The sequence below is a fragment of the Atractosteus spatula genome, chromosome 6 (assembly GCF_055471065.1).
Source record: "Atractosteus spatula isolate fAtrSpa1 chromosome 6, fAtrSpa1.hap1, whole genome shotgun sequence".
Lineage (NCBI taxonomy): Eukaryota > Metazoa > Chordata > Actinopteri > Semionotiformes > Lepisosteidae > Atractosteus > Atractosteus spatula.
The window spans coordinates 2702124-2823852 of NC_142711.1; the positions used below are offsets into that span (position 1 = coordinate 2702124).

The 121729-nt window shown below is 43.1% G+C and overlaps 6 protein-coding genes across 10 annotated transcripts; 4 read left to right on the forward strand and 2 right to left on the reverse strand.

The window, feature by feature from the left end:
- Positions 1 to 441: 441 nt before the first annotated feature.
- ankrd29 (ankyrin repeat domain 29) lies at positions 442 to 13758 on the forward strand. The gene is made up of 10 exons (XM_088919200.1): positions 442 to 732; positions 2817 to 2933; positions 4532 to 4630; positions 7712 to 7810; positions 8699 to 8797; positions 9749 to 9847; positions 10391 to 10489; positions 10780 to 10875; positions 12121 to 12219; positions 13298 to 13758. The coding sequence occupies exons 1-10, from the start codon at positions 721 to 723 to the stop codon at positions 13379 to 13381; spliced, it is 903 nt and encodes a 300-aa protein (XP_088775326.1). The 5' UTR covers positions 442 to 720; the 3' UTR covers positions 13382 to 13758.
- Positions 13759 to 18204: 4446 nt separating this feature from the next.
- On the forward strand, positions 18205 to 47239 carry npc1 (Niemann-Pick disease, type C1). Of its 2 annotated transcripts, none has more exons than XM_088918071.1 (25): positions 18205 to 18487; positions 25208 to 25336; positions 25927 to 26033; positions 26872 to 27047; positions 28651 to 28818; positions 29101 to 29350; positions 29785 to 29867; positions 31221 to 31591; positions 32063 to 32289; positions 32868 to 32968; positions 33199 to 33301; positions 33974 to 34163; positions 34522 to 34704; positions 35462 to 35576; positions 36012 to 36139; positions 37273 to 37407; positions 37742 to 37831; positions 38523 to 38713; positions 39119 to 39234; positions 39381 to 39510; positions 40410 to 40610; positions 42485 to 42716; positions 43026 to 43139; positions 43687 to 43849; positions 46004 to 47239. In XM_088918071.1, exons 1-25 carry the CDS (start codon positions 18410 to 18412, stop codon positions 46084 to 46086), a joined length of 3864 nt encoding a protein of 1287 aa, XP_088774197.1. In that variant the 5' UTR covers positions 18205 to 18409; the 3' UTR covers positions 46087 to 47239. The 2 variants fall into 2 exon arrangements, with proteins under 2 accessions (XP_088774197.1, XP_088774196.1); XM_088918070.1 differs by lacking the exon at positions 46004 to 47239 and adding an exon at positions 45437 to 45591 and having other exon boundaries at positions 18283 to 18487.
- On the reverse strand, positions 46444 to 62518 carry rmc1 (regulator of MON1-CCZ1). Its single transcript, XM_088918072.1, has 20 exons — positions 61023 to 62518; positions 58809 to 58885; positions 58476 to 58560; positions 57945 to 58001; positions 57768 to 57854; positions 57262 to 57402; positions 56359 to 56462; positions 55393 to 55482; positions 55202 to 55307; positions 54287 to 54395; positions 54152 to 54196; positions 53655 to 53708; positions 53189 to 53317; positions 52758 to 52864; positions 51643 to 51762; positions 50614 to 50691; positions 50422 to 50526; positions 49898 to 49966; positions 47887 to 48112; positions 46444 to 46683 (listed from the first exon to the last, which is right to left on the reverse strand). Exons 1-20 carry the CDS (start codon positions 61119 to 61121, stop codon positions 46604 to 46606), a joined length of 1968 nt encoding a protein of 655 aa, XP_088774198.1. The 5' UTR covers positions 61122 to 62518; the 3' UTR covers positions 46444 to 46603.
- riok3 (RIO kinase 3 (yeast)) lies at positions 62512 to 74357 on the reverse strand. Its single transcript, XM_088918074.1, has 13 exons — positions 73948 to 74357; positions 71546 to 71661; positions 70571 to 70713; positions 70374 to 70481; positions 69432 to 69541; positions 68450 to 68593; positions 67867 to 67994; positions 66396 to 66578; positions 65688 to 65847; positions 65155 to 65235; positions 64976 to 65065; positions 64230 to 64337; positions 62512 to 63471 (listed from the first exon to the last, which is right to left on the reverse strand). The coding sequence occupies exons 1-13, from the start codon at positions 74005 to 74007 to the stop codon at positions 63367 to 63369; spliced, it is 1536 nt and encodes a 511-aa protein (XP_088774200.1). The 5' UTR covers positions 74008 to 74357; the 3' UTR covers positions 62512 to 63366.
- A 70-nt stretch (positions 74358 to 74427) lies between these two features.
- LOC148831682 (uncharacterized) lies at positions 74428 to 78909 on the forward strand. Of its 2 annotated transcripts, none has more exons than XM_088918076.1 (2): positions 74428 to 74484; positions 76543 to 78909. In XM_088918076.1, the coding sequence occupies exon 2, from the start codon at positions 76555 to 76557 to the stop codon at positions 77782 to 77784; it is 1230 nt and encodes a 409-aa protein (XP_088774202.1). In that variant the 5' UTR covers positions 74428 to 74484; positions 76543 to 76554; the 3' UTR covers positions 77785 to 78909. The 2 variants fall into 2 exon arrangements, with proteins under 2 accessions (XP_088774202.1, XP_088774201.1); XM_088918075.1 differs by lacking the exon at positions 74428 to 74484 and adding an exon at positions 74826 to 74958.
- Positions 78910 to 80245: 1336 nt separating this feature from the next.
- On the forward strand, positions 80246 to 115577 carry slc35d4 (solute carrier family 35 member D4). 3 transcript variants are annotated; one of them, XM_088918539.1, is made up of 15 exons: positions 80246 to 80443; positions 83731 to 83777; positions 84716 to 84793; positions 85424 to 85505; positions 86270 to 86347; positions 87100 to 87125; positions 87577 to 87628; positions 89503 to 89551; positions 89871 to 89916; positions 91702 to 91737; positions 93391 to 93425; positions 93907 to 93976; positions 94697 to 94790; positions 103075 to 103139; positions 112664 to 114655. In XM_088918539.1, exons 1-15 carry the CDS (start codon positions 80375 to 80377, stop codon positions 112728 to 112730), a joined length of 894 nt encoding a protein of 297 aa, XP_088774665.1. In that variant the 5' UTR covers positions 80246 to 80374; the 3' UTR covers positions 112731 to 114655. The 3 variants fall into 3 exon arrangements, with proteins under 3 accessions (XP_088774665.1, XP_088774666.1, XP_088774667.1); XM_088918540.1 differs by lacking the exon at positions 112664 to 114655 and adding an exon at positions 115484 to 115577 and having other exon boundaries at positions 80248 to 80443; XM_088918541.1 differs by lacking the exon at positions 103075 to 103139 and having other exon boundaries at positions 80248 to 80443.
- The last annotated feature ends 6152 nt before the right edge of the window (positions 115578 to 121729 follow it).

Consider the following 121729-nt stretch of genomic DNA (forward strand, 5'->3'; position numbering starts at 1 on the left):
CAGGGGCCAGTGTGTAGGGCAGCGTCCTGGTGCCACCAGGAAAGAAACAAAATGTGCCCTCAAAAAGTCATAGGTAGGAGTTTTTTCCCCTAATTACGACTTACTTTCTGCACAAGGGCGCTGCTGTAAAGTATGACATTAGTAACACATTCAATGCGGTGAATGATACAGTTGCTCAACACATCGCTTTACGCTGTCACGGAACTGTAGATAAATGTCCTTCACCAGACAAATAAGGACGTCAAACTTTTAGCTTTGTACCTGCCCGGTGTCTCCCATCTCCTCACGTCCTCTCAGAAAGAAACGCTCTAATAAAGAAACAATGCCAATGACGACAAGCCAAGCCCGTGAATAATACAGCAGCCGGCATGTTCAGTGTTTCAGGCTACCCACGCAGCCGGACCGAAAGCGGGGCAGCGCCTCGGTGTCCTGGCCGAGCCTGTGGCACCTGCCTCGTCCCCACCGTGCGGAGCGTCAGGGCGCCGGAGCCAAGTCGGCGGCGCAGCTGAGACGTCGGGATGCTGCTGTGAGCGGCACTGCAGTGCCTGCCTGGCTGCGGGGGTCACGGTTATCTCCTCCAGCGCCTGTAACAACACGAGCAGAGCTCGGGGCTGGCTTCCCAGCCGAAAACAGCTGGGAAGGTCTGCAGGGCGAGACCCACCCTAGCCTGGTCGCTGGTCGTGCATTAATCTCAGATGATTGTCGAATGAGATCTGCAGCATGTCCTTCAAGGTAAACTGCGGTTTTCACGTTTTTTATCTTTTAAATTATGGATGGTGTAAATCATGTATAGACACATTATACTGTATGTGTGTACTGTATGTGCGTCGTTATAATTACAGTAATTAACAACATGTTTACACTCCGTGCGCCTAACTTTGTGGACCCAGACACTTCTTATTTCGTTCGTTTTGCGATGCTGATGTGTATTTTTAACTGCCGCTGGATCACTGCGCAGTAAACTCCTTCCTGTTAATGGGATCTGCCCGCTGCCCTTCAGTGCTTGCACGGAGCCACGCGTGAATCGTGCCGGGATGCCCTTAATGCCGAAGGTTAGGTATTTGTGAAATAAACGGATTTTGAAGTGGGGCTTAGTTTTATGTGCTCTTTTCGCAGAGAGATACTGTAACCGCCTGGTGTGGCCACGATAAACTCAGGAGGTTACTTTGCAGATTAATGCCTGACGTCATGTAAAAAAAGCGCAAGACCAGGGAAAGAAAAAAGAATAGTCTCCCTATAGTCGCATAGGAAATTATGTTACATTATATTACCAAAGTACGTGAACGTATCTTTCACGACTAATCGTGTAAAGATGTCAATCAGCACTTACAAATACGATGTCAGTATTATTCTAACATTATGAATTGTTTAATAAAAAGATGTGGTGAAATAGGCTCCTTTCTCAGTTAACATAACATACAGTACGGGAGATTGATGTCAGACCGTCTGATTGAAAGGAAGCTGTAAAATACATTATAGACAGTTATTAGTCAGTTTTAATAGACATGTTTCAAGGTAACAAGAGTCAGACAATCATCTGACAATCATCTGACAGTTAAAACAGTTTCTAGGATATATAAATCCATGTGTTTACCTATCTGTGGTTGTTTTGCCCCGTTGATAACTATAAGTCTAAAAATGCTACAGAGAAGCTAGAACAATAATCTAACTTCAGTCTGTATTGCCTTTCTAGTGTTCTTTCAATGTCCTGCTGTTGTGTTGTGGCCTGTTCTACAGCTTTAAGGAGTACAGCATGGAAAGGTGGTACAATTGACCTGGACTGATTAAGATTAACCTCATACCTTCTTGTAATTAGACAAGAAGGCAGGATTGCTCTTGTGAATATTTAGGTCCAGTGCTTCATAACAATTGTCTATCGCTGTTCGACACCAATCATTTATTTGCATCTCAGACTTATTTAAACAAAGGCTTAGTCTTTCAGTTACAGTAGATGCAATTTTTAATCAACAAATCTCAAGTCAGTTACAAGGGAAAATAACCTTTTCAGTTAAATCCACAGAGTGGGGCTAACAATTTAAAACCATAATTTCTCAACTGCCTCATACTTAAAAAAATGTAAAGATGTGCTATTCATTCCAGGACGTTTGGCTCAGTTTGCATATGCAGTAGAAGATTCCAATGAATGCATATGAAAGTTATATAAGAGCCTCTAAAATAATAATTTAACAAGCCTGGGTTTGAATGTTTGAATAGGTACAGCACTACCACCATTACTGTGCTTTGTCGTGAGTACACAGGCCTGCCCTGGGTGAAGCTGAGTGTCAGTGTGAGCATGACTAGGCCCGATTTCTGCTGTGTCAGATCTGACGTGCTGCTGCCACGGCGATTCTTGCTGAACAGATCTGGAGACTGTGTGGAGCTGCCAGCCTGCATGTACCACGGCCTTAATATCTTTTTGCTGTGGACAAACAGATGTCTTACAATGGAAATTCTTGGTCCCTTAGCTACTGAAAACCCCTTTTATATATTTCTTGATAGCCCTGTTTACAACATCCATTTACAGGTACAGTATGTGCAGCGTAGACATTTTTGTGTCTTGCCAAGAGAGTTAAAGCAGCCAAACTCCCACATCCAGTAGACTGCGGCAGCTTCTTGACTAGATTGGTGCAAGTTAAGAATTGATTTGTTTTTTACCTCTACTATACAGTATATCCCTCTGTTGAGTTGGTTCTTCTCCATGTTTCCTTGTTTTGTTTTGTTATTGTGTTGGTCATGAAGTAAGGGGCTTGTATGCTCACACGGTGTGTGCGTGCTCTTATTCACTTGCTGTCTTTGTTTCTCCTGTGTCTGGGCAGAAGGAAACGCCGCTTGCCAATGCTGTGTTTTGGGCAGCGAGGAAGGGGAACCTGGCTCTCCTGCAGCTGCTGCTGAACAGTGGTCGAGTAGATGTGGACTGCAGAGACAGTGTATGGGTGTGCATGAACCTGAACTACACCCTCTGTCCACACACTGCCCACACACTGTCCCCACACTGCCTGACTCCTCACTGTCCACACACTGCCTGACCCCACTGCCCACACACTGTCTGACCCGTCCCTGTCCACACACTGCCTGACACCGCTGTCCACACCCTGCCTGACCCTACTTTCCACATAATGCCTGACCTCCCTGTCCACACACTGCCTGACCCCCCTGTCCACATCCTGCCTGACCCCACTGTCCAGACACTGCCTGCTGGAACACACAGCTGTTCCTAATCACCATCATTACAGAAATTAGCCCTGTACATCAAACTCAAACCCCTCCCTTCACACTCATCTCCTGCATCCCTCCTCCACCCCATCTCCACCCTGCAGCTCTGAATGGGGTTCGAGTCGCATCGCCCTGTGGCCAGCAGGCTGCCCATCGACCAAGCTGGCTAGTGCAGCATTTCCCCCTTCTGAAGAAGCACACCAGCTGACTGCACCATTAATCAGACGCAGGCTTCCGCTGTGCATGTGCTGCTGTAACAGTGCGGGAGTGGGAGGAGCCGCGGCGAGCTCCCACTAAGCCCTAATGTCTGAGGGGGTGGAGGCACTGACGTGAGGCTAACAGAAACCCCCCCAAAAAATAAATAAAGAAACAGAATAAGAAACACTCCTTTGCACAGCGGCGTCCAGACTGAATTACCCCTATTCAGTGGGGTCCACACTGGAAGAAAAGGAGGGCGAGGTGGAAAAAATCCCCCTCCGGGGTTGTCGATGGAAGGTTGTCCCCTTGCGGGGGTCTGCTCGTCCCTCCAGGAGGAGCTCCGTGTGTCTAAAAGGGCAACACAGCTGCGGTTCATCCTTAATCAGCCAGGACAGCTGTGGTTACTAAGCCAACGCATCGCCCTTAATCTAGGGCTCTGCCTCCACACTGAACAAGCCCCCACGTTATGCCACACTGCCAATACATATCTAGTATAAAATGAACTGGTTGTTGTTTTTCATGTGTTCTGTTACAATGATTGTTAAATCATTAGTGTAGAGGGGCCGCCTTTTCCTCTTGGCTACAGGCTGTCACTTTCAGGTGGGAGCTGCACTGCAGGGGCAGATGAAATGTGTCCCCTATAATAATAATAGTGCTCCTCCTTTGCTCCTTCTACCCCTCACATCACTCTTCAGTAGATTTGCCCACAATATGGGTAATATATGTATCTGTATCTTTATTACTGCATGGATTCTTGGTTTAAACAGAGTTCCTTTGGCTTGATGAGATTGGATAAAATTAAATGTCATTTGAACTGGATTTGAAATCCTCTCCAGTGCTTCTATACAGTACATTTTGGGCAACCAGGGGATGTGTATGCAGGACAGTTGAAAGAAGCTGTAAGAACACAGGCATTTGCATCTGAAACAGAGCACGTGGAGAATGGCAGGAAGAAGCTGCAGTGTGGGAGAGAGTTTGATGGGCGGACTGCAGTAAATTAGCGTTGTATGCAGCACATGGAGAAACCGGCGATGCTGTGTTGTGGACTTCTTTTGCATCATTGAGAGTTTTCCTCAGAGGGCCGGAGCTGATTGGAGTGTGTTCTGCGTTCTGTGTTCAGCTAGGAACGACGGCCCTGATGGTGGCGTCCTACAGCGGTCACTACGAGTGCGTCAGGGAGCTGATCATGCAGGGCGCAGACATCAACCTGCAGAGAGAGGTAACGTGTGAGCCTGGCGAGGAGCTGTAGGCCGTCTCGACTTCCGCGCCACCTTTTATTCTTAAACTCTAGAGCAGAGGTTGCCGAACCACAGTACCTGTAGATCGAGAACTGTGCTAGAGCTGGAACTTGATCGAATTTGTTTTCTGATGGCAGAGATCATGATCATTTTGACAAGAATAGCAGTGCTAAAGAGCAAAAAGGTTATTTTATTTTCATGCACATTAGGTTTAAAATTAAGCCTGACCTAAAGCTAATGCTAAGAAGCATCATATTTGAATTCACTGAACTTTGCTCACAAAAACAGGGTCATCCATTGCATTAGAAAGGTAAAGCTACTGCTCTTAAAATGTGCTCTTATTTCTAGAACAAAAACCCTTATTATTACTTTCAATCCAAAGTGTGTCCCCAAAGGTAGTTGTGAGGTTAATTGATGACTTCAGTTATAAGGGCCACAGCAGTTACAGCAGTCATGTTACTCAATGTTATTCAAATCATGTTACTTTCGGCACCTCTGAAGGGAATATCCCAAAGACGATGTGCTTGAGCATGTGGAAACAGAAGCTGGTGTTGTTGAGGAAGATTTTGTTGCTGTTTATCTAACATCAAGTCACAACCACAGATAATCGGTAGCATTTTCTCTGGTATCGCTGAAGTTCAGTGTTGCTGAAAGATTAGGAGCTGTGGATTACACAGCAGTGAGATTAGCTAAACCTCCAGTTACTGTGTCCTGCCAGGACTTCGGTAGATTTTCCTTCTGTGTGCTCCTTGCCTCTGTAAACACTGCCCGCCTGCAAAGGATGTGTATTCATTATGCTAACCATAATTACAGGTAGAACACCACTCATAATCTCAACTTGTTTGCATGCTAGCAGCAACCAAGACAATTCGGGTTAGACTCAGGCAGTTCAGAGCCTGAGTCAACATTGTCTGTGTTTGATGAGTCTCACTTTCTTGAAACCCAGATCACTCTTCAAAGGCTGTTAGGTGGTCCAGTGATTAAGGTGGTTCCCACCCCCTGGTCTTTAGCAGTTACTTCAAATTATAGTTTGTGCTCAACACTTATTACAGAGGGTGAGTATCCAGTTTTGTCTGGCTAATTATATTGCTTTTATTATCTGGCTACTTTAAAATACGTGCTGTGTAAGTTCTTTTTAAATCTGAAAGATAGAAATGCATTTGAAACCTTGAATGCAGACAGCAATAATTTTAATAGCTCACAGACAGTGGGCAGAAACATTAAACATTATGCATTATACTGTAGATGAGAGGCCTCTCTGTAGAAGAGTTACTTTTGAAAAGGTATTGCCTAAGAGACCAAATACTGGCTAATGGCTTTGTGAGTATTATCTGTATCCATCACTTTACTATTAGCAGCAAAATGTTTTTAAAGGAATCTTTGTTTATTTGAATTCTTCATAGGTTCAGTGGTATATAGGTACGATGTGGCTCTCTGGTTACTCTTTAATTTAAGTAAACAGAGCTCTTATTATAATTCATAATAGTAATGCAAAAGTGTTGGCTTCTTGGAATCGATGGTTTTCATGCTGCATGTTGTTTTCACAGCTAATAGAATGGTATCGGTAACAGCAGGAAAAATAAATCCTACTAGCAGTACCACTAGCTAGACATAGTCTAATGTACATGGTCAGGACACAGTTAATTATGAACAGTTTAGGGTTGTCTATAACTGAGAAAGAACTGTTTCAAATAGATAAAACGGTATGCTCTATGGCAACTGTCCATTGAATTTATTTTCCTTTAAGGGGTATAACTGAGTTTGTTACAATGAATATGAGTTGAAAATATGCAGTATACTGGGCAGAAAGAAACATGGAACTGCAACAAGTTCAGCAAGTTTGTATCATGACAAAACTATTGTGTAGCAGGTGCTAGTGTGTGTCCCAGGACCCTGGAGGTTGTCCTCTGTTGGAAGCAGTATAGATTCCTCTTGTAGAGCCTGCAGGTGATTGTTCACTGGGCTCTGAGCTGTAAATTCCACGCCTCCTCCCAACTCATCCCGGCTGGTGAATAACGTATCCATGGCACAACTGTTCCATTCTCACCCCCCGGGAGTGCCCTCACGCCACCAGCGAGGGTGTGTGCAATCCCGCTGGGATGGTGTCACGTCAGGATGAGCCCGCAGGAAGCAGAGATGAGGTTCCAGGGCTTGACCCATGTAGCACTGTGTAGTCGGGCTGCCAGCAATCTCTACATGTGGAGCCCTGCAGCAGCAGGACACTCCTGCCCAGATCATCACTCACTGACATCCACTGTGGTGATCCTCACAAGACCTCGATTTGTAACTAAAGACGATTGGGCTCCACTGCTGGCAAGACCGCCTAGGGTGTGGCTTCAACACAACAAAGGCACAAATACGTTGTTCTCCTGATAAGTGGTTCATACTGATTCCTTTCTGCATTTTGTGCTCTTGGTTTTCACCAGGCTGGGTATTCAACAGATTGTATCTCAGCTCAACACCTGAGCACAGTCATCTCCGTGACTAATGAGACGATTTCGTGCTTATGAAAATCACCCATGGTCAATCATGAAAGATCAGTTTATCAAAATGAGAGCACAAACATTTAATCAATATTCAGAATACATACCCATAATATATGCGTAAATAAAGTGAAAAGTGCCTTAAGATGTTCAGTATATATACACCGTACTTAAAAACGTTGGCTCAAAGATGGTAAATACAATTTAATAAACTACAACTGGTAGAAATCATGTTTAAGAAATGTTTTTTTGGGGAAAGTAGTAAAGACACTTTCTTCCAATTTGCAAACACAGAGATTCTTGCCAAGAGATTACACAAAGGGTGGTGGGAGTGTGTAACAAGCTACCCAGCCATGAGGGTAAAGCCAGTACCCAGGCTTCTTCCAAATGGCCTCCTCTCATTTATAACCTTTCAAATGAAGGTACAGTACAAATGCCATTTTGATTCCCACTTTCATTACAGAAATGCCAAGAAGAAAAACAAACCAAACTCAAGATCTGGTGTTTTCTGAGTTCTTCTGTGAGAATAAACACAGCCTGGGTGCTGAATGTGTCCTTCATGTCCATTCTGTTCTGCAGACAGGGTCCACTGCACTGTTCTTCGCTGCACAGCAGGGGCACAATGACATTGTGAAGCTTCTCTTTGAGTTTGGAGCCTCCACCGAATTTCAGACCAAGGTTTGAACGCCATCTGCCTAGAATAACACCATCACAAGCACATAGATACGAACAGCTTCTGTAGTGGACATTTAGTCATTCTTAATAACAAGTTGATGGACCTGAAACAACTGTTTTAATGAGTCTGTTTCCCATGAACAAAATTAATCTGTAATGCTTGTGTTCTAGTGTGAAAGCATGACTAATATTTGATTTGAATATTTCAATATAGTACATTTTTATTTTCTTGTAATACTAAAATACATCTTATTCAATATGAAGTGTTACGATATAGTGCTCACAGTGCGGTCATAGCTACCCTAATGCCTTCTAGTCATTAAGTTTTGGAACAATGTATTAGATAACATATCATCTTTACTTGTAGTATTCCAATTACCCAAGCTGTTTATTTATGTGGTGATCTTTAATTTACCAGTTCATCCTTCAACTCTTCTCAGCTTCTACTTCTGTCAGTCACAAAGGGGAAAGAACATGATCTTACTGAATTGGAAGCACAGGCCAAACACGCCCGTTAGCCAACAGCTTCACCTAACAATTGAACACACATCTCTTGAAAGACCTGCTGCATCTTTGCAGGATAGGAGGAATGAGTTTCAGAGTATCTGGAATGCCTTGTATCTTTTCTACAATTATTTGGAGTGTTGATGTCTCAGATTTCATTTTCTCCAGCACAGACCATGTAGGTGAAATTATGTTTCAAATGTGTTATATCTGGAATTATCTTCCCCTCATACAAACCGTAACTGTTGGTGACAGGTACAGTTATTAATTTTTGTGCTGATTATTTTACCTCTTTATGTCACATGTATCATATGTGCATGTACATATATGCTGAAAACAAAAGGCTCTTCTATAAAAGGCTTGACTAATTCGGTGATATGCTTACAGGACGGAGGCACTGCCTTATCAGCAGCCTGTCAATATGGTCACACAAGCGTGGTGGAATCCCTGCTAAAACACGGCGCTCATGTCCATGACCAGCTAAACGTGAGTCCCACTACTGTCTGTAATTTTGGAAGGAGGATTTCCTCTGTGCCATACGAGAACACATCCTCTCCCAGGCCTAACAGCTAGTGGTGCTTCAGTTCATTAAGAACAGGCGTTGGAAATGTTTCCAGAAAGATGCAGTTTGTTTAGGTGTTAATCAAGTCACTCCTTTGACTAGGCAGAGGAGGACAAAGAAAGTAAAGTGTTGTATTAGCCTTCCTAACTGCAAGGGTGCTGTCTTTAGCCAATTTTAATTGTCACCACTAGAGGGGGCACAAAACTGTGAGTCTACCAAAAATACCAGTATCCTGCTCTGAACTTAATAATAATAATTGCTTACACTTATATAGCACTTTTCTGGACACTCCACTCAAAGCGCTTTACAGGTCATGGGGATCCCCTCCACCACCACCAGTGTGCAGCCCCACCTGGATGATGCGCCAGTACGCTCCCCACACACCAGCTCTCAGTGGGGAGGAGAGCAGAGTGATGAAGCCAGTTCAGAGATGGGGATTATTAGGAGGCCAAAGAGCAATTTGGCCAGGACACCGGGGTTACACCCCTACACTTTTTGAGAAATGCTCTGGGGTTTTTAATGGTCACAGAGAGTCAGGACCTCAGTTTTACATCTCATGTGATATACAGCGCCTTTTTACAGTACAGTGTCCCCATCACTATACTGGGGCATTAGTATAGACCACAGTGTGAGTGCCACCTATTGGCTCCACTAACACCTCTTCCAGCAACAGCCTTAGCTTTCCCAGGAGGTCTCCCATCCAGGTACTGGCCAGGCTCACACTGATGAGCTTGAGTGGGTTGCCAGCTGTGAGTTGCAGGGTGATATAGCTGCTGATATGGCCAACTTCTCTAATGAAAGAATATTTACCATTATATAAAAGACATTGACGTTGCTTTCTCACATCATGGTTTATTTCGGTATTGGTTTACCAGGATGGAGCCACTCCCCTCTTCCTTGCTGCCCAAGAAGGGCACGTCACTGTCATCCGTCAGCTCCTTTCTTCTGGAGCTAAGGTCAACCAGCCGCGAGAGGTAAGAACATCTCCAGAATTAAAACACTGCTTCCGATAGAAATAATGGTGTACTACATGCCTTCCTACACTCCTTTTAAGGTAACAGTACCATTTGCTCTGCTGCAGAGTATGCAGGACTGTCACAGACTGCAGAATATTTTTAAAATTCTACTCGCTTGCTTTAAGGCCTTATCTTATACTATGCTTTCACAAATAAAGGGGCAAGTTGGGTTATAAAGGAACAGGTGAAGGTTTATTCCATGCTGAAAAGAGAAGAAAAGAGACACAACTTTTTGGCTGTGGAGCCTTCTTCAGGTGTCTGGAACAGTGCCCCTGTTCTCTCAGTGTCCAGACAGTGTCCCTGTTCTCTCAGTGCCCAGACAGTGTCCCTGTTCTCTCAGTGTCCAGACAGTGTCCCTGTTCTCTCAGTGCCCAGACAGTGTCCCTGTTCTCTCAGTGCCTGGACAGTGCCCAGTTCCTGTTCTCTCAGTTCCCAGTGCTCCTGTTCTCTCAGTGCCTGGACAGTCCCAGGTCCCTGTTCCTAACCTTGTCTCTCCTGCAGGATGGAACGGCTCCACTCTGGATGGCAGCGCAGATGGGACACAGCGAGGTGGTGAAGGTCCTGCTGTTGCGAGGAGCAGATCGGGACGCAGACAGGAAAGTACGCCTCGCCGGTGGCGCAGTGGGAGAGAGCTGTTGCGGTGTTTCTCGAGATTCTTTGTGCCGTGGATCAGTCTTATAGAAGGAGGGTTATCTGTTAATTTCCTTTGAGATCTTCTCTGGTGTTCTTAATTACTGTACATTGGATTTACCACTCTGCCTCTGAATTCTCTCAGTTGCACTTTCCAAACCACTGTCAAAATGCTGTTTTATTTTATTTTAGGTTACATATACCTGCAGTATATGTTCTACAAACCATTACACAGTAACTGTTTTCTATGTGCTTTAAAGGATGGATCCACAGCTCTGTTTAAGGCGGCTTACAAAGGGTATAATGATGTCATCGAGGAACTTCTCAAATTCTCCCCCTCTCTCAGCCTTCTGAAGGTGAGGCGCAGGACGATACTGTATTCCGTTTTCCTGTTCCTTCTCCTCCCTGGGAAACAGCAGGCATGTGTGGGCTGTCTGACCCTGAGTGTTGACTTCGGCTCCTCTGGGTGTAGTGTTTGAGAGTGTGGGAGAGGACAGACTCCGCTCTCTGTGCAGTCCTAGGGTTCTGCGACTTCCTGATACCACACTTTGTGCGATTTTTCACGTTGTCATATTTGTGACTAGTCAGTTCATTTTGAAACTGTGATTTTTACAAACATTAATTACTTAAGACACATACAGTGCACCCTTCCTATGACATCCAATTTTGACAAATTGAGAAATGACAAAATAATGTTTACGTTAAGAATTTAATCACACCCTGGATACTCAATCTGAAGACTTGAAAGAATAAGATAAGTTACTGTAATTGTCAGCAGAAACTAAGAGGAAAAAAACTGAAAAATGTGGATTGCATAATTATTCAGACCCTCAAATACTGACCCGTCAGTAAATGATGGAAACACCTTGGGCAGCAAGGAAAAAAAAAGTATTTTTAGGAAAATCTCTACCAATGTTGCAAACCAGTGTAGATCAATTTTTAGCCATTCTTCTTGGCTGATTTGCTCAAGCTTTCAGATTGCTTTGGGATCCCCCATGGGCAGCAGTGTTCAAGACTTCCCATCGGTTCTCAGTAGGATTCAAGTCAGGACTTTGACTTGACTGGGCCACTCAAGGACTGTAAAAGTTGCATTTAACCTCACACTGGGCATCCATAACCAGTTTCCTCTTTGCCTGGCTTCTCACTCAATAGGAACAGCCTAATCTAGGCAGTGTCTGGGTGCAAAAGACTTGAATACCTACACAATCATGGCTTTTCCATTTTTTACTCATCATCTGTTTATTTTTTATTTTTTACTTTGAATGCATCAGGTAGGTTGTGTATATAATATCAATGGCTACTTCAAAGAGTCACGACAACAAGCGTCAAAGTAACAAAATGTGAGAATTGTGAAGGTTCTGAATGCTTATGTGAGGCACTGTAAATATTTTAAATATGTGAATGACAAAGTCATTTTGTTTGTAATTTCTGTATTCCCTGCTGATATAGTTTGTACTATAGTACAAGAGGCTAGGGTGTGTTTATTGGGTTGACATGGGGTAACATTCTTTAAGTTACTCCATGTCAACACCCACAACTGAATGTGTGCCCATGTCTCCAGAACCGTGTAGTGTTTTGCTATATTTCTTTTTCATCACCAGAATGGATCAACAGCCCTCCATGCAGCTGTAATGGGAGGAAATGTAAGAACTGTGGTGCTATTGCTCGGTGCTAATGCAGACCCTTCACTACAAAATAAGGTATACAGAAGTTTTCTGGTCTTTTCACCCTCATGTACATCTATTTATGTCACAAAAATATATTCACACGTGAAGCATGCGCAGTGCATCCTTTGGTAGTAAAGAAGAAATTGCACACTTGTGAGAAATAACATTGCTGATTTGCAAAAGACACCGGTAAGAACACAATCCTGTGATTTAAAAAACGGAAAACCACTTTGTGCTCTGCACAGAGCTCCTAAACTTTCATGTCAAACTTTATATGAACGTTCATTTAAATTATCTGTTCGCAACTATAAAAGCTTCAGTGTAATGCTGACAAATTTATAAATATTCCCTTTCGACTGGTAGGTAGATATTACTGTCCTTTCGCAGCACAAGTGAAAGCATATACAGGCTTATACACAGGCACATACACACAAATGTATGAATGTATATCTTTCAATTCAATTCAAAATACTTTATTGATCTGCAGAGGGGCAAGCAGTGCAGCATACAGCACAAGAAAAAACAAAGACAAAAAACACAAAAAACACGGCTAAGAAAAAAGTATACATACTGTAGATATAACTGCAATCAGACCACAGAAGTGATTGAAAGTAACAGTGTGTAGGTATTAAAGTACATGCACATGTGGGAGGGACTCTCTCCAATAGACGTCGTGTTGATAGACTCTTTACCATTATTGTTTGCAAGCCTGACGGACTCTGGAACAAAGCTAAATTCCATTTTATTTGTCCTGCGCTGTGGACAGAGAAAACGTCTTCCTGAAGGCAAAAGTTCAAACGGCAGATGAAGGATCTTAGATGACTCTTCAATGATGGCACAGGCCTTCCTCGGAATCTGCTAATCACTGGAATTTAGAGTGGAAAACATTTTCCTTTGTTCTTGTCAACTGAAACCTGCCTGTTACTATAAATATAATTTTTAAGTCACTTAAGTTTGGAAGAACAAAAGCTTTGCCATGAATGTATATGCAGGGAAGACACAAAACAAAGTGATTACTCAAATCATGTGCTTTCAAATTCATGCACTGCCTAGTGTAAGTGCTGGTATCTTTCCTAAATAATAATTCGCTCTTCTGTTCTGTGTGTTCTAGAATAACGAGCTGCCCGCTGACCTCACAAAGAACGAGCGCATTCTGACATTGTTACGGACAAAAGTCGCGCACAGACCCAGCTGATGACGCTTGGCCTTGACCAGGGACTTGGGAATAAGAGGAACGCTGAAGTCCTGCCACTGAAAGTCTCTTGAACACGCAAAAGCAAGGATCACGCAAAGGGCGATGTCAGTCATCGGCTTCTGGTGCTTGCTTTCAGAACAGCTTAAGGAAGCTTGTATTAATAGCCATAACATTAAAAGCCAAGGAAAGAGATGTGAAACATGTGGAATGAGATGAGAAACATCAGCTTTCTGCAAGTCGGGATTTCTGCACACCCCTTTCCAGAGGAGATGCTATCTACAGTATGCTACACAAATCCCAAAGCCCTTTTCCCCTGGTGCTGTATATTCAGAAATATTTTGCAAACTCAAGTGCATTGTTTGTAATAAAAGTATTCAACTGTATGTTTGTGGAGTAAAATACTTTAAAAAAATGACCAAAGATATTTCAAAGAGCTGTGATTATAAAGGTGTTTGATACACGTGGTAAACGGTTACGGCCAACTGTTTACGTGCCATTTGGAAACGTGGGAAACATACATCTCATTGGCACCGAGCTGTGGTAAGGAGTGTATAGCTCAAGATACGATATTTACAAATTAGTTCAGAAACATTGAAATGGTGCTCTGGAAATGGAGAGGACCGTGCTGTGGGGAGTTAACCAGTTCTTGGTCGAACTCAATATAGGCTTTGATTGACTGTCATGCTGGAGTGTCAGATGTCCAGATAAGCTTGAGGACAGGACAGGACCAGGGCTTTGTCCAGAAGGTGCTGGCCATTGCCTGGTACTACCTGGGTGGGTGGAGTTTGTGATTTCCCTGATCCTCCCAGGGGCCCTGGGGCCCGGAGGTGCAAAATAACCACGCGAGCTCTCGCCCCGTTTCAGAGTGGCCGTGCATTCTCTCCTTGTGCATGCCAACTATAACACTCATGAACATGTGCAAAACCTCAGCTTCCTGCGTTTTCCTACTGCCATTCCGACGTGTGGCAAGTCAGTGCCCTCTTTTTGTGGATCACCCGCAGTAGTGGCTTCTTCCTTGTAATCTGGCCACAAGCGCTATGTGCATGCAGCCGACATTGAATGGCTGTTCTTTACCACTCATCTCACACACGTGGTGGCAGGTTATCTACTATCTGACAGGCCTGCCACTGTGCCGGTAGCCTTGAATTGCTCAACAATGGGCACTGCTGTGGAAAGTGGTGGGTATGGCTTTTTTGATGGACTCTTTTGTAGTCACCCTGCCAACTTGGAGCTCAGAGAGCATTTGCCTGCAGGCTTTGGGGAGCTCTCTGACCTTAACCCTGACAATGCATGGTACTACATGAGTCAGCTGTGTGTTACTGCCTTCTATTCCCCAGGGAAACAGGAAACCTTCAGAAGCTTCTATTTAGTTCCGGGGGGTTTCGTTGCAGTCCCAAAGGGCAGAATGTTATTACAGATTTGTTTTTGTTTCATTTTATGTAAAGGAATACTTAGAGGAGTGAATAAGTGTGGCTTGTGTTTTCTGGAAATCATTTAATTGTGATAAATGCAGATTGGCTCCATGCAATGCTATCACAATTACAGTTTAACAGTTTTAGACTTTTTTAAGCAAAACACATTATCCAATATGTAATATGTTCCAATTTATTTGGGTATGGGGGGTATAAGTAAATCTGGAGGCCACTACAAGTTTACTTTTCTTACTACACCCATGTGTTTGTAAAATGTACAAAGGCATTATCCTAAAAAAATATTCAAAGCATTTCATTGTTTTTTTGTTCCCAGTATATAGTCCTAATCATGAAGCTTTGATTAGGTTCAAGTGGGGAGCAGTCTCAGCATGCAAGCTGTTACATATCATTGATGGTTATTATGAAAGTTCTGCTTATTTACTACTTGTTAGACTTACGAGGGAAAATATAATTTTCCTTACCTGCAATGCCTTGCTTTATTTCTTAAATTATGCCATATAAAATTATATTTTTTTAATTGGTGGGGTGCATACCTTTTTGCAGCTTACTCAAGGGTCTTAAACAGCAGCTCTAAATACCAGCTGTAGTGTTATATTTAATTTTACATTTGATTTCTGCACTCATAGAAAAGAAAACTCGTCATAAAATGCTGTGTGAAATAGGATAGTTTATCCAATTAAAATTGCTCGTGAAAATATGAGCTTCCAAACGTCTTGAAACGTTAACCGTGGGAAACAAATAGTACTGTACTTTGATTGATGTTACTAAAGATGATCTGCTTTCAAAAAGCACAATTTACTTCTTCAGCTAGCAGTAACAGCTGTGTACGTTACAAACCCTCCACCAGAGGTCAGTCTTTTTTTGTATATATGCTTTGCTGGCACACAGAGATATCGTGTAGTACAGTACTGCAGCCATACATAATGTTGCACTCTTATATATTTTTTCCATTGTACACGAGTAAAAGTCATTCCATTTGCTGGACATTTTGATTTATCACTGCTGGACATTTTGAGTAAACACCCAAACCAACCAAAGAAGGAATTCTACTCTCTGATGCCTGTATCAGTCCTGTCACAAGGTGTTATTGCAACGTGCAAACCGTAGTATGTACTGCATCACACAATTGGTCTCCACACACAGCCTTTTCCCTGACAATAATTACAATCAAATTGGAAACTTCCGCAAAATTGGTAAAGTGCGTGCTCACACGCATTCCTGAAGAACATGTCCCCTGGAACTCAGACCCGTTTATCCCGGTTTGTCCAGAGTTCGCCTCGCCTGGGACATTCGCGCTGTGATCTCCTGGTAAGGCTAGGTGCTGGCTGGCGGGCCACGCTTTCGGTCAGCTGCGGGCCGGATTCACAGACCCCTGACGAGTCTGCGAGATCATACGGGAGCTTATTAGCCAAGGAGAAAGAAAATCTAGTTTATACGAGGAAAGTATTGCGTTTAAACGCAATAGCTAATTTGTCAACATTGCCTACGATTTTAATATCTTGCTTTATATATGCAATAATAATGTCCCGTGCAAGGTCCTGTAGCATTTGCCTTAACAACAGAATAATATCGTTATGCTCCTCTTGTTGAAAAAAAAAATAATTTAAAGGAGCACGTGTAGTGTCTTCTGTATACATGAAGTAGAGCACATTGTCGGTGAGCTCCGGGGTTAAACGCGTTTGTCGCCGTTTTTGTAGAAATGACACGGCTTTCCAAAAGTATGTCACACTGCAGAAACGTTGATGTGACACTGCAGAAACGTGTACTGTACATGATGGGTTTTGCCGACTCTTTAAACATTGAACAGAGTACATTTACGATGATTACGAATAAATACGGCAAATTTGATCGGACTTATGGTGAAGGTGTTTCAACAAATTAAAATACCTGATCAAACTTATTGAGACGATGTTGCAGTGACCAAGGGGGACCGTCTCACGAAACACTTAGCCCCCGTGCCACTGGTGGAGGCAGATTAAACTGCAAATTTGAAAATAACATATATATTTTTTTAAATGCAAGAAAAAATATCGAGGATTCTTTTCTCAAGAGTGATGAAAAAGAACGCAGATTTAACCTTCTAAGACAAAAAACGAATTTCAGTTCAAAATACTTAATTCATCCCCAAGGTGGCAGTGTAAGACAGACGATAAAAAACGCAAACAGACTTGAAGACAGTCCAGCAGGCAATACAGACTCCTGGGCTAACCCTAAATCTTTATTAGGGAATTAAGCTGAAGTACACATACCAGACCTCACTCCATAAATTATCCAATACAGACATAAAGGAATAGCCAACTGAACTACATTCAAGCGACAAGATTAATTTATCTTTGTTGTCATAACGGATAAATTACTATATTGCCCAAACAATAACAATTAGCAAAAAGCAAAGAGGGGGGGATTTTTTTAACAAGACACTTACAGAGTATTAAGAAAATGATAAGAAAAAGAATGCTTTGTCCATATGATTTATGACTTTGATCGAGGTTTTCCCTTTGAAAACCTTTGAAAAAAAGGTAGAAAAATCTACCTTTTTCCCAGGTGGATGCTGCAGATCGGTGGTGGTGAAGGGGAGTCCACATTACCTGTAAAGCGCTTTGAGTGGAGTGTCCAGAAAAGAACTATATAAGGGTAAGCAATTTTATTATTAATTTGTAGTTCACTCTCCTACGTTCACCTGACGAACCACTTTTCATAACGTCACTCCGAGGGACTGGACACTCCAGCCGCGGCTGTGACGTTGTAGGCCCCGCCCCCGCCCCTCCCATCGCGCCATCCGACGTCATCGCCGCCGGCGTTCACGGCGCGTCATGCTCGTGACCCTGGCGACCAGAGCGGCGGTTGGTAGTCCGCCCCCCCGGAGGGGAGAGGGCAGTCTCCCGTTACCAGCGGCTCCCCTGGCCGGCTAGCACTGTAAGGGCACATAAACCCTGACAAGCACCCCCTCCCCTGTACACGCACACAGCGACACGGTGAAATCAGAAGGCCAGTGCCAGTGCCAGTGCATCGCCCCCCAGCCCGACTGTCGATGCGAGAAACTGCCGAAAGCACACACCGAAACGCCCAGAAATTCAAGCCCCGGCGGCGTGTGGTTCTCCGGGCTCGCAGTCTGTTATCTTCTGCTCACAGCAGGTGCTTCATTGTTAGCTGCCGGTCATTGGATACTGGCACGTCAGTCACTCGGAGGCAGAGGCGTCGGCAGCGCCGATGAATAAACTGCCCGGCTCGCCATTGGCCGCCGTCGGGTTGTCCGCTGAGAGGAAGCAGCTCTTGAGTTCTCGGGGGGGAGTTCATTAATTAGAGTTCTCAGATTTATTTAAAATAAATAAAATACGGGGAAAGTCAGAATAAAGTTGTCGGCCGCTAAGCACCGCCTGCGTGGCCTGACGCAGCAGCCGGCGGGTCGGGCCGGCTGAGTCACCGGGGCAGAGAGGAGGGGCGGCGGGCGGAGACTCCCCGGCGGCCGGGCTGGGCTTACTCCACGCCAGGAAGCGGATCCGAGGACACGCAGCCGGCCGGTCCCTGCCGAGGGTTTCTCCCGAAAAACACATCAAACACAGCTCGTTTCTGCGAGGCAGTTTTTCTAGCAGGGATGGGCTGGACACAGAGGGGAAACCGTGTGGCCTGGGTGCCTCTCTGCATCATTTTCATAGGGGCATTCTCCCACTGGGTAAGTCCGTCTCGTTGTTTACTCCCCAGTTCGGTCATCGCACAGAGGAAATTATTAATTCAGGGTTTGTGCATTGCTTTCTGACGATGTGCGCTGGATTTTTACCTTCGAAGAAACAAAGAAAACAACTCCAGTTCTGTCCGTGTGAGGGTCCAAGTCACCGTGTTTGACAGTCATTTGCTTGTTACAAAATGGGAAAAGGGAATAGCTTGCTGATCTGTCACATCATGTGAGCGAGTGACTAAACGGGCAACAGCGGAGATGATACTTGCTCAAACTGTCAGAGCCACCTCATGCACACGGTACCGCTTTCTAGACCGGGAGAAGTGTATTGGCGAGCGCCCACACGGCCGAATGTGGGTCTGAGGTACCCTGTGGCTCACACAAAACGAGATGGCTTCTGATCTGATGAGTCCTTGGCTAGGCCACCCTGTTATTACGTATTCATTAATGCTATTTGGTATTAACTCGTATTGTGAGAATAATGAGCCCTAGCCGACTGTTGATCAATTAAACAGCTCATATGTTCAATTAATAAAAGGGAGTTCTGGTGCTTGTGGGATTCAGTTTTTTTTATTACGTAAATACATTTTATATATTTAATTAATATTGATATATTTTTATTATGTTCCAAGAACGTTATTTAATGAATTAAACAGCTGCACTGGATGAGGCGAGGGCTAGCTCATGGCACATGCCGGATAGAGGCTCTGTTAAAAATGTTGAGTTAACTTGTAGCGGCTCTGGAAACTTGTTGTTAAGGCGGAAACCCATCGCGCTGTTGTACGGTAACTGTGAAAGGTGTGCATGTATGTCTTCGTAAAAACAGCTGTGGGTATCCTCCACCTCCAAGGCCTTCTGCAAATCCCCTGAAAACTGGGGGGGAAGACATAATTGCGCCTGTCTTGAATTGTTCCAATATCCATTCCTCGTTGTTTGGTAGATTGAATCAGAAAGTTGCGTGGTCAACTCCAAAAGAGGCGTCAAATATAGTCGAGGCCGTGTTTAGCACAGTACATTTCAAGAGTAACGGTAATGAAGCAGAGAGATTCAAGACTTTCGCCTGCTTCTTTACAGATAAAATGTACCTCCCTTCGTAACCAATAACTTCCACAGATAATGTTCTTTAAGATATGCTGGTTTTGAATTTAAAATCGAGCCGCCCTCTTCAACGACTCCGTATAAAAAGCGCATCTACCTAATCAAAGTGTGTAGAAACATACGTTTGTGTTGCTGGTGTGATCTGGAAATGCGATATTGGCCTGTGTAATACGCCTCCTACATCAAACGAGTAATGAGTTTTAGAGAGAAATGCTGAAATAATGGTTTTGGCATTTTGGTGGACAAAGCTGCTATTACAATAGAAAATACAATTTAGATTGGTTATATACAATGGACCAATGGATTTTTGGAGCGGGGGTACTGGCATAAAAATAATGTTTATTTTTCTTGCAGGGCCTCAAAGTAGAATGGAAGCTTTGTCTAAAAACATGAAACAGAACAACTGCTGCCTTTGTGTTCACTTTCTCTAATTATCATTCTAGAGAAGCAAGACTTTTATTATGGAAACAATGCAAAGACGTTCACTGAAGAGAGGAGAGGAAGGGGACTACATTAAAATAGAATCCTTCTGTCTTACTGTACCCTTACTTACCCTTGCATGACAGTCACATTTCTAGTCAACAGAAGTATAGACGTGGGCTTTACCACTGCTCATTTAAAACCAAGGGGAACCTGAAATGCTCTTTTCTCTGCTGAACACCAATATTTGCAGGAAAAGGCACACATCAGTCTTATAAGACTGGAAAAAAACAACAACCGATTGGTTTGCTTATTGCATGAACGACAGCAAGGCTGTTATACACAACTGCAGTGTCATGGAAAATACACGAAAAATACCTGGACAGAGATGCTAGCTAAGTCAACTAATTTGGGGGATTCATTTGAAGAAATGCGAGTGATTTTCAGCATTACTGAAGTCTGTCATAGGTTATTCCTGTCAGTGAACCGAAACCGTGTAACCCTTCGTCCCTGCATTCTGCTTAAAAAGCAACTACAACAAGACTTCCTCTTCTCCGGAGCCTAGTAGTGTCTGAACATCTGATTTCTTCGGGAGCACTGTGTCTTTTCAAATATTATTAGGATAAGGTTCAGGGTTGTTTATACTGAGGTTCAGAAGAAACATCTCGGTTTTGCGTTTATATTTTTAGAAAAAGAGAAAGTATGCTTTAGACTTTGAGAGTTGCACCAGGACTAAGTCACTTCATTAATGAGCGAGTTGATCGGGCACCAGTGATGATTTAACCTGTGGAATATTACAGACGCATCCCTCGTAAGCTGTTAGATTGGAATTTACACAAGTCTGAAACTTGTACTGTCCTGGAGAAGTATATTGCAAAATATTTCGGGGTGCCTTCAGGTCACTGCTTTTCACAGTAAACCTCATGTTGATGACAAGTGCTTATCAACATAATGAATTTACTCAGGCCTGTGTCTAGTGTATCTGCTACCTCAGCAGCTTGAGGTAGCTCATGGCGGAGATGGACAAATCTGTTGAAAAATTAGAAATTTTGGTATTTTGAAGGAGAAGGTGCCTACTGTATATGTATTTTGAATGACCTACAGGTAGTGACAGAAACACCTGGGTATTGAGGGACAGCAAAAGGCACCAGGTGCTGTGTATCTGTGCCAAAGATATTTTCATCTCTGTGGAATGAGAGACTTCAGTTTTCAGGTGTGGCAGTAAAGTGTTCTTTTTTGCATTTCTGGCAGATTCCAATCCAGTGTGCGTGTGTAATACAGAATATTCTGTCAAAAGATCGACGCGTGTCAAGGAAGAGGCAACAGAGTTTCGTTAAAAAACTGTGCATCTTCAAATGTGAATGATTTCGATTGACCTGTTATTGTTCCCAGTGTTACTACTGACTTTTTTGTTGTGGCTTGTGGCATTCAGAGCATAACTTCCCCATTTTACCTGTTAACTTTAATCCTAAGTGAGAGTTCATGTGAAGGAATTAAATTCCTCTTCCATGTTCACAATTAAGTAATTCAGCAGTTTGTTGTATTGAAAGTAACTTGAAAAGTATACAGTACATCTTTCAGTTTTAGCTAAAATTCTTCACATATACTGTAGTTTTACACCCACCCTACACTGAATTGGCCCTTTAATTGGCGGAGTGGTGGCTCTGTGGCTAAGGATCTGCGCCTGTGGCTGGAAGGTTGCCGGTTCAAATCCTGCAGCTGGCAGAGGAATCCTACTCCGTTGGGCCCCTGAGCAAGGCCCTTAACCCCAACTGCTCCAGGGGTGCCGTATAAATCCAGGGGATTTATCCAAGCGCTTCGAGTGGAGTGTCCAGAAAAGCACTATACAAGTGTAAGCAATGATTATCACTGGAGTTAACTCCGCTGCACTTCTGTACGGTGTCATGGGATCTCTGTTGACTGAGTTTCATGACACATCATCACCAGTCAGTAGTTAATTTGGGCTAAGAGATCAATCCACATCCTGAAGCAACAGGACAGGAGCACTGTCTCCCAGGGTGCAGAGCCTTGTTTTGGGAACTGAAAGAAATCCAAAGTCCACAGTGCGGACAATGTGGGGGTCTATGGGAAGATAATAGTTTGCTGATGTAAGTGTTACCCAAACCATTCCAGTCCTTGCAGATGAGCAGCAGTGCTTTAAATTTATCTTGAAATCTATTGGAAGCCAGCGCAAGGAAGCTAAAACGGAGAGATATGAGTATTCAGACCCGTGCAGCTGAGCTCCTAAAGTATTGTAACTTGTCTAGAGCATGTGTAGAGACGCCAGCAAGCCCGCAGTGCTTTACTGCACAGTCATGCCTGGGAGAGAGACTGCAGGCAGTAGCTTTTCTTCAGATGGGGAGAGCCATGTGTGGGCACTGGCCGTGCTGTAAAAATGAAGCGGGTCGCCTTCACGACATCATGAGTCCTTGGAATCGAATATGACACGGAGGTTCCTGACCTGAGTGTCTGGACCGATACCAATGTTATTGATCGTCAAACTAAAGTTTAAACAGGTTTTGTAGGTCATGAGTTAGACAGCGTTTACTTCATTATAGTCAGAACTCAAAGGGAAAAAAAAAAGGTTGCGTCCATTTTTTTTTTTCATTTAGGCAGAACAACAAGGTAGTACTTTATTAATATCTGGTTTTGTGCAAACATGAAAACTGCCACGATACCTATAAAGCCTCAGATCCAGTGCTAACATATATACATATATACCAAGAACAGAGCCCTGTGGGATTCCAACTGAGACCAGGTTTGCCACAGAAGAGCAGTGCTCTATTGAGCACATTGTGTTCTATGAATTATATAAGATTTAAACGGTGACAAAGCACCTCCACTCATACCAGCAACCCTTTGTAATCTCTTCAGGAAGGTGGTCGATCAGCAGTATCAAAGGCATCACTGAGGTCCAGCAGGACAGGAATAGAGGAAACACCAGCGTTTGCTGTCCACAGTTATTCATCAGTAACACCAACTCGTTTCAGCTCTATGCGTTTGGCTTCTATGCTACATTAGTCAAGAAAAGGCAATAAGCCTTGTCTAGCATTTAGGATTCAACCTTCAGATCATCAAATAGAAATACTTCTATTTCCAAAAAGTCAAATAGAGTTCCGGCAGGGTGATTTCATCCAACGTGGATGGGAGGTGCAAGGAAACTGAAAGACCCAGAATGATTGATTTCAAATGCTGCAATACCCCCACAATGCTGGAAATGAATCGGGGGGTGTCACGGGAAAGAAAACAAAACAAATACCCCAGTTGAACAGGAATGTTAAAATCGTTTTTATTTTAAAAGGTTAAAGGTCCTAAGAGGGTATCATAAAAAAGCACTTTTTTTTCCCAGGGACCCCTGTTTTTTGGGATCTCTGGTGACCGACCATACTGTGTTTTACAGTTTAAAGAGCTTGAATGTCACATGGTAAAAATCTAAAGCAAAAGCACAAGATCCAGAACAGGATTCTGCAGGGTGTCCCTTGGGTCACTCTAAAGAAAGCAGGTGAAAGATATTATTAGGCCCCTTCAGTTCCAAGACTGTGAAAACACCTTTGGCATTGGAGCAGTACATCGCGGAATATTTCAGGGTGGCTTTAGGTCACTGATGTGGTCCGATATATTGACCGATCCTCCTGAGCTTCACATGCTAGTTAGTTAGGTTGGTCAGGGAGGTTAGCAGGTTTTTCTGTGACGTCGGTCATTGTACCATAAGCTTCACGAGCCTGTTTAAAGTTGCAAGCTGTCAAGTTGGTCTTTTCGAGTTGTGCAAGAGTGCAGCTTGATGAAGGCCATAGTGGGTGCATCTTAAACAATACTGATCTACTGGCGTTGTTTTAAATTCCTTTGTGTTCGTAAAGTTACGATTGCAAGTTCTCCTTTAGCTCCCACACAAGGAACAGTCAACCACAAATACAGCTCATGTTTGCGCTACATGTTTACTTGTGCTTTTGGCTGATTTTTCTGTGAGCTTGAGAAATCGTTGCACAACAGTCCCCATTGTTCTCACACACAAACAGGTGTCCTTGAAAAGCTCTCCGGTAGGGCTGGGCGATATGACCTCAAATCAATATCAAGATAAGTTCATACATTTACCTAAATAACGATAAATTAACTATTTTTTTTAAACCCTTGAAATTATATGAGTACATGATATGCTGAAAGATCACGTTTTAAATATGCGAAACTATTAAAGCTGCACACACCTCATCTTATCTCCATGTCTTACAAATAATTTAAGGACATAATTCATGGAAACACAAACAATAACTTTTAATGAACATTTCTTGAAAATTTGAACATATTGCACAATATTTATCAAATGCATGCTAAATCTGAGTGTCTCACATCTTATAAAGCGGGTGTCTCTTGTCAAGGGTTTAAATGAGTCTTTTGAAACCACTATGTTCCACTGTAGCTATGGTCCATGTCCTTCGCTATGTAATATGTAATGGCGTTAGTTATCTCGTTCCATCTGCGTAAATCCTTTGCATATTGAGCGGCATTAGTAAATGCTTGTGTTAGAGACAGCTGTTTGGGGGAATCACTTTGGCCACTAGTGCGCTTGTCTCTCTTTTTCTGGCCATGCACTCTTCGTATTCCACGACATGGTTGTGTTTCAAGTGATGAAACACGTTGCTCGTGCTACGTTTGGGTGCAGAAACGGTTTTCCTACAGAGAAAAAATATTTTGCTGAAGCCGAAATATGACCAAACGATCGATACTGCATCTTTTTTAGATACCAGTTCGTCTTCATTTGTACTCGGGTCGTCCCTGCTTGACTGGGGTTCAGCATGAGTGCTCGTGTTGTCTGGCGCCCGGCACACTTCTCTGTGTTTGGAATGAAGAACGAAGGGTGGACGAGGCAGAAGCATCTGACTGGATATGACGACTGGGTGTTGTAGTTTTATAAGGGGACCGCTCATGAAAGCACACAGTGGGGAAAGCTTACCGAGCATACCGACATAAGCAAAATTAGGTCGGTGAGTGATTCTTAACTTCGGTATCGGTAAACGTTCGGTATATCGCCCAGCCCTGCTCTCCAGTGACACTTTGATAAGAGTTAAGGTTTTTGTTTTTCTTGTGCAGGGAGCGTGACAACTTGAAGTTTACTTTACCCCTCTTTTCTAACCAAGGCGCAAGAACGGGTGAAGTCCTTGTTTGAAATCGCAGCCCTAACTCTGCGCCACTCTCTGCCTCCAGGTCCAGGCCCAGCACTGTGTGTGGTATGGAGAGTGCCAGGATGTGCCACACAGAGAGGGCAAGAGGTATAACTGCAACTACACAGGACCCCCTCAGCCATTGCCCCAGGAGGGATACGACCTGGTGGTGGTAAGTAAGGGCGCTGGAAGAAGCGCAGAGGAGCTCGTACCGTAAAAACATCATTGGTAACGGTTGCGCAAACCGTGGACCACAGAGATTCAGTAAAAGGGAGGTGCTCTCAGTTAACTGTTTGAAGAACAGGTGGAGTGGCTGCAAGGAATTTGCTTTCTACCACACGGTTTCTGAAGTATCCATACAAACCAAGTCAAACAAGTCTCATGTTGCAGAGGAGCAGTATTACATCTGAGGGGCTTTTGGAAATGGTTAAGAAGTGAGAAGCCACTGACTTTAGTAAGGACTGTATTAGTACACCTGTGTGTTTGCTTTACTGTCGAGCACGTCTGGCAGTCATGAATTAGAAACTCCATTATCTCCATTGTGCTATTTGGTTCTTTTTTACGGTGGCTTCAATGCGTGTGTAAATCTTGAAAAGCATGCTGGTCTTAGTTCGATTTCTCTACAACTGGACTTTTCTGCCAGCGCTATATGAATCAGTTTTCTTAAACTTAATTCTGTGGTATATTGTTGAATCGTGCAGTCATTTTCTGCCTTCACAGCTGCTTCACAGCTTGCTCTGACCCCCTGCCCTCTCTCGGCAGGAGCTGTGCCCAGGGTATGACTACGGCAACGTTAGCCTGTGCTGTGATGTGCAGCAGCTCCAGACCCTCAAGGGGAACCTGCAGCTCCCTCTCCAGTTCCTGTCCCGGTACGTCCTTTCGGCCTCGCTCTCGTCAGCCAACCAGCACAAAGCTGAAAGGCCTTGCAAAAACCGAAATGCATTATTTTTAGATTAAAAATATTGGATGGATACAGATTGATTCTTTCGGTTTCAGGATGTTACAAAGCCCATTTGTTTTCAATGATGCAGCTCATCCAAATAAATTTATTTTTGGGGAAGCGAGACATTACTGTTACTGTTTCAAGCTTTGAACAAAGTGTTTGGCATTTTAGTCTGAGTTTGCTTTTACTATATAGACATAGCATTTTAAAGCCTACAGTACAAGTATGGTTGTTCTTTTAGATAAATCTCAATGGATGTAACTTCTGTAAATATTTGAACTTCAGGACTGGAGAGTTTTCATTAAAAGATTTATTTTTAAGTGTTTTGAATTTTGCACCTATAATAGGAGTACTGATAATACGTATTCCTCCTTGTGCTAATACATATCTGTCATTTTTAAATTGCTTATTTTGAATGAGCTAGTTCAATTTCTTTGTGATGGAAAAAGCATAGTAATGTAGTTACCTATAGTGCTTTAAATTTTAAATGTTAATAAAGTTTGTACATTTTTGTAATTCTCAACATTTTTCGCAGGAGGATTGTCTTTGTGTTCACTCTGCCAGCTGTTCCAAACAGTTGATATTGACACTAAAAAGCATTTGCAGGCTGTAGCGTTACCATATTGCAAATAAATACTCGCCAGGAGAAAGGTTCCTTCTTGTCGTGTTCATACTTTTAACATATGAGCCGGAAAGAGAGGGTGTCTTATTAAGATCCGTTCTGACATCGAAGTGACGATCGGCTGCCTGTTCTCTGCCGTCAGGTGCCCCTCTTGTTTCGTCAACCTGATGAATCTGTTCTGCGAGCTGACCTGCAGTCCCCGGCAGAGCGACTTCCTCAGCGCCACCTCCTTCTCCCCATACGTGGACCCAGTGACGCAGGAGAACAAGACGAACGTTGTGGAAGTGCAGTACTACATCAGCGAGACCTTTGTAAATGGTAAGGCCGTCTCAGACGTGGGAAGCTCTAGACAAACACTTGTCTGGTTTGAGGTGGAGTGACTGGCAGGGGTGCTTGTGTTGCACTGCCAGGAAATTCGGGTTGTGCGGAAGGTTTAAGGGTTCACTAGGAGCCCTTTCAGAGCTGTAGCTTTGACAAGGTGTCGGTTAATTATGAAGGAACAGGAAAGTTTGTTTTTTCTATAAGGAAAAAATCACTTACAAAAATAGTCTTATATGAATACCAAGCAAAGTGTAGTCAGTATCCCAGTGAACGCCAGGTGGTAATTATATGTTTTAGAACATATTGTGTGTATTTTGTTACTTACCTGCCTCTGTTGTTTAGAGTTGAGGAGACTTTGAAGTGCAGCATAACTGCCATTTATAACACTTTTTAATTCTATGAACTATAGTAAAATGTTAAGATAAATGGGTGCAGTCAGAAGGAGACCAAAAGAAGTATTTCAAAGATCTGGTAAAAGCAAACTTGAAGTAGAACATCAATATATTCTCCCAGGAGATGATTATACAGGAGATTGTGGGTTATTAGTGTACTTCTCTTGACATCTAATGGGCCATTCGAATTGGTACACAACACTGCACACACTACTGTTGTTTTTGGCTAAGAAAGAAATTTATTTTTCTGTTAGTCAGACATAATGACATTTTGATAACACATGTCCTCTTGGAGGACACAGTGAGAGATTCTGTCTCTGCTTTGCATGAGTTCAGTCATTTTCCTTTTTAATGGGAAGAAAGTAGAATACAGTATTAGTACACACGATGGCTAGTTAAACTATCAATTTACCTTACAAAGTAGCATCAACTGCAGAAATGAGAAGTTTTTGAATTATAGTGGATAAACACTATTTGTTGAAATCCATTTGATAAGAGGCTAATTGTCAATATACTGTTAAGAATCCTGAAATCCATGTTAAAGGATATATTTGAGTGATAAAATAACACTTAACATTAATAAGTTTAATATTAATCTTGAATATAAATTGGTCTATACATGTATGCTTGTATGAGTCCCTTTAACTTATAAAATAAAAAAGTTAATTAACTTAATACAAGTACACAGGACACAGTACTATAATGTTAGCATACTGAAGAGAACATAGAAGTATAGCGGCATTTTTATTTCCAGAATATGCCTTTCTTTTATGAAGACAGACATTTCTTTATTATATTTTGCCTTCCTTACTGGCTTTGTGAGATAAGGAAGTCCTTGAATCAAGTTAAAGACGTAGTCAGAGGTATTTACCATGTACTGTACGTCATGTTGCAATAATAATTTATTAATAAGAACCGTTATTACTGCACTAATTTCAAAGTAATGATGAACAGGAAATTTCAAATACCGTTCAAAATAAAAAAAAACATCATGCGTCATGTTTGTGCCCAAAGGATCAAATGTAGCTGTTTTTGTGTGAGGAGCATTGTCCTCTGAAATGTTTTTCTCTGTAAGAGTATCAGGAGTGTATAAGAAATCTCAGCTTTCACATGCACTCTGATTGATTCTCTCTCTGTCGTAAATGAAAGTGTTTGACCTGTGAGCTGCGACGGCAGAGCTGAGTTCTTGGTCTTCGTCTCTGTTCCAGCCATGTACAACGCCTGCAAAGACGTAGAGGCTCCTTCTAGCAATGAGAAAGCACTGGGGTTACTCTGTGGGAAGGATGCCAAGGACTGCAATGCCACAAACTGGATCCAGTATATGTTCAACATAAACAACGGCCAGACTCCCTTCTCCATTGTGCCTATATTTACAGGTAAGAGCCAAAATGACATTATGATAAAAACAGCCACTTTCAGCCCAAGCAATGTATAAGCCCTGTCGGACAGTTGGCGCTGCCCGCTGGCCATTCTGCCTATAGCTCTTTTCCCAGCCAGGGGCCGGCTCTGGTTCTGGTTCCTTGAAAGACGTGGGGGCGCTGGCTTCGACAGCAGGCATGGGTAGCTTTCCCCCTTCTCTAAAGGAATTGGGCTGAGCTTTGGTCACGTCGGGACAGAACGAGGCGTGAGCGTGAGGCTATCGAGGTGCTTGCTTGCAGATGTGCCCGTGGGAGGCAAGGTGCCCATGAACAACGCTACCAAAGGCTGCAACGAGTCCCTGGACGACGGATCGGGGCCCTGCTCGTGCCAGGACTGCTCGCTGGTCTGTGGGCCCAAGCCTCAGCCCCCTCCGCTGCCCCCGCCTTGGACTCTCCTGGGCCTCGACGCCATGGCCGTCATCATGTGGATATCCTACGTGGCCTTCCTCTTGCTCTTCATCGGAGGTGTTCTGGGAGCCTGGTGCTACAGGTGAGGGTGTGGCACTCCTGTGCAGTTTTAGGCAGCCCTCCTGGGAATTAAAACCTGAACTTCAAGCCTTACTTAGTTCAGCAGGAAATGTCCTGAAATTGAAATACTCGGTTTTGGAGCTCTTCCTGTCCTGTCTATCCTACAGCTCACTTTTTATCACTCTGAATAGAGGCTGCAAGATGAAATGTTGCCTTAAAGCCTTACAGAGGTTTTGAAACGGGTGTCGTGGTTTTGGAATAACAGTGTAGAAATTGTTGGTAAGCAGGCAGTTCCCTTCCAGTAGACGGCACCTTGACCTCTAATCTTTTGGTCCACTGGTGAAAGAATTAGATGAGGCAAATTGTTCAGAAGAAAAAACAAGCTTGTACCAGTACTAAGAAAGAAATTAATGCCTGACAATATTTTCCTGTCTATTCTTGCAATGTTTCTTATAGAAAACAGAGGATCCTGTCTGAATATGGGCCAATACTGGACAGCAACAATATTCACTCCATTAACAGAAGCAGCGATGAACAAGGTGGGTAGACTTTCTGTGCCAATTGTGTTGCTAAAGGCAGCCATCTGTTACAGTGGTCTTGGGGTGCCACATCCCTAATATACGTCATTCTTCAATCTTTCAGTAAAAATATTACAACAGTGATCATTTGGAACAATAACGTAATTTGATTAAAGCTCGAAAAAACGACAAGCACCCACAGCTCCTGAGGACAGGTGTTGACCTGATTTGTTGTGTTTGCCAAGCGTGTCTTAGAGGGAAGAGAAAGAAGGAATATCTGTTAGTGGCTCAGGGCCACAGGTGTTCTTTATTTTGTATTCGAGCACGGAGGTTTTCACTGGCTTGGTTGTGTCCTTTTTCACTTCCTCTGAGTTTTTCTGTTTCTCCTTTACTGCTTAAATCTGGATCTTTAACTGGGAGCATAAATGTAATTTGGTTGCTGGGCTTTTGTGTTAATCTGTAACAGGAACACTGTATCTGTAAACCACAAATACCTCAAGAACAGTTTCAGTATTTTCAACAAAGCCAGTGGTTAGAAGAGCTTAGTAGTCTGGTAAAACAGAGAATGCATCATCCTGCAGCATTGAAATCCTGAACTGAATGCTCATTTTTAGATTGCATTTATCTCCGTATAAGTGAAATTAGTCTTTTACCACGTTAAATTTACGCATCGTGTTTACCTTCAAAGCTGACTACAGATTACAAGAGTGCCCTCTTGAAGAGCAGCTTCTAGCGAGATGGTTAAGTCACAGAAGTGATTAAACTGATCTTCTCAATTGGTAGTGGAGATGCCTTCTGCCAGTGTTCATTCTAACGAAGTGCAGTGTTCTCCGTTTTAAGTTTTTACAACCAATGTTTCCAAAAGTAGGTATTGGTAGGTATTCCAAAAGTAGCTACCTTGTTTCTGTAGCTTTTTGGGTAATTGAAATTCATCTTTTGTAATTAAACTGAGATAGAGGTGAACGAACAGTACTCTTGAGAGACAATGGAGAAATTAAACTGATGTAAAAGAAGTTTTCTCTCTTCAGCATGATATTTTTTTAGTCCGGAATGGTTAGTCTCGGCTCAGAACGATTGATTCCTGTGTCCGCCTTGGGCACCCAAAACCCGTTCATCTCTTGACAAGCTCCAGGCTCCGCCATGAAGCACAGGAGCTCTCGCCAAGAAATCGCCAGAAATACCATACCAGTATGTTTGTCCACTTGGGCAGCTCTGACCGCAGCTGGACAGTAATCTGACCACACTTGCGCTCAGAGAAGCCGCCTTCAGCAGTCAGACCGCTGGGGGGCCCGAGACCCTCCGACGCCTCCTCAAGAGGCTTTCCACTGCTCTGCTGTTGATGCTCAGAGACGTGTCCCTGACTCTTTTTGGCAGAGGAGGTGTCTTGCTGCGAGACAGTCGGGGAGCGGTTCGAGAGGGGCCTGCGCGGTCTCTTCTCGGCCTGGGGCTCCCTGTGCGTGCGCCACCCCCTGGCCGTGCTGCTGGTCAGCGTGGTCTTCATCGCCGCCTGCTCCTCCGGCCTGGTGTACATGAGGATCACCACCGACCCCGTGGAGCTGTGGTCCGCCCCGGACAGCCAGGCGCGTAGGGAGAAGGAGTACTTCGATTCCCACTTCGGCCCCTTCTTCCGCACCGAGCAGCTCATCATCACCACCACGCTGAACTCCAGCTCCATCTACAGCCCTTACTTGGGGGGCCCGGATGTGCCATTCGGGGCACCGCTGGACAAGGACGTCCTGCACCAGGTGGGCCAGGAGGGCATAGCTCGGGGGCAACGAGTGGGCTTCATGTCTGACTGGGCTTACATTAGAAAAGTGGAAAGCTCTGCAAGAATATAAAATCGTTGTCTTGTCTTTATTAATTCCTGATTTGGTATGGAACACCCTTTTTTGAGTTACCTTCTTGTCCTTCTGAATAAAAACTAGGTGTATACTTCAGTTATTTGTCTGTGAATTAAGGACGTTTTTTCATTTTATATTCTCTGAGCTAAAGCCAAGATTTGAAATATAAAGAATTATTTGTCGCTTTTGCTACGGGAGAAAACGTAGCATGAGAAATGCTGTCTGTTATCTACAGGGGATGGGTATTATTATTAGAAAGATGTATGTTTCAAGAACATGGAGATGACTGTAGTTTTCTTAAGACTTTTTGTCTGGTGGACTTTGACTGATCGAGACCCGATCAAGTACTTTTTTGTCATTCACTTTGTGCTGTAGGTGCTGGATCTTCAGGATGGCATTGAGAATATTCAGGCCTCGTACAAGAACGAGACGGTGATGCTGAAAGACATCTGTTTGGCACCTCTCGCCCCCTACAATAACAACTGCACAATTCTGAGTGTGCTGAACTACTTCCAGAACAGCCACGCCGTGCTCGAACACAGAGCTGGAGACGAGTTCTACACCTACGCAGATTACCACACCCACTTCCTGTACTGTGTCAAGTGAGTGGGCCCCAGAATTACAGAATTGTCCCTGAGTTACCTGCTGTTCGTTCGCGCTAAAAACATTTCTCTGGCCATGAAGATCACAGTCTCCAGTGTCACTGTTAAAAATAATTTTTAGCCTAGCGAATCTGATTTCCTTGTATAACATAAACTACCTCTTTTATTTCTTGTTGGGGCGGTTATGCTCAATATACATTTCTATAGCTGGGTGATGCGTCTTTGTGCTGTCGGTATACCTGTATGGAAGAAGTTGTCGTTTTCATCAATAACTGCTAAGGAAGGGGAAATTATACTGCTTTAGGTGTCAGCTGGTGTGATTTGTAATTAGCCTAGAGGGCGGCTTGTCTTCTAGTCACTGCATCAGATTGGCAATTAGCTGGAACCTGTTTGCTTCTCCTAGTTAAAACCTTTGCACTGGCGAGGAAAACTCTTTCTGAAATGAGCGAGTTGTTAGATTGGTGTAGTGTTTCCGCCTTGTAGATTTCCACCTCTAAAGGAAGTGAGTGTCCGGGGGTAGTCAGAGCTGTTGGCTTTCATTTTGCTTCAGGCTCACCAAGTGTATTTCCCATTTTCAGCGCCCCGGCATCTCTGAACGACACCAGCATGCTCCATGACCCCTGCCTGGGGACCTTTGGGGGGCCCGTCTTCCCCTGGCTGGTGCTCGGAGGCTACGATGGTGAGACCGAGTTCACATGGAGACCACATGCTGATACTGACTGGGGCCCTTGTGTTCAAAGCACCACTAAAACAACTTTCTTTAACGTTTTTGTCACATTGAAGGGTCTCTGTGTCATAGGCTTGTTGTAGCAGTACAGGCAATTTTGTAGTTTTAATACTTTTGCTCTTTATCTGTATGTTCCTTAAAATACTTGACTTGGAGTGAGTAATCCCGTTTGGCTTCCACAGCTACCAATTACAACAATGCCACGGCCCTTGTGATAACCTTTCCCGTGAACAACTACCACAACGACACGGAGAAGCTGAACAAGGCCTTGGCGTGGGAGGAAAAGTAAGCATTCAAGGAGACCCCTGTGTTTCCAGGGATGATGTCGGATAGTTAGACGGTGCTCCAAAACATGTGCTTACAACGCAAGAAAGGCGACAAACAATAAGAGGTCATCAGGGCCCATTTTGCTCATCTAGTTGCTAGTGGGTAAATGTCCCACTGCAGAGATTGGTGTCCGCTCAACAGTGAAACACGAACCAGAGAGGACAAGAACAGGAAGCCCTTCTTTACTCAAAGACCTGTGGGAGTGGGGAACTAACTACCTAACAGGATTTACAGGCCGAATGGCCTCCTATTGTTTGTAACCTTTCTTCTGCTTTGTTGTTTTTTGTGTACTCTACTAAAGTTACATTTTCACTTTTCAGCTGTTTTTAGCTAAATTTTCAAAAGATGCCAGTTGCTAGTGCTTAATTCATAACCTCCCATTTAAACTTGCAGTTTACTTATTGTAAAAATGTTTTGTCATTGTACTCAGGCTGCACCAGCACACTGTAATCCAGTGCTAAATTGGTGGTTCCTCTGTATGAACGCGTTTCTTGTGCAGCATGTTTGTGCTGACTGAAAGAAATCTCATCTAGTACGGTCTTGAGAGGCAGTAGAACTGAATTTGCCTCCTAGGTGCTGAAAATATTCTACAAGAGTAATCCTTCTTGCTTTTTTTCATTCCTTTCCCAGGTTTATTGAGTTTGTAAAGAATTACAGCAATTCCAACCTTTCCATTTCCTTCTCTGCTGAGAGGAGCATTGAGGATGAAATAAACCGAGAAAGCAACAGTGACATCACAACCATCGTCATCAGCTACGCCATCATGTTCGTCTACATCTCCCTGGCCCTGGGGCACATTCAGAGCTGCCGTAGGCTGCTGGTATGTCCACCCTTTCTCGCCCGACTAAGAGTAAAATATTACACCTTCAAGAAACAGAAGAAAGGTTACAAACCCGAGGCCATTTAACCATTTATCCAGTCCGTTTGGTAGCTGTTTCTATAATCCGTTTCTTTAAAGAACATAAAGATATCTTGTGTGATGAAGGTCGCTGGCATCTGTTTTGTTAAGATTAACGGAAGATATGATTAATAATGTGATGAAAATAAAACATGTGTGGCATGCCCTTAAAGTAGCGATGTTGGAATCAAAGTATGCAAGGTAACATTCAGTGCAGTGCTCTTAGTCATGTGGGAAGAAGAGAGGGACACGACCCAGTCCTGTTGTGTAATCCTGTCAGGTGGATTCCAAAGTCTCCCTGGGGATCGCGGGCATTCTGATCGTGCTGAGCTCCGTGGCCTGTTCCCTTGGCATCTTCAGCTTCATCGGCATCCCCCTGACTCTCATCGTCATCGAAGTCATTCCTTTCCTGGTGCTGGCAGTCGGGGTGGACAACATCTTCATTATCGTCCAGACCTACCAGGTGCCTGTCCTGCCTGTCAGATGTACTTCGAGTGTCAGGGCCACTGACGGGAAGGCGCCTCTTGGCCCCTGGAGGTCCTGTGGTTCTGCTTCTGTGTGCAGTGATCGCAGAACCTGTAGCTGGTTGTACCAGGAACTGATCCCTCCACGTTCCACAGAGTAGTGTAGCGAGGAATGAAACCAGACCCACTCTAACCCATGCTCGAAACCACCATGCTGCCACCCTTGCAGAAACCTCTTTAAAATCTAGCTGGAATTTTGTGAACTTCAGTGGTGTCCCCGGGCTGGGATCAGTTACAACAGAACCACCCGAAGGTGGTTTTCCATTGCTAGGCTGCTGCTTTGATTCATGGACAGAAAATTAAATTCCAGGGTGTTGCTTGTGTAACATGGGGTTTTATTGAGGTGTGCTGGCATGAAGGGTTGAAAGCAGTCTGCACTGTGGGGTTTTCCAGCGGCGTATGCACTGTTCAATCCAGCTGAGCTTTCAGGTGTTTTTTATGCTCACTTGTCCAGATATTTACAATTTGAGAAGCTGCTTCTTAGTGACTGCCTGCAGCAGAGTATCGCCTGGGGTATCGGCTCTGCCCCAGAGAGGGCAGCTGACCTCTGGCCTTAACAAGCGCATGAACGAGAGGAGGCAACCTCTGACGCTCCCGAAAGTCGCTGTGAAAATTGGGTGCTGTGGGTGGGCCCTGGTGGGGGGCGGGGGTGGTCTGGGGCACGGCTGGGGACTGATGTGCCCTCGTTCCCCTCAGAGAGACCAGCGCGGGTCCCAGGAGGAGCTGCACCAACAGATCGGCCGGATCCTGGGGGACGTGGCACCCAGCATGTTCCTCTCCTCCTTCTCCGAGACTGTGGCCTTCTTCCTGGGTGAGGGCTCTCTGGACTTTCCGCAGTGCGGTGGCCATTAGGGTTTCACAACTTTCAAAGCGAAGAGGGGAGAGTATCTCCGGAGGTTCTGGGTGGTGGGATCTGTGTTCCCTGACCGCGTTCAAAAACTGAGAATTGCTCGAAACGACTAATGCAACCAATGCCTCCGAGGTGGGAAGACCTCAGGCTGGTAATTGAACTGACCTCGGACAGAATCTGAAAGTCCTGTAAACCTGCGTGGGGAGTGGGCTGTCCTGCACACGCAGTTCAGCACCTCCTGGGAGTTACGAGTGCGGGCCACACTTGACGACTCCTCCTCTTCCTCCCCTGAGGAAGCTGCGAGCTGCAGCTGACGACTCCTCCTCTTCCTCCCCTGAGGAAGCTGCAAGCTGCTTGTGTGAGCTACAGCTGACGACTGCTCCTCTTCCTCCCCAGGGGCCCTGTCGACTATGCCTGCTGTGCGGACCTTTTCGCTGTTCGCCGGCCTGGCTGTCTTCATCGACTTCCTCTTGCAGATCTCCTGCTTCGTAAGCCTGCTGGGCCTGGACGTCAGGAGGCAGGAGGTGAGTTTTCTCATCGAAAGCCTTCATTGGTGAGAGGCTGGACGCCTCTCTGCGCGTTTTTAAATTGATAATTAAGGAGACTCTGTAGAATTTTTTTTTTTTTACTTTGATGTTACAGAGTGGTTTGTGTCAATCAGTGGCAGAATGCCACAGTTAAATACATGATGATTCCTTATTGTGACAATAAAATGGGAAAAAGTCCAGGGGTGGTGAATACTTTTGAAAGGATTCCATTTTAAGTGGCCTGTTTTTGGAAAATATGGTAATTGGAGCAGGCTGACAGCAGTTATCTATCTTAACTGGAAATTCATTTTTTTTTCTTAGCCAGTATATGATGGGAATGTTCTGTTAAAGGAAAAATAAGACTTCTGTTTCTCATGTGACAGAACTCACCCTGCAGTAAGAGAGGCCCAACATTTTCTTTGGTTTTCAGGCTCATGCTTCTTCAGTTTTTCTCCTCTGGCTAGATGCAGTTATCTTATTTCCTCAACACAATAACTTTCTTTAAATCAGGGATCACCAGTCCTCGTCCTGCAAGTCTACACACCATGGACATAATTCATTCCAGATTAATTACCTCATTGAAGCCTTAATAAATTACTTGATTTCAGTAAAAACAACTTGCAAACATTCCGAAGTTTGGGATTTTGTTGTCCTTGTGAAATGCAGTAGTTTGAACATGACTAAGAGGTGAAAGTTCAGATTGATCCTATTATCAAGCCAATAATCCAGGCACACTTAGTTAAATTTTTATTAACAATGACAGTACAAACAATACACAAGTTACTCTATTTACAGAACATACAGACAAGGTGTTCCGGAGACCTAACGTTCTAATCCAAATGCTCGAGTCGCTAGTAAGATGTGCGTGTAGCCCCACTGCAGGAACAGGTGTTGATTGTGCTATCTGTGTGTCCAAAAATTGATTATCACAAGATGTGAAGCTCATGGGATTGGGCTATGTATTCCATTTGGAGCCTATTTCATGTGCTGTAAGTAAAGGGCGTTGCATCTTTCCTTGTGCTTCAAGAGCTTTAAATGTTATGATCTCATCTCCATTTGACTCGGACAGTCCTGCTGTTACATGTCCCCTACACACTGAAAAACAACATGTCCGGGTGCTGTTCCGACAGAGCAATCGGCCCGACATCTTGTGCTGCGTCAAGCTGGACAAGGGCGACGAAGTGAAATCGGACGGAATTCTGTTCCATTTCTTCAAGAAGATCTACGCCCCCTTCATCCTGAAGGAGTGGGCGCGGCCCATTGTGGTGAGTACTTGGCATCGGCAGCGTGACGCCTGAGGGCGTGGGAAGAGTTCTAGTAAGAAAAACAGATACTTGTCTGTTTTGAAGTGGCGTCACAGTGTCATATAACGGCTGATTGTTCTCAGCCAGTCAGAAAGTGAAGGGAGGGAGAAGAACTGGGGATTTCAGTGGATTTGTAACATGGATTTATACCTGTTATCTGCTAAAACTGTTTCTTGCTTTCCTAGCTTTAGAAATATGGTGAAGTTATTTACAGAAACAAATGAAAGTTATCACAACAGCTAGCTCTACCTGTGTGTCGTGCAGCGCTGAGAATTTCCATCTTCCCCTTTCGCAGGTGGCAGTGTTTGTGGGAATCCTGTCCTTCAGCATCGCTGTCGTGAATAAAGTGGAGATTGGTTTGGACCAGAAGCTCTCGATGCCTGATGTATGTCAAACCCCCCCCCGACGCGTTTGAAAGCTAATGCTGTAGGAAGTAAACTGGTTGTCCATAGAAATCGTTTAACTGGAAATCTAAAACTCTCCCCTGAGGTCTTCAGTAACAATATGTATGGTATTTGTTTGGCTTTCTAGTATTATCCTATTTTTGTTATCTTTATTGTTGGCGCTTCAATACCAAATAACACCAATGTGCAGCTGACTGGATTTTAGCCTTAAATGTTTCTATGTCAGCTGTAGTTGGCAGATATTCTACTTTCAGAGAACAGACGTCATGATGCCCTGCAGTGTCGCAATAGACAAACTTAATCAGTTTGACTCCCGAAAGTAGATATTCTTCCAAAGCAACGTGGTCTCTGAGGCCTCAAACAGCCTTTTCTGTAGCTGTTTCTGTGTAGCTCTTCAGCAGCTGTGACAGAATTGGTATACTGTCACAGGGGAGCCTCACTGCTCTGGACGTCTAAATTTCTAAAACGGTACCAAGTCAAATCATAAACTGCTTTATTGTCTTTACAACAGTAAGAAACAGCAAAAGCTGCGAAACCCCACGATTGTTTTACGTATTTGCTGCTTTTCAATATTTTGATCACTTCTGTTCTGTAGATCCAAACGGGGCCTTGCGGGGCTGGCAAGACCTCCTCTCGATTGTAACCTTCCTCGTGTCCTCCTGTTTGTTGCAGGACTCCTACGTGCTGCAGTACTTCGTCAATTTGAGCACGTACCTCCACACGGGCCCTCCCGTCTACTTCGTGGTGGAGGAGGGGCACGACTTCAGGACCCTGGAGGGCCAGAACATGGTGTGTGGAGGGGTGGGCTGCAACAACAACTCTCTCGTGCAGCAGATCTTCACTGCTTCCCAGATTGATAACTAGTGAGTTCGCCTCTTTCCCTTGGGACTGTTTGCGTTGACGCACAGATGAGACCATTACACTGATTTTGTGATCTTTTAAACTATTTTTAAACTATTTTTGCATCTGTAACTGATTTAGGGTTGTTGTAGGGTTGTTAGGGTTGTTGCAGCAAAGGGATTGAATCTTCTGATTTTTAAAAGATTTACATGCTATCCGTTTGAAGTAAATTTTCTAGATTCTAGATATGAAGTCCTACATGAAATTGTATTGATGGTCTGTGCTTGCAATCATGACAATGTGGAAGCTTTGTAGGAGTTGAATAATTTTGCAAGGCATCGTGTGCTTCTTGAACAAATTAAAATATATGATATATTTAAAGACTTGACGTGGAGGTAATTCTCTTGACTTTGTGGTTTTCCTTTTAGCACAAGAATCGGCTTTTCTCCTTCTTCTTGGCTTGATGATTACTTTGACTGGGTTAAGCCCCAGTCCACATGCTGCAGAATTAACAACTCGACAGGTCAATTTTGCAATGCTTCAGGTAAGACGCTATCTGGAGCGTTTTTAATATCTCCGCTGAGCTTTCAGACTGAATGAGCTGGGCCATTGAACTGCGGTTTTGGCTCTAGAGAATGTTTTGAAGGTAAAAAGGTTTACAGAAAATGTTGTTTTTTATTCCCCCTTAAGTGGTGGACAAGTCGTGTCTGCGTTGCCGTCCTCTGACCACCGAGGGTAAGAAGAGACCGACGGGGGAGGACTTCATGACGTTTTTGCCCATGTTCTTGTCGGACAATCCCAACCCAAAGTGTGGGAAAGGGTACGTTTTGTGTTGTTTATCTAGAAACTGGCTTGCTGCAATGCAGAGTGTACCGCATTTTACAGTGCGATTGTATAACTCGTTGGTATGACAAAACATCTTCTAAATATGGTATGGGCAAGGAGCACTGTCTTTTGGGAAGGAGGTAAACCTGCAGAAGTCGATATCTGTTATTGCATCTCATGCCCTGCGTTATGGTGTCTGAGTTGCAAGACGTATATTGCATGACAGTAAACCAGACCATACCAAGAATAAATAAGGGTAATGCTTTAATTTGCCGAGCCTAAAAAACACTCACAACACTTTTCACGAGCGCTACACAACCCGATATGGTAGTGTGCAGGCAGCCTCCTTCACTTTGCTCTCTGCCTGCCACGTCCACAGGAGGAGGGAGGCGAGGGAGGCCGTTGCTCCAGAGATGTGATGCGATACCTTTCTCTCCACCACATTCTTCCTGTTTATCTTTGCAAAATAAAAGTTCTGTACAGTGCGTGTTGAGGTGTGCTGCGTCAGTCTGGTTCTTAGGTCGATGTAATGTAAGAGACCGCCCAATTCCCTACGTGCCACTAGCACAAGTATGAAAATGTTTCAGTAATGCTTTACTGCACCGCGGCTGGAGAACACAACATGTTAAAGCCACAAGCATACAAAACATGTATTTTAACAAAGTAAAATGTGATATAAATAGTCCAGGAGCACTGTGCCTGCAGGAGGTCCTTGAACCCCTGACTGAAAGCGTGCGTCACTGTGAACCCAGACCATGGACGGCTTCCTGCAGTGCCGTTTGCACACCTGGTCCTGAGGGATAATGCAGGCTGTGTTGTGTTCGTGAAGGAGTTCCAACAGTGCTTTTTAGCCAGTTTCCAGCAAACCAATTTCATCTTAATCTTTTATTCCAGGGGCCACGCGGCTTACAGCTCTGCAATCGACTTGATTCGCAACAACACAGACGTGGGCGCCAGCTACTTCATGACGTATCACACCATCCTGAAGACTTCGCCAGACTTCATCGACGCCATGAAGAAGGCTCGCGCCCTGGCAGACAACATCACTCAGTCGATGGGACTGCAGGACAAAAGCTACCGCGTCTTTCCTTACAGGTAAACCCTTCAACCCTTCTCTCCTGCATGCGCCGCGGGAAGAGATGGACGCGTGTTCACGCAGCGGTCAGAGTACTAAATGTGGGCTGTGACTTCATTGTGCTGTAACTGCATTATGACAGAGGAGAGGAACTTGCTCAGAATCTTTTGCAGTTTTGCTCAACAAGGTGTAAATATTATTATTTCTAACTTTTCAGGATTTGAAAGTGTGTCATTAGATGTTGGGCACTTCTTGCTGCCCCGGTTCATTTTTTTGCTCACTCAGTATCATTTACTGTCTGTTGATGCAAGTGTGCTTGTGCTTGGAATTGCTTGATAAACAGCTCATGTGCTTTGGTTTGAAGCATTTGTCTGTGTGCAAAGAAATGTCCGTCACATGGAGTGAAGATTCAGAACAAGAGGATGACTTCTACTTGTCATAAAAAATCTGGATGAATGCCTCTTGCCATAAAAGGAATGCTGACATCACATGTAAACAAGGAAAATGGTTTCATTCAAGATCTTGATGGGACTTTTTAGATTGTTCTTGCTTTTGTCCTGTGCGTGTGATTCAAGTTTGTAATCTTCTCTTCCTCACCGATTCCTCCCCTGACTGCTGTAAAGGCAGTAGTCCGGTTGTTAAAAGTATGACGAGGGGAACAGGACTGAATGAATATTTCCCACTGAAGGACACCTGGGAATGACTGTATCTGTCCTTCAGTAGATGAGCCTTGAATAATGGCATCCATCCAGGAAGGGAAGGCCTTTGGAAAATATTTTATATAAGGGAAATACCCCCCCCCCCCAACACACACACACATCCACTCCCACTCAATTTGGACACTGTACAAGGTCTTTTATAACAACCTACCTTCAGATACGTCAGCTCTGAAGCTCCAAGCAGAGATGTGTTGTATCTGATTAATTTCACACTCTTGACTGGAAAAGCATATTCCAATTATATCCCCATTTGGGTCTAGACCTTGACTAGAGGCTCATAGGGAATTTACCTCCAGCTGGATTCAACATAGAAAGCAGTCAGCTGAGCTTATCACGAGAATGCAAAGTTTCTGTCTTCGTAACCACAGAACGACAGGTCAGAATGAAACCAGTTATATGGTGGCTTCTGAGGCTGAGAGGTTTGGGAAGTTATAATGTTGTCCGTCACTGAGTTAGAGCTAAGCAGGAGGCTCGGTCTTAAAGGCCTCTTGTGAAAAAACAAGGAAGAGCATAAACATAAATAAGTTACACGCATACAATTAAACTGCTGTCTTTGAAGTAGAATGAAGAATTTAGTAGTTAAAACGTAATGAAAGCTTTATGTATGCCATATTTTCTAGAATATCAATGCAATCTGTTAAATGCAGAAGTATAGGAGTATTTCACTAGAACACAGGGTTACAGATGCCCAGAGTCCACTTGGTCCACCTAGCCTGTAGATAATGACGGATCTCATCCAGCTGTTTCTACTGGCTTCGGTTCATTCGGCACTCCTACAGCCCTTTGCATGATGAAGTAGCCTGAGCTTTAAATGCACAGTCATTTTTTTTTCATATTTTTGTTTCTAGAATGGAAGTTTCCCCTCTGTGTGGAAAAAGACACACAAAGCTGCACAAACTTTCACCCAAGGCTCTTGATTTCATGCACTTCCTAGTGGGCCTGGTGTCTCTTAGGCTTTTTTTTCCACCTGAGCTCTCAGTGGGACAAATGAATTAACTGCATAAGTGTAATAATTGGGTTCTGAGACCAAGTGAGTGTTTGTGTAACCAGCTGTAAAGGAAACTTCTTGGAAACACTGGGGTTAATTGTTTAAGACCTAGTAGACAGTAGGCCTGTGTTAGTGGAAGACTACGAGGGTGGAGTAGTCACGGTCTTCTCCTCCGTCGTCCACGCAGCATCTTCTACGTCTTCTACGAGCAGTACCTCACCATCGCGCACGACACGGCCTTCAACCTGGGCGTGTCGCTGGCGGCCATCTTCGTGGTGACGGCCGTCCTGCTGGGGTTCGAGGTGTGGGCGGCGGCCCTGGTGAGCCTGACTATCACCATGATCCTCCTCAACATGTTCGGGGTGATGTGGCTGTGGGGCATCAGCCTGAACGCCGTCTCCCTCGTCAACCTCGTCATGGTGAGCAACCGCTGCTCTCGCTGCTCGCCGAAGGCTTCCTGCTGATGCCACTGCCGTTAACATTATATAAGATACGATTAATGTCTGTGATTGTCGGTGTCTCTGAATTAGTTTCCTCACTCTTTCGGCTTGACTGATAAGCAGTGTATGATTTAGGAGCTTAAGGATTCCAAAACGTTTTGGATTTTGCATATAAGGGATTGGCCTGGCGATCCTGTAGATGAAAAGAGCAGTGGCGAAGTGGCGTTGTGACCAGTCGAGGCAGGAGACCTCCAGGGCCGTGCAGACGAGCTGTGTTTTGTCCCACAGAGCTGCGGGATCTCGGTGGAGTTCTGCAGCCACGTGGTGCGCGCCTTCTCGGTCAGCACGAAGAAGACGCGGGTGGAGCGGGCGGAGGAGGCCCTGGCGCACATGGGCAGCTCGGTAAGCCTGGCACGGCGGCAGGCCGTGCGGACGCCCTCACTGACGGCGGGCAGCGCTCGGGAGAACACGTAGAACAAGCTGAGCTCTTTGCTGTTTCAGAAGAGTGTACAGGCAGCTTCTCTGCTTTGCAAAAAACATGTGCCAGTGTGCATATTGAGGGAATAGTTGTTAAATTAACTTATTGTTTTATTCCTTTACTTTTCTTTTAATTACACATTTTACAGCATAGTAGTAAAAATAGCATTTTCTTGCTGACCTTCATTAGTAAACATTCCCCTCGGAGCTTGTTTCAGTATGCCTTTGTCATATCAGACTTCTTTTATGAACCACTCCTGAATCCAATTAACCTTTTAATCTTTTACTTTAGTACGTTTCTAACTTTACATTAAGTTAGATGTAAACCTGACCTCAGCAGGAAAGTAGAGAAAGCAGAGTTGCATTCATTTCAGTCTGTTGGCTCTGAAGTATGGCAACTTATTTTTAAAAGTAGATTATTTTGAGAAGCTTTAGAAGAAATGCGAGAACTAATCTGGGATATTTTTTTCAGGTGTTCAGTGGCATCACATTGACGAAGTTTGGTGGAATCCTGATCCTGGCTCTTTCCAAGTCTCAGATCTTCAAGATCTTCTATTTTAGAATGTATCTGGCCATTGTGCTTCTGGGCGCCACACATGGATTGATATTTCTCCCAGTGCTTCTCAGTTATATAGGTAAGACTTAACAAGGGATGTGATCACGCCTGTCTGAGTTCAGTGTATTACATTAAAGCCAGTGGTCAAAAGTGGAGAATCAGAGTCGAAAGTAATTCAGTTTTCATTTGCTGATCTTTGGATCTTGGTAAATTAAGCCCTGTTCACAGGAGGCAGGGGTAAAAACAAGCAGCAAAGCAATGTGAAACAACCAGAAATTCTGAGTCAAATGCCAAAAGACAATTAGAATTCTACAGCACCTAGGTACATGAGCAGTCAGATAGCCGCTTTACTGCATGTATCAATTGTAAATATGATTATCATTAATTGTTTTATAATTTAATTCTAACAACAAACCGACACTACCTCAGATGCATGTCTGAAAATATAAACTTTGAAAGCACATAGATCTTAGAGTTAATCTTATACAAAACACAAATTCTCAGCTTTTAGTTGCCAATGAGCCCCTTGGTTGTGTTTTTCCCGCATTTAGAATTCCAGTAGAGCTTTAATGTCCCGTTGCGGAAATCGGTTTTACAGCACACTCCCAACAAACCGCAAATGACAGACAAAATGTTACCGACCAAGGGGTCAGTGCAACAATGTGACAGCAAGGTCAGGGAGAAGATCGTGATGAACCACTGTTTGAAAGAGATATTGCCGTGGGGGGGGTGAAAGATTGACTGTGTCTATCATTCTTTCACCTGCGGGCACACAGGCGTCTCGCAGACAGGCGAAGTGAGAGTTTGCAGTTTCTGAAGGATCTGACCCCTTGTCTACATCCCACTCTCTCTCTCCTCGGGAGTAAATAGCAAACCTTGCAGCATATTTCTCATCCCCCCTATGGAATTGTGCCCCATTTGGCACAGTCGAAGGCGAGAAGTGTCCCGTGGGGGGAGATCAGAAGTTGTCTCCATGCAGCCAGCATTCTGGCTGGAGACAGATGTGGGCGTGACACAACACATGAAAGCACGCGCATTGTTCAATATTTCTTTAACTGTAATGAGAAGTTAAAAAATTATTTATGATAGTATCATCATTTATAACTGCACGCAGGCCTGGTCTACAATTTCCTCAAAAATCTGACACTTAGGTTGAACTTGATTACATGCAGAAGTGCAAGTGAAGGAAAATATCTTTAAGCTGAGATTCAGGTTATCAGTACAACCTTTGTACTCTGTTTATTTGGTTTATGAAACTCGGCATTAGCCTAGACCTCCATGCAACCAACATTTTCATTTAATTGTGCAATCTGAAAAGGCAAACGGGTAGCAGCCTTTACATTCCTTTAATTTCACTCCTTTCTCATGTCTTCAGGTTTGCCCAGTTTCGTTCACTGTGGATTATCAACCCTATTGTGCAAGATACTGTCAGCACGTTAAAGTTTACTTTATGCTTCATTACCATAAAGCTTTAATCACTTTTTTTGTCCTTTAGACAAACTTGTTAAAAGGTTAAACAGTGTCTTGAGTCATGTAATAGTTACAGTTCATGACTAGAAGTTTGCATTGCTTATTGCTTCAAAGAAACGAGACACTTCCTCTCCGATAGAGTACACATTCTCTTAAAATAAAAAAGTTATTAATACGAGTTCTTCATTCTAAACAGGAACTTCAAGGGTCTGCACTTGGTGAAAACACGAACTTTTTGTGAGAAAGACCTGCTCTGTAATTGGGTGTGGGCCTGCAACCCATCAGGAAGAGGAACTTTTTAAGCAGAGATCTCTCAAGCAGTTGCACGTGTTAAGTAGACCTTAGAGCACAAGCAATGAGCTCTGTTAAGTGAAATATTTTAAATAAAATATTTTCAAAGAACCATATTTCCCTGATCATTTTAAAATGCAGTTGTATCTCAAGCATGGTGTAACACTGCTGGATGAAAGCAGGGTTCCTCTGCCTGCTACACTATTTATGCTCAGAACACTCATCTCTCCTGGAGCACGATAGCTGAGCTGAGCACAGGCACCATCAACATACTGTGAAAAAATATAATTCACCAGGTCAGATATATGGTTAAATCACCATGATTCCTGTGTGGGTCGTCAAATCTCATCAGGTATGAGCAACTTTTTGTCTTTAGCATAAGGCAGAATTCAAACAAAGTTAACAGCTTCTACTATACTGCAATGTGATTAATAAGTATGTACATCAGTAATTATAGATTTCTTTTTTTCAGGTCCGTCAGTAAATAAGGCAAAGGTGCTGGCAGCTAATACCCGCTACCTGGGCACAGAAAGAGAGCGACTCTTGAACTTCTAGTACTCGACGATGTAAAACCAAGTCACACTGGATGGTTGAGCTTCAAGGTGTGAATTATCTGGCACGGGAGCTGAATGATCTCCACATTTGTTTTGATGGACAAGATGGACAATGATGGACAAGAATTGAAATTGCTGACTCCAGGGAAAAGAATGCAATGAGCACAAAGTAAAAGATTTCGGTGATTTTTTGCTCATCTGGGGATTATGAAGCATGGGCCAGTGCCTGAACAAGGGGGTGTCGCAGAATGAAGCATCTTGGGTGCAAGTAGAAGAAAATGCACTAAAGTCTTCCAATACGCAACAATCAATGCAAGTTCCTTTGCTACTTCCTCCACTCAGCCTTTTTTAGGGGATACCAAAATGTAATATTTTTTATTACTTGCCAAAACAAAATGTAAATAGATATAACTTTATTAAGCAGTAATGCATTTTTGTAAAACATCGTGGATCAGATACAATAAATTAGCTTTGTACAGGTTATACTGTAAAATAGCAAAGGATGTGAGAAAGCCAGTTCACAGTGTGGCGGGCTTCATTAGTGCCTGTTCCCCAAAAACCTGCTTGAAGTAAGCCACATGTTCCTCGCAGTGTTCTCCTGGTGGAAATAAAAGTCACAAGGTTGATGTGGGATCTTAACCCTTTGTTCTCTGTACAAAGTGAGTAAGGATTGTGCTTACATTATGTAAAACTCTGACCCAGGGTATGTACCCAACATTAAATTCCCTTAAAACTAGAGTGTACTTTTGGAAACAGTCAGTGGTGTCGAGGGGTACAGGTTTTTTGGCATTGGGCTCAGTTGGTGACGGTCCAGGACATGAAAATGTCTTTTACAGTGACCTGTCAGACACGTAGAGTGTTGCTAAATGTAGACTAACAGCATGGCATCCTAGTGGAGTCCATTCCTTTAACTGCCTGTAACAGCAGTTAATCAAATCATTGTCATCTGCAGAATTACTTATTACAAAAAAAGTTTTTAATACTTTAGATTGAAGTGCGATTATAAAAAGGGTACAGTGCAAAAAACATTTTGAGATAATGGATTTTATTACTGAAAGGAGAGTGGCATGTTGGTTAGATAGGTTTTCGTATTCCCCTGTGGATGCTCCCAACCGGTTTATAAGGCTTTTTAAATAAAGGAACTGTACTAATGACACTGCATTTTTCTGGATTTTGATTGACGCTAGCCGCCCGCCCTTGGTCTTGATAAACAGTAAAGGAGGGGGAAGGATTGCTTAAAGAGGCTTCACACGACAACAGTAGCAGCAGCGTAGCCCGCTGTAGTCTGATCTCATCAGCAGGTCTGCACCGGAGCCTTCTAGGGATGGGAGACCCCCCCCCCAAGGAAAGACTGACTGCTGCGGCAACGGGTGTTCGGACCAGCTGGTGACCCCCCCCCCCGTATGGACAGCCAAGGTCCTGACTGCTTGCTTTTTGCAAGTTAGGAGTACCCAGTATTCTTCTAAAGGCCCCTCTGGGCTTGCAGTACACCACTACCCGAAGGTACCACCTTCATTTAGTTCTCTGTGTGGTCTGCTGTCGAGAAACTGCTGCCACATGTCACCCAAGCAGGTGCTGCACTTAATACTGGTGGGTTAAGTGGGTCCCCTCTTATTGTGCCTAGCGCTTTGAGATCGGAAGACCATCTAAATGAAAGGAAATTATTAAATCAGCAGAGAGATGAAAATACTCCAGGATGAAGAATGTAACCTCTTGTGCAGAATCACTCCTTTTGTCCTCTGCTAATCGCAGTTAAGGGCTGTGCCATTCTGATGTCTTTTTCTCGATTTTTAAAAATTACCTGGTGTGAAGTTGGGACTTGCACGCAACCTCTGATTTCTCTGCTCAAAAAACCTGAAGATGGTATAGAAGAGCATTTCATCCCCCGCCTGCCTGGCTGCGTCGAGGAATTTGCGTGCAGAGACGCCGTCGTGACCCCCCACACTCCTGATGAAGCGCAGGGCCCCTAGCACCTGGTGCTTGGACAGCAGCACCTCCACGATCTCGTCGTTGGCCGTGGACAGCCTCTGCGAAGAATAATAATAATAATTGCTTACAATTACTTCTGAGTAATACAGGCCAGGCAGCTCAACGTGGGAACCCAAGACCACAAACATGGGACAGTCACACACGAACACTAGTACTACATGTACATAAACCCCTGTCAGGGGTTATCAACAGTTAACGATGTCCCTGATATCTCCCCACTATCCCAGACAGGTTCCCATCTATCCCATCATGCACTCCCGGGGCTGACATCACCTGCCTCATTGCTTTTCTGCTCAGTGCAGCATCACTGCCTGATGGGGGCGCTACAGTATGTTAAAGAGAAGAGTTTGATGAAAACTCTCATACTGGGGAAACACCTCTGTCATCTGAGGAATATTGGTAGCTATTGGTCTTGCAAGAGCTGCAATAAACTATTCAATGAAAGCCTGTTACATACAGTCCCCTAGTATACCCCCGTCTTTCCCAGTTCCTCTTCAAACGGTCGGGCCCTGCTGCCTGCAGTCTCGCGCTCGTTCCCAGTGTGATCCGGATTATGATTCTTATCCGGACTACTGACATACTGGAAACTGGCGAGGCTACATTGCTCCTTACTGTACCAGTCTCGAATGACAGAATTCTGTCTGTTTTTTGGCATCTTGACAGACCCAAGACATTTGACCTTTTCTGCGTGGTTCCTTGGTGATTGCATTTTTTTTTATTGGTGTACATCTGCTTTCGTGGTGAGGAAGCAGGCACCAGCATCGAGCCGTGATAGTTCAAGGAAACCAGATGTGGGAAAAATAGAAATGCTTTACTGGCACTTCAGTCCACTGGACTGTTCTGTGGAGCAATTGTTGCCTTCATGTGCGTTAGTGAGATCTTTCTGAGTGTCGCTGGTTGTCATAGTGAAAGAAAATTAGTTATTAGTATTCGAATCATCTGAACCACTATGGAAAATATCATAATAATTCCTTACACTTATATAGCACTTTTCTGGACACTTTACTCAAAGCCCTTTAAAGGTAATGGGGATCCCCTCCACCACCACCAGTGTGAAACTCTCAGTGGGGAGGAGAACAGAGTAATGAGGCCAGTTCAGAGATAGGGATTATTAGGAGGCCATGACTGGTAAGGGCTAATGGGAAATTTGGCCAGTACACCAGGGTTACACCCCTACTCTTTTCAAGAAACGCCCTAGGATTTTTAATGACCACAGAGAGTCAGGATCTCGATTTTACGTCTCATCCGAAGGACGGCGCCTTTTTACTGTACAGTGTCCCCAAAATACAGCGACACTCTGACCTGCCACTTCCCCTCTCTATAATCACCCCCCACACACAGTAGAAGGGTAAGAATGTGCATCGAGTCTCAGCCTGACCCGAAATGTGAAGAATAAAAATGAAAGTATCACACATTCAGGAAGAACAAGTGTTGCAGGAATGTTTTCAGACAATGAGTAGTCAGTCTGAAGGCAGTCACAGTAAGAACTCTACAGACTGGTCTCCAACCAGTCTGACATTGAAGATCTGACATTGCTGTTCTAACAATCTTGAAATACGAAGGGTTTCATGTGTCACTGGGGCTCTTTGTTAGTTAACAGACCAAAGGGGGAGGCACTTTCATAAAAAAGTTTATTGACACATGGTAATCAGTTGCATTGATTTTTTTTTAATCGAGGACACATTTAGATTCCTTTTATGCTAGTAAACCTGTATTACACTTAACCTGCACTGAAGGCTAGAGGAAAGGATAACTTCCCTAAAGTAAGTTTCACACACTGTAGACCAGCCAGTTTCAGCAGAAGAAGGGAGGTAGACACCTACCTTCAGCATGTCCAGGGACAGCTGATGAGCGGGCGGATAGGTGCTCTCCAACGACAGCAACAGACAGGCCTTCAGAGCAGAAAAGACACTCTCGTGAATCATGCACAATAATTCAAGAGAGAAGATTCATTACCGTTCTAGTGAATTGCTTTCCACTGCCTTTAAAGCCTCACTATTAAAATGTGCACATTTAATCCATTGTGGACTCCATAACTGTAACACATTAAAACTAATGCATGAAACAAACCCCAAATTCTGTTACAGGAGCACTTGGGTTTAATTCCTTTCCTAAATTAAGTAAGTGAATCTTTTTCCCCTGACTACCTCTGTGAGCAAACAACAAGTCTCAGGTGAATGCACTAGAACCAGGATACAGGCAGAAATATGAAGGCTACAGTCATTTTTATGCCTGTTAAACTTTTTTTCAACAGAGGATGCTGTTAGGAAATGTCAAGAGGCAGAACACACTATTCAAGCTCCCAGATTCCTTACTGCATAATCATAAAAATTAAGAGGTAACTTACCAGTGGCTTGGAGTCACTGAGAACATGGTACTGCAAAAACTGGTGAAGCATGTAGAACAGGTTGTGATGAACGAGGGTCTTTATGACCAACTCATACAGGTAATGCTGTAAGACAACACAGATGGTGAATACTGTGCAACTGTAGAGAGAACGTGAGCTCCAATGGAAATGTTTCTGGAAGTGCCACAATACCTGCACGGTGATCTGGAACAGGTTGAGAGATCGAATGTATTCCATCAGCACTGCAATGATAAACTTGTGGGATACATCCTGTTTAACAAGAAAGGGTTTTGTTTGCATAGTTCATTACATACAAGGTCTTCAACCTACAATGCTCACTTGAGCGTAAAAAATATCCCCAATGTTTCACAATACTCCTAGCAGAATCTATGCATGATTCATCTATGGCAGGGAAAACAATTTAAGAATATAATAATGATGTAATTTTAGCTTTTTAGTTATATGCATCCATTTTATTATGATAACACAGCATAAATGTAATATTACACTGCTCAATACAATGCACGATGAGTGCATTAGTACAGTAGTTTTGCTAATGAAATACAACTTTCTTTTTGCATGCTGTCTTAAAGGGGAACTGCAGAACCAATTTTTCAGTCCAGTTATTAAGTCTCAGTAATAAAAAATTAATTGATGGTATCACAAAATTTTACAAATTCCAAATTAAGCACAAAACTCTGAACTTTGGGAGAGTACTGTAGAGTTGCCATTGTCATTGCAAACCCCTGCCCCCCCTGGGAGTTTGCACAAAGCAGCCCTTCCTGCTCACTAGTTGCTGTGATGACTAATGTGATGTGATGTATGAGCAAATAAGTACAGGTTGTGCAGCAGACATTTCATCACAGAAATGTCCCAGCATGATCTGCATGCAGAGTCAACGAGAAAGTTATGTTTGTCAGCAAAAGCCATCTCAAAATCGAGACAGATTAAAAGAGATGTATTCACAGGCCTGCTTGTTTATGATGTAATGAGCCAAATTATGAATCTCAGAACATGGCGCTGCACATACCTGGGAATTTTGTCTATTTTGTGATGTAAATTGGAGGTTTCACATGCTTATACTGTAATCGTTGTTTGACAGGCACTCATCAAGGCCGATTCCTTCTAATCCAGAAATATAAAAAGAGTGTTGCAGTTCCCCTTTAACGGCGATTCAGCTGGGTTTCTCAGCATGTCTGGCCTAGCACCCCTGCGCCTCACCTTCTTCTCCGTGAAGATGGAGAGGACGTGAGTGTACATGTCCGACTGGTCAATCACTGCCTGCGTGCGCACTGGCCTCTTCAGTGACGGGTTCCCTCGGCTCTGACCGGACTCCACAGCCTGAGAGAGCAGTGACAGACACGACTGCTCACACCACACTCGCACAGGAATGAAGTCTTCGAAGAATTCAGAACAAGCATTTTCACAACAGTTCTAGCTAAATAGTAAAAACGCACTGGGACGCCACCATGTTAAGACAATGATGACGGTCCTTAAACAGTACAGTCGAGACTAACAGCAACCATCACAGCTCTCCTCCAGAGCACTGGGGGTCCCAGGGATTTCTCATGGTTTTTGCTCCACTTGAGCTCTTAATCGCACAGGGATTGACTTGTTTGTCAATCTGTTTTTCAGAGGCATGTTCTTAAATTTGCCTAAAGTGCTGGAAAACCTAAATGGGATTTGCGATTGGTATCAGTTCTGTACTTGTCCTCATTCTAGTGTCAGCTGCAATTTAACAGCACCTCTGCTGTGGGGAAAAAATCAAACTTCTGCTGAGAGAGTGTCGGCTGCATTGTCATTCCCTCCCGTCTCTGTTCATCATAAACTGATCGTCTGTTAAGAGCTGTTTACACTGAAAAAAGGGCAAAAACTCTTATTAAACAACTTGAGGAGAGACTGCATGTTCTGTATGAGGAAGAACATACTTAAGGGTAGGCAGGGGATTTCTGAAGCCATGAACTCAGTGCACATTAATAGTGACATAGTTCAGGTGGATAGCTGCGTCAGCACGCGCAGGCTACAAAGGAACAAGTAATAGGTTTATTCCATGCTAAAAAGAGAAGAAAGAAAACACAACATTTTGGCTGTGCCACACCCAAAGAAGGCTCCACAGCCAAAACGTGTTTTCTTTCTTCTCTTTCCAGCATGGAATAAACCTATTACTTGTTCCTTAATAGTGACATGTCTGGCTGATAGATTTCATTCCTTTCCACAAATGTCATCATGTCCTCCAGTGTTTACGCCCCCAGTTCTCCTGTAGCAGTGCAATGTGCCCAACGCCACAGCTGTGTTCATGTCCCCTCAGCAATGTGAGGAACGACAGGCATGCTCACCATGGTGTAGCTCTGCTCTGCCTCCAGGTACTCCTTGTAGACCTGGTTCAGCTTGTCAAAAACAGTGGCGATGACAGGCAGGCTGCCCCTCTCTCCTCCAATCAGCACTGCAGCAGGTAGGGGACACGGTGTGAGTCCTACTGTAAGTCACATGGCTTAGGACTCGCTTCCAGAGGAGTCACAGCAGAATGTTATTCTATCAACACTTGGTCTTTGTTCATGTGTAACCGGAACTGTGGCACAACAGATGTAGCTATTCCAGGTATGATTGTACAGCTGTCATTTTCATTTTCAGAATGTATTGCATCAAGTACATTTTACCAATCCTAAGGGTTATATCTACATGTTTTACACTACATCTATCTAGGCAGTGATAAAATCACCATATATCTGAAAAATGAAAATAAATGGAAGAGAAAGTTAGAACATACTCTGGGAACAGACTGACAGTATCACCATTTTGCAGTCTCTTCTTCTCAGTAGAAAGTCCATTAGCTTTCCTTTATCCTTCAGAAGGATGACTGCTGGTTGTAACTTCACCTGGAGATACCACAGGTATCCTAACATCAGAGACATCAATAAAGAAAGACGCTGCAATTACAAGACAAATGAAGGAGCAGTCTTCAGTACACAAAAGCATAAAATATGCAAGACATGCAAAACGTTTAAGTAAAAGAAGTCACTGTTTGGGGTTTATGCTGACTCTGAGGATTATAAATAAAAATCTTCAAACTATCAAATCTTACTTTCACCCCTTTAATTTCTACCACTAATATAAAGAGAATAAGTTTCAATTCGGGTTCAGTTTATGCATGTTGCAGAGGTCTACTGGGTAACCTGTTTTTAAACAAAGCAAAAGAAAATCACATCGTAATCACATTCCTTTCCAAAGATTACCTTCACTAGCACTGATGATAATGTCTGGTTGAAAAACGCTCCAAGTGGAAGAGTCTGGATGTTAAGGGAAATATTTAGCTCACACAACCAGAATAACAACTCGCAAGTGAAAGATCAAAGTTTTACACTGAAATCTGTATTTGTCTCACCACGTTATTAAGAATCAGGGAACTGTCAACTGCAGCAGTAGAAAGCAAAGCACGCCTCAATTTCCCAAAGGAAAAGAGTTCTGACTGCTTAATCTAATATCATCCTAAACATCATGAACATAAAGGAAACAAATCAAAGGTGACCATTCATTCCAGCTATACCCTTTGGTAGTTAACTGGTAATTAACCTAAGGATCTCATCCTCATTTCTTGCATGAAACCAGGATATTGTCTTTGACAACATGTCTGAGGTTGCCTGTTCTGCGCACCCACAATCCTTTGCAGCTTGTGCTAAAGGCATAATTAAAGTGGTCGGATTGCTTTTACAATGGTTCAGAGTAAGGATACAGAGTTCACAAGGTACTGGAGTCTGTGAGCCTACAGCCGTAGGACCTGGAGAGACAGGAGCAGCAAGTGAGCAACTTCTAGACTGCCTTTGCACTCAAGGGCTTAAGACTTGTGGCCAAAGAGGTATCAGCCTACCTCTCAAGGGGATCTTGTAGGGATGGATGGAGCGAGCAGGAAGCACTGGCTGATGAACATTCAGAGTGCTGTCTGGGTCCTTGACCTTAATGTCAAATATGATGGATGTCTGTGAATACATAAAGGGACCCGATAAAGACCATATTATTTGGATTTAAACTTAAACACACGTGCCATATACTGTACAAATGCATGCTGGTACACATGTGTAGGTACCCTTATCTTCCTTAATTGTGAGCACTGTGCATCGCTGAGAGGGTACATTGGATACAGTAACAAACAGGACCTAGAGAAAAATGCAGATGTTGATTTGAGGTTGAGAATTAGAAAGATGGAAAAAGGCACAGCACTTTGACAGCGGAGTCTTTTTTCACTGTCACACCTGATTTGACCTCTCTGTGGAATTAACCTGTACTTGTTGCCTTCCACCCTGACACAGCTCCACACCGGAGCCCTTCAAGAAACACAACCAGGTGGACAACAGTGCACTGAGAGCAGCTTTCGGGAAAGAGGCAGATCTTCTGTAGTTGGTACAGGGCTTACTGATGAGTTAAGATTCCTTACAACCACACCAATGTGATGTCAGGTGCTAGAAAATGAATGAGTGGATTAATTAAAGACGGGGGCAATCACAAATACAGGTATGCAGTATTTCAAAAGAAAGTGAAACCAGATGAGCTGTTTGCTTTTATGGGCACAGCAGTTCAATCTTCAACCTCAAGAAAACGAAGTCCAGAGTGGAATTAAGAGATTCAATTCCTGGTTCCTTATTGATTAAAGTCTCCCCTCCTCCAGCTCCTCAGAGAATGGACTACAACAAGGCCAATCTGTCCACAGGTCTCCACTTCCAAGTTGGTGGTTTGGTCGTGACCCGCAGTTACTGAAACCTCAACACGCGTGAACAAACAAACTTACCTGAGAGCTCTGGTGATGCACCACCACTAAATTATCCACCACATTCAGAGCAAACTTCCCTGTGGTGTTGAGCTTGAGCACATGTGTCTTCTTACAGGCCCCCTCCCTGTGGTACAAACAGGAACTGTTAGGCCACACTCCAGTGACACTTCCTCCGTCCGAACACCACTCCCCACACGAACGGAGGCTACCTTGTCAGATGATACAGCACCACCTCTGCACCTGGACTGTTGACTGTTCGCGAGTGGTGTTTCAGGTACATCACATAAAGCTGTCCGTATCTGGCAGAAGCAAAAAAAAACAAACACAAAAGGGATTAGGTCAAGCGTGTGTCGAATAAATAAGAATTGCAGTTAGCCAAGCTTCTTACATTACATTTCGACATGAGTGTAGAAAGACTCTGGGACCAGAAATAAAAAAGAATTCAAGTTCATTTTTTAGCAAGAAGCTTTGGGCCACCAATTTAAATTGAGATGTTGAATAAAGAAGAGTACTCTTCTTCAATTAGGCTTTTGTGGTTTTTAGTTCTCAGTTTGGTAATGAAACAAGCTTCAGAAAGTGTTCACTCTAACAAGTATGGAACCAATACCAACAGGGTGTCTGTCTTACACCACTGAATGCATGAGCTTGTTACTATTTGAATTCTTACTATTTAATTTTCTTTTGCACAGTACATACAGCACTGCACGGATCATGACAGAGATCGCCTTATTGTAACTGTTAAATGTCATCACATCTGTTGTCTCCTCTAGTCCAGAGACTCAGCTGCTGCAGTCAAGCAAGTGCCTTCATGATCACAGGTTTGAGCCCGAGCCATATCCTGAACAGACTGGGATTCTCCAAGCAACAATTCACCGATGATCACTGATGGGATCTTTTGATTCTAAGAGACACAGTGCCCTCTGCAGGCTGCTGGGTGCCCACAGATATGGAGTGCAGCTAATGAGGGATTTGTCTCTCCTCCAGTCGGCACTGAAGCCCCAGTGTCGGGCATTATTCCCACAGATGGGAATAATAAACAACTAGATAATCTCAAATCAAGCAAATCAACATAAATACAAGTCTAACATTGTTCTGGAATGGGGAGATGGGGAGGTGGAGTCCACCTTTTTCAGGACAGAGAATAGCAGAAAGATTGAGAATCACGTCGTACTCACATGGTGGCCACTGCTATGTCTCTCTCTGACAGACTGAGCTTGGCTGGCTTAGGGACTGCTGGCAGCTCGATTTCGAATTTTGACATCTTGGACATTGTCCCATTCTGGTAACAAAAAAAACAAAAACAAAAATATCAGTCTTTCTTTCACTAAGCAACCAATAATTTGTAGTACTTATACACTTTTGACACAGAGAAGGTACTCTCTTCCTTCCCTGCTGCAGTGCAGCATCCAACCGAGTGACAAACAGCTGTCATTATGTGCCTGCAGTAATGAAACTGTGGACAAGATCAGGCAGAGAAGGGGGAAGTGATGTCGCCAGCTGAATTTAGAGGGAAAGTTAGGTTGGCTAGATTGTGCAATCCCAGAGTCTGAAATTTAGCCTGAACATCGGGGTTGAAGCCCCTACTCTTACGATCACTGCAATTAAATCATTAGGATATTCTGGTACAGAGGGCCACCTGCTGGTCCAACACACCACTCGTAGCAGGAAGCAGGATTTACTTGGAGGTCTCCCATCCCAGTACTGACCAGAGCCAGCCATGTTAAGCTTCTGAGATATGGCCTCATGTTGGCTACAAAACATACATTTGGTATTTCAACGTTTTCCATCTCATTCTATTAACTCTTCCTTGTACTGGCCGTAACTCCACTTCATATACCCAGCGTTAGCGAAAAGTTCTTACTAGGGTCCCTGGGTAACCAGAGTGAAACCTCCAGTACAAATCCAACAGGATTAAACTAGTGTCAACATAAACATAATTTATGCTTTAGAATATGTGGACATTACAACTTAAAAAAAAAATTAAAAAGTTAGTGCTCCAGGTACCCTGAACCTTGTTTGTACAAATGCCTTTTGCCTACTGTGTGTGTGCTTGAAGGAACTTTCCTCCAGGATCTCACCCTGAACACAAAGGGCTGGAGCACGTTCCCCTGCACAGTGGTGGACAGAAGGATGACGGAGGTCTCAGGGCAGTACATGTACCAGTTCACATTAATACTCTGATTCTTCTGCAGTTTTAGACTCCTCTTGTCCGGGATCACCTGAAACAAACAGTTTTTTCAGAGTACTGCATTAAAAACACAGAACAGCCATGCTTCACTTTCAACCACAAATGGCTTAATTAAAAAAGTGAAATGGGGCACCTCACTGTTCACCCAGTTACAGCCAGCACTTACAGTATGGTGCGAGTCTTGCAGCCTACAGTCTGCCCCAATCCAAGCCGCGACACTGACTCTGACGTCCAATTTACCTGAAGTTTCTTTCAGCCTTTTTAAAATTCTTCAAACTGCACTCAAAATTTCATTTTGATATACAACTCATCTACAGTCCACCTGAGATTAGAATAAGTGACCAGCGCAATTAAAGGGTCTGAAAATGTTCACACATGTGGAAATATCGCTCATACCTGGTAGAACTCAATCCCCTGGTCAGTAATGAACACAATCTCATTCCAGCTGGTCCAGCAGAATCCAAGGACACTGGCATTCTTGGTCTAGAGGTATAAAGAAAACAGATTTTAGACACTCAACAACCCCCAAGCTCATCACATTCTTCAAGAAGTAGTCCTGGAGACTGACATTACCTTACATTCCTGAGAATATTCCATAGTAGGCAAATCTGGAATGAAATTGATGAACTCCTAAAGAACAAAAAACGACACAGAAGAGTCATTTTCATCATGGTCAGTTATATTGAGCAAAAGTTACAAATACTGAATGACAGACAAGAGATTAGTGTTATATTTAGATAACTGTTAGATGCAAAAAAATTATACCCATATCTCCAATTGTGAAAGAAAATCAATTAAGAAAGCTGTGTTTGTACAGCTTCTTCATATCTGAAAGATAAGCCTTCTACAGAAGACAGGGATGGTGACTGTAAATATTATTTTGTCCACATTAATAAGATGTTCTCTTCATCTTTATAATGTTGCTTTTATCTAATTTATATAGAGGATCTACATTTAATAAATATTATTTCTACTGTGAGAATTTTAATCTCATACAAAATTAACTTTTTATTAACCGTCAGAATGAAATTTGTTCTTAAAAACATTCAGTGTGTTAACGAATGAAGGTTTAAAAAAGAAAGCTGACATTGAAACCAATCTTACCACAGACTTTGATGTTCTCTGGACAGCTAAAATCTTGTTTCCAAAAGAAAACTTGATGCATTTTACTTCTCCTTTATCATCCATTCTGCAAAGAATAAAACATATCATAGCGCAACCAAGTCCACTGGCCATAGATATTTATTTTTCCATAATATATTTATTGTTCCTGTTGTCTACATTGTGTAGTGTTGTCTGTTGTACTGTGTAAGTCCCGAGAGATCAGCACGATTAAGAATTCCAATGTACGCGTACATATGGCAATAAACTACTACTCTCTACTAAACTTTGCACGAATGTGAAATTATCCGTGATGTTTTGGAAATTATAATTTACCTGAAAGCAATGGAGCTTTTATCATCTGGTCCTTTCACCACCACCCCAGTAGCACCACCAGACCGCACTGCAAACACCTTGAGGAGTAATATAATAATAAACTATTTTATATAGCACCTTAAAGGTGGCTTCTCAAAACACTTTTAGATAAGATTTTATTGTCCCCTGAGGGAATTTTTTAATGGACACCCAGCACTCCTGTACATTTAAATAGAATGCACACAAAAAAAGAAAAACATTGCACATTATTCTATTACAAAAAAATAAGAAAAACATTGCACATCACTCTATTGCACATGTACAGTATAGCAACATTTATAACACATCACAAAACAGATTGCACTAAAGTGGGTTGTAAGAGTCAAAATTATGTTTATCCTTAACATTTGCGTTGACAGCTTTAATGGATAGTGGAACACAGGAATGTTTGTGTCTGTTTGACTTACAGTACATTTGGGAACCCTAAAACGTTTGCCAGAAGGTAGAAGTTGATATTCAGAGTTGAGGATGTGGGAAGGATCTCATATAATTTTTCCTGCCTGTTTAATTAGGGATTTTTCCAAAGATTGTCTGCAGGGAGGGGTGCTATTTCACTCCCATGACTTTCAAAGCTGTCTGGATGTGGCGGGTAATTTGCGATTTAAAATGAACTGATAGATGACCAAACCACACTGTAATACCATATCTGATAATGCTCTCGATTACAGCACGGTAAAAGAGTAGCATTACTTCCTGTCGAACCCCAAACACTCTTAGTCTTCGCAGGAAATATAAGCGCCGCTGAACTTTGAAGCAAACACTCTCAATATGAGTAGTCCAACACAGGTTACTGTCTATGTGTACACCTAAGTACTTACATTAATCAACCTGAGTGATAAATTCATTGTGGATTACTACACGTGAGTGATCACCAACTGCTCTGGGATCAAAAACTATTTCTTTTGTTTACAGAAATGACAACAACAAAAAATACACAAGATAAACAATGAGAATACACAATGAGAGGAGACAGTAGATGGGGGTACTGAACACAGCAGGAGCAGAGGGGTAAAGAACAGAACCAGTTCAGTAAAGGCTCTTCTGAAGAAGAAGGTTGTAAGTCTGGATTTGAAGGAGTTTAGGGAAGGTGACTCTCTGATATCCTTGGGCAGAGAGTTCCAGAGCTAAAGATGAACACTGGCACAAATCACAACTGCACGAAAGAAGGGCTGATGTATATCAAAACAATTTAGTCTGTTCTCTTTCTAGAAAGAAATGCAGACCCAAATACTGATTTTCCATACTGATTATCTGCCCTAATAATACATGTACAGTACATATGTTGCAAATCAGCGATGCACAACTGGCTTGTCATCGTTTACACTGCTCCTGAGAGATCGCGGTCTCTGCTCCATCGACCACCTGTGTTAACTGAGACTTGTCATTTTTCCTCATTGTATACGGACGTTTTCTCTAACCAGTCCTTGGTTTCAAAAATCTTAAGTACAGAATGTCCAATACCTTCTGCATGCAAAGCTTCACACAGTCTCTCATAAGCTGATAATTAAGAATTTGTTCCATATTACTAAAGTTTTCAAAACGTGATGAAGAGACGCGGGTGTGAACGATAATGTATGGAACATTTTTTTTTATTTTTGTGCAGCTTAACTAACTGCTTGTGGTCACGTGTCACATAGCGCAGGAGAATGAGACGGGTTCATAAATTTACGAAGTGGCACAGGGTCGATACCCATTATATAAACATACACGTTTTTAAGATCTTAAAACAATTCAGACAGTTAAAAGAGAAACTGAAATCAATTTCCGCACGATTAAGAATTTAACTAAAGCAAAACCCAGAAGAGACAGAGGTCCTCCCAGGAGCAGGGTTAAAAATCACAAATTGTCGCTATTGGAACCAGAGCTGTAACTCCGATACAGTCCCCGCCTGACTTAAAACTTGAAGATACATGTTTACACTGAGATTAATCTTCCATAATTATTTACAGTACGGGTTACATATTCAGCATATTCGCAAACAATGCACCAACTGAATTGGGTTATCGGATTAAGGTCTTCAAAAACAACCAAGAAAATGTACGTGTTGTCGCTCCTTAAAAGAGATAAAAGCAAATAATAATAATAAAAAAGGTTAGTTTCCAAAGAAAAATCTAATTTTGTGGATGACGCCTCTTTCACGCCTCGATAGTTTCACCTGTTTGTGACACGTCTCACCTGTTTGTTGGCTTCATCGAAAAAGACGTTGTTGACGCTAGAAGCATTTTCAAACTGGACCGGGTTATCGCACAGCTCCAGGTAGTGTTCCTCACTCATGATGGAAATAGTACAGCGCTGCTACAGCTCTGCTTTACAGCACCAGCGTCTCCATCACACTCCGCTTCCTGCTTTTACCGTCACGTGACCGGCGTCAGCCAGCGTCTTAAAGACGCGGCGTCGCTTTTTCGTGTGCAAAAATGTCATCACTGTTCGAGAAATCAATATGGCTGTGGTGCCACAACATGGTGTGGGAAACTGTTTCAGGATTAGCCAGCAGCCATGTCACCCCACTACTCACAGCTGGCAATCCACTGCAGCTCAGCAGGTGGGAGCCTGGCCAGTACCTGGATGGGAGACCTCCTGGGAAAAACTAATGCTGCTGCTGGAAGAGGTGTCAGTGGGGCCAGCAGGGGGCGCTCATCCTGCGGTCTGTTTGGGTCCAGTATAGTGACAGGGACATTGTATTGTAAAAAGGCACCATCCTTTGGATGAGATGTAAAACCGAGGTCCTGACTCTCTGCGGTCATTAGAAATCCCAAGGTGTTTCTCAAAAAGAGTAGGGGTGTAACCCTGGTGTCCTGGCCAAATTTCCCATTGGCCCTTACCAATCATGGCCTCCTAATAATCCCCACCTCTGAACTGGCTTCATCACTCTGTTCTCCTCCCCACCGAGAGCTGCATACTGGTGGCGGTGGAGGGGAGTCCCCATTACCTGTAAAGCACTTTAAGTGGAGTGTCCAGAAAAGTGCTATATAAGTGTAAGGAATTATTATGATATTTTCCATAGTGGTTCAGACGATTCAAATACTAATAACTAATTTTCTATGACAACGCTATGACAACCAGCGACACTCAGAAAGATCTCACTAACGCACATGAAGGCAACAATTGCTCCACAGAACAGCTCAGTGGACTGAAGTGCCAGTAAAGCATTTCTATTTTTCTCACATTTGGTTTCCTTGAACTATCATGGCTCGATGCTGGTGCCTGCTTCCTCACCACGAAAGCAGATGTACACCAATCAAAAAAAATGCAATCACCAAGGAACCACGCAGAAAAGGTCAAATGTCTTGGGTCTGTTCAAAGATGCCAAAAAACAGACAGAATTCTGTCATTCGAGACTGGTACAGTAAGGAGCAATGTAGCCTCGCCAGTTTCCAGTATGTCAGTAGTCCAGGTTAGAATCATAATCCGGATCACACTGGGAACAAGCGCGAGACTGCAGGCAAAGATCTGGGATCTCTGGAAGAGGGGGGTCCTGTGAATAACCTCCTCACACACTCAGCCATACCCTGTGTCAGGTGACTGAGGGGCGGCTTCCTGGGGAATATATTTCACACAAGAGCTGCCGTCTTGTAGGAACCCGCCGTCCTCTCACAAGAGGAATACTGTGTGCAGCGGAAACTCGAGACCGAACACACGCCACAGAAAATGCTTACAGACGCTGTTTTTGGCTCTTGCAGTGAACTTTATTAACGCCGTTTCATTTTTTTATTTCAGTGGTCACGTCACGTCAAACCGTAAACTGTAAACCGCAGCAATTCAGCCACGCCAATGCTTTTTAATTCACCGAAGAGCAGAAGTAGTTATTTAAAAAGGCATCACTAACATCAGTTCCTTGGAAACCACAATAAAGGGCCAAGAGATGGAACACGCTGATCTCATATTAAGGCATCTGTTAGGGACGCGCTGATACTGTACGTTGGCTTCCATGAGCCTGGCACGAATTTATGATCAGCTTGAACAGATATGAAGCACCATGGCCTTCTTACCAGACACACCTCGAGAAACACACCATGATGAAAGTTTCCTTTGCTCGTATTATACTGATCTGGCTTTACATCTTTTCAACAGTTTGAAGCCTCTTCTCTTCTCTGTTCCTTAATAACGGTATTCAATATTTGCCGATATATTACTGGCTATCAGTATAGGTTATGAAAATCAAAAATATCGGCGCACCCTAACATCTTTCCCTTGCGTATCTTAATGCCTTATTGGAATAAAAATATCTTTTGTTTAGAACACATCATTAAATCCCCAACTGTCACCACAGACCACTCGTCATCATTCCACGACTGCAATTAAACAGGATGTCACGACAGCAGGATTCAAACAGACTGTTTCTGTTGCCTTTTTTGCAAATTGATTTTGCCACACGATCTTACTCGACTATTATCCCCCCCAACTATTGCAATTTCTCATCTTGATTACTGTGGTGGCTGTAACGTAATTAGTCTTCAAACAACACACACATCATACCAAACACGACTTTTTCAGTGTCGTTGTGTTCGAATCACAACTGCTAATCATCATTTAATATTGGGGGACCCCCATCATCACTGAAATAGGGAGCTTTTCTGCCATGTTTCTGCACATGATCTTCATTCATCTTCTCCAGAGCTTCAATCTGAAATACAGAGACGAATGTTTTAAAAAAGTTAATCGATTTAGCAGATACACTATCGAACTATCAAAGCTAGAACTGCCCATTTAAAAAGTTTCAACCATCCTTCTGAATCATTTTTCTAAGAAACCTAAAGAGACTGGTATTCTCTCTACTAGCAACCGAACATGATCAGTGGATCAAAACAGGCACATAAGAACAAACAATACAAATTTCAGCCCATCTGGTTTTTCTGGTAGCTAGCAGCTCCTAGGAAACTCATCCAGCTGTTTCTTGAAGAAAACCAGATTCAACAGCACTGCTGGGTAACTATGTGGGTTGTGGAGTCATTGGCCTCTTGTTGTCTGCAACTCTTATTTTAAGTAGAAAGTCCAACTCTTGCACATGACTCAGCATAAAACTGTTATGAATATCAGTTGCAATGTACAAAGGCAGGACAGGCACTCCTGAAAACTGACGCCATCAGTGTGTGCAGCATATCTTCGCACTGTGCAGCATATTTCTATCCCACGCTGAAGAGGGGTTCTAATCAGCCGCAGCGACTGACCACTTCTCCTTCTTAAAACCGTTTTAAAATGTTTGACGCCAGCAGGTGGGTCTTAAATTGGCCATTAATGGTCAGAGACTATTCATCTCACCAATTCATACCCACTGCAACTTGTAGAGGGTGATCGTGAGCTGCAGCCCAACCCAGAAGACACAGGTTATGGGAGATTCAGGTGAAGCCTGTACAGCTGAAAGCCACGAACGAAGGGTCTCACCTGAGCAACGAACTCAGCCTCACTGTCCGCTTTAATCTGAAGGCCGGAGACGGCGTTGAAAAGGTCGTACACATTCATCGCTTCAGTCACTCCAGCTTTCTGGAAAAACTGCCCATGGGAAACCGCAGTTAACCGCACAGCACAGGAGAGTGCGAAAATCCCGAGGTTCAGGAACACAGACTGAATGTCATGGATACGCTTTCTTAGAAGTTAAAGTTAGTTATCCTGAATACACTCAGCATGTTAAGGAAAGCTGTTTCTAAAAAAACAGAAGTTCAGTTTCAGTGTAAGCTAGGCCACAGCTGGACTTTAATTTCACATTGGTTTAAAAAAAAATCTCTTGAAAGGTACTTCTATAACGGATTGGACTGAGATTCACCAGAGAATTATTCATATTTAATCCTTTCAAGAGCAGGGAGCTGCGGGGAAGTGTTTCTGCAAAGTATCAATCTTAGCCGCACACTGAACAATAAAGAGGGTACACACACAGTTTCAGCTGCGAAAACCCTCCTCAGGCGTCACCAAACTCCTGCAGCAGCTTTCTCAGTCGAAACGTAGTTTTAATGTAATTTTCCAGCGAGAGATTAACCTTGGCTTATTCCTTCTGAATAACTTGTACAACACTTTCAAATCAATAGCTTTACAAACCATGGAATACATGTGCTTCTTGACGAGCACTGACCACGCCACAGGGCTCCCTTACCCTAATATGAAACATTATTATTATTATTATTTATTATTATTACCAAGGCCACGTTCCTGCAGTCTCTGAAGAGGAACTCCAGCCCATGGGGGTGTGTGGGCTCCACCGACTGGCTCACATCGATGATCCACACCTGCGGCAGAGCACAGGACCTCGGGTCAGACAGCTGGGGCGAACAGCCTTCGCAAAAAACATCTGGAGCAGCAACAAAACAAACCCTACCCTGCCATCGTGCCAAAGCATGTTGTATTCACTCAGATCGGCGTGAACAAGGTTACATTCCTGATACAGCTGTTGCATCATCTGCAAAGGACAGACATCATGAAAAACAGTCAAGGATCTTTTTATATTACACAAAATCTGATATTTTTTGTTTTGCTAGAATATTTAAAAGAGACTTTACAGTTTCATATTTATCCTGAATGAAGATGAAATCGAAACACCCAACATTAAAATTAATAGTAGTCAGCTGCGTCAGCATTTGTGTGCTGCAAAGGAACAGGTAAGGGCTTGCTCCACGCTGAGAGGAAAAGGCACCTGAAAAAGCTCCACGGCCGAAACTTTGTGCCTCTTTTATTTTCCTTTCAGCATGGAATAAACATTTACCTGTTCCATTCAAACAAACAGTACAAAAAGTATAGGGCTTGAGTAACGTGCACAATTCTTTCTATTCAACACCTAAGAGCTCAAAGGCTTTTCCCACAAAACAGCACCTGCTACCCAGAACAGAACAGGACATCACCCCTGTCACTTACATGCAGGACCTGGAAATAGGCCCCTTTCATGTCCTCGCTGTTCAGCTTGACGTCTTTCAGCTTGGGGGCAGGGACCTGGTTCTCTCCAATGAAAGACATGACCAAAATATGCTTCTTCAGGATAACAACTTCAGGACAAGGAATTCCTACCTTTTGCATTCTGTGAAGGAAGGGAGTGACGCATGTTAGTTCAGAGGTCGACATGGCGCACTCCAGCTCAGAGCAGAAAACTGCTTTCCAGCAGCGACTGAAGAGACTGTGGACTTTACTGAACTGAATTAACGGAACGGTGTGAATAAAGAAGGGGGAGGCGTCAATGATGAAAGTAACAGCATGTTTATACTACTGAAATTAAAGGAAGCCTTTGTTTTTTTCTGTTAATTTAAGATCATTCTACAGCTTACGTACTTTCTTTAACAATTAAAGTATATATGTAGCATCTCTATACGAATTACAACGAAATCTGTCATACAACCTGGTGAAGGCCGGTGTTACCACAATGTTGAACTTTATTAAAGCAACATGAACTCCATTATTTCCTTCATTAAAACAAACAGTCTGATAACCTTGCTCTTTCAGGTGCCGTATTTCAGTTTGTTAGAAGTCTGAATGGTTCAGCAAGTTCATCCATTGTGGAACACACAAGAAGCCTCAAGAAATGGGACGACAGTCCAGCTCTGTAGTTCGCACACTTGTGATTTCTCTCACCTAGCAAGATTATGCATTTCCTTTTCTGCCCACATGCGGATGATTTTGCGTGGGTTCAGTTTGCTGAACCGATCTTTGAATCGATAATCGTCCTTGATGTACTTGTCCCGGTTTCTGAACTCATTCAGCGTAGTCTTGTAAACTTTCAGTGCGCACTCCGTGGGCACAGGCTTGTCATCCATACTTCAAAACATACAAAAACAATCCAATTAGAGACAACAGAGAGTTCATACTTCTTTCATTTTAAGTTAAAAAGGTTAAAAAAATGAAATTATTATATATCACAGATGTTGTACAAATTGCTCTTTATTATTCTCCAAATCACTGACTCATCATTTTTTCTTTTTACAAATATACTAAATGAACTCGTGATCCAGAATAAGCTGATAATGAGAATTTAGGCAAAAACTGCCAGATAGGCAGAAACAGAACAAGGATAAAGTGCTGAGAAATTAAACACAGCAAATTTTACTTTACATTTTACAGGGCGTGCAGTTCTATACATTTTTCCAACCCAGACACAGACCTGAATTTTCATCTAAGTAAATAATTAATGCAGTCAGTCTGTCTACCTTCAACTGTTAAGATGGTATTTCCCACGTTCTGACCTCCTGTGACTAGTTTATTCTTTCTAGCAGATTCATTATTGCTATTAATTCTAAAGAGGCAGTCCTGTTTAATGCCCATGTGTAATTAGACTCCATCTTAGTCAATGCTGCACTGCATTCCCAGGTAGCCAAACAGTTTTGCCAATATTTAATAATGGCTGGACCATTGTTGAGATGTGATTACGACTAATATTTTTGGGGGATAGTACAGAGAAAAACTGGATCCCAATACACCATACGATTCTGTACACATCTCAAGGAATGGTACGATAAGAGCAGAAGGTACACTGTGAGTGCAGAACACTTCCAGGTAATCTGAGCACTTATGACTCTTTAGGAAAGAGACTGTTGTCCTACAGTTGTGAAAATATTTTTCTTTTGCAGTATTCACCAGGCTAAAGAAGCCTCTCACTTGTATTGTGATGTATTGGTACATAGACAAAGACTTCCTCTTGTTTAGCACCTGCTTAAGGAGTGATTTAGCCCTGTGTAGGGCCTGCTATAAGAAACACGTTTCCCTTTTTTCCTCCATGGAATTTGTGCCTCAGTTACAGGACTGTCTCATGGCAAGCTAATCTCAGGACCTGACCTGCTATTTTAAAATTTAATTTCTTTCAATTTGAATTTGTTTACTCCTCCCAGCTTGTAAAAGGAGTTTTGTTGTTGTGTAGCGGCCTTAAGCCGTGTCAATTAAGGAATGAAAGACTTTGCTATTGCCTGCTATCAATTTATCCCCATTTTCAGGGCAACATTGAGCATCATGTCAGATTCAAGATGGACCCAGTCTGAAAACAATGCGCAGAATGCCAAGTGAATTAGAACTTTATAACTAAAAAGAATCAGTGAAAATATTTCAATCTCACCTTCCTCCACTGGCATGGAAAACAACAGACTCTTTTCCAGTGCTGATGCATCCATTGATGTTTTCCAGGATCCCAGCATTAACCATCTTGAACATCAGCAAACGTGTCTTGGGATCTACTGCTTGTTCCTAGCAACCGATCAGACAGTATCAGTACAATTAATTTTAAAAAATGATAAAAGTCTAATAACAGAATTTGAGTACTTAAGTGATTCCCTCCCCAACACCCTTAACTGATAGTAACACTAGATTCACAAAAAATAATCACCCTTCAGTCCAATTCCACACAGAAATGAACAATTTTAGAACAATATAAAAAACAAAGCTCCCCCAGAGCGCTCAGTAGTGGTTCTTATGTAAACGTACGGCGTTTCAGATATCAGCATTCCTATTAATAAAGGCAGTCCATCAAATGAACCAGTCCATTGTCTTGATATCTGAAGATGTTTATCTGCAGTTTTAACATAATTTCTCATGAAAATTGAAAAAACAGTATGTTGGGGAAAGCGTTTTCTGAACAACAGAAAGAAACCCAGAGAGATACGGGTCCAATCTGTTAACAGAAACGACACCGGGCTGCTTACTGCAGTGGAGTGCTCCTTCTTCTCGTGCAGCCTGGCACTGCGGCGCTGCTCAGTGTAGCAGTGCTGCTTCAAGGCGTTGAACACGTGGTTCGAGAGCTTCAGATCCATGCCTATCCCGTCCCCAACCTGGACCTCCGGTGCGAACTGAAATGCAAAGCAAGCAACTCTGAAAAGACGGGTGTGGAGGACTCAATTCAATTCAATTTATTTGTATATAGCACCACTCACAACAAGGTTGCCCCAAGGCGCTTAACAATGCAAGTGACCATACATGTTGTGAATACAGAACAGAAAAGACCAGAAGACAACAGAGGAGAGGAACCAAAAACCCCTTAGTAAGGAGAAAAGAAACCTCTAGGGGTCCAAGGTCAACTGGCTGCCCAAACCCTCTGGGCATGCTAACATTATACAATTTAAAAAAAAAGGAAATGAATGAATGAGGGTATTAATCCATCCATCCATCCATCCATCCATCGTGTCTTCTGTGTGTCAGTACTCCATGCAGATCTCTGTAGACCAGCAAATTCCTCCTAAACGATAGCTATATCAGGATGGGGTCAGGAAACGTTTTAAAGGATCTGTACAACGGAAAACAAAGTGGTCGTAGGAGTTATCGTTTTATACGTCACCTGGGAGGTCACAGATATGACAAATACCACACCTCTAAGGGGAATTCAGGATCCACTGCACTTTCAGGGAGACAAACAGCTCATACAAACCAGAAATTAAAATCCATATTTTCTGGATTCTTGTCCACATGGAACTCATACGGCTCACTCAGATTATTCTAGCCTCCTTGTCATTTTATTAATTGAATCAATTTTACCTTATTGCACTGAAGTGAGTGTTCCCTGTATTTGGATGTAGTGTAAAGTGTTGTACTAAAGGCTGCCCTGACCCATGGCACATCGTCTAGTAATAGTATTGCCCCAGACTTCACTACACTCACGTCTTCTACAGCACCTGCCTGAGCAGTACTCACGTTTTCCATCCGCGCAGTGTTCTTTCTGCCACACACGACCTCATCATGCTTTGTCGTAATGTTTTTACCTTTTCCTGCAAACCCTTTCCTGGGATTTGTTGAAGGTTTATCTGTAAGAGCAAGCAGAAGCAGAATATCTATAATGCAGTAACTGTAGAATAGTGTGTACTATACTGTGAACTCCATACTATGTTCATATAAAGAACACACTTTGCAATAAAACAGATATAATATAGAAGTTCCTCAAGATCTGCAACCCTGGTCGTGATGAAACACGTTTTTTTCTGCTGGTGTTACAGCCATCGATGAGCAAAGACCTGGAAATAACATTAACTAAATCAACTGATTGATCCGGTTAAGTCATTCAGAGTGTGGCTAGAATTAAAACTGTGCTCTAAGACTGGGGTTGGAGACTCTTGCTTCAAAAAATCTTTTGATAAAGGCTAGGTTCTCTGCTGCTGAAGAGACCCTGCTTCTTCAGGTTTTCTTAAACAATTAGACTGATCTATAGGCACTTGTTAAGAATTTACTTAGCTCTTAAGAAGCTGGATGGGGTGAGAAATGACCATCAACCAATTTCCAAGTTTTATACCTGCCCTCAGGTGCATGAAACATACGTAACTTGAACTCTGCATCAAAGACTCTCACCAAAATAAAATGTCTACTGTCTGACAGTGTCACCGCCCCCCGTGTCTGTACATCACTAATCAATCACATAACGAACTGCCTGAGTAACTACGCTGAGAAACAGATGGATGGAAAGCAACATCAAAATCCTGGAGCCCACGACTGAGTGCGGAAACAGTCACGAAGGTCTGGCTAATCAACCAGTTCAATGAAAGGAACCGATCAGCCCCAGGAGTGAAATTCTCAGGACTAAAAGGCAGAAGACACAAGTGCACTCTAGGGCTCGGGCTGAGAACCAGGGGGCAGAAGTTTTACCAGGTCCGTAAGGGTCGTGGCGAGTGTCCTGCCAATCAACTTCATCTTCCGAACTGTCGCTGTCTTCATATGGATGCACCATCCGATAGTTCTCAAATGAAATGGACACTGCAGGGTAAAAAAATGCCATGAAGACGATTAACTGCAGGGAAACATAACTGTATTATAAATGAGCAAATAAATGCATTACAAGTCACCCTTGCTGTCGCCGTTGAACTTCTTCTCTTCTCTGCGCAGCTGCGTGTCGAACTCCCGGTCAAACTCCATCTGCAGCATCTGGGCCAGCATCAGGTCACTGGAGGTCTCAATATTATCGCCAGTGATGAGGGATTCAGGAACTCTACATTCATACAAGAGGCATAACAGATCCGCATCACAAAACAAGATCTTTTCCAGGAAAATCATGAGAATTGCCATGTGTTGATCTGATCCCTGTAGGGAATCCCAAGACAGGCAGGCAACTTTGAGAAGAAAATGAAAAGGGAAATGTGAGAGCCATCCTGGTTTATACAGGAACACTAGAGCGTTGGATGTTAACTTTGTGCCGACTGTAATTTGCACAACAGCTTTCTTCCAGGATGGGAAACTGACAGTCATGCCCGGGATGCCCTAGTTGCCAGATATGAGCCCATTCCACATTTGAGGAATGAGGTCAGGGACCAGCGATCCAGGCTGTGCAAGAGGAATGGGACACAGGACCTCTAGATAAGATTTGCAACCTGCTGCAAAGTCCATATCGCAGATGTACAGCCTGTATGGCTTCCAACAACAGGCGTAATGAATATATTTGGATCAGCCCACCCTTTACGAAGAAGACTTCAGTCTTCCTAATACCTTTGTAATTTCCCTTTTCAGCTGCAATTTTGAAAAGGCTTTGGTTGTAGAAGCTTTTGGTTTGAAGCTTCGCTTCAGTCTGAGCAGCGGTTCATAAGTGGATTTTAAAAGAGTTTTTGAACATACAGTCCAGGCCACTATCTTGTCTGATGCAGGATCCCCGATTTAGGCTGCTTATTTAATCACATTTCCATTTCCATCCCACTACAAGGCCAAGCATGACATTGCTCACGGCTTCAAAACACAATTTCATAAGTGGGAAGAAAACAAATCCTCCCTTTCAGTAGGAAGAACAGAACGTGAGAAGGAATCTGAACGATCTTGTTTGGTGGACTCACTCCGGGCAGCTTTGGTAGGTCGAGAACTCCTCATTGAGCTGTATCGCCAGCTGCTCGCTCATCACATCAGCCAGGGAGCAGGGATTTACCACACTGTTAGGGGCTCCCCATGGGCTCTGAGGGGAGAAAAAGAATTAAATGGAGGAATTGTGAAAACATCATTCTTCCATCTCGGAAATATCTGCAGGCTCCGTACTTTGTCGTCTCTGACTGTTGCTGAAAAGCTTGTCAACGTATTTGTCTTCTCTCGCGTTGATTACTGCAATGCCCTACTCGCTGGGGTACCCAAGCCCACTCTGAACAATCTCCGGCATGCCCACAATTCAGCAGCCAGACGCCTGAACAGCTCTGCTGCAAGGAATCACGTTACTCCTATCCTGGAGTCCCTGCACTGGCTTCCTGTCAGGTTCCGTGTCGACTTGAAAGTCCTCATGCTCACCTATAAGGCTCTGCATGGCTTGGCACCTCAGCACCTGTCTGACTCATTATCTGTCTACTCCCCACCTCACGGTCTTTGTCCGACTCTGGTCTCCTCTCTGTGCCCCAAGCTCATCTTCATACCATGGGTGACAAGGCCTTCTCCTGCTGCACCCCAGAGCTCTGGGACTCTCTCCCCCAGGATATCAGAGAGTCAAATCCAGACCCAACCCTTCTCCTGAAAGGCTTTTTACTCAACTGATGTCTGCGTCTGCCCCCGTCTGTCCCTTTGCATCTTCTTCCAGACTCAAAACCCTTGTTTTATTGTACTAACTTTTTATCTCATATCATTGTTTTTTTTTCTTACTGTGAAGCACTTTGAGAAGGTACTTTAAAAGGTGCTATCTAAATTTTGTTTAGGATAATAATCATGAAAAACAGAGATTGGAGATCTCATAACAGGCTGCTGCCATTTTAGAATTTTCCTATCCGAAACATCCCACTCGAATCACGTTTATTTAATGACTCATAGTCGCACAGCAACAAACTGTTAATGCAGGTACTTTTATACCAATGTCCCTGCCAGCTGCACCCAGAAGGGAAATTCTGTATGACTTATTGTTTGCAAACGTGTCAGTCTCAGACATTGGTCTATAAAGTTACAGAAGGCCTGTGCTCATTACACTGTCATTACTGGCTTTTATCTCTACGGAGACAGTGTACTTTCCTGCAGTAAGAGACCGGTGAGTCATTCCTGAAGGCAAAGGTCCTCAGTCAACAGTTCACCGCTAATTTCATCACAGAACAGTTTTTGGTAACTTTTTGCTCATTAATTAATCAATCAAACGATCAATCGTGTGATTTAATTACAGAAAATTTTTGAAGTAGATTTATCAAGTCCTATTTAAGCACACTCGGAGCCTGATACACGAGATCTGATTCTGAACATTTTGCTTTCTGGAAAGTCCTTACTTCTTCCTTCCCGAAACTGCACTGGCTGGCAGCTGAGTGGTACAGCGCCATCTGGAGGAAGGTTAGGGAATCAGCACTTTATTGGAGATCTGTTCTTTTATTATAGTTATCAGCATGAGAAACAGGCATGCACAGCAGAAACAGGGGGCGATTCACCGATGCTAATAAGGGTACAAAAATAAGGCGACTTGCCTTATACAGTGGGGCGCTCAATTAGAATAGTAGCCAAGTACACAGGTTTTCTACACCTTATAGCTTGTTTTAAAAAAAGAGAAGCATTTTATACAATACGAATGAAATAGTTACACAGAAATATGATTAAGAAGACTGAGGTTTGAACGTTCTTGTGCAAATGTTGGTGCTACTTTTTAAAATAAAATAATCACGTTAAGATATCTTTTCTGGGGAAAATAAGTATTGAGCAATATGGACACTTACGAAAGGCTGTAACATTACACAGGCAGTGTTTTACAGTTTAAGGCATTGCAAGGGTTACACCAGTAATATAACTCGCAGGTAGTTTTGTCAATTTAAGTGAAGAGACAGCGGATCTGCTCTGAAGGGCTTACATTACATCCCACTATTGCACTATGACGTCATCGAAACTAGTCGCTGGGCCACTCCGCTGTTTTTCCGATTCTCTCATATTTCCCGACTAGGGCCACAATTTGTAAATAGAAAAATAGAAATAAAAAAATCTGTATGAAGCCTCAGGTCCTTGAAGGAATTAAGCTTAACGGAGTTCGGTTTTCAACGACCAGATCTCGCGTGTGTTTCTTATAGAGGACTGGACGTGTATATTCCGGGAGGGATAATTTCTGTAGTAGTTTTTATCATCATATATCGATAACATTTTCTAATGTCATTTTAGTGTCAAGCAAAAATATTAACAGAAGCCGGTATAGTGTGAAACTCCTAACAGCGCTGACGTCAGTGGCTCGTCTTCTGCACTAGGCTAGGCCCCGCAATTCAGACTTGTGAGCTGAATAAAATAATTGAAAAAAAATACTGACCTTGGGTTTCCACACGGAATCAGTCTCGTTTTCTTTGGCAGCTACTCCTACTTGATCCATTTTTCCCCAACCAGCGAAGTGCGCAGTTTGTTCTCGGATAAATAAATAGTTAATAAATATGCCCAGTACTGTAGTAAACACGGGTCAGTGACAAGTCTGGGCAAGTTGAACACCAAACAGCAGCTCTGTGAACCGAGTTCGCGTCACCAGAAAGAAAGAAAAAAAGGTATTATAAAAATATTATTCTTGACTTCGAATAAACGGTGATCGCTATACAAAAATATATACCACGACACGTGGTAGAAAATTATAATAAAAATAGAGATGACCTGCCAAAATTGGCAAATAAGCAGAAGTGTTCCGAGTACCACCGATACGGCGGAGCTAAATGGCTGAACTGCCTCGCCTGTGCAGAGGCGCTCGGCACCAGCTGATACTGCAGGGACACTCTCTTAAAGACGCAGCTCGTTTTTTTATTATCCTCTCACTCTTGCTCGCAAGACACTTTCCCAAAGCCTTCCTACTTGCAGTGTGTAGGTAAGCGACCCTTTTCTTTGAGCAAAAAAGTCATCTTGATCGTGCATCTCTTCACGATTTAGCTCGGGTTCGCTAGTGATTTCTTACAAACGCCCAATAAGCGAAGGATATTTGAATATCAAATCTGTAACATTTAAAATGTGTGCGCTGTAATGTCTCCAGAATTTAAATACGAGGGCCACAGCGTTTTGACACAAGGTATCCGCTTCCAATTCAGTTTTTTAAGCAGCATGTGATCTGTTTTCTGAACGTCTGTTATTCTGTTTATTTTTTAAAGGATTGTGCAACCGTGTATTCGAAAGTACACGGAGGCAGAACTGTTTTGTAACACCGATGACCATGAAAGCCATAGGCAAATAGACTTCTGGAACTGCTAAGAATGCAGTTTAATTTATTTGAGACGGGACAGTATTGATGTGGCAGTCCCTTATAGCTTTTTTATCAAGGGAAGAAAGTTTAAAAACAGTTTAAAATGTGAGTATTCTGAGTTTTATCTTCCTGTAAAAAGTGTCAGGGTAGCCGTAAATATCTTAAATACTAAGACTGTCAGACTGGGCCAACCACCACTGATTCTGCTCAAGGACAGTGTGTAGTTTAAGCTATGGCTATTTAGTGCTGCTTCCAGTCCTGTATCCCCTAACGAACAGCTATTAATATCTGCGTAAATAAATTACAATGTCCGCTTCTAGAGGGATCGATTTATCATGATTATTAAGTTATCAGCTGTATTGGCTATGATTTGGCTTGGGATTGTTCAGTTATTTAATTTGAAGTTCTTACTGCTTTCTGGTGATGAACATTTACTTATTTTTCAACCTTTAATTACCTGTTTTACTGAAGATACAGAATATGTGTATTTAATGTGGTGCACACTTTGAAAATATATAAAAAAAACTGTTTTATATAGTGTATTACTCACTGAGAGTACATTACTCAGTGTGTATTGTATTTCAGTTCCTATGATTGCATCAGTTTGCATTTAGCTAGTGTTCCCATGGGAGCAGTTCACTTGTTAATGATGAGATGTTTTATGATATTATAATAGATCCCATTAACTTTGCTCTTAAAGCTTACAGCATTCCAGTCTGGCTCTAATTGCAATGATTATATAGTTTTTTAGAAACACAAAAAAATATATATTTTTGTACCTGTTTTAAATACATTTTATCATATTTCTAAAACATAATGTACAACACAAACACAAACTGATACTAAAGAAAGAAACGTAAGGGAAAAAGAAAGTATACTATTTTAACAGAATTTATCATTTAAGATAAGCTTTTGTCCAGGCAGAGACAATTTTTAATGGAATCCCAGTCTTCTCCCAACCAAACATTTTTTTTTGGGCTGCAATAATGCACCAGCAAAAGACATCTTACCTGTCTGGGAGATGTCAGTGAGTAGGAGTTGTCAGGGGATCATACTGTAGGTGTGGTCATACCAGTAAGATCCGATACCATAACTTTTTCATACAGTCAAATATCCCTTAAAAGCGCTGTTTACAAAACATGTGAACAGGTGCTCACACCCTGAGTTCACCTAAAGAACAGAGGCCAATGAGCAATCTACACGTGGAGCTGTTTGGTTTTGCAAATACCGCATGTACAACTTTACCAGTCAGGGCTTTCTACTAGTTTATGTTCTGTATACAGTGTATTCAATTTTATAATTTAAGTCCTGTAATGGAGAATGACCTGTAATCTAATCAAATCTGCCTTGTTTTTGTTAAAAATCTACAGCATATTCTCTCTGCAAATTTGATCATAAATAGGGGACATGCTAATGCCCAAGTAAATGAGACCTAAGGAATGTGACTGAAGAGGGAAATTAGATGAAAGAGAAGTTGCTCTTGCTGCAGAATTCAAAGGCTCACGAACTGATACGTTACGTCTGTAATCAGAGTTTTTTGCCCAGATTATTAAACATGGCCAGGATGTGGTGCACTGAGTTGAAGACATCATTTATATTTAAATAAAGGGGATTTTATTTTGGTTTTGCTTGCACCAGTGGGTAACTGTTTTTGTTGTTGTTGTTGTTGTTGTTGTTTTCCTTCTTCAGAGTGGAAGGAAGATGGCCACCCTGACTCTACTCCTTATCTCGCTGTGGATGGGAGTGGCAGCAGAAGGGTGCCCTGCGGGCTGCATCTGTTCCTCCGCTGTGACCGACTGCAGCAGAGCTGGCCTCAGGAACCTTCCCTGGGACATTGCACCCCAAACAGAGACTCTGTTCCTGTCTGACAATCAGTTAACCAGCATCCTGAAGGGGGCTTTCAGAAACCTGACAGCCCTGACCTTTCTAGGCTTATCCAGGAATAAGATCTGCCCTGAGAATGATACTTTGGAGAGTCTCATCAACCTTCTCTCCCTAGATGTGTCTGAAAATGACCTCCAGTCGATGCCCATTGGTTTTCTTCAAGCACCGTTTAAAATGGTCTGGATAAACCTGGCAAAAAATCAGCTGAAGACCCTCCCCGATGGAACCTTTGCAAAACTACAAAGCCTTTCTTACCTTGATCTTTCAGACAACTCCATACTGCTACACAGCAATATATTTGAGGGTCTTGCAAGTTTAAACACACTGATTCTATCTGGTAACAGATTAACAGCTATACCATCACAATTATTTGATCCAACACCCAAACTTCAGATACTGGATTTATCCAATAATGCCCTGACACATTTACCTACTAGATTATTATACCACCAACATAACCTGTCTGATCTGATCCTCAATAACAATAGATTTACTCAGTCTGTATTGCCAGCCCTAAGAGGTTTAAGGAACCTAAGGTTTCTGTATCTGTCAGGGAATAGCATTTCATCATTGCCACCATTTCCCTTCATTAATCTGTCTCATCTCACGAAGCTCACTCTGTCCAATAATTCTTTATCGACGCTTCCGGATGGGTTCTTGACAGGTTTATACCAACTCACAGTGCTAGACCTGTCAGGCAACTCTATATTTTGGCTGCCGAGAGATGTTTTTCAGAATAACACTGCACTGGAATACTTGTATTTGGACAGAAATGACTTCTCGAAGATGCCCATGCTTCTGGGGCTGCAGAATGTGCAGGAGTTAAAGATTTGCTGCTGTAAAATACACCTCTGGCCAGCTGAGGTCATTATAAGTCACATGGAGGATTTAGAACTTTTGGATCTGTCAAGCAATTTCATAGCAGAAATGGACTTTGATCTTCTCAAGAGTAATCTCAATTTAAAGAAAGTGCTGATGACCAACAACCCAGTGTGTTCCACTGTCTCCTCAAAGCTATCTATAGTTCCTCCTGTGACATGCATCTGACAAAGGCTACTCAATGTAAAATGATGTCGGGGTGATGAATCTGACGAAGCCTTGTTGTCAGATTTGTCACTGGGGCTTTGTCTGTATTCTTGGGAAACTTTTTTTGTCAATTCCCCTTGAGTCAGAAAAATGCCTTAATTGTACCAGTACTTTTCTGTTTGTATAAAGGACTTCTTAATTCTTAACAAATCATTTTAGAACTGAGCACGCAATGCTTTAGGTTAAATCTATGAAAGCCAATGCAGATTTTCTGCTATTCACATGGCTACAAGTTCACATCATCTATGTTAAAAATTAATAATGTGTCATATTTGTGAAACGATGAGACTGTAAATAAGGCAAAACAAGAAGCAATAAAGTCTTGTGGTTAAGATGTAAATAATGTGCTCAGGTAGAGGCCTTTACTGTAGGGTTGCTCTTTAATAAAACCTTTTCTTATAGATAATAAATGCAAAGTTAAACATTTTTGAAACATTTTTAATTACTTTTTGAGACATTTTACTCTTGCTCCGCGTACACAGATGTACTGTTTGCAAGATAGGTGTACTGTTTGCCGTATCAACATAGGAAAAGAAAGTCCAAACGTGACCCAGCTGGTGAAGACGCTCAGAGGGTGGCTGCATTATTATGTGAGATGATGTGGTCCATGCTGTGGGATGGCAAGAGGGAGGTTGCTTATCTACAATCAGTTGTTCTAGGTCTTTCATTACAAGAGGTTGCTGGTATATTTTTGTTCCTTTCTATCTATGTTTAAGACAGAATACTTTTCCGAGCAGAACATGTAACCCTGCCTTGTGTGATGATGCCAGAAGGGTGTTAGAAAGATGATGAAGAGGATGTGAGAGAACAGCTTGTCCTTGAGGACCAGCAGTCCGGAATCTCCGGACAGTGGGGACTCGTGAAATCCCTGAACTGAAGAAGATAAGTTAAGACATCCGCACTGCAAGAAAAACCGCTTCGGGGTGCTCGTTGTTGCCTGTTCCGTTTCTGTATCACATAGTCTTCAAGCTCAAAGAGAGGTGGAAAAGGTTGGGCATCCCTTGGTTAACCTGCTGTTCTGCGGGGAAGTCCCAACACCATGTGGCTGCGTACTGTATGTGGAGTTCAATAAAGGCTGAAACTGCACAAGACAAGACTGCTTTTTGGAAGAAGTTCCCATAACGGTTGGTTACTATAAGTAGCTACTGGTAGATACAGTATGTACTCTGTATCCTGGCAGCAGCCTCCTCCCATCCCAGGACATGAGACTGAAAGGAGCTGCAAGGCCGATCGCCAGGGGAAGTCCTAGGTTAATGTAACTACAGGATATTTTGAAAGGCCATGCCTGACATTAACAGTTTAGAGCTCGGCAAGATTAAACGCAGAGACCATAAACCATAGCGTCCTGTCAAATTAAATTAAAATGAAGTCCTCACTCATTTTCTTTTCATCCCAGACAAGGTTGTGCTCTTCTCTCCAGAGTCACATTTCCAGCCAGTACAGTGGCTGGGCACACCGTACAGTAGTAGTGAGCCATCTTTCAGGCGCAATGCTAAACCAGGGTTCTGATTACTTCTGCATTAATGATCCCACGGTGCTGCTTATATGGGTAGGGGTGTTAGTCCTGATGGCCTTGTCCTCAGTGAATGTCCACCTTCATTGAACAGGGAATTCAATTAACCACTTCTCAGTGGTGTCTGAAGTCTGTCCCTCCTGTGTGTGATACACTTTAAGATCCCTTGGGATGACAAGTGCTGTTCAGACACACAGAATTATCAGGACACACAGAGACTGAGCAGTTACTAATAAGTCCTGACAGTCATCTTGAAGGTTATTGGTTTTTACACAGATCTGCTGGTTTTGTGTTTGACCGATGCCAGATGAAAAATAAATGTTCATTCCATGGAATAGTGTAAATTCCTAGAAGCAGCTCCTTGTTCACCTGGTTTCCAATATTATGGTGAAAAATAATATCCTTCTCTTAAATGGAGTTATCGAACCTTGTCCTGTATTATCCAGCAGTTTATAAATTATATTTAAGACACTAAAGGTTTTAAACAATAAGCAATGAAAGGCCATTTTCTTCCTTTTAGCTGTGGGTTCAGCTAAGTGACAGAGATATCGGATACAACACAAACTCTTCAACTATGTGGTCCTGGAAAACAGAAAATGTCCAATCACTTTTCTCCAACACTCAATTAAGCTTAGATTTTAATTCGCAATTCAAATTCAATTTAAAAATTCCCCATCATGTTGTACTGTCCTTTGTAGTATTTCAATAGTTGTGCGAGCCCAATTAACCTGCTGTATGTCTTACCTGCTGTAAAGACAATTCATTGCCAGCACCTACTGCTGCACGCTGTATTGTTGTGCATTTGATAAATAAACTTTGATTGACTTTGATGGTATGTGTTACAGCATTTTGGTGCTCCGTGTGAGAGGGGTGCCTGTCTCTTTAAGGGCTCAGTTCCTTCAGGAGTAGCTGGTGTTGGATTGGAGCAATCTCTGAGCAACGTGTCTGTCATGGCTGCGAGGTACTCAGGCGAAAAAGATTTGGTACAAACAGGATGACAGACATCGCTGGACTGAAGCAATAGTTTTATCTTGGCAAATGTGGAAGGGCTTTGAACTCGGTCTTAGCTTTTGCCTTTTCTTCTTGGTGTCGTGCTTCACAAACAAGGTGAGAGACTGTTGTTTTGTTTTACCTATTGCTTCCGTCTTGAAGTAATTTAAAAGACCTGTCATACCCGCTGAAGCGTTCGTTTGGCATTTAAGACGTTAACTTTTTTTAACTTGCAATCGGATCTTCCGTTACTAACGGCGTTAGTGTTCAAAATGTATAGTTGTACTAGTTGCTTCCTCCAGAGATCCGCGTTTGAATGTCCTGGTGTTTGCCCATGTCGTTCAGAGGGTGTGTTGATCTCTAATGTTTCATACAGACTGAGGGTCTGTTGTATTTGTTTTAATTCTTTAACGGCCCAGGAAAATCATGCACTGTTAGTAGTAAGCATATTATTGTAGTGTTAGCAGTTATCTGGCACATTCACCTCGCCACACGAATTTGTGTGTTGAGGTAAAACCTTGAAATTGTGTGAATTGTTTCAAAAATGTCGTTTTTCTTATATATATATTTGTCTTCAAGATGAGAACCTCGTTATAATGTGTAGTATTGTTCTCATTTACTCTTCCTCAATTTGTTTTTGTGTGTTTTTATACAATGCGCCGTATGTCTTCTGTTCATGAATACCTAGTCAAACACAGAATTTTGTATTTTATCTATAGTTAAAAACAATAAAAGTGCATAGTGTTTTATATATTGAAATGTAGCCTTTGTTTGGTCAGTCTTGCACTTTTCCAGAAAGATGTGTTGAAAATCTATCTTTCCTTCTGCCTGCTGATCCAGAGCAGCGAAACCAAGCAGGTGCTGGAAATTTCGGATGTTTTTCACCAGATCAAACTTTTTTTTTGGGATGTTCTGACATGTTTGTTTCAAAGAACCCATATCTGAACGACACATTGGAATTAATAAATGTGCCATGGTTACCGAGTTTAATGGATTTGCTTTCAACGATATACAGTGGTGTGAAAAAGTGTTTGCCCCCTTCCTGATTTCTTATTTTTTTTGCATGTTTGGCATACTGAAATGTTTCAGATCATCAAACAAATTGAAATATTAGACAAAGATAACACAAGTAAACACAAAATGCAGTTTTTAAATGAAGGTTTTTATTATTAAGGGGAAAAAAAAATCCAAACCTACATGGCCCTGTGTGAAAAAGTGATTGCCCCCCCTGTTAAAACATAACTCAACTGTGGTTTATCACATCTTTGGAAAGCTGAGTTCAATTTCTCTAGCCACACCCAGGCCTGATTACTGCCACACCTGTTCTCAATCAAGAAATCACTTAAATAGGACCTGCCTGACAAAGTGAAGTAGACCAAAAGATCCTCAAAAGCTAGACATCATGCTGCGATCCAAAGAAATTCAGGAACAAATGAGAAACAGAGTAATTGAGATTTATCATTCTGGAAAAGGTTATAAAGCCATTTCTAAAGCTTTGGGATTCCAGCGAACCACAGTGAGAGCCATTATCCACAAATGGCGAAAACATGGAACAGTGGTGAACCTTCCCAGGAGTGGCCGGCCGACCAAAATTACCCCAAAAGCGCAGCAACGACTCATCCAAGAGGTCACAAAAAACCCCACAACAACATCCAAAGAACTGCAGGCTTCACTTGCCTCAGTTAAGGTCAGTGTTCATGACTCTACCATAAGAAAGAGACTGGGCAAAAATGGCCTGCATGGCAGAGTCCCAAGACGAAAACCACTGCTGAGCAAAAAGAACATAAAGGCTCGTCTCAGTTTTGCCAGAAAACATCTTGATGATCCCCAAGACTTTTGGAAAAATACTCTGTGGACTGACGAGACAAAAGTTGAACTTTTTGGAAGGTGTGTGTCCCATTACATCTGGCGTAAAAGTAACACAGCATTTCAGAAAAGGAACATCATACCAACAGTAAAATATGGTGGTGGTAGTGTGATGGTCTGGGGCTGTTTTGCTGCTTCAGGACCTGGAAGACTTGCTGTGGTAAATGGAACCATGAATTCTGCTGTCTACCAAAAAATCCTGAAGGAGAATGTCCGACCATCTGTTCGTGACCTCAAGCTGAAGCGCACTTGGGTTCTGCAGCAGGACAATGATCCAAAACACACCAGCAAGTCCACCTCTGAATGGCTTAAGAAAAACAAAATGAAGACTTTGGAGTGGCCTAGTCAAAGTCCTGACCTGAATCCGATTGAGATGTTGTGGCATGACCTTAAAAAAGTGGTTAAGGCTCGAAAACCCTCCAATGTGGCTGAATTACAACAATTCTGCAAAGATGAGTGGGCCAAAATTCCTCCGCAGCGCTGTAAAAGACTCATTGCCAGTTATCGCAAACGCTTGATTGCAGTTGTTGCTGCTAAGGGTGGCTCAACCAGTTATTAGGTTTAGGGGGCAATCACTTTTTCACACAGGGCCATGTAGGTTTGGATTTTTTTTTTCCCTTAATAATAAAAACCTTCATTTAAAAACTGCATTTTGTGTTTACTTGTGTTATCTTTGTCTAATATTTAAATTTGTTTGATGATCTGAAACATTTCAGTGTGACAAACATGCAAAAAAATAAGAAATCAGGAAGGGGGCAAACACTTTTTCACACCACTGTATACATACGCACAGTACATTAAATGTTGTATATCAGACTTTCTCTTTGTTTCAATGTCCCTTGATACTTTGGCACAGTGTTGTTCTCTGGACTGCAGCTGGGTTTGTCTGCAATGCTGTAGCTCCAGCCTACTGCTATTGTGGACCTGGGGACCCAGCAAAGACTTATAAATGATTCCTGCTGCTGCTGGCAAAATTGAAGGAAGATGTGTCATCATTAATACCCTCTACGTGTGAATAAACTCTGAAGATATAAGCTGGTGGCACCAGCAGATACTTGTTGTGCTGAAGATTGAGACAGAATCAGCACCTGTCCATTAAAAAAGCACAGTTTGAATCTTCAGTGTCTGAAGAGGGTTGGGGTTAAATGAATGGTAAGCCTGATACAGAGTGTATTATACAATAATTGATGCTGAGGTTCTACCAGACAGTAAGACCTTTGAAATTCGTATTAAAAGGAAAGCAGACGACCCTTTGACAGTACTTTCAAAGAAATAAAGGACACTAAAGGAAAGTGAAACTGTGTCTCAGTACAGATTGTTGTTCAATCCCATGATATCTATTAATTTGGAAGCTTTAGAAAGATGTATACTGTTTATTTCTATGTTTTGTACGATGTTTATTTTAGTTCTGATGTCAAATAGTTTTTTTTACCCTTTTGTTGTTTGCATATATTAATCATACACCCTTAGAAAATCCCATCTAACCAAATGTCCTAATAGAGTTACAGTTAATATGTTGTGTGTTGTTTGTTTTGCAGTATGTCCTGTCTGTCTTGAAATTCACATATCCCACTCTGTTTCAGGGGTAAGTAAACAGTATTCTACTTTGTGCATTATAACCAGGATTCCTTTTAACCTTATTCCTTTCAGGTAGTACCAAATGGTAACTCTGTTTCTTCTACTGCCCAGGTTAGTCAGTATAACATACTGCATGAGGTGCTGTGTGTGTTTCACCATGTGCACTGTCACTCATGCTTTGTTATAGAGCCCTGATAATCTTAAAATAATAACACCGTGGCACCTTGTCACAAGCCTTTTTTGATCATTAACTGAAGCATTGTTTTGCATTTTTGCTTCTTTTAGGATTCATTGATGACTATGAGCAAACAAGTGTTGTTTTAGAAATTAAACAGGCTCAATGTTAGTCTGAATTGCAGTAAGCTGCACATTTACAGGCAGACATTGTGACTGTCACAACTAAATGTAGCGCATGCTTCCACCTTTTGTGTTTTTGTGTATGGAAAATGTGATGGGCATTATTATTGCTGAAAGTAACAGTTAAAAAAGTAAAGATTGAAGGCCTGAAGATTTGAGTTGCATAGTCTACATTCCTTCATCAATCTTATTTATATTTAAGGGATCAAAATCTAATACTAGGTTCTAGGTTTTTGTCTGTCTGGACTGAATTTAGGTTTTGGCATCTGTATATTATGCTGTTTGTTCAGCACGATTGTATGTGGCAAGACTTTAGAGGTTTGTGTGATCAAGATAAATATTATTTAGACAGCGCAGTTCTCTGCTTTTTTGTTTTCTGTAAAAACATCTGTCTGTCAGCTGACCCGGTTGTGTTATTACTCTTAACTTCCTCGAGGATCAAGCAGCTTTATTGAAAAACAGATTGAGGCAGGAATGTGATGAGGCTCCATGCTGCCTTTGGCATGGTGAAGCACACAGAGGGACTGGGTGTCCTTCCAGATGGGGAGAGGCTCTGCTGTCTCACGCCTCTGCTGGCTTGTTTTGAAGGTGGCAGACCTTTGTTGGTGGCCTGCTGCTCCTGCTCTCCAGGAAGCTGGGATGGGTGGAGATCAGCAGCTTTTCATGGTAACTATTTCAAACTGTTCCCGCTGTCTTGTTTTTATACTGGGAAAAGTGATGCCCCAGTGGCGCGTCTTTGCCATTCTTAAAACCCATTCGAAGGTCATTTATCGGTCCATGTTTTTTTATAATATACGGTTAGAGATAAGATCATTTTATTGGCCATATACAATTTTTCTTGCATTAGGAATTTGTCTTTTTGCATACCCCAGCTTGCTCTCCATGAGACACACAGACAGGGAGAGAAGCTGGGGGTCAGAGCACAGGGTCAGCCATTTATACTGGAGCAGTTGGGGTTAAGGCCCTTGCTCAGGGGCCCAACGGAGTAGGATTCCTCTGCCAGCCGCGGGATTTGAACAGGCAACCGTCCAGCCACAGCTCATGTTTGAGCTGTTGACGGTATTGTCATGTATGGAGCCCGTGAACATTTCTTAGTTGGGGACCCAAACGCTGAATATGTTTTTGCCCCCTGAGTCGTGGCCAGAAGTGTACAGAATGGGCTCAGGGCAACCGAATTACAGTATTGCAGCAGAATCCTTTTTCAATTTTTCTCTTGCACTGATCATGCAGTAGCTCAGCAGTGCTGTTCCGGGCAGGGAAGGGGCTGTGTTTTCTGAAGCACATGTCTGTCAACAGGTCTGCAGCTTTCGCCTGGCTCCCTGGCTCCGTGCTCTTTGTTGGCAATATCTACGCAGGGTCCAGAGCCTTGTCCCGGCTGGTGAGTGAGACTCTTCTGCAATCATTCCTTTGCGATATCCATCATATTCACTTAAAACATCTTCCTGTATAATTTGGTTATTTCATTTAGGACAATGAAGAGTTTTGGGCAATATTTGCACTAGTTGGTTTGGGAGGACTTTAGCAAGTACTCTCCTTTACATTAAGCATTACGAAGGAAGAAGAAAACCAAAACAAGAACGTCAGAGAGTGCGAGTAGACGTCGATGAGAAAGTTAAAGTCTAGCCGGGCAGGTATAAGATTTGTCCCCATTTTCAAATAATTACAAGGCTGTTCTCAGCAGAGACTTTAAAAGGCTGCCCCAGAATTAGCAGGAGGAGCAGTCTTGCTCCAGGCACACAAAATTAGGCGTCATTCCGGAGCCAAGCATGAGGCCAGTGCGTCACAAGACCACATCTCAATCCCCACTGTCAGTGATCTCACAGACCAGGATCAGAAGCACGCCAGTGATCTCTGCCCGTGTGTGTCTTGAGCAGGGACTTGCCTGCATCTCTCGCCAGCTTCTTTAATTGCTGCCTTGATGTTCTTGCCTGCAAGACATGTTATTTCAAATTTGCCACATACTACATCCAGTATATTCTCCATAATGAACAATAGCTAGAGTACAGTACACTAGTTTTAGAACTGGTATTTCATTGGATTAGTATCTGATACCGTTGATTGACTTTCATACGTGTGTATTAATCCTTTATTGTATTTATCGTTTCTTTAACTTACGTTTTGATATAACCCTGTCTGTTCCAGCCAATCCCCGTCTTTTTCACGCTTCATAATGCCTCAGAGGTTGTCACCTGCATCGTTCGGAAGCTAACTCAGAGGGAGGTATGTACTCACGGAAAGTTAAAATTAGCTCGATTTTTAACTCGGCTGCTTTTGAGAGTCTAACGATACCATGCGGTGAACCCTTTATAAAATACCGTAGGGTAGTTAACGTTTTCTGCTGTGAAATAAAATTGACCCCCTTAGAAGAAGCAGTGCCCGATCTCATCCGAACTGGGAAGAGAGGGAAGACGGGGTCTGATCGGTGCAGTGGCTGGAGGCCCCTGAGGAAAGCCGGGTTGTGCTGTTAGTAGTGTTGGTTAGTCAATGGGTGACACTCTGCCCTCTGGACCGGAATTCCCAAGTCCCAGTATGGCGACAGGGGACAGTGTGCTGTGGAGGGCATCATACTCTACCTTGGATGAGAAAAACCTCAACCGAAGGCCTGTCTAGTGGGTCATTACAGGTCCCATGGCACTGTTGTTAAGAATATGGCTGTTATCCCTGGAGTCCTGGGTGAATTCCGCTTGGCTATCTTGCTGTAACTGGTAATGTGTTTTTTCACTTCTGCACTGTGCACTGGTGGCTGGTGCAGAATGGCTGCTGCGTGTCACGCAGGCAGGGGCAGTCCTGCAGTGGGACAGGGAGCGAGCCCCTCATACACTTGCAGTTCTCTGGGATCCCCTGGGATAAAGAGTGCTGTACAGTTAAAGGCAGTAGGGTTTCCTTAAGTAAGGATTATCATTCACTGGTGGTTGTTAACCTCTTTGTTGTACAATGATCAAAACGTAACTTTTTTTTGTTCTTTTAACCAGCGTTCATCTTGGACAAAAACAGTCAGGTATGGCTTCTTGTGTCTTTGTACGTTTTCTTTACGGAACAGAACAGAAGTTTGGTTTTGATGGGGGGGTTAAGTAGTGATGCTTCTCAGAAGCATGTTTTTGATGCACTATTGCACTTTAGCAAACCTCGAGCTGCATTCCAGAATCCAGGTCATTTTCAAACTCCTTGGGAAAGAAGATTGGTCAAGGGGGGCTGGATATTCTGGTACTCTGTATCTTGCAAGTGTTGTGGGTGTCAGCTGAACCCTTTGAAGTTTATTGCTCGTACTGCAAGTTTGCCAGTGAACTGTTTACAGCTCGTGCAGTTACTGTGCCTTTCACAATAGTGCAGCATTTCCTCTCTAATTAAAGTTTGCCAGTGTTTTATAAAATATCCTGTTTTCAGTTTTGAATTCTAGGTTAATGCTTAGCTTGTAAACATAGTGGCTTAAACTGTCCTGTTTTATTCAGTTTATTGCTCCTGCTAATAGCTGCTGCATGCCTCCCTCTCCATGACACCCAGGTGAGTTGTTCAAGCAATGCTTTTCTCAAAGCCCTGATAGTGTGCAGTTGTCTGTCAGAGTTCTTTATGGTCTTTATTCTTGTCTGAGATCTGTGTATTGCAAAGATATTTTACCTGTCAAATTTTAATCCGGTTTTCAAAATACTGTAACAGTCATGACAGGTTACAGGAAGCCTGTGTTGCCAGAGGGTATTGCAGTTTTTACAGACATGTGATCTTTCATGCAAAGGAAATTACATTTTTAATCCCAAACAAAGCTATACATTTATAGAGCTGGTATGAATCTCAGGTTAAAGCATCCTGTAAGTATTGCACTGGGTTATTTTAAATGAAATATTTTGGCATCAAAGTTACTGAAGTTATTTTAAATGCAAACAGAATATACAATTAAGGGACCAGTCAGAATCCTTAAATGCCAGTAGTTCAGTTCCTTACAGGATATATGTTTATTGTTTCTGCTCTGAATACCACTCTAGCTTTTCCAGTCCAGCAGCTTTTGAAAACTATCATAAGGCAATTTGTGAGGAAGAGGACCAAGATGTGAAATATATTATTTGTTGCACTGTGCCTCAGGCACATGTAACCAGATGACATCAACCTCACCACCTGGTTACACACAGTAATAATAGGTATCCTGTCACAGTAACAAGTGGTGTTGGAATTGTTAGCAAGCATGACAAATTAATCTAATCAGAAAGTCACATGTAGATCTCAGGATATGAACTGCGTGATAGCAGATAATCCATGTTTGTTTTGGGATTCTGTCTCTTTTTATTGATGCGATATTTGCAGTTTTGAGTAAAACTGTGAAGGAAGGTTATTCTATCATAGTATTTTTATTGTTTTATGTGTTTGGTATATAACATACAATAGGTATCCTTGCGCTAGGCAGTTGGGTGATGGTGTGCTGATAAGAAGATATTAAGAGCTCCTCTAAGTAATAGCCTTCTTTGTGGATTTCAGAGTGAGCTTTCTAAAAGCAGTGAGATAGTACAGTGCAGTTTAAAAGTTCAAACACACTAGACAATGTTTTCACATAACTTGTTCAATGTCCCTTTTAGGGAAACGTATTTGATGATGAAAACAGATTTGTAAGATTTACCATGTCTAGTGGGTAATAGCACATTGTTCAGAACTGATCGGAATAAAGGAACGAGTGTATCTAAAAATCAGAAATACTAAGGAACAAAGAAAAACATTTTAACAGAGAATTAAGAAACCGGACAGTTGCCTAGCATTCTTTAAAAAAAAATTCATCAGAGAGATGTTTTTTCATTTATTTGGTTCATTTTGCTTCTTATACTATCATGTGTTTACGGTACATCTATTTATGGTTAATAACTCTAATTATATAGGAAAAATGGCAAATGTAAAAGCGACCTCCCCCTAAAACAGTGAAGCTCAGAATGTATGCAGTTTTACAAATCATAATTGTGATTGTGAATAAGATAAATGTTGTTGTTGTTTTTTTCATTTATAAGAGTGCTCTGCCAGCCTTGGGTGAAAGAGGACTATATTTCCAAAGCAGTTTAAAATGTATTTATCTGTCTTGTGTGCCAGTATTTTGCAGAATAATACTGATAAAACCCTGCATGTGGTTTCCAGGGGTTGTGCAATTATTGTGAAACTGTATAGTTTCAAACTTTGTGATCTCACTCTTTGAAAGCAAGTGAGCAATTTCTCTCACTCGTCAGTGAGCCATAGAATTGAAAAACGAATAAGAAGGTTTTGCCCTAAATGAAATACAAATCCCTTCTTGCAGTGCTGTTCAGCTTTGAATAGATTTAAATGTGCTTACTCGATTTTCGCCACTTGATGGAGCCAGAGACCATTACACGGTGATGTACTGTGTTTATTTTATTGCTTTATTTCAGTTTGATCCAGGTGGTTATTTCTGGGCACTGATCCATTTCTCTTGTGTGGGTAAGATATATTATTTGAAATATTTTTTTTGTTTATTTTAAATGTTGGTCCCAGGATTTATTTTAAAATATTTAGTATTCTTCGTAAAAATGATAATGTAATACTTTTAGTTTTGTAATTGTCTGTGGTAGTTCTAGGGTTTGGTACAAAACAGTGTGATCTGTAAATCAATTATCTGTGAAACAGAGCAGTGTATGTGAATGTCTGTGGCAAAATGTTAGTTGTTGGAAGATTCAGGGATCATGTGAATAGATTTGCCATAGTATGATTCGGTCAGTGTCTTTCTGATTGCATGTGCCTGATTTTTTTTTTGGTTTAGGAGGGTACAAAGTGTTCCAGAAGCTTCCGAAATCCAGTTTATTAAGGTATGATTTTACGTTTGCCGGTACAGCAAAGAATGGACAATCCTCACGCATCGGCAGGTGTTGGATATATTTGTAGGTAGTTCAGTATGTACCGTATGTGCAGCATCCACCCTGAAGGAGAAGACGAACCCATATCTGGGGGCAGAGTAGTGAAATGATTCGATGCCGTTTATAGCAGGAGTTGGGTGACGACTTCCCGGGCCTATCAGGGCCCATGACCTGCAGCAACTGGGTCATCCTGGGAGCTCTGAAGCAAGGAGAAGACGACGGGGCTCAGCTGTCGGGCCAGTTTAGTAAAAAAGCAGAAATAAATGACTGCGTACTCCATGAAGATTGTTATTCTGACATTGTGTTTTATAAATACCTGTTCAACAGGCTGACTAGATCTTGCATGATCTGCCAGTGAGATCAGTAGAGCACGGGGAATGTGTTTTCTGTGCAGCACATGCAGTATTCATTCCAATAGCAAATTGGCATTCCCTACATCACATTATGGCACCTTAAATGATCAAGTGTAGTACCAACCAGAAACAAGATATAAAACCAGTAGATTTCCCCGATTCTGATTGCGATAAAATTATGTTCTGTTTTGGAGTTGCTGTGCTGTAAAACTCTTGCGTGGCTATTCAGCTTTGTGTCATTCAAGCAGTTTGTCATTTATTGACCTGCATGCCCAGCTTTGCTCTCGGCTGATACTATCAGATTCCACTGTGGAAAAGACTTCAAATATTAATTTGGCTTGGCAGGTGCAGCAGGAGTGCTCCATATGGATTATGTTCTCTTGGTTGTGTAACAGGTTCTGGCTGGCCTCGTCTTGGTCCCTAATTTTTCATTCTGAGTGAAGCACACCAGCATGTCCTTCCACACACGACACAGCCTTTAAAAAATCATGCTTTCGTCTTGCCTTCATGTCTTTGTGAAGCTTTTTTTTGTTTAGTGAAGTATTTCTTGTTCTTTAAGTCACACGTAAGAAGGGAGTTTTTTTTGTTATTGTATTAAAAACACTTGCAAATGCCAATCCAGAGCATGCTTTTTTTTTTTGGGAACTTGCTGAATGTGATGGCCTTTAAAACAAGAATTCAACAACTTGCCACTGTCTTTATTTTATTAAGGAACGTACGGATGGCTGGAGCTTTGTAGAGATTCACTGTGGGAATTGAGCTATCTAGGTCCCAGCAGTCCCAGTGTAAAATTCGGAAGGATATTGTTCAGTATTTCATTTTCATGCATCATGATCTTCTGGAGAATGCAGCTGAATGTGCTTTAGGCTGTTCCTGTGGAGCTCGGAGTGTAAAGGAGAACAAACCCAAGTACAGACCTCTTACTGTTCATCAGTAATGCATTTTAAGTGCTTGTTTGTCACTGAGAGATTTCAGCTGCATTACTGTGCCATCCCAGCAGAGCATTACAGAAAAATAGGAAAGGACAAAGGAACACCTTTACCGCCCTGTCTAAACCAGCACATTGCTTGATGTATCGGATGAGTTCTAAGGCGTTATCTGTTCAAGATCAGTGGAGCATGTTATTGGCAGTTGATACTGGTTAGGTATAGAGATGGGGACTTATCCATCAATCGTTTGCCTCCTAAACTGCAACTGACCTGGTTAAGGCCACGTGAAGCTCAGGCTGTACAGACACACCGATGGGCACTCTCCTGCGACTGACAACCATATGCAGTTTAATTTTACAGACATTTTTGTAGTTAAAAAGGAAGGACAAAAAATAGTCACAGTACACCTTAAGCACAGTTACTTTAATAATCTTTACTGTTTTCACTTCCCACAGTGACCTTGAACAGCAGTACATCAACTATATTTTCAGGTAAGCACTTTGTGCCCTCCATAACTAAAACTAGGAAATGCAGAAGTGTCTGAACTCAGACAGGCATGGAGATGAAAAGATGTAGCAGAGTGATAGGAGATCTTTCATCATTGTCTCTGCCATCTCTGTTGTAATAGGTTTATGACAGCAGAATGTAATCTGTGGTGTCTGTTGTGTTTTGCCACATCTTTTGAAGTTATCGCCAAACCCCTTGGGATGGAGAAATAGATTTTTGTTTTGATGTGCTTCTTCACTGAGAAAATCTCGAGAGAAGCAGCTTGGAGAGTTTTTGATGAGTCTGTCAAAATATTATAGATACCAGTCAGGTTGTGTTTGATCAGATTTCCTTATCTAGTGAAAGCATGAACCGTTTTAAACCCGATGTCCTGGCTGAATTCCACTTTGGGCTTGCACAGTCCGGCCTCTCTGTATTTCCCCCTTAGTTCAGTTAGTGATATAATTTTCCCATCTCCCGAAAGCTGACAAAAATACTTTCATAAAAAGGTGTAATGAATTCATAATCACAAACTAAATTTCTCTTTAGTCTCATAGCCGGTAGTGATAGTTTTGGGGACACCCTCCCACCAGTATAATTTCTGCTTCACCCCCTCTCCTCCCCCCAAGCTAGCAGTAGTAGGACAGATTAGTGTAGTCAGTCAAGGTTAAATTTCATGTCTTTGGGAGAAACCTGGGGTACCCAATGAACACACATGGGAAGACATGCAAACTCCACACGGAAGGTGCCCCCAATTGGAATTGCTCCCACAGATGACACTGGAGCAATGAGACAGTAGTGCTGAGCTCCACTCTGCTGTCTAGTGGGGTTGCTGGCACATGATGCCAGTGTCACCCTGGATGGGTCTTATGTGTAAAATGCTTTGGAATCCTTTTAGTCGTAAAGCACTATATAAAATGCATGGGATGATTTTATTAAAAATCGAAACATGACATTACAGATAAGCTTAATTTGTAACAAGACCCTTACCTTCTTTTTGTAGTTATTACTGTGCATATCTGTTTTCTCTTGCTTTCAAGCTTAATTTAATTGACCTTCGCAAACATGTTGGTTGCAGTATTGTATTTTCTGCATAACATGTCCCTCAGGTTGCTCTGTTGTAGCACCAAAACATATGAAGGGCTCTTCAGTGGTGCTCATCATAAAAAATAATAGCCAGTGGCAAATTAAGACTTGCTTGGGGAGATAACATTCTAGATTTTATGGAAATGTGCATTCCATTTATTCTGGGTTGGGGGTGGAGACTAGATAAGGCTTTTCATTTAATTAGTAATTGTTCAACTCATTTCATCCCTCCATTTTAAAAGGCATTATTTGAAATGCTGTAGTATGCTTTTGTCAAAATCGAATATTTATAAGAAATTGAGTCTTAATGTATTCAGAACAAAAACAATGGGTCAATTATGATTAGTCTTTTAAAATGTGGCTTGTAAAACTAAGACAAGCCTCACAAAATACAATATCCACAGTGGTACCAGAGTTGATTTCTTAATGTCTGTTTCATTCATTCCTCGTGTTTAGCATGTTTATTTTTATGTCATGAAATTTGAAAGCATTTCAAGTTCTTCGCTGAAAACATGTGCTTGTGTATAAATTTGGAGTGTGATGACCTATAATTTTGTATTTTTTTTATTCAGTGTGCTGCTGTTAGCCTGCGCTGCTCATCCCACAGGTAAATTTATATTAACAGCTAATTTAGTCAAGCATTCATAACAAAATTACATAATTTTCTGTCTGGGGCGTGAGCTGCAGTACAGTATATGTGTGTTTCTGTGCTTACAATGTGTTGTATGTGACGGACCTTTTGACATTTAAAACGATTTTCTTCAAGCTTCAGAACTGGGGATTTTTTTCCAGTTTCAGAGTCTGGTTTTGAGTTTCAGGTGGTAGGAGCTAAGAATCACAGTCAACGTGTCATCTTGCTCCAGATTCAGAGCCCGTTTCTTCCCACAAGGTGTCAGATGACTGAACTCTACCCCTACCACTGGCTCACACTGGTGTTGGTTTTTTTAATCTGTATGTTATTTAACTAGTTGCTACTGCTGCTGCTGCTCTGTTTATGTTTTTAGTGTTTCCTTGATGTCCTTGTATTGGCGCACACGTGCAAATAAGCATTTATATGACAGTAAACTGAACTGAGTCTTCCCTCTCAGGTGATTTGCTGTCTGCCTTGGAGTTCCCATTTCTTCAGTCTTACAAGTTTCACAGTGGCTGTTGCGCAAGGTATTCCCATCTTATATCTCCTCTATCCTCAGGAACCTTTCTTCACTTTTCTGGGTTTTTTAAGTGTCTTGCCTGTCTGCTGAAACTCCCAGGTGGAGTCATAGATAAATGGAACAGACTGGCTTCAGGAGCTTACGGGAGATAGACAAGAGAAATGTGTGCTGGGAAATGCAATCCGCACTGCAGGAGTCTCCAGTTAAGAGAAGCTGGAGTAATTATGGTTCTGAATGCACCTCCGCAGTTGTACAGTGTCATCTTGGGCTAGCTTATAAAAAAATAAAGTTTCCTTTGAGCGTTATCTTGAGGACAGTAATTCAGCTTTAGAATATATATATATAAACCTAAATTCAATGCAAAAACACTTTCGTGTTGCTTCTTGTTTTCTGTATTTTTTTTTTAATACAGGCTGTGGGCAAATCAAAGAAGGGGCAACCTCAAAGTGATAATCCTGCATATCCTAAAGATTAGGAGGCTAATAATTAGGAGAGGCTGAAGTCTTAAAAGAACTCAAAAATGGTGTGTTGAATCTAGAGAAAAGAAAGTTGAAACTTTTACTTGACTGTTGTTTTAATAAAGGACTTGTTACTTAGGACATAAGGACTCGTTGCTTTCATTGAAAAGAGAAAACAGAACTGTGAACTTTAGATGGAAAAGTCTGTTAAAAGACACCAGTCATCCTTTCAGTTCTAACGTGACACTGCTGTGTGTTGTTTTCCCCAGCGCGCTTTTGGGATTTTTTCTGCTGCTCGTCACAGTGAGGCTGAAAAGCCACCTGTCCTTAGAGCACTGTGGGACCTGGGTGTTCCTGGCGAAGGTAAGCTGTTTGCACGGTGGTTTATAAAGGGCTTCAGTGCTCATGCTTGCATTGTGGAAAAATCACCACTCCTGGCCATTGGTGATAAGACTAATACTGAGTGGTAAGGAACGGTTTCGCTGTGTTTCAGCGACACGTATTGTGCGTAGACTTACTGTCCTGGGACGGCTTTAAACTTTGTAAAAAGTCCCGAGGATGTGCAGGGTCAGCTTTTGTGCAGCCGGCTTGAGAAGAGTGCTCAGCCCCTGTTACAGGGGAGCCCACCTGCGCATGTGCAGTAGGCAGTAGTAGCAGTTGGTCAAGCGGGGGGCTGCCTTAGCCTCTTCGCCATCTGCAGCTGGACGGAGACCATGTGTTGTGGCACCATGGCAACCGCCTGACCTCAGCAGCTGTCCTGAACATATGTGTGTTCGTATCTATAAACTCACATTCAGTATACTGTCTACAGACTCAGCAGAGAGGAACCTGCAGACAACTTGAACACCGTATCCCCACATGAATATTGCATTTTCTTTTCTAGTTTTGAAATGCTGTCATCAGAATGAAAGCTGGATTGCGTTTGTTGTATTGCAGGCTAACGAATGAATAATAATGTTTTAGAAGCTGTTGTTCGTTGCAAATCAGGTTTTTGTATTTCAATGGATTCACATTTGTGTTTGTTTAATGCCTGCAATGTTGTGAAAGAGACTTGACATCACAGTTTTCATTGATCTGTGTGCATCTATTAGTGTACCCATTAATATTGCTCAGAACCGCGATGTTGTTTTAGTATTTGTGGTGTTTTTTAATGAACACACTCTAGAGCTCTGTTAATGGAATCCAGCGTCATTAACAAAATAACAAGTTCCAACGAGCAGCCCTGAATGCCAGCTTTTTTTTTAAAATGCAGATGGGCGACTGCTAGTTTCTTTCATTCTGCCAATTTCTTCTGAAAAATAACGATTTAGGATCTTGTTTTCAACATCTGAACCTCGCTCTGGAAAACTCCGTCGCGGGCGAGGTGGTGTTGAGGGTAATGCAGCAGGTCGAGGGACGAGGACGTGAACGCGTCGGGCGGGCCTGTCTGTTCACTGCCAGTCTCTCGGCTCCCAGCATGCGGCAACACCCGCTCAGACTCTCCACACGCGGAGGGTTAGACACGGCAAAGGATTCCTTTCATAGCATGACGGGGTAAAGCTTCACAAGGTCTAACAAACGCATATTATTCAGTAGGATTGGAAGACCTTCTGACAGGCAGAAATAACGATGACGCTTATAAGCGCAGAGTAGCCTCTTGTCATTCTTTCATTCCATTTGAACCAGTTTGGTTAAACCGGTTTTAACCAGGAATGCATAGAGAGACATCTTTTAAGCAAAGAATAATCCCAATTGAATTCTTCAGTAAAGCCTTTCAAACCTTTTATCAGACTGTCATCAGAAAATAATGTATGTCCACTGATGCGTTTTTTTCTGTCTTGTTTACTGAGCTGTGTGACCATATGCTACTTTGCGAAGCATAAAGGCACGCTTGTGGTTTTCACATTTCTTCCTTTGTCAGCTTCCGTGCTTACAGATTGGAAAGGGACTTCAGCCATTGTGCTCTGGCTTTTGGTTCAGTACATCTCAATACTAATACTGCTGTAGGTAGCAGTATTGCGGGTAGTGTTTAGTACTGCTACCTACTGCTACCAAAGCATCTTACCAAAGTACTGAACTTTGTTGTCCTAAAGTACATTGCGGGAATTAATGAAAAGCAAACTATTCTGTGTGATGTGATGCTCTCTTTCTTATGTGTACAGTTTAAATTCTAAGAATAATAAATGACCAAACAGAGCAAAGTAATATCAAATTAAAAGGCTGTGTTAAGGTGGCTTAAACAAGGTATTTGAAAATGTCAGGCTCAACCTGTAAAATCTGCTACTACATGATTTTTGTGTTTAGTAACTTTAGACTTTATAAAAATCACAATGAAATATTTTAATAGTTATTTATAATTATAACAGTTTGATGCCTGAAACATCTTTGCAAAATCACCAATTGCTATTTAATATAAAAGCGCCCCTATCTGTTGTGACCTAATCTGTCTTTACATCGAAGCTCACAGTAATGACTCCTATTCCAGCATGGGAAGTATCAAGGACAATATAAAGAAGGATGAGAGAGTCAATCCTGTGATTTTCTGTTCAGTATTTTCTAGGTGCTGTAAATGCAGCACATTGAGTGCCAGGAATAATATGACTGAGTAACAAAAATAACTCTCCAGCCTACTTTCGAATACTGACAATCGTGTGTAGTGTGGTGTCAGGAGTTTCCTAAAGAGGAGACAGAGGGTGTCCAATGGAATCCAAGTGAGGAAGTAGAAGGATCCTATGCAGACAAGAGAGAGAGTAGAGGCAGCAAAAACACAGGTTTCCTATCCAAATCGTCAGACAAATTTGTGGTCAAAGAGCTAACTGAGTCCAGAAGCCAAAAGGGGTCGTTGGAAAGAGGTTTTCCAAGAGGGCGAGATAGGAGCTCTCGAGGAGAGTAATCACTACCGAGCGAAGAGCAGAGATTTCTGAGGGTTTAAATGTGATGTGTAATGAAGACAGCACAGCGGGTGGTGATGGTAAACACGTGAGGCGGCGCATTAGTCGGCTGCTGAAACCGGTTAGCTCGTCTGTAGATGGATCTCTGATGACTGGTGGTCATGACAAGGGAAGAAGAAATGAATTTGTCACTTCCTATATGTGCTGAGAGATAGCGAATAGTTTCAGATAGCACCTGAAGAGCTGGGTGAAGCTGAAAAAACGGTCCAATTAAGCCACTGACCAATTGGTTTAGCTCATTAAGAGCCTTTTTTCAAACTCCTGGATTACGACATGGCAGAAGAATCATAATATAGTGGGACCAGGTGGACTAAAGCTCTGTATCGTGTCTCTTGAGGCTGTGAGGTGAGGATAACTTTGCCTACTTAATGCAATTAGGTTGTTGAAAAACTGGTTTCCGGTTACCTCTCCTGAGTTTAAATGGTTTCTTTTTGGAGGTGATTTTCTCATCTCCCAACATGCAAAATGAAGAGACGCAGTCTTTAACTTGAAACCGCACTGCAAGGCCTGTCTGTACTTTTGGGCCCGAGCGATGGCCTCATTAATGTGATCCCCTGCCCCCTGCGACATCATTGTCTTGGTCAGCCTACAAGCCCAAATTGTGCCGCGAGGTGCAGTAGAGCCCTGCCCCTCATTGAGGTCCCCTGTTGTGAGTCTGCAGGTACCCTGGACCCCACAGGGGGCGCTGTTTGGCCAGGAGGGGTGAGGACTCCTGCTGACGAACCCCAAACCTACTGCAGCAGCTTGGCTGGTGTGCCACTGCCACCTAGTGGATCCCAGGCACAATTACCAGCTTAGCAAGTGCTGTGACTGATTGAGCTGCAGGTGTCTGAGTTGGATCTGTTTCTAGTGTGTGAGTGTGCCATTCAGGGTCATTAAAGACTGGCACGTAAGAGCAGTGTTTTCATTTTTTCTGGACAAGCCGTGTGTTACAGAGGTATTCGGGCATAGACAAAATCTGTTTGTTGTTCTGGTACTGGAACAAGGAAGGGAAGGGATATATTGAAATGTAAATGGTGACATTCCAAGCAAGCGGTCTCTCAGTGCTTACATGCCTTTTTATCACTGAAACCAGTTACAAGGGCATAAAATGAACAGTGCACAATTTGTGTTGGAACCTGTGCTTCCTTTACAGTAATTAGAGCAATTCCAATCAGCTGTGAAAAACATAAAAATGACCCACACTGCAATAGATTTCATGCAAAACTTTGAGCTTTGGATGAGAGAAATAATTTTCCTTCACCTTTCAAATGGGGAGCATTTAGCTAAATATTCTGCTAGAATGATAAAAGATGTCTGCTTTTTTCTTCCATGGAAAATAAAAAAAGACACAAGAAACTGTGTTTTTCTAACGATTTAAAGTGTGATTTTTTTTTTTCCCATTACATCACCCTTCAGATGGGAAAAACATGACACAAATCAGAGCAGTGAATTTCTCAGACCTGTCTCCGGTGTCTCTGCTGGAAAAGGTTGAGCTCCAGCGTTCCCAGCACTGCCAGCTGACTGGGGGCTGTTTGTTTTCACACGAGCACTTTCCTGAGGAGGAAATGGGTTTTTCAGAGACACACAAACCCACGCCGTGGTCACAGTCTTGGGAGAATTCTAAGTTTAACTTATCGTGATCACCATTCCTAAAATAGACTCGGCAATTATTTTTCAACTGGTGACTTACAGGTATGATTTGATTAAATCGGCTCCAAGAAGAGAAATTAGTGCCTGAAGGCACGTGCAGCTCAGGATCTCTGCAAGCGTGTGCGGGGACTGGTTTGTTCTCCAGTGCGTGACGCTGTTTGGCTGTGAAAGACTGGAGTAATGTTCGTGTGATGGATTTGTATGTGTAGAAATGTTATGACACAGCGGTCAATAAACTTCTGTTGGAGAAAGAATAACAACATGTTGGTAGCTGGGAAACATGTAAAATCGGTTCAGCTGTATATTATACTGCAGAACAGACTTTCCTATCCTTTGAATCCTTTTCTAAGTAAAGTTTAGTCATATAGATAAGTGTGATAATATATCTGTACATACAATGAAAAAAAATATTCTCTGTTAGACAAAAATAGGATTATGAAGGTCTTAGATGCCATAGCTATTCACTTCATTAAAGGTACACTTACCTATAAATTACCTCCGAGCTTTGTCAGAAGGATTATATTTAAGAAGCTGTATATGATGTATTGTGTTAAATGATGAGACAAACTATGTATCCGAGAACACAGGTGGAACAAAAAGCAGAAGGCAACAGGCTCTCCAGGAACTAAACACATCTGTACACAACAATTAGCGTATCGCACCACACATCTACTCCACGCTTGCTGGCCTCCAGCAGGGCGGCCTAACCAGAACCTGGGCTCACTGGTATGGTGTGGCTCAGGGAGGGCAGCAGTGTCTCAGTCCTGGGCTCACCGGTATGGAGGGTGTGGCTCAGGGAGGGCAGCAGTGTCTCAGTCCTGGGCTCACCGGTATGGAGGGTGTGGCTCAGGGAGGGCAGCAGTGCCGTGTCAGTCCTGGGCTCACCGGTATGGAGGGTGTGGCTCAGGGAGGGCAGCAGTGCCGCCTCAGTCCTGGGCTCACTGGTATGGAGGGTGTGGCTCAGGGAGGGCAGCAGTGCCGCCTCAGTCCTGGGCTCACTGGTATGGAGGGTGTGGCTCAGGGAGGGCAGCAGTGCCGTCTCAGTCCTGGGCTCACTGGTATGGAGGGTGTGGCTCAGGGAGGGCAGCAGTGTCTCAGTCCTGGGCTCACCGGTATGGAGGGTGTGGCTCAGGGAGGGCAGCAATGTCTCAGTCCTGGGCTCACCGGTATGGAGGGTGTGGCTCAGGGAGGGCAGCAGTGTCTCAGTCCTGGGCTCACTGGTATGGAGGGTGTGGCTCAGGGGGGGCAGCAGTGCCGTCTCAGTCCTGGGCTCACTGGTATGGAGGGTGTGGCTCAGGGGGGGCAGCAGTGCCGTCTCAGTCCTGGGCTCACTGGTATGGAGGGTGTGGCTCAGGGAGGGCAGCAGTGCCGCCTCAGTCCTGGGCTCACTGGTATGGAGGGTGTGGCTCAGGGAGGGCAGCAGTGCCGTCTCAGTCCTGGGCTCACTGGTATGGAGGGTGTGGCTCAGGGAGGGCAGCAGTGCCGCCTCAGTCCTGGGCTCACTGGTATGGAGGGTGTGGCTCAGGGAGGGCAGCAGTGTCTCAGTCCTGGGCTCACCGGTATGGAGGGTGTGGCTCAGGGAGGGCAGCAGTGTCTCAGTCCTGGGCTCACCGGTATGGAGGGTGTGGCTCAGGGAGGGCAGCAATGTCTCAGTCCTGGGCTCACCGGTATGGAGGGTGTGGCTCAGGGAGGGCAGCAGTGTCTCAGTCCTGGGCTCACTGGTATGGAGGGTGTGGCTCAGGGGGGGCAGCAGTGCCGTCTCAGTCCTGGGCTCACTGGTATGGAGGGTGTGGCTCAGGGGGGGCAGCAGTGCCGTCTCAGTCCTGGGCTCACTGGTATGGAGGGTGTGGCTCAGGGAGGGCAGCAGTGCCGCCTCAGTCCTGGGCTCACTGGTATGGAGGGTGTGGCTCAGGGAGGGCAGCAGTGCCGTCTCAGTCCTGGGCTCACTGGTATGGAGGGTGTGGCTCAGGGAGGGCAGCAGTGCCGCCTCAGTCCTGGGCTCACTGGTATGGAGGGTGTGGCTCAGGGAGGGCAGCAGTGTCTCAGTCCTGGGCTCACCGGTATGGAGGGTGTGGCTCAGGGAGGGCAGCAGTGTCTCAGTCCTGGGCTCACCGGTATGGAGGGTGTGGCTCAGGGAGGGCAGCAATGTCTCAGTCCTGGGCTCACCGGTATGGAGGGTGTGGCTCAGGGAGGGCAGCAGTGTCTCAGTCCTGGGCTCACTGGTATGGAGGGTGTGGCTCAGGGGGGGCAGCAGTGCCGTCTCAGTCCTGGGCTCACTGGTATGGAGGGTGTGGCTCAGGGGGGGCAGCAGTGCCGTCTCAGTCCTGGGCTCACTGGTATGGAGGGTGTGGCTCAGGGGGGGCAGCAGTGCCGTCTCAGTCCTGGGCTCACTGGTATGGAGGGTGTGGCTCAGGGAGGGCAGCAGTGTCTCAGTCCTGGGCTCACTGGTATGGAGGGTGTGGCTCAGGGAGGGCAGCAGTGCCGCCTCAGTCCTGGGCTCACTGGTATGGAGGGTGTGGCTCAGGGAGGGCAGCAGTGTCTCAGTCCTGGGCTCACCGGTATGGAGGGTGTGGCTCAGGGAGGGCAGCAGTGCCGCCTCAGTCCTGGGCTCACTGGTTTGGAGGGTGTGGCTCAGGGAGGGCAGCAGTGTCTCAGTCCTGGGCTCACCGGTATGGAGGGTGTGGCTCAGGGGGGGCAGCAGTGCCGCCTCAGTCCTGGGCTCACTGGTATGGAGGGTGTGGCTCAGGGAGGGCAGCAGTGTCTCAGTCCTGGGCTCACCGGTATGGAGGGTGTGGCTCAGGGAGGGCAGCAGTGCAGCCTCAGTCCTGGGCTCACTGGTATGGAGGGTGTGGCTCAGGGAGGGCAGCAGTGCCGTCTCAGTCCTGGGCTCACTGGTATGGAGGGTGTGGCTCAGGGAGTGCTGTCTCAGTCCTGGGCTCGGCGCTCTGTTGGCTGCAGGGCATGGTTCCTTTGATGAACAAAGACGTGGCTGTCCTTTCTGTGTTTTACTTTCACGATGTTCGCCAGGTGGGAGGTTCAACAAGCTAAATGGCCTCATTACTTGTTCAAAACCAGCTCCAGGTGATGTAGTGCTTTTCTAATTGACAAAACATTTAATCAATATATTTTATTTTTCTTAAAGTAGTGCTGTAATAATAAGCTAAATTTTCTTTTGGTGCTCCTTAGATGTCACCACAGAGCACTGTATTCTCTGAAATTTTAAATGATGCAAAATTGAAATTGCACACATCAGGAAAGACCTCTTCAACATCATCACATTCAAATTGCACACTGTGCACCAGAATGGTACAAAAATGCAATGTGATGTTCTTCGACTTGCAAAGTCGTAATTAAGATAACAGTGTAAAATTATTATTTATTAAAAACAACACATAAGCCGGTATAATATTAACCCTGCTGGGTATTTTGCAATACTTGAACATTATGCAATATATTTCATTTTTGGTTTCCTAAGATCTGTCATGATGTGTAAAATGTTGTTTCTTGGGATAATAATGTGTATTTTGGGTTTTAGGTTATCATTGCTGTTGATTCTGGCATTTTTCTTGAGTGGTGCAGAATGATGAGCAAAACTGCAAAGAAGCCAGTATTTGTAAAAGCTTTATGCTAGGATAAATTTATGATATTTACTGTAGCATCTCACTTTCATGAGGGTTTCATGACACTGAGGGCATTTATTTATATTGCCACTCAACCACTTGAAGGAAATGCATCATTACCTTCAGAACAATAGGTGTGCTGGTTGAATTCCCAGATGCAGTGGCCTGGAGTGATATTTTTACATAAGCATTCAAGAATAAATAATATTTCTATTGTTTCTTTTAAATGTAATTATGTAATGTAATGCTTCTAAGTGAATAAAGTAAAATTGGAGTACTTGGTAAACCTCTTGTGTTTATTTGAAGTATGATGGTTAGTATCGTAAATGTCAAAGAGTCTACAGCGTATGTAGTGTCTTGTGGAAATAGCTCTTGTGTTCCCCTGGACAATAAATGACATTTTTTTGCTTAATTTTTCTCACTTTTGAAGATGTGTAATTTTACACATGTCCCTTCTACATTTAGGTCCTGGCAGCTAGCTTGTCCCCATTTGTCTTTGACATTGTTGTCAACATACCAATAGTCTGTTGGTGAGTATATTTTGTTTCATCTTTATTTGTCTTCTCAGCAAGTCCATGTTTAATGCTGTATTTGCGTCTCTTGGCTTTCGTTCATAGTCCAAAGAAAAATGCTTCACACCCGGTATTGCAGTTCACAGTTTGTCAGCACTTCTGCAATATGATTTAACAAAGTGTTTACAGAGATGATCTAATGTTGCCAATAGGTATGCCCACATCATAAATAAGCACTTTCACAAGGGAATGTGTGCGGTGTGCTCCTGAGAAACACTGATGCGGTATGAAGACAGGCTGAGGTGTATGTACAGTAGCTCTGCAAATGCAAGCTTTTTTTTTAAGGCAGGATAGCTTTTCTGAATTTCATTTTCACATCTGCTCTGTCTCTCACATACACACCACGATCAGGAACTCTCCACTAGTCCAGTCTTCAAGCTAGTTTTTCACACGGCAAATATGTATTTTGTATCTCAAGGAGTTACTGAAACTACAGTCTGTTTCCACACAACCTTGCATATTTAATGAAAGGGGCACAGGCAGCTGATACGTCGTTTATTTGGTACTAGGTGTAATGAGGCTGGGGCTTCAAAGTGTCTCCCCCAGTAATGCTGCTCACGTGGGGAGCAGGGTGAGCCCTGTGTTCCAGGCGTTGGTGGTTCAGGTCTGCGTTACGTGCATGTGATTGACTGAGCAGCACCCTAGGTCAGCATCGCCAGGTTTGGGTCACCAGGCTTTTCAGTCGGCCAGTAGCCCTTGGACTTGGCGAAGGGCCCATGGCCCTGCCGTGTGGTGCGCAACACAACCGCGTCGCTTTTCTAGCTGGTCCTGCCTCCCCTGTGTAAGTGCTCACAGTGGGATGCACGGCAGAGAAAAACGTGCGCAGACGCAGACATCGCCCCCTGGTGCTGGGGAGGCCTTTATAGCCTTGAGCCAAGCAAGTGGTGGCTCTGGATTGGAAGGAAAGGGAAAAACAACTCGATATTGAAAGAAAATAATTAGTCATTTCTGACATTTGTTATAATTGACAAATTATGGCACCATGACACCTTGAAATTGTCCATGGCTTTTTCTTTGAAACAAAGGTATGTAGGAACCTTCAGTCTAAATGGAGTGCCACTAGATTTTGTTTTAGAAGGGAAACATCCAGGGAACAATGGCCTGACATCCGCTACACTGTTTTGACCTCCTTACTGCCAGTGTTCAGGTGAGATTGTTGTGCTGGAGAGAGAAATCACCTCCAGGTCTGACGGGGGTGAGGGGGGAGTTACTGTGATGCTGAAAGCTGACCCCAGTTAAATTCTTGAACAACATCCGTCACTGAAGCCCCTTCTGGAGAGGAGGTATTTACCTTGTTCAGAGCTAGAACATAAGGGGGTTAAGATTAAATGTGACTGCATTATTTTTTGTGTGTTAAAGTGCTGGTCAGGTGCCACTGTGAGCCTTCTTTAAGAGTAAGACAGAGAATGTTTGCCACTTCCTTGGGTAAGCATTCCCTGTTGCCCTTTCAGAGGCTCTGCAGAGTGTTTCAGATTTGCTCAGCTGGCAGCCAGAAATTTAAGTTCTTTTCAGAAGATGATATTTTTACTGCAAACCAGCAGTGTACTGGCTTCTGCCCACAGAGAAGAGTGTGCCCTGGACCTACTGTAACTGATGAGCTCACGTGATGGGTAATGTGAGCCATGTGTGTCAGCCCAGACTTCCCACAAACTAGCAAGGGAGGACCAGCCTCAATTAATGTTTCTCATTACTGTAGCCAGTATTTGCAAGCAAGGACCTGCTAGGACAGGATGGTGAACATCCCAGAGGAACACGTTTATACTTCTTTTTAAAATTATTTATCTTTCATCAGAACTTGGGAGCTGGCCTTTACTGGACTCAGATTCATCACCCACAAAGTTGTTTTAGTAAGGTTAATTGATCAATATTTATTGCATTTTAGGGGTGGTTTTTAAGGTATTGTGAACATTAAAATAGATTTAAACTATTTTGAAAATGTGATTATCCAATCAGTAGGGTTACTTTAGAACCAGTGTTGTGACAAATTTTTAATTTGTGTAGTGGCAGACAGAGGTAATACTTTATTTATTGCCTTGCAAAGGTGGATTTTCATGGAATTAGCCTCCTGCTGCCCATGTCACAGTTAATTGCAAGCAAAGGTCAGCCTAGCTTCTTTGTCTTCTCTCATTGGCTCAGCAAAATCCTGCATTTTCATGACATGTGACTTGGGTTCTGTGAATTGCAGAGAAAATGCACAAAGGTGATAAATAAAAATGAACCCTGATCAGAGTTGTGGATTAGGGGCTTCCCTTTATTTTCTGCTCTTATCTGACGGCACATATGTTGCCACTTCCTGTGTGTGCCTGTCCTTGACTCAGCAGGGCAGACCTTCTGTGAAGCCGCAAATAAGTACAGGTAGTGACTGCCTGAAGAGCCTGTTTTCACAAGAGGATCACAAACAGTATCTTTAATTTGTAAGCAGTCCACAGGCAGAACTCAGTCTTTTCTGACAGACTGTTTGTGCCTAAACACAGGGATGTCTACATACCTAGCTATAAGATATTATTATCAATTGCTTACACTTATATAGTGCTTTTCTGGACACTCCACTCAAAGAGCTTTACAGGTAATGGGGACTCCCCTCCACCACCACCAGTGTGCAGCCCCACCTGGATGATGTGATGGCAGCCATAGTGTACCAGTACACTCACCACACACCAGCTCTCAGTGGGGAGGAGAGCAGAGTGATGAAGCCAGTTCAGAGATGGGGATTATTAGGAGGCCATGATTGGTAAGGGCCAATGGGAAATCTGGCCAGGACACCGGGGTTACACCCCTACTCTTTTTGAGAAACTTTAATCATTTTTAATGATCACAGAGAGTCAGGACCTCGGTTTTATGTCTCATCCGAAGGACAGCGCCTGTTTACAGTCTAGTGTCCCTGTTGCTATACAGAGGCATTAGGAGCCACACAGACTGCAGGGTGTTAGTCCTCAGCCAGTGCTGTGGACTGGAATTAATACAAATTGGAAAAGTGTGAGGGTAGTACAGGGGGCAGACATCATTCCCCTTCTTTTTGGGAGGGTTCATATTAAGCTCAAGTAGCAAGGGAAAGGAGTTAATTATAGCCTCAACCACTGGAGAACAACATAGCTGGAATTTGTTTCAATTTGTTGCAATGCAGCATTTGTGCTTGGCAGAAGACCAGGAGTGAGGGACGTTGCCAAGGCCTTCATGTGAACTTTGAGCTATCAGGTGAAAAAAGGGCCTTTTGGATTCTGCTTCGATCATTGCGGCCCTCCACTTCTCATGCAGTCAGGGCTGAATTCGCCAGAACCAGCCGACGATGAAAGGGAAAGTCTTATCAGTAATACTGTGTATATTGCTCTCTTTGTTCCCTCACTGTCTAGTTTTTCAAGGGCAGTAGCGCAAACCGTTAAAAAGCAGTTTTCAAACAAATGCAAAGCAAACAACTAAGTCTGCTTATGTAAGTGTCCTGCTAGCTCAGTGTGAATAAGAACCAGCTGTAGATCAAAATATTTAAAAGGTACTGTGCTGTGGAAAGAGGATTCCTAGCAAAGAATAATTATTGATGAGTGCAAAACTGGACTTGTGTTCCGGTCCTTTGTAAACTGCCCTGGTGAATCTTATTTCATCCATCCCTCTTCTAACGGCCTCATCCAGTTCAGGGTCTCGGGGAGCTGGAGTCTGGCCTAGTAGGTACAGTACATCCTGGACTCCAGTCTATCACAGGGCACACACTTGCACCAGTTTTCCCAGCAGCCACGAACCCACCACTGTGGGAGGAAACCCACATGAACACAGGGAGAACATGCAAACTCCACGCAGACGGCACCCACTGAAGCCTGTTTCAGTAGATCTGATATTAAAATTCCAGTCTAGTAGCATGTTATTAATTTCCACATAATTCATCTCAGCACATCTCACAGCACCTCCTCGGAGACTGCAGTTTAATTTGGACGTTTTTGCACGGCTCATTGGTATTCTATCGGCTCTCACAGTTATGTATCTTATTACTGGTGTGTGTCTAGAATGGTATGTGAAGATGTATTGAGAAGATGCCATCTGTTATTGGCTTTATGTTGTATTTGCTGTATTGTATTCTAATATGAGTATGTGCTCACCAAACCACATTCCATGCATCTAGGTGCCATAGCAATAAATTATTGAGCTGTAATATCTTAAGTGACATTGAGAATACTGTTCATGTGAGCTAATTAGTGCAATTACATTTTACATACTGTATAGCATGTTTTGAAAGATAAAGTCTAGTTGACAAAATATTGAGCCTTTTAATGTTCCTGTAATCCCATTTATGTTAGTTACTTGAGTACAAAAAAGTTGTTTTAAAACTTTACTAAAATTGTTAGTTAGCAGAGGAATAGTTATGTATTTTGAAATACTTTGCATTTGGAATATGTCTAACTAATATTTTCAGAATTTTTAGGAGGTCCAAAAACAAAAAGATTTAGTTTTTGTCCTCCTAACCGCTGACATTCCATGACAATCAAGAATATCTCATCATTGTAGGATGGCCTTGTTGTCACAAGGTTTTCAATCTCGTTTCGAAATAGCACCACTATCTAGAGTCGGAGAGCTTCAGTAGTACACAGTCAACCATTCTGACAGATCGCTTGGTGGCAGACGCTTTGAATCGCCTGTTATAAATATGATAATCTTCTACACATGTGTAATGGCTTCCTTTTTTAAAGAGATTTCTGTTGCTCTTTTTTTGTTTCATGATTAAGGGAGGATTATACATTATAAAAAAAAGTTTGCTAAAAGCTGACGATTGATCAGTGAACCAGCTGCAGGCTTGGAGGGATCGAGCTCCGGGCAGATCAGCCCAGTGAGAATCAAAACATTTTTTAAAGATACGTTCCACTTGCTCTCCATATAAATATGAAGTGGCTTTGCCATTTTGCAGTGACCTCCTGATCAAGGCTGTACCCACGGATAACTCCAAGTTATCCTTTTAAGCTGATTTTTGTTTCATTCAAATAACTGGCAGATTGGTCAAAATCCAGGCCTTGTAGTTCTCCGGGTGCAAAGATGGATATATGGTCAGAAATGTACCACGCTTCAGTAAAAAAAATGATATGCCAAAACATTTTTTGTATGTAGCTTTTTGTTTTTTATTGAACATTACAGTAGTACCAAGAGTTATCATCTTTTTTCTGCTAAAGCTATTTTGTCAAGTTCCTTAAAATTTCAAGGAGGCGTGTTGTCCTTACTTTCTACAGGCGTGCTCCTGTATGCATGTACCGGTATTTTCACAGTAACTTTCTGTGACCGTCAGGACGACGCCCGCGTCCCTCATTCTGCTGTGGAATTGAACACATGTGCGTGAGACATTTCAGAGCTGCAGCGGGACACCAGCGTAGGAGGAATATTTGGATTGTATGAAAGGCTTATCCCTCTGGGGTGTAGCAATTCGGATTGTGTTTTCTCTTCTTTTTCTGTTAGGCAGGGGTAAATTGAGATTGTAGTTGGTGGCCGTCGGCACCAGAGTAGCTGAGTGGTGCTGCTATCGGGGGCGTGTACTTCGGTTTTATTCAGGTCAGGGCACTGTGGGGAACAGTAATCTTATTACTGCGACAGCAGGACCAGTCTGGAATCGGGCCGCTGTCCCGTAGATGTGTACTGAAGTGGGGGATTGGTGTTCCAGGCGGGGTACTGGGCCACGACCTCCTGTGGTGCTGGTCAGCTGACTGTAGACAGAATCGCATTCCACGGGCAGGACCAGTCGGGTCAGACACCAGAAATGTGCTTGGTAGAGCCTGACCTTGCCACTCAGCTCCAGGAGGGGCAGGACTGAAAACATATTGCTCTTCCATGCTTTTTGAGATGGACAGCACAAAGTACACAGTGTCCCTGAAACTGGGGACCATATAAGGCATATGTGGTCCTTCCTGAGTGACCTAGACTGACTTTTCAGAGACCAACTGCTCTAGTGTCCTGCTTTCATGCCCACTAGATGCTCTTGCATTTAGTAGCTTTTCTTTATATACAGTGGTCAGTGTTACTACCCTACAGCACTGGGGCCCGGGTTCAGTTCTAGACCTGGGGTTCTCCCTGTGTTCACGTGGGTTTCCTCTGGGAGCTCTGGTTTTCTCCCACAGTCCAAAGACGTGCTGGTGGGTTAATTGGCTTCTGTGAAAATTGGCCCTGGTGTGAGTGTGTGTCTGTGTGTGCCCTGTGATGGACTCGAGTCCTGTCTAGGATGTATCCTGCCTTGTGCACAGTGCTTGTTCCAGCTCTCCTGTGACTCTGAATTGGAGAAGTGGTTAGAAAATGGATAGATAGGTGGCACCTGGCCATTTGAGTAATACCAGTCACATTCAGCTAGTGACATAATACAGATTTAAGCTTCACCAGTTTTATAGTGACAGTCTGTTGTGAATTGACATTGATAAATTGAGTTGTTAACTGAAAATCGATATTTTGTTTCCATATTAGAATATACAGTTTTGAATTTGGCACACCTGTTGGAATTTGTGCACCGTGTTTGAGATTTAGTGTTCTCCTGGTTAGCGACAACATTCCCTTGGGCTCCTGAGACAAGGTCTTGTCTGACCTGAGACTTCTCAGTGTTGTGTTATTCTTAGTCTTTTGTATTGAAAGCAACCGCCTGCATCTCTCAGTTCTCCCAGACACATCATTGGTGACGTGACCTGGGGTTGGCAGGTGTTTCAGGTCCTTCAACACCAGACACTCTCGTACAGCTGAGCCATTAGATGCCGATTGTTCCTTCCATGATTATCTGTGTGTTTTTTTAATGTAAGGGGCCATCTGCCCCTTCAGCATTCAACAGCTCCGTCTGATAAAGCTCTTTGGTCTATGGAAGGAAACAGGAGCAGTCAGACAAAGAGAGAAAAGTCCATGAACAGGCAGATCCCGCACAGCAGGCACGCCAAGCCAAAATGGAGCCCAGGCCCTGAAAGAGCGAGCAACACCAACCAACACATCGCTTGCTCCATGTATTACAGTACATACACACAAGTGTTCTCAATTACTCACTACATAGCCGAGTCGTATGAGATGCAGTATAAGGCATAATAACATGATCTGCCCAGTGCAAGGAAAACAAAATGGTGGGCCGGCAGTAATGAGTCTGAGAGCATGCTGCAGGTCAAAAGTCCAGGTCATTGAAACGATGCAGCGGGAGGCGTCCAGGTGCACAGTGCTGGGGACACGGGTGAGAGTCTGGAGGATGGAATGTAGGCTCCCCAGCGGAGGTCAGGGCGGTGCCAGTGGCTGGCTCTGGCTGAAGAGGGGCAAGACAGCAGAAGGAGGGGCCATGGGCGAAGGAGAGCAGAGAGCGTGCGCGAGGAGATGTGGACCAGGGGAGAGGCGAGAGGGAGGAGGGCCCGCGGCGAGCCTGCTGCAGTCCTCAGACCCATGAGCTGGAGCCGAGTGTGAGACAGAGGAATAGAGGGTGAGGCTGAAGTCTTCAGCAGAGGAGGGAGAGAGAGAGAGATGGAGAGGTCACTGAAGGGGAAGAAGAAGAAGGGATGTAGAGGCTGAGATTTAAAAGGGATGAGTCTGAGGTCATGCGAATGCTTCCAAAAACCTGACCTGAGAATCAGTGAGAGCTGGGAAGAATAAGAGAACTCAGGCGGAAGACTAAGAGGTAAGAGGAGAAGGAGAGAGATCAGGGGTCCCATCAGGGGGAGATCATGGGAAAAGAGAGTCATTGCGGAAACGTGAAGGAGAATTTAGAGAACCAGGTAAAGCGCAGTACCTCAAAAGGCCAGGCGGAGGCAGATCAGAGGATATGATCTTTTCTCACGGTAATTTTTGGTAGCCAGCCACAAAAATCTCTTATTAACTTGCCTTTTTGTGTTTTAGTTTCATAATGAAAGTTCTATTTTATTTCTGAATTTCTAGTTCCTTGCAATATTTAATTTGAACGGTATTTCTTAATGTAATCTTTTCTAATGAGATTAATTTTAAAAGTCTGTTTACCCTGATAAGGGTGTGTGGAATTTGCCCAGTGAGCTGCAGGCTTTCTCCCATTAATGATTAGAATTACTGTTTCATAAACGGAACTAAGCTGCTTCATTAATGCAGCTTCTTTCACTGCGAACAGGAAATGGCTCAGGGCCAAATCTTAGACACAAAATTAGTCCCTCTGATTTAGTAAGGATTTGGGAACTAATTGGTTATTATACAAGGTTTACAAACTTTTGGTGTAAGCTTTGGAGAGATAAATCTCAATGTTCATTTTGAGAAGCTCTTCAGCTGTGACCTGCCTGTTCTAAATTATATACCAGTATTAAAACCAAAAGTGAACATGTAAACAGGATATTTCTTGTTAACAAACTACAGTGCTACTCAAAGTGTTTTTGGAACGATTACTTGTTTAAGTGCATACAGAGTGCATGTTTTGTGCTGCAGAGTGCTGACTGGGTTTGCACACACAATTGCACATATCATGACTTTTTATATGGCTTTTACTTCTGCAGAAGTGATCACTCCCTCACTTGTTTAGTAGGCCGACAGTACATTTTAAAGTCACGCTCTGTTGTTAAATGTCTTATTTTCAGCAGCCCATAGAATTACGAATACTACTTCAATCAGACAAAATGTTTTGTCCACCTTTGGAAACGTAAAGGCACTCGTTTCAGGGCAGGCTGAGCTCTGTGATCGAGGCTTCGTGGGTTTGAGCCTGGGTCATGTCACTAGCCGACTACGAGCAAGGTTCTACAGGTGGAGAAGCACGTTTGGTTGAGTGCCTCCTAGGGCAGGGTGGAGAGAGTTCTCAGCAGCATGGCGCCCCCGTGGCTGAACGGGCACTTGCAGGCTGCGACGTGTTTCAGGACGGCTGTCGCTGGCGGGTGTGTCTGTGTGCGCCTGCTCGTTTTCCCTCGCGCACGGTGGTGGGATTCGCAGAGCACAGCCTGGTAGGGATGAACACACAGCTGGCTGTTCCAGAAGGAGTAGGTATGACAGAAGTCATTGGCAATTTCTAAATTCAAACAATAAGAAAAAAATGTTTTGTCCCCTTGTTTGGAATTTGTGTCAAGGTTTAATTGGACCTGGACTTTTTTCTTCCAGTTGTCCACAGAACATTAAAAGAAAAAAAATGTAGAAATAGATAGTTCATCGTACTGGAATGTCTGGAGTGTTCAATTAGAAAAATAATCCTGAATTTCTTGTGCAAACACATTTATTGCTAAGGTCACCCAGATACGCTCAAATACAGGCGAAGGGTACTGTCTTTTTGAGTCGGTGAGAGCTGGGAAGGATAAAAGAACACAGGCAGAAGCCTTAGAGGGAAAAGGAGAAGGAGGGGTCCCCTCACTTGATGTTGGGGAGAAGAGAGGAAAAGAGAGAGTCATTGTGGAAACGTGATGGAGAACCAGACAAAGGCGGAGACAGAGCAGAGAATGATATGATCTTTTCTCACAGTAATCTGGTTGACTGTTTTTCTAATGGCTACCAGCTGGCCCTCTCCCTGTTTCCATGTTTATTTGTGTCTGTGAGCCTGACCATATTCCACTTCATGTTTTGCTCAGCTTCCTGCTAAGTGGCCTTGGTGAAGCCCTGCTTGTGTATTCAGAGCGCAGCGCCTCCATGAGATGACGGAGAGATGGGGCAGGGCGAAGTCCACCAGGAGGCTTTCTGCCAGACTGTCCTGAAGCAGTTTGTCCTGTGAAGGGGATACTGATACAAGGCAGGAAGGACTGTTGTGGGCTGGATCTCTTCTTTCCGATCTGAATCTCCGTGAAGGAAAAAGAGACACAGTGAATATGAGAAATGTAATTTATACATTCAAAAGATAACCTATAAGACTGTTTATAGTGTAATTCTGCTTAGACGCGTTATCTTTCAACCAATCACTATTTAATCAGTTTTATATTTTTTGTTAAAGATGAACTCGGACAGGACAGGAAGTCCACACTTGGATAGGAAGTGGATGTCTTGTAACTCTCTCACAGAGGCATAGCTGATCCTGGGTAGCTGCCATGGGTCTGAGCCATCACAGCATCAATCTGGCCAAGATCTTGAGGGCACACTTCATGAGGTATACATATAGGCGTGTGGTGAAATAAAACTTCTGTCAAGCCCAGACAGACACCAGATAAATCAGTCTTGTGCCTGATCCCGGGATGAGACTGAGGTGGTTGGCAGGGGAGTTTGATTGGCGGCCCTTTTCAAGACAAGTTTTTCAAAGCCAAGAGCTGTGCTATGAGACAAAAATGGCATTTATCGACCTTTTATTCATCACCTTCCATTGAGTTGTAAGGGAGTGCTGTATCCCAGTTCATGGCCTGCGAGCGAGCCATGCGGCGTGCTCAGAGGCGAGAGGGGAAGAGGGTACGAGAGTGGCGAGACTCCTTGTCCTGTCGCCTCTCGCACAGCGCAGGCTGCCCCAGCGTGGAGTCTGGCCACAGGAAGCTTTGCGCTGCTCTCACCCCCAGGACTGGTGGGGAAGGCAGAGGGTTTCCACAAACAATAGCTGCGGGCCGGGAGGAAGAAGCCTGCCAGACGCTCGCCCATCAGTGGAGCAGGAAGCCTGTTGCAGACCAGACTGCTGTATTCGTATGGCTCCTGCCAGCCTGTCTGGACAGCTGAGGGTGGGTCTGTTCCCAGGCTGAGGGGCTTCAGATGCCCTCGAATCCTAGGCGGACATCCTTCACTGTGCTGAGTGCCTCACTGCCCGTCACCCTTCATTATTTATTGCTGTTCTTTTCTTCCCTTGGTGTATGGGGGACAGGTTTAGATATTCAGTTTCATACCATATCCTTACAATTTAATCTCAAATGAAGCACTTTATCCTCTCACACACATTTTGAAAGGAAACTGTAACGTTTCCATTCAATCCACAGCACAAAAAAACAGTGCTCTGGTAAGTAACCAAAAACAGAGTGGGTATTGATTAAGCTGGTCTTAGGAAGTGCTTTCTATAACCCATGCTTACTGTAATTGAGTCACAACCAATACTGTATCTGGGGGGCTTTATCTTTAAACCCCTTTCACATTGGAGTTAAAAACTCATTATATCAGGCTTTAAATCTTCATTGATATGGAGGTAATATACATGAGACTTTTTGTAGGGTTAAGAGCAGATAAGTGAGTCTTCTTGGTTCAACCTTGTATCAAACGGTGTATCTGCGATCTTTCTCTTGATAATATCCACAGTGAAGGGGGCTCATTGAATTGGGACATTGGAGTGCTCCCAGCTTTTTCTTAACCAAATAAAATTGTGTCAGTATCTCAGTCTTTGGGTTCTGGATTTTTATATACTGTAGCTTCCTTATCAGGGACCGACTTAACTGTGAATGTGGCACAATGTTTTTTTACATAGGCTGCAAAGGTCTGTTCTACATTTCTCTTTGTATTAATTCGGTAGGAAATCTGACTGTGCTGTAAATTTTAAAACATTCGGTTTTAAGGTGGGAGTGGGGGAAACTGAGCTATAAAATTAATTACCTGAAATTCCTGTCTCAAAATGGCATTGTATATAATACAAAGCAAAATAAAATATTTCTACCTTTCTATTAAAATGTCTCGTCTTTGCATTGCTTTCTTTTGAATTTGTAGTATTTTTTTCATATCATTCATTTTCTTCGGCAGCCTTGGCCTGTGTGCATCAGCTCTTGCGGTGTACAATGATCCTTTTGTTTTGACACGACCTTCCCAAGACCGTTCCCCTTGACTGCATCAGGATACAAGTCTCTTGTCACAGTTGTCGTTTGGGGTTCTTTTTTGGACTGTGTGCTGGTTTAAGCGCTCCAAGGTGTGTCTGTGACCACGGATTAGATCTGGCATTTATCTGCATGTCCCTTATGGACTTGTATGTCGGTGAAGAGGTGGCTCTGTTTGAATTTTGCCATCACACTACTAGTGTTTGCGGTTTGTCGTTCATGAGTCACCTTCCTATTCTATTTCCTATTCACTGTCTTATTGCTGATAGCAAATCGGGGAGAAAAGAAAGCGATAGTTTGGCACAGCAAATTGGAACAGAGCCTTTTTTTTTTCCATTACTGTGATTGACTCCCAGGTGAAGTGACCTTTATGAGTAACTAATAACTATCATATTTTACTGTGGGATTTCTTTATGACCTCTGCCACCTTGAGGTTTTTTTTTTAGGGTTCAGTGTAAGCCTTCAAGCATGTTTTATTATAACTAAATACACAGTTCCCACTTGTGTTATAGCAGCATTGGATGTGGGGAAAAAAACATGTATTCTCCATGGTCTCTTTTAGAAATTATGCATTACATGTCCTAGCGATTTTGTTTATAAGAATTCAGGTATAGATGTGAATGGTATTTCACCCAATCATCCACTTTCTAATCCTCTTATCCTGGATCCTCTTATCCATGGTTGCAGGGGGAGCTGGACTGTATGCCGGTAAACAACAGGCTCAAGGCAGGACACACTCGGGACAGGACGCCAGTCAATTGCAAGGTCACACCAGGGTCCACTTTTCTACAGAAGCCAGTTAACCCACCAGCATGTCACTGGACGGTGGGAGGAAACTAGAGCACCTGGAGGAAAACCATGCAAACAAGGAGAGTATATATATATATTCTCCATGCAGATAGCACCCCCATTAACCAATGTGTCACTAAACCACCCATGACATTTCATATTTAGTATTAGTCCATGAAACAAACTTAAAAAAACAAAAAAGCATTTTTATTTCCTGTGAAGTACAGATATTGTGGGAGTTGGGCATTGGCCTTTTACCTGCAGCCATAGAGCAGGAGAGAGGTAGCCAATACACGGGTTTTCTTTTAAACTTGTCTTTAATCATCAACAGTTAAAAGGTTTTTCAAGGATGGGAATGGGAACAGTCCAGAGTCCAGAACTGTAGGAAGTCCAGAACTGTAGGAAAATTCCTCGAGTCAGTGGTGAAATTGTTACCTCATCTAAAATGTTCAGGTCATAGCGTAATGCTTGTCTTTATCATCAACAGTATCTTTGACCCCCAATGATGACAGAGTCTCCTGCTCACTTGTACCGTCTGTATTCGTGCTCAGAGGTGAAGCACTATTTTCACTGACGAGAAGAAGATTTTAGGACTTGGGTGGTGATGAAGAGAACAAATCCACAGAATGACACTTTAGTGGGATTGGTAGTCTTTATTGATTTTTTATACTTTCTTTTTGTTTAAAAGTTGTATTTACAGAAGATGATGGAATATACTGGAATCACTGCTAGGCTTGGTGGTACAGCAGGTCTTATAGGCACGTGTACATCCTCCAGAATTATGAAGGCAATGGAAGCTGATGCACTGACGTATTTAAGAGTTCGGGTTACAGAAAAGCAGGAGCTCCTGTGCAACTCTAGAAGCGGGGTGGAATATCACTGAAGTAAATGAAGTCACTGTAGCAGCTTTACTCGTCTCTGATACAGTCAGCATTCACCGTGCTTTCAACCAACTTGGACTTCAGCACCCAACAAATATGGGCTGTTCTTCAATCGGTTAGCTCACGCCGTTTTTTCACTTCCCCTACAATTACCATCCAGAACCCTTCACGGAGACCACTAAATTCATCAATACTAAAGTACACAGTGACCTTAGTGAATTCCTGGTGAAGACGGGTCCAGTGTCCATTCCAAAATAGACATTCAGGGTAGAATGAGAGGATTAGATGACCGTCCGTATACAAAGCAGGATCACATATACAGTGCAACCATCTCCACTGTCTGATTCTACATAATACATGTCCTGAGACTGAATCACAGATCGATTGAATGACAGATTGCATTCATGAATAAATAGCTACACAATAAACATTAGAAGCCCATCTATTTGGCGATATTTGAGCTAGTGTTGCCCACTTCCTTGTATGCAAACTGTTAGAATATGGAGAAACCCTGAGTCAGGTAAGGGAAAAGTGCCACTTCAGCCCAATGCTTATTTCAAAGGAACAGGTTGCCAGCTGATCCCAAGCTGACAAATGAAGCACAGGTTTTCAATGAACAGACTGAATGCATGACTGAACCCAGCGTTTGATGAATGCATCCCATTGTGCTAGACTGTAGGGGAATTAAAAGGCCTCACGGCAGCTAAGTCACTTGTCAACATTTGTGCTTTGGCCATTGCATAGAACTAGCCTACTGATGACTGCTCTTGATACTGGACTCATAAGAAACCAGTGTGTTTTGCCAAGATGTGTAGGAATGGTTGCCCACGTTGACACGTGACACTTATTACTGGAAATATATTTAGAAATAGCCCCCCCTCCAGACTTATTCATAACAAACAAATAATTTTTTTAAGGTTTATGAATAAATCATAGTGCCCACCAAGAAGCCCTTAGATGGGTCTCGTAAGGCTTGTACAGTAAGTTCCCAAGCTTATAACATCAGCTCCATATGCAGAAAATTCAAAATACACGACAAAGACCTGAAGATTATTTTACAGAATGGTGTTGTTAGATTTTCAGAATATATTTAAGATGCCTCATACTTGGTGCAAGCAAGCGATTATATTGCTTTCAGAGTTCTGGGGGTGACATAATATTCGAAAATACTTCAAATTTGCTTGGTTTGCAAATGTCAAACCTAGCAATAATAAAAACACTCCCCGCTGCAAATGTCTGTATCTAGGACATATTAGTATAATGTGCATATTTATACTTTGCTGTAAAAGAACAAAACTCTGTAAGTCTTCATAAACTGTGTACTGCAGTTGGGGAATAACCACTGCTCGAAACTCCTAGTGTCTGAAATGCAGTGAGCTGCTAATCTTTGCTCGGATACCACTCGGTCTACACACCAGGTAAGGGGCATTTCTTTCAAATTCCAAATGCTTTTTTTCCCCTTCATATTTGTGCCTATTAAACAAATTAAGGTTATTATTACATTTAACTTGTTTTATGTATGTCGGTTTTGGTGTTTCTGAACACATTCTATGACAATATATGAGATAAGATGCTACTGTAGCCCTCCTGCTACAGTGTCCTCTTACACAAGGGAGGGAGGCCATCGCCATAGACTGAGGATTTCCAACCATATTATTTTCTTTGCAAACGTCAGTACTCCTTAAACCACATCTTTCTTACTGCAGATGAAAGCTTATGTGGGAAACCATGTTCTTTTTACAGGCTTGCTCCCGTCAAACCTGAATAATTTAATCATTGGGGGAATAATGACACCCGAGATCAGACGATTTGTGCATGTTTATTTAAGCAATAAGGCACTCGAGGCCTAGGCTATATCGCGAATATCGTCACAGTTAAAAGGCTCAACAGCTTAATTTTCGTGTTCAATACATTTTTAATTAAAATTAATTCTGTACAGCAATCGCATATTTGGCAACCGTTTCATAAAAGCAATAAGGCACTCGAGGCCTTGCGCACATTTACGTGAACATTTCCACTGATTGTACAAGCATGGAAGAACTGCCCAATCCCGAGTTCGTCAGGCATTTTCTTATTCGCTGGGGGGGGGGCGCTCCCACTGCTGCTGGTCTCCGTGCCTGCCAGGATATCACTCCAGCGCTTTCTGTCATTAAAATCGGGTTCCCAGTAAATCACTGCCGACTCTCGGGATCCTGTTCTTGCATTTGTGTTGCCCTCACCCGTTTGGAGTTCTGTAGTTACCCCTTGGTTAACTCCTTAGTGAACTCTCGTGTTCATGTCCACTAACAGACATAATCCCCCCCGGCTACGCAGGCCGGGGTCGGTGTACATCTTTGTTCCAGCTGCTCTACATCTTCTTTGCAACATTGTTGCAAGATAACTGACGCCCACGGGTTCCTTAGTGCACCTACAAAAACGGAATAGGCTATCGGGGGGGTTATTGTGAGACTCAATTTAACAATCGGTAGTCTAACGGTGTAATTACTGCCCCGTGGTCCGTCGTCATTCACGTTTATCCTCTCCGGGCGTAAGCAGGGAGGGTTGCTGGGGGCGGTGGTATTTTTCTAGAGACGCAACGGGACAGCTTGGATTCCCAGGTGTTTGATACATGTATCCTCTGTCTTATCTACGCTAAGAAGTAGTCTTTAAAAAGCCTAGGCGACTGATTTGATAAATCGGTCAGCGCATCGATATTTCTTTATCTCCCAGTAAAAAGTCAGCATCCCTCCCCGGGTGTGCGTATATATCAGAGATTATAGTGCGGCTTCGAACGCGCGTCAGCCAATCAGCTTCCAGGACCGGAACTACCGCTTCTCTCACGAGTGTTGTATGTACGATGGGTTGTGGCTTGATGGCAGCCCCCTACCCAATCGGAGAGAGGAGTTAACCAAGGGGTAACTACAGAACTCCAAATGGAGGTGGAGGTGGGATGAGTGCAACACAAATGCAAGAACAGGTGATCGCGAGAGTCGGCAATGATGATTTAAAACAGCCGGGTGAAACTGGCTTTGCTGTTGTCCCTCCCGAAACCTCAGTTAGGAACTTCCGTTTCACGAGGAATAACGACATCCAAGAATCAGATGCTTTGTGAAGGTTTGTCCAGTATTTTAAGCATAAGGGCACTTGGCTTCACCTGCTTGGTTAAGCCTGGGCACGGGATGAGGAGGCGCGGACCTTCAAAAAGAAACAAGTGGACTGCTGACCGAGCCGGAGGGGCAGGACACCGGACAGACCCAGGGCCCAGGAGATGGTGTCGGTGGCAGCAGGGGCTGACAGTGTTGTATTCTTATACAATTGTATTGTTTTTTGTTCTGCTTACCGTCTGAGAGCGAGCTAAATAGCATTTCGTTATACCATATACCTGTGTATGAGTATAATGAGAATAAACTTGACAGGCAGGAACCTGGGGCTGAAGGCAACAAAGACGTTGCGACTGGGCCACGTGGAACGCAAGGGATAGGAGCTGCGCGCAGAAGTAGAGATTAAATTAATGAACAAGAGGAAAACAAGATGTAGCACGAGCAGCCGAATGAGCAGGATAGTAGACAAATAGCAGGAAAACCCAGAGACAGACTGTGAAGAGGGAATGTCAAGAGGAACAGAAGGAGGGGAACAAGGCAGAATGGAGGGTCCTGGGGTGGCAGCAGGGGGCAAGGGGTCCTTCTGATGACAGGCTGCTGACAACATGGTAGGAGCCTGAATAACAGAGCTCATGAGGTAGACGGACCTCGGAGAGGTGGAGAGAGGAAAAAAACAATGGAGCATTGCTTTCCGAAGGGAATACTGTGATTGTAGAGAATCCCTAGCAACCTAGCTAGAGTGCGAGTGTCCAGGCTGTGCTGTCAGGGATTGCAGTAATGAGAGATGCAGGGGGAGCGATGTGGGAGCAGAGGAAGATGAAACAGCAGGCTGATCTAGACAAGCTGGAGATTCTTGCTCGATTCCGGACGTTTTCTGTTGAAACAGTAGGTGTGGAGATCCATAGTGAAGAGGAATGTTTTTTTTAAAAAGGACACCACTGAGTTTCTTCTCTTCCGTCTGAGGTTGTCTTGTTTGTTCAGATTGAGAAGTCACGCAGAAAGTCACACATAAGAAGTTCTCCTTTTCCTTCTTTTTTTTGGTTGTTTAGTTTGTTCATTTTTGTTTTTTTCAACCACAAGAAATAAAGTCCATGTGTTGAATTACGCACGAGAGAAAATGAGAGGTCTTGATTTTTTTTCTTCCATTTTTGGAAACTGGGGCACCGTCCACATGTAGACGCATTGTAACGCATGAAAGCTAACGCTGTGCCAAGTTTGTCTCATTCTTTGCCTAACGGATGAGGAACAAAGCGGACCAAACTGATTTTGCAACATTTTAGAATGGGGAAATGCTTAAAATTCATACGGCGTGCTAGTAATCCTTCTCATTAAGAACTGAGGAAAACAGTGTGATTACCGAGCAGAAATAAAAATAAGTCTCTACTCTTTACCTTCATATTGGGCAATGGAATACATTTTGCCAACGCTTTGTTTGAAACCTAATCGCCTTTAACTGAGAGGTTTGCAGTTAGAGTGCAGGCATCTATATCTTCCCACCCTCCCCTTAAATCCCCACTCCCTGAAGAAAAAAATAAAGTACATGTAAGCTGCAAAACGTAAACTACCTTTTGAGCACTTGAGAGATCTTTAAAATTCATAACTAATCAATTTACCAATGGAAAGTAGAACAGTCAAGAGGGATTATAGATTGATGCTTTTTTTAAATAAAAAAAATCAGTTAGAATATAGAAGAAACTGAACACTAAAACATCTCGAAAACTGACACAGAGTATTTCACTATACAATGGCGAAACTTTCTACTGTACTGCTTCGTGACAAACTACTTGGTTATTATGATATGAGTGACAGATTCAGTGTGGAAAACTGACGAGTATAAAAAATGTAGAAAAAACGTTTGTTGTTGTCCAAATTTTGACCAAACATTGCAGACTTTCTGTTTGGCACTTTCAGTCATGTGTCAAGTTCTTCATTTTCCTTGTGAAAATTCCGAAAGTGATGTCATATTGAGTTGTTTAATTTGAACATTAAAGTGTTGAACAATTCAGCCAAGAACTTTATTTTTACCTCCTCATTCTTAAGTTGGGGTTTGGCATTAAGGCACATTACAGCAGGAAAATATGGGAGAACAGCTTTCTTCGAAGTTCATGATGGAGAAAAAGACTTAAATCAAGGGGCCCTTGACTTTCAACATCATTCCAAATTTGTCAGCATGCAAGTTGACA

Bases quoted from the DNA above. Each gene is read 5' to 3' on its own strand.
- ankrd29 (XM_088919200.1), top strand. The intron at 2,934-4,531 runs GTGTGCATGAAC...TTCTGTGTTCAG, and splicing joins ACTGCAGAGACAGTGTATGG to CTAGGAACGACGGCCCTGAT. The intron at 12,220-13,297 runs GTATACAGAAGT...TGTGTGTTCTAG, and splicing joins ACCCTTCACTACAAAATAAG to AATAACGAGCTGCCCGCTGA.
- slc35d4 (XM_088918539.1), top strand. From the start codon at position 80,375: ATGTGGAAGGGCTTTGAACTCGGTCTTAGCTTTTGCCTTTTCTTCTTG. The intron at 87,629-89,502 runs GTGAGTTGTTCA...GCTTTATTTCAG, and splicing joins TCCCTCTCCATGACACCCAG to TTTGATCCAGGTGGTTATTT. The intron at 91,738-93,390 runs GTAAGCACTTTG...TTTTTTATTCAG, and splicing joins TACATCAACTATATTTTCAG to TGTGCTGCTGTTAGCCTGCG.
- rmc1 (XM_088918072.1), bottom strand. From the start codon at position 61,121: ATGAGTGAGGAACACTACCTGGAGCTGTGCGATAACCCGGTCCAGTTT. The intron at 57,403-57,767 runs GTATGAGCGATA...TGTTTGTTTCAG, and splicing joins AGGGGATTGAGTTCTACCAG to GTGATCCCGGACAAGAGGAG. The intron at 50,527-50,613 runs GTATTGTGGCAC...GTTGTCTTACAG, and splicing joins TGTTCCAGATCACCGTGCAG to CATTACCTGTATGAGTTGGT.
- npc1 (XM_088918071.1), top strand. From the start codon at position 18,410: ATGGGCTGGACACAGAGGGGAAACCGTGTGGCCTGGGTGCCTCTCTGC. The intron at 32,290-32,867 runs GTGAGTGGGCCC...TCCCATTTTCAG, and splicing joins CACTTCCTGTACTGTGTCAA to CGCCCCGGCATCTCTGAACG. The intron at 38,714-39,118 runs GTGAGTTCGCCT...TTTTCCTTTTAG, and splicing joins GCTTCCCAGATTGATAACTA to CACAAGAATCGGCTTTTCTC.
- LOC148831682 (XM_088918076.1), top strand. From the start codon at position 76,555: ATGGCCACCCTGACTCTACTCCTTATCTCGCTGTGGATGGGAGTGGCA.
- riok3 (XM_088918074.1), bottom strand. From the start codon at position 74,007: ATGGATCAAGTAGGAGTAGCTGCCAAAGAAAACGAGACTGATTCCGTG. The intron at 69,542-70,373 runs GTAAAACTTCTG...TTGCTCTTACAG, and splicing joins CCACGACCCTTACGGACCTG to ATAAACCTTCAACAAATCCC. The intron at 64,338-64,975 runs GTAATAATAATA...TCCCATGGGCAG, and splicing joins ACTGCAGGAACGTGGCCTTG to TTTTTCCAGAAAGCTGGAGT.